The sequence below is a fragment of the Eumetopias jubatus genome, unplaced genomic scaffold (assembly GCF_037043125.1).
Source record: "Eumetopias jubatus isolate StellerSeaLion01/CBP00866 unplaced genomic scaffold, mEumJub1_p1.0 scaffold_14, whole genome shotgun sequence".
NCBI classification, from domain to species: Eukaryota; Metazoa; Chordata; class Mammalia; order Carnivora; family Otariidae; genus Eumetopias; species Eumetopias jubatus.
Genome location: NW_028274820.1, coordinates 74,821,369 through 74,965,547, shown reverse-complemented (window position 1 = coordinate 74,965,547; position 144,179 = coordinate 74,821,369). Strand labels below are relative to the sequence as shown.

At 34.5% G+C, this 144,179-nt stretch overlaps 1 protein-coding gene across 2 annotated transcripts; it reads left to right on the top strand.

Moving 5' to 3' along the window:
* The first annotated feature begins 55,249 nt into the window (after positions 1-55,249).
* Positions 55,250-123,898, top strand: TFEC (transcription factor EC). 2 transcript variants are annotated; one of them, XM_028104968.2, is made up of 8 exons: positions 55,250-55,360; positions 80,299-80,550; positions 89,541-89,627; positions 107,797-107,911; positions 109,921-109,977; positions 113,069-113,144; positions 118,031-118,178; positions 119,057-123,898. In XM_028104968.2, the coding sequence occupies exons 2-8, from the start codon at positions 80,371-80,373 to the stop codon at positions 119,435-119,437; spliced, it is 1,044 nt and encodes a 347-aa protein (XP_027960769.1). In that variant the 5' UTR covers positions 55,250-55,360; positions 80,299-80,370; the 3' UTR covers positions 119,438-123,898. The 2 variants fall into 2 exon arrangements, with proteins under 2 accessions (XP_027960769.1, XP_027960771.1); XM_028104970.2 differs by lacking the exon at positions 89,541-89,627.
* The last annotated feature ends 20,281 nt before the right edge of the window (positions 123,899-144,179 follow it).

Sequence of the window (144,179 nt, the reverse complement as noted above, 5' to 3'; positions counted from 1 at the left end):
CCCATTTTGCAGACACTGAGCTGAGGCTCAGAGATTTTAAGAAATTAGCTCCGAATTATATGATGAGCAAAAATGGCGATGTTGGGCACTTAATATTTGTCTACCTAGTTGGAGTTTATCACTTTCTTACTAGGTTTATGAGTGAGAACTCAGATGATTTCCAGTACGAATAACCCATCTGGAAGCAGAGTGAGCCACCAAGACAATTTGTTGGTTTCTATTCCTAGGAAGGACAGCTGATACCAGGGGTGACTGGAACCAGGACTTCAGATATGTTAAGAACGTGTTTATTTCCCAACTGTGCTTTTCCCTGCATACTGTCTTTGTTCTCAGACTGGCTCCTCCTAGTAGCAAACCATGTCAGCTTCATTCCCTCCAGGCTCACATTCTCGCAACTTGCCACCTGGGAAAATGCCGGCTTGTGTTTACCTAGGTCCAGTGAAAAATTCAGATGAAGACTTGCCCGGGATCACAGTTCCATCCTTTGGTCTGGTCATTAAGGTGATGATGAGTGCTGTGCTCGGTTTTTATTGGTCAGGTGTTCACTTCTGCGACCGCAGGTACAGATGGAAGCAATAGTGTATTATTTGAATTGGGTGGGGGGTACTCTACAGACATGCCCTCCAGGAAACTATTAGGCAGTAGTCCCAATTTGTGGCTCTCAACACAGGCCATTATGATACCTGTTCTCATTGCCTTGGTTAATTTTCTACCAGTAACACCCCTAACTCATTAGATCTATTAAATTATATCTGCACGATGGAAAGGTGTTCTCTAATTTTACCCATTAAGCTAAAGTATGTCAAGTTTGTTATGAACATTTTTTTAGGGGGGGGAAGGGTAGTGGGAGAGGAAGTCTTAAGCGGACTCCATGCTGAGAACGGAGCCCCACTTGAGGTTCAATCTCATAACCTCAAGATCCCCTCTGGAGCTAAAACCAAAAGTCAGAAGCTCAACTGATTGTGCCACCCAGGTGCCCCAATGTATTATGAAATTTCTTAACACGTTGTAATGTAAGTTTCAATAAATATTTATTAATTTATTTTGAAGAATGAAATTTGGCTGTTTTAGAGTATGTAAAATAGGCATCTTCTTTAAAATGGAACATTTCTTTCTGAGCATAATCATGTGCCACCCCTGTGTTAGAATGTTAATGGACGGACTCTATGTGGGAAGCTCTACCCTCTGGAAGTATCCAATTTCATTTTGTTGATAACATGTAGAGGGGATAAAAATCATTAGAAAAATGTAGTCTCTTTGTTTTCTATAATAATTTCACACTTTTCTTGAATTCCCCACTGCCCTTCCAATACTCATATCTTACCGGGGGATGGCAGGGGATAAGAGATGGGAAAGAGGAGATGGCTAATTGGGGAGAGGATAATGGGATAAAAATTTAACTTTCTAGTTAAATGTATTTCAAACCTTTCAGTTTAAAGTGTTTGCTTTCAGGTTAAATCTGTCTCTTTTTGGCAAATGCTGTCTGTCATGGGTATGAGGTAGAGCTTATGTGTCTATGTGTCCTCTGACCAGGCTTCCTGTTGGCTTCCACTGCTAGGTCTGTGGTGAACGGGATTCATGGCCTGTCCTCCTGGCTGAGGCAGCATCATGAGCTGGTAGACCCTGAGCCTCAACCACCACACAGCCCAGGCTGGACCTCCTCATGCCACCCCTTAACCACTAGAGGCCTGAAGGAATATTTGTCAAGTCACCATTTCTGATATGCTGAGGTCACTCAACACTATCAGAGCTCTAAACGGAAAACATACCAAAGGCTCCTCTTGTTCATGTTTTGTCTTCTCCCTGCTGGGGTTTCTGTCCTTTTCCAAACTCCCCAGTGCATACACACTAATGACTTTCCTCCAGAACAGGGAATTAGGACCCTCATGTCTGTCTTGTTGTTTCCCTTTGTCTTCTTTCTACAAATTTTTTCCCCCGGAGGAAACTATTTCTTCTCCTTGGCCTGTTAGGAACTTCCTACATTTCCTTTTTCCAGTGTTGACATCCACCTTTTTCTCTAGGGCCACGAGCAAAAGGGCAGGGAGTTGGAATACAGAAAGGACAATATACAAGAGGTGTGTATCAAGGATATTAATCCTAATATTGGGGTAAAACTTACAGAACAAGAAAGGCAATTAAAAAAAAAAAAACCCAATCACAGAATCAACTGCTAAATATTCCATGCTTCCAATTTTCTAGTTGTACTTTGGATGTTCTAAATTTGTCAAATAACCTTCAGAATTTGGTTATCTCCTCCAGATAAATCTCATTTCCATTTACGCTGAAAAACCTTTTGAAGTTATCTATTTCAAAGACCTTTTAACAACCCTTGCTTTAAAAAAAAATTAAACTGAGACTTAAAAAAGAAATTATGTCAAGCATCCTGTATATTACCACTTACATACTTTAAAAATCCCTCTGCCTCTAGTGTTGATAAAGGGAAAGTACAGAGACTATAGAGCTAAAAAACATAAAATGACAACCACACATTGTCTATAAAAAGTTTTTTTTTAATCATAATAAAGATTCCCCCCCCAAAGTTCCATTTGTTCTAAATATGAGGAATATGTGGTTCAGACATGAGCAAATGTAGCTGCTACTATCTGATACCAAGTGATGGATGAACTGAAATGGTAGCAGCGGCTTGGGCTAAGTTCATCCAAGTTATGATCATCTTCATAATCAAGAAGCCTAAAGAAGTCACCTAATCCCCATTGTGTTTTCTGAATAATACATTATTCATTATTATACATCTGAGACTCATAGCATCTAATACCCTGTGAAATAGCTTTATAGCCCAAGAGTTTACTAATGGGGGAAAATGGCTCGCTGAAGCCAAGGGGTACAAGAGTGGGAGTCATCTGTTTCCTACAGTCTTCAAGTATAAGACAGTCCGGCACTGTGATTCATATTAATCAATACCTGCTTTTCAGGAGCTGTCTTGATTTTAGGTAATGAAGCAGAGAGAATTATACAACCTTTTGGGTAATATATTGTGGCATCCAAAGATGTTATAATATTAATGTTCTTCTTCACTATGATTGGCTTATAATTTTAGCATAATTTCCTTTTACTTATCTTGAAACATAGAAAACTGGTCACCTTTAACTTTATAATCTTCCTCCATAAATGTGAAGACTATTGTTCATTTTCAGTTTTTCCTTGTATGTCTCTTTTTTTGAGGCTTTTATTAAATTATTTTGACTAACAGTCACCTCTTCAAATTTCTCATGGTTACTTGAAACTGCATCATGGGGAATGACCAAAAAGAAATTCATTAAAGTTTTAAAATAATATGTACTCAACATACAACTTTGTTTTTTGAATTTTTAGTGACAACACTACTATCTTCATTTTCAATTATTTTTAAAATATGTAAGTCCAGATATATACATACTAATTATTTGTTAGCTTCCAGTAGATGAATAATGGTATCTGTCTGTGCTACCTGACCCTGTGGGTGAAATCTCAAACACAAATAACTGAGAAAAGCAGAAATAGTATATATTTCAACTCCAAATTACATTTTTAATAATTATCTATACCTATACAAGTGAAGAGATTCAGTTCAAGATTTAAGGAGGTGTCTTGGTGTTCTGTGAATTATTTTAGCTCCCTCGATGCAACGGTTCCCAATCTCTCTGGCTTTCCTTTCAACTTTCTCCTGTTTAGGTTCAAGGGATTGCCTGTCTACAACTTCTCTGAGACCTCTCCAGTCTGATCACACACTGTGTAAGCAGCGGTTTCGGCAGATCCACTTTTCACTTGCTAGCGGACAGAAAACTAGCTTTCCATTTTCCTGTCCTTGTTTGGCTCCTAGTTACAACACTTTTCCTTTGTCCATCAGAGACCTTCTATACCCTTGGGGCTCCAGACATTCCCTCCTGCTTTCCTACACATGCTCCATCTTGTCACCCTCCCTTAAAAGTGTTCCACCACATTCTAGGCACTTGTTCTCACCATATGCTGTTCTATTTTCTACACAGCTTTTCAAAGTATCTGAAAATAATGAATCATATCATTTTGGGGCTCTTGGCTTTGTTTATATGTTTACTGATTGCTAGGCTCAACCATGTGAGAACATAAGCTGCATAGGAGAATGGATCTTGTCTGTCTTGTAGATGCGGCTCTGAGGACTAGAATAGAGTAGGTACTTACAAAGTATTTGTTTAATAAAGGATTTTCCTTAAAACTCTAATTTGGGGATACTTTTTTTTGAGGGAATGGCTTCTCACACTATCTGCAGGCAAATTAATACATTATCATGGCTGCAATAAATGTAAATGCTCTAACCTACAACGGTTAGCACTGACCTCCTCTGAACTGACATCCAAATATCCAGCTGCTTCTTCCTACAGGCCTTTTCAAATTCAGTATGGCCCAAGCTAGATTAGTAATCTGGTGTCTCCTGGTGCCTTCTCAAATGAAACAAAACAGAGACCCTGCTCATCATTCAGTGTTTTGGACTTCATACCCGGAATACTTATTTGTGCATTTGCTCAAGCCTTAAAACTGGGCTCATCTTTTCATCTTCTCTCTGTTATTGCAAATTCTTTTTGACTCTCTCTCATCCTCTTGAATCTGCCTCATAAATAGTTCTCAAATCTACCCACCTTCCTCTGCTACTGTTGCCATTACCCTAGTCAAGGTTATTACCATTTCTCATGTATTTAACTACAATGCTCCCTATTGATGTCCTTGCTTTCTGTCTGGTTCCCATCCAAACTTTTGCCACCATGTATCCCCAAGGATCTTTCACCAAGTAAATATGACTGTAATACCCTTTTCCCAAATGAGCAAACTCACCAACAAAAGCTCTTCAGTGGCTTTCCATTCCCTTTCAGATAAAGTTCAACCTCCTTAAGTTGCTTAGAGCGGGGATGTATCCTTACTCCTCTTACCTTTCTTGGTTTGAGTACTCATAAGAGTGAATGATTGATCTTTAGGCAATTTCCCCTACATTATACTTGTCTCAGCTGGACTATAGCTAGAAGCAAATTTGAGATTATAGTCTCCAATAAGTACCCTGTATCCTGTTTTTCCATATTAACAGTTGAGAAGGGAATATTAAACTTTGAAAACAGAGGAATGTGGTAAGTTTAACATTTTATGATAAAAAATGCATTTCTTAAGATTTAAAATACACAAAAAGGGTTACTAGCCCCAAAGCTTAGAATTTTCCTTAAGGATCATCTTTGGATCTACTCCAATGCATGAACAAATGTTCCATTCAATCACAGTTTTCAGACATAGCTGAATGGCCAAATTATTTTGGTCTAGAAAATTTTCAAAGCACTTAATACTTGTGTCCAATTATAGCCATAGAAATGTATCAATAACACCCTCAAGCATTTTCTAATCCCAGGATATCATCTAATGCCTTTTAATAATTTACAATATATTCATTATTGTCCCCCATCTCCACCCCCCAAGCTTTTTTCTGCAATCAATGCTATTTTAAAAGTAAAAATTCCTTTGCTGGTTCTTGTGAACAAAAACACTCCTCCTCTTTCTTCAGCCAATTATTTATGTAGTCAATCAGGTCTGCCATTGGGGCAAATAGTTTAAATATTTTAAGAACTTTAGTCCTTGAATTGTGTAAAGTGTGAAAGGTCCATATATGTTAAACTTACTTAAAATGGTTACTTTCTAATTCTACCTTCATCTTCTTTTCTTCCATTACAGTTGGAGCAGATTGCAATTGCCTCCTTTCACTGTTATTAACTTCTCCCCTTTCATCAGAAAAAGGATCTTGCTTTCTTTGATTCTCTTACTGATATTTTAAAAGAAATTTTTTCCCTCTCTTGCTGTCTCTCGGGCAAGTCCCATCTCAGTTGTACTTTGTCATTCACTGTCAGTCTTTGTGTCCATGCTCTTATCCCAGCCTACTTTTCTTCTTTTTCTTTTTCTTTTTTTGGGGGAGGAGGGGGGCAGAGGTGGAAGTAGGGGGCATTGGTGTTGAGAGTCTCACATCCGTTTCAGGCCTTAAGCAAAATGAATTCATTTCAAATGGAAATCACATTTTACATAAAGAAAGGTAAGGTTTCTTTGTTTTAATAAATTAGAGCCTTGTGTAACACATACTCATCTAAAGAAATTTTAGAATAGGACCTCCAAGTAACTAATAATTGGAAAATTCTGATCTCGGGCCATCGTCACTGAAGATAAGGGAAGACATCTGCTTCAGTACCCCATCTGGCTTTTACACAGGCATTTCAGACTCAGTATGCTCTTGCTCTTTCTTTTATCTATGCCCATCTGCTTGTATGGTGTGTTCCCACCCTAACATATTTTCAGACCCTTGCCATAGGGCAGAAGTGCCAAGCAATTATTTGTTGAGATAGATAGCCCACATAATACTGTAAGTGACATCTGTTCTGTAGGAAATCCTTCCCTTGGGGCTGCAGTGTCATATTGGCAGCTCATAGGAATATCAAAATTGACATACAGGAACAATTGAATGTTTCATCTTATCTTGAATTCTCACTCAGAGAGCATCCAATACCAGATGCTTTAGAGGGCCCTGTAACCCCCTGACTCTTTCTCTTGTTCTCTCTACACCTGTGGTAATTGGCAATACTACACTATGGGGAAAATTTCTTCCTGACCCCAGCTGGTAACCAAATTATGCCCTAAAGCATGAAGATTGGCATATTTTAAGTTTATTGTAGCTAAGATGTTGAAAAAAGCAATGTTTTTCATATTAATGTGCTTACCAGATTGACCTAAATAAATAGCTTGAATAGTAAATTCCACAAATTACTCTTAATAACTTATTATTTGGCAAAATTACAATGTCAGATGAACATTTTAATCTTTTAAGAGTGCTGATCCCCACGTTTGGCAATTGTTTCTTCTTTAAACTATTTCCAACAGATGATAAGAAAAATGGTTCACAGTCCATAATCATTCAAGATTTGAATCTTTGAATATAAGTATTCGTTCTGAGTAAACTCTGAATTTGTTGATTTTTAGCCATTTGATATTAAAAAGGCAAGCAGAATTTAGAGCCAAAATCATTATTGGCAAATTAAAAATACAATATGCAAGGTAGGTTCCGAATAAATTCATACCTAATTCAGTTTCCCCAAACCATCTACATTGGTGGTGTTACCCTCTTTAGTGATCCTCAGAACACCATGAACAACCTCAGACTGAAAACAGTTAGAATGGTATAATTGTGAAAGGTTTATAAAATTAGAATTAAAATTAAACTACTCAATTACATAATTGAATCAACAACCCATTTACTTAAGTTTATGTTTGAGTAAGATTTAAACACTTGGTATGAGTTGTATTTTGAAATACCTACTAACATGAGAATTAGTGACTTAAAACAACTTTTACCTCTTTATGATTCTCTAGGCTAGCAATATGGGCTGGGTTCATTTTAGCGGTTCTCTTATTTTTGCTGTTCCATTGGCATACTATCTGGGGATTGATGGTGTAACACAGGCTTATTCAAAAGTCTGGTTTTGGTGTTGGCCGTCTGCTGGACCATTTATCTCTAGTAGGATAAGTTGGCTTCTTCCTATGTTGCAGAGTTCTAAAAGCAAGAAGAAAAGGACCGGCCTTAATGTGGAAATTATTTTGTACTTCTGCTTGCATGCTGTCCCATTGGGCCAGACTCATGCTAAGCCCAGAGTCAATGTGGGAGAAGACTATAAAATAGAGCAGATACAGAAAGGTATGATTTTTGTGGGTGCTTTAACTATAATAATCTATGACATCTTGTTGCTATATTGCTGGCAGGAACTTACGGTACCGCCATTACTGGAATATTGTGCTAAATTCTGTAAATCTATAAGAGAAATGTGTAAATAGGGTAAAGATCAGTAAAACTAATTCCTCTTTCTATATATATTTTAGATACAAGTCCTTTGTCAAGTATGTAGTTTGCAAATATTTTCTCCCAGCCTATAGTTTATCTTTTTATCTTTTTAATAAGACCTTTCATTTTCATAAGAGCAAATATTTTTAATTTGGATAGCATCCAATTTATTAATTATTTCTTTTATGGGTTGTGTTTTCACGTCATGTTTAAGAACTCTGTTTATATATTGTTGTATATACTCTGTTTATTCAATTTGCTAATACGTTGTTGAGGATTTTTACATTTAAGCCCATGAAAGATATTGGCCTGTAGTTTTCTTTTTTTCCTTTTTTTGTATTGCTTTTATGTGACTTTGATATTAGGATAACACTGACCTCATCAATGAGTTGGAAAATGTTAGTTCCTCTCCTATTTTCTGGAAAAGATTATGTAGAGTTGATGTCAGTTCTTATTTAATGTTTGGCAGATTCCATCATTGAAAACATCTGGGCCTAGAGATTTCTTTTTTGTAAATTTTAAGTTACAAATTTAATTTAACGGTTCTGGAGTGTTGAAATCCCAGTTAAAACTGTGGGTTTGTCTATGTTTCCTTTCAGTTCTATCAGTTCTTGTTTCATGTATTTTGATGCTCTGTTGCTTTGTGTATACACATGTAGGATCATTATGTCTTCTTGGTAGACTAACCCTTTTATTATTATGTAATATTCTTTCTTGCTGGTAAGTTTCTTCTCGGAAGTTTATCTTACATGATACTTAAAGAGCTTTTTTCTTTAAATTAAGGTTTGCATGGTTTATCTTTTATAATCCTTTCAATCTGTTTATATCATTTTTTTGAAATAAAAAATGTTTCTTATAGATAACATATAATTTGATCATGTTTTTTACCCATCCTGTTTTTCTTTTAATTGATATAGCTGAAACAGTTAAAATTAATGCAATTATTAGTAAGTTGGTAGATAAGTCTTGTATTTTATTTCTGTTCTATTTGTTCCCTCTGTTTCTTATTCATCTGTTTTCCTTTCCTTCCTTTGGATTACTGAGAGGTTTCTTTTTTAGAGTTCCATTTGACTTGTTTACAGTGTTTTTGAGTTTATGTCAATATATCATTTTTAGTGATTGCTCTAAGTATTACAGTATACATATATTTACTGTCACAATCTACATGTGTCACAATCTGCTAGAATTGGCATTTTATTGCTTTGAGTGAAGTGTGTACTTTATTCAAAGCAGCAACTTTACAACTGTAAAGTTGACTTCCATTTTCGTCCTTTTACCCTGCCAACTTTTAAAATATAATTTTCTTAATTTTTTTTCTATGTACTTTGAGCTCACATCAGGTGGTATTATAATTTTTGCTTCAACTAACAAACAACTTTAAAAACTCAAAAACTCAGAAAACAATTAAAAAATGACCCAGTTAAAAATTGGGCAAAAGATCTGAGCAGATACCTCACTAAAGAAGATATACAGATGTCAATTAAGTGTATGGAAAGATGTTCAATATCATATGTCAATGAAGGGGGGTGAAATCGGAGGGGAAGACGGACCATGAGAGACTATGGACTCTGAGAAACAAACTGAGGGTTCTAGAGGGGAGACGGGTGGGGGGGGGATGGGTTAGCCTGGTGATGAGTACTAAAGAGGGCATGTATTGAATAGAACACTGGGTGTTATTTGCAAACAATGAATCATGGAGCACTACATCAAAAACTAATGATGTAATGTATGGTGATTAACATAACAATAAAAAATTTAAAAAAAACCGAATGATGTATGGTGATTAACATAACATAATAAAATAAAATTATGTAGATCCAAGTTTCACCTATATCATTTTCCTTCTCTCTAAAGAACTGTTTTTAAAGACTTTATTTATTTATTTGAGGGAGAGAGAGAAAAAGCACAAGCAGGGGGGAGGGGCAGAAGGAGAGGGAGAAGGAGACTCCCCGCTGAGCAGGAAGCCCAAGGGGCTAGATCCCAGGATCATGACCTGAGCCAAAGGCAGATGCTTAAATGACTGAGCCACCCAGGTACCCAAGAAATTGTTTTAACAATCCCTTCAAGACAGGTCTGCTGGCAACAAATTCCCTTAATTTTTGCTTGTCTGAGAAAGTCTTTATTTCTCCTCACTTTTCAAGGGTAATTTTGCAGGGTTCTAGATTGATGTTTGTTTGTTTGATTTCTTCTCAACACTTTAAATATTTCATTCCACTCTCTTTTTGCTTGCATGTTTGCTTTTGCCCCTAGATAGATAAGGTGTTTTTTTTTTTTCTCCCTCTGGCATCTTTCAGCATTTTTTCTTTATCTTGGATTTTTTTTAAGTTTGAATATAATATAGTTCAGTGTAATCCTTTAGGCATTTTTCCTGCTTGGTGTTCTTTAAGCTTCCTGGATCTATGGTTTGATGTCTGACATTAATTTGGGGAAATTCTCAGTTACTATTGCTTCAAATATTTTTTCTGTTCCTCTCTCTCTTCCTTCTTCTGATATTCCCATTACGTGTATGTTATACCTCACGTGGCTGTTCCACAGTTCTTGAATATTCTGTTCTGCTTTTTTCAGTCTTTTTTCTCTTTCCTTTTCAGCTTTGGAAGTTTCTATTGTCGTATCATTAAACTCAGAATTTCTTTCCTCAGTCACATCCAGTCTACCAATGAGCCTATCAAAAACATTCTTCACTACTATTATAGTGTTTTGGGTCTCTAGCATTTCTTTTTAATTCCATTTTAGGGTTTCCATCTCTCTGCTTATATTAGCCATCTGTTCTTGCATGTTGTGTACTTTTTCTACTAAGGCCCTTAGCATATTAATCATAGGTTACATATTTTTAAAATTCCTGGTCTTAGAGTTCCAACATCCCTGCCATATCTGACTCTGTGGTCTTATGCTTCAGTCTCCTCAAACTATGTTTTATTACCTTTTAGTAAGCCTTGTAATCTTTTTGTTGAAAAGTGGACATGATGTGTTGGATGAAAGAATCTGCTATAAATAGGCCTTTAGTAATATAGTGGTAAGTTGTAGGGGGAAGAGAAACATTCTATAATCCTGTGATTAGGTCCCAGTCTTTTGGTGAACCCATACTTCTGGACTGTGAACTTCACACCTTCTCAACTCCCACTTCCACATACCTTAAGTGGGACAAGATGTCTAGATGGGGCTGACATTGAGTAGTTCCTTCTCCCAGGTAGGTTAGGATCTGGTAAAATAGTTTCTCCTGAGGGAAGATCTTATTAAGAAAACAGTGCTCTGGTGTATTTAAAAAAATGGTTATTTTCCCCTACCTTTTGTCGGAAATAGAGGGGAATTTTTCTCTGATTATTCATTGTGAGAACCTGATAGAGCTCCTGGAGATAAAACTGATAAAAATGGGAGGCCTCATATGTCTGGGTATTTCTAGATCTCTTAACTTTTAGTCTTGCCCTCACTGGGCCTCCAGCAATTTATCATTACAGTTTAGGTTTTCCTACCATGCTCCGGGTTCCCAAGAAGTTTCCTGCTTTTGGATTTCTGCTTGGGTAAGTTGTGATTCTCTATACCTACTTGTCTGTCTCTCCAGTTTGGGGGGGGGCAATGGTTTGCCCTGTGACCTCACTATTCTGACAGATCTAAGAAGAGTCGTTGATTTTTCAGTTTGTTCAGTTTTTAATTTAGGTGTAGGATGGGGTGGCTACTTTTAAGCTCCTTACATTTTGGACCAGAAACTAGAAGTCACACACTTACTTTTGTTTTATTTTTGTAGCTGGTGTAGTAGCATGAGTGAAATGTTTTCCATTTTCAATAAAACAGCAACACTTCACTGAGAAAATAGATTTTAAGGTGAGCTAAGGCAACAAAGTTTTGAAAATTCAGTGGTTTTATGGCCAAATATTAGACTGCATTTTGAAAAGGTCAAACTCTAAAAGGAATATTAAGTAACCAACTCTGTATTATAAATTCTGTAAATCTTGGATACCATTTTAATGATATCTTTGCAAGTGGGTATTACACCTGTTAATTAAAGTTGAAAAAATAACCAACATCCTCATTATTAGTATCTATAAGTAGCAATTCATCTGCTGGGTATCTCAGGCATATATATTTAAAGCACACTGTGCTACATAAAATCAGTGATAGTTTAATTAGCATCTGATGGGAGTTAGCAATTTAACTTCAATTTACCGCATAAAGGTTAGGTGTATAATCCTGGTGCTATTATAATAATGAACGGTAAACTGACCACAGAATTAAAAAATAAGAGTAGAGGAAAACCATCCACAAGTTTGGTGATCTGTAAAGGTACTATATCCCAATAAAAAAACGTACTCTTATTTTTAATTTTTAAGTACATTTGTCATTACATGGTAGTGCTTATGGGAAGCTAAAACCTGAAGTCTAGTCTAAACCTAGACATAATGAGAAAAAGTAATCACATTAACAGCAGTTGGTCTTACCCATCTGACTTCAAACCAGTTCTGATTTTTATAAAACTTTTCAGGTTACCAGATGCTGGGGGCAAATTCTTTGTAGTGTTTATGATTTCACACTCAGGAATCAAGATTATTTATGTCCTTTTCTACCTTCTTAATGTACTTAAAACTACCTCATATATTTTTTTGTTGGTTTTCAACCTGTCTATAGTGGTTTCTATATTTGTCCCTGATGCTTTTAAATTATTCTTGTGGTGTTTGTTTTTATAAACTCATCTGACTTTTATAGTAAGGTCTATCAATTTGTACAGCCTGGGGAAAAATGAAAAACAAAACAAAACAACAGCAAAACCCTGTGTATAAAAGTTTTGCAAACTGCTTTTGAAAAGTTGGTATCTCAGGAAGACAAGAAAAGTGAAAAAAAAAGCAAATTTCTGATACTGACTTTTTCTGGGCGGGGTTATACCTATACAAACTTTTAAAGCTTGCATTTCCTCTAAGGTATATCACCTGTGAATATATTTTCCTAACAATCCACTTAGATCTTTTTTCAGGGCATCAGAAATCAATGAACTCATATAGTTGGAAAAGAAGCAGGGATATTTCTATAAAAAGCATGAGATTATTTTAGCCATAAACAGATGTGACAAAAAGACTATGGGACATGAAGTTACAAAGAGAATATGCATTTGGTAAGAGCACAATGACAGAGCAATAAAATTAAGCAAAAAAAAAAAAAGGGCAAAACAAAAGCAAATCCACTCTAAAACCACCTAACAGGGTAAGTCATTTATTATACTGTAAATTAGGTAAATTTAATCTTCAGAATTGAAAACCTCAAATTCTGCATTTTTTATTTTTCTTCCTAAAACTCTTTCTGCCCATCTTGTTGCTTTGTGCCTTTATAATCTCTTTTCCTCACATGTGTGTCCCTGAGAAATTTTCTTTTGCTTTAAAACACAAAAATGATGGCCTTTTCTATGAACTGTACCTGTAGGTTCTTCTTTTAGTTTCCATTTTTCAAGCATATAATATGCTATAGACGACACTGCAGAGTTCATGTGTCTTACTATGGTTTCATGGATGTCACGTCTTTCCTCTTACTAGGAAACTTTCCCTTGAGGACAAGGCCCAAGACTACTTACTGCTTTCTTTGAAACTTCAAAGTATTCTGTCTGCTGAAGTGTTAACTCAATAGGTACTCAGTAAATGTTAATTGGTTGAATATAGGAGCCAATGAAAGGAATGCAAATTCTTTTACCTTTGTTAAGAATGGTTAATCTATTCTTTTTTAGGACTGGTTCAAATGGCTGTAAGGGCATTCACTGGAGCTGTTTATTAATTTAACTTGTTTTCGTTGTTGTAGAGCTTAAAGACATGGCTAGTTTTCTGGTAATGATCATATTCACTTCTGTAGTATACTTTTCAGACACAAGATTAAAGATCCAATCTAGCAATTACTCACTGACTCCTGAGGTGACCTACATTTTCTACATTAAAAAAAAAGGGGGATAAGGGAGCAATAGTGGCAATCTTATTTATTTGGTGGAGATTGTCCAACTTAAATTAATTAAATTTATTAATGGGGTGGGTCTCTCCTTTAGCCATGGCCCTGATTTTAAGTCAGTGAGACGAATACTACCAAGGAAGAATGTATATTGAGTAAAACTTTAATTTATACACACACATATCAATCTTTCTTTTTAAACTTTGGGCTTTAAAACTTCACCAAAATGGGAAAAAATCTTTAGTTGAAAAATAAAATGCTAAAATATCTGATTATGCTTATTTTGCTTCAGGTAACATATTTATTTTAGAATTGATGGAATACATGAAAGATGTATTTGCCAAGATTTTTGTCTATTTAAATCTGCAGTTCCAAGGCAGTGTTTTAATCCCATTAAAGCTAATTGAATGGTGTCTACAGGCTTTGTCAGTTAGGTGAAGTTCAAGTTTAACTACTATTAAGGAAAGAAAAATATAGGAACCAAACAGTAATGTCTAACTTCTGCCATTTATTCTTTCCACTTGAACCTTAGGGCAATGTGAAAGAATGTTTTTTGAGTTCACAGGGCAATTCATTGGAGACATTGAGATGAGATCTGGTCTCTGAAAGGACAATTAGTAGGTTAAAAAAAAAAAAAAGGGCCCCTGTGTTTGGAAGTTTAAATTATGTCTTTATGGGGGATCTAGTAGCTCTATTAAAGATAAAGGACTGACAGTGTTTCCATTAAAACACCACTTTCCAGAGCAAACACCATCAATGTAAAAATTTGCTCCAGGCTAAAGTTGGTCTCAAAATTCTAGCCTAGAAGGTATTTTGTTTTAGAAATTCATTTGGGCCAGTTGAGCTTAGAGGTTAAGGGGATGAATATAAGTGTCCAATTTCCTTTTTTTTTTTTTTAGTGTAGTTATGAAATTCTTTTTTCAATTGTATTTGCAACTGGACAATTTTTTCTCTATGCAACTAAAACAGGCACATGTTTATAAAAAGAGCAGTTTGGAACTTGGCACATTTTCAATTTTGGATGATTTTGTAAATTGGGTTAAGTGATTATAGTTCTTGTTTATTATTATTTCAAAATTTCATGTTGAAAATTTTTCTCCATTTAGAGTGCAACATAATTTTGATATCCACTGAAAGCCAAATATCTTTGTTTATGTAGGGTCTTGAGTCTTTGTTCTTATTCTCCCATAGAAAGATTTTATAACTAAAGAATGATGATTTTGTAATGGTAGTGACATTATAAATGTTCATGAATTGCTTATATTAGAAATCTCCTATTTGTGATGCCCTAACTCAGGGAAAAACAAACGGGGGAAAATACAACCTTAAATTTTTATGTGAAAGACAGGGCCAATAACTTATTTCACCATTTACACAGTATTTGCTTTTATTTAGGATCTTACAGTATTTAATAATGTTTTCAACAATTGGAAAGTTTTATATAGTCTAACCATGAGATTTCAGGGAAGAGATCACTCTTTTTTTTTTTTTTAAGATTTTATTTATTTATTTGACAGAGAGAGACACAGTGAGAGAGGGAACACAAGCAGGGGGAGCGGGAGAGGGAGAAGCAGGCTTCCCGCGGAGCAGGGAGCCCGATGCGGGGCTCGATCCCAGGACCCTGGGATCATGACCTGAGCCGAAGGCAGACGCTTAACGACTGAGCCACCCAGGTGCCACTCTTGATGCCAGTTTAGATCTCCAGAACAGCTTCTCCAACCTTTTAACATTGCATGATTCTATAGATAAAACATTTTTGAGCACCTGCAAATTATGTATGTCTATTACATTTAGATATTGATACTCATATTACTAATACATTTTCTAGATAAAAAATAGTTTTATCTTTGAGAAAAAAGAATAAACAATTATAAAAGTCTAGTATTTCCTACTTTCACCTCAGTGGCGAGACCTCACTTTGAAGACCAGCGTCCTAGATATCAGCTGCCAGTCTGTGTGATGGTTTGACACATCTGAAAGAAGTCATACTGGACTTCTGTGGTTAGGGACCTCTTCCCAAATTCTGATACCGTAGGTCTCTGGACAGAAGAGAAGTTCCTGGGATACTGGCTAGGACAGAGCTTAATCTCTTTGTTTTAAAATCAGCTTCTTCATATTATCCTCTTTGTGTGCATTTTTCTCCCATAGCTAATGGTTGACATCTACCTGTTTTCAAGGCCCAACTTCAGTGATCCCTCTTCAGAGATCCTTCCCTTAGTCTCTTCCACCTCAGTGGGAATTAGTATCTTTTCTTCTAAATCATTATTCAAATTTAATTTTAAGAGTAGCTGTAGCTGCCTTTATCAGAGTTTAAAATATATATTTATATTTTTTAATGCACTTATTTATGTTTTTTGAGCCTTATATATAAGGCTAATAATGTATTTCTGTCATTCTACATTTAAAAAAAAGGGTAAGGGAGCAGTAGTGGCAATCAATGTCAGTGGCTGTGATTTGTGCATGATGGTCATTCAGTAAAGGCTTTTGGCTAACCTCTTGTTCAGGCCACAATAAAACCTTTTAAATGGTCTCCTTGCTAAGGGTCAACCCCTTCCCATCATTTTGCATATTCTAACACATTACGTTCCTGAAGTAGAGCTCCACTTGTGTCATTCTTTCAGTAAAAAGCTTTCATTGGCTACTTTTCCAATTAAGTGTATACTCTTCATCCTTGTATTCAAGGCCTTAAATGATCTGGCCCATTTCCGCTTTTTCATTGTTAGTTCTTTGCTACTTTTTATGTACCATATTTTCAGTTCCAGGCATTACGCTTACTATTCATCAAATATGGTCCATGCTTCTCATGATAAATACTATGGAGTAATTATACATCACAGGGTAGATATTGTTTCCACTTACTATAGATTTAAGCAGATACATGCCAAAGTCATAATGAAATATCGATCTAGTGATAATGTGCTGTGGTGAATTTATAGCTGGCTGAATATTTATACATGAAGAGATTTTTTTCAAAATATACAATGTTATATTACTTTCACGTATTCACCATATTGATTCAACAGTCCTATACATTGCTCAGTTCTCACGATAATAAGTGTAGTCACCATACAGTGTTACTATATTATTGACTATATTTCCTATGCTGTACTTTTCATCTCTGTGACTTATTTATTTTATAACTGGAAGTTTGCACCTTTCCATCTCCTTTATCTATTTCACCCATCCTCTTACTCATCTCCCCACTAGCAACCACCAGTTCTCTGTATGTAAGAGTCTGTTTGTTTTGTTTTTTATTTTTTTGTTTTGTTTTGTTTTTTAGATTCCACATGTAAGTATACATAAAGAGATTAATAATAGAAGAGTAAACAACTTTTTCAAATTTGTGCAATCATCAGGTGCAAGACTTAGACCCAAGATTGTGTCCAAAGTCCTTGTACTTAATTAATAAATTTCCCTCTCTATATATCCCATTTTGTCCCTCTTTTCCCACCCCATCTCTGTTTCTCTGTCTTTGTTTCTGTGTATTAATGTGTATAATATTTATATAAATATAAATATATACTTCATATATATAGTTTATGTGTGTATCTATTATTAATATCTTCAGTGATGATGTTAAATGTATTTGTATTTCAGTTATCTGGAACAATTGGCTAAGATGAAAAGTAACAAATATAAATGATAAGCTCTTCCTTTATATTTAAAAAATCAACACTGTAAGTACAAAATTGTGTAGACATAGTTTAGCATTAGCTTATGTAAAAAAGGAAGGGTTTTAGTTGGCCACAGAAAAATAATGACCAAGATTTATTGAGACCTTCCTATGTACTAGGGACTTTTCTTAGATTTTCATATATATTGACTCAATATTTACAGTAACTGCAAGATACTGTTCTCATTTCCATTTTATATATAAAGAAACTGAGGAACACAGATGTTCATCATCCTGCCACATTCTTTGGTTTTCCAAGTATTTCACAAACATTTAGCTGCATCTACCATGTGCTCAGTTTTGGAGATGTTAAGTAAGGAAGTTCTGTTGAAAGAGAGCTGGAAGTCTAATTGGAAACATGGAGGGAAAAAAAAACAGAATTACATTATGAAAAGTCCCATAATGGGTCAGTACACATTTCTACAGCAACACTAAGGGTGGAGGTGGGAGTGGTTAAGCCAATCTTTGGGAGCATTAGAGAAAGTTCCCCAAAGAAATTCGTTCCTAGGTTAAGATCTGATGAACGAGAAACAGGTAGTCTGGATCAGTAAGGGGCCAGGAAATAGTGGTCCAAGCAGAAGGAACAGCAGGTGCAAGAACTCTGAAATGTGAGAGATGGTGAAGAACTTGACAACAAAGTCATACAAAAAAGGATAAAGAAATATGTTACATATTTATCTCAGAAATTGGATTTAAGGGAATTGTGATAGCAAGTGTTTTCTGAAGGATTGTTATATGGAGAAAATAATCTTAGTCCACATTATTCCGGTAGGAAAAATGGTCTACAGAAATTATCATGTAGGAGTTAGAATGCAGTGATTTACAGTTTAAGATAAAAAATAAACACTTAATGTAGTAGATTGATCCAACAGCAGAATAGGTTTGAAATTCCTGTTACTGGAGGCATTTAATTACAGGTTGAAAGATCTTTTTTCATTAATACTGAAAGGCTCTTTTTCTTTCGTTGGGAAGGAAGTTAAATTGTTCTCAAAGATACTTTCTACCTCACCTACCCCTGAAATCATAACTAGATTGTAAAGGGTGATGTTAAGATAAACAATGGAATGTAGCATTCCAATTTGCTGAGTACAGAATTTGTAGAAAAGGAGATATATTTGATAATATTTGTAGTTCAATTTGTGAGCAGTCTTATAGTTCTTGAGTCAACACCCTATGTACTTTGGAAAAATAGTAAAGGAATATAGAATGTTGGTCTTTTATTATATACATTTTCAATTTATATATGGAAAGTCGGATAGATCTCTCCCAGTCAATATTTCTTAGTACCCTAGACCTTCTGTTTTGGTAGGTTACGTATTTTGGAGAGCCCAAATATTAAATACAGCAATTTTTATTTTTTAATTTTCACCTGAAACACTTTCTTAAAAGATAAATAATTTTGTTGAATTTATGAAATGGTGTAGTAAAATATTTAACACCATTTTAAATATCATTTATTCCAAATAAATATATTCTAAGCAGAGTTTTGTTGGAATAAAATTCTGGACCCAAGGTTGTGAATTGGTGTCATCTAGGCTTAGTTGGAAGTTTTTAACATTGGCTGAAATATCTTTTCTTCCTTGACCTCTAACTGATTGTGGTTCATGTACCAAAGAGTTTTGCCATAAAATTTCATGTTATGGTCCTAATAGTGGCAGATTAATTCAGAGAGTGAATAAATTTACCAAAGGAAAATTGCTCACTTATTACTGTTGCTGCTCTAAGGATGTGACTTCGCTACTTTTGGCAGATTCATTTGGCATTTGGCAGATTCAGAACTATCTCACCTATAGATCCAGAAGGGAATATATTGGAAGAATAATCGTGTGAGACATGAGGAAACAACTGTGGGAGCAGAAATTATATAATTTTATAATTTCCATTTTGTTTTTATGCAAGCAGTTTACTAGTAGCACAAATAGGGGATGGAAGTTTAAAATCATGACTCGACAGAACATTCTACTTTCTCTCTTTCCTGTTTAATGTCAAGTAACCATTCTTCTAGGATCTCATTCCTAAAAGTAAGATCCAACTTTCTCAAAGTATGTATATTGTCACTTTGCATTTGGTGCAAACAAACAATTCATTGGGAGAAATGCAGTGTCTTACAGCATTGTCATTTCGGAAACAGTGGGGACGGTAATGGTAAAGAAATATTCAAGATTCTAAAAAATGAGTACAAGAACAATTGAATGGTAATTTGGAGTTGGCCCTTCTCTAATTCTCTGGTCCTTAATATGGTGTCATTATTTTGGGAAAGTGCCCATTATCTGATAGCCAGAAATAGAGACATAAATATTATTTTGAAAAAACTGGGCTGGGGGAATGAAGGGGATTGTAATAAAGCAAATAAGTCCTTTGAATTCTGGGGCAGGGGTTAACATCAATTCAGAGCACCTCTCTTTGAGTATGGAACTTTGAGTTAAGAGAGGAAAATCATTAGAATCAAACTACTTTTTAAAACTATCATTTACCATTAATTTTTATTAAGGAAAATAGCTTAATATCTTAATAAATCATGTGTGAAAGAAGTTAAATTTAAAAGAATAATTGGCATTCTAAAAATGAGGAATAGGCAAGCTACAGGCTCTGAAAGATGTATTTTTGCAGATGTTATGTAAGAGTCAATTAAGTCATGGAACTATTTTTTGCCATCCAAATGTTAATGTTAGAGCATCTTATGAAAGAGAGGTTAAAAGGATACATTTAATAACTTTGGATCATGGTTGGTTATTTTTGTGTTAGCTTTATCAAAAGGTCAATCTGGAAAGTTCTGTCATCGATAACACTGTGAATGAACTAACCAAATACATTTAATACATAGCTCCAGCTAAAGGTGATATCTATGTAACTTTGAATGAATGATTGGTCTAACCTCACTGGAGCTAATAATTTCATTTTAACTTCATCTTGGGCTTATTTTATGCTTGTGACATTTAATGAAATCTATAAACAAACTTTTAAAAAATCTTATTCAACAATTACATGCTTTGGGCTTTTAAACATATTTTTATTTAAACCAAGAAGTTATTGGCCTGTTCTTTTGACATACTTTGTCGAGCATAGCATTCTATCATCTGCTTAATGGAGATTAATAAATGCAATCCACGTGATCAAACTAGTTCTATAAATTAGACTTTTAAGTAAAGTTTTATCAGTATATGCAAAAAAAACCTCTCTACCACAGAAATAATAAGATTTATGAAATTTCTACTTAGAAGTGGATCCTCTGTTTTACTTCTCTCTTAGTTTAAAAACTCTTTGTTGTATTCTTCTCAGCAGTAGAAAAATCAACCACATTATATGCATTGTTCCTTAAATAAAATGTAACTTCTTGTCACAATCTAAAACACCCTGTGTGATCTGATTGTTACCTATCTTCCTAATCTAGTTCAAAGCCATTCTTTTCTCCTTATACAAACTGGCCTTAAGTTAGTTCCTCAAATTCTACAAGCTTACTTCTAATGAGGAACTTTTGCATATGCTGTTCCTTCTGCCTTACTCTTTGTATGCCTGCCTCTTTTTTATTCTTTAAGTTAATGGTCCTGTTTGTTAATGAGTCTCCTCCTTCTTCTAGTTAGCCTCTGTTAATTAGTATTTATACTAATGTTTATCTGTTGATCTTTTGACAACACCATTAGACTAAACTTCTGTGAGGGCAGAGACCCTGTATGATTAATTCACCCTTTATCCACAGCAGCTAGAAAATGCTTGTTATTTAGTAGCTGCTCAATAATTACTAATCAATGAAAACACAACTGCATTAATTGAAAAGAAATCAAGTACTTAATTATTGCAAAGCTCTGATATAGGGGCTTTCAAACAATTGTCAGATACTTATTAAAACTGCATTATATTGAAAGCCATGGATTCTTGAAGATTTTGAAAAATATAAAGAAGTATGAGGCATGATATACATTATACATCCCAGGAAGCACACTGTAAGGCATGATTATTTTTGGAATTATATTTCAGAATTATAACAAAAGTCAAATATGGAAAATTTCCATAAAGTCTGTAGACTCACCAGTTGATTCCATTGAATATCCTGATACTTTAGAAATACTACTTAGGTCATATATTATGGAAACCTCACCAACATGCCATAATAAAAACTGAATCATATAATTTCAGATCTTGGCTGACAAATGGGCAAAAAAAGTCATTTTTATTAAAATGGGTTGTGAATCAGAAGGGTAGAGGAACAATATAATATTACAAAATGTTCAACAATTAGTTAAAATAATTTTATTTGTTATAAATAATATTTTGTTTATGGCATAATTAGTACAGAAGAAAATTTAACTGCTGTACCATCATTAGAAGTTTAGGAAAGATTATATCATGAGTAAAGTTTTAATCACATCTTAAAGTTGTCTTGGTTTATTTTGTAGGCAACCCAGTGAAAATATTTTAGGCAAAACTTGAAAAGATGCTGGAAGGACAAGCAAAAATGCCAAGAATTGGGTTAATTGGCATAATACAAGGTGGCTGGGCACAGTTGGGGAAAGTGTCAAAGTAGGGAGAATCCCTACCAAGAAAGACGGTTTGTGCAATTAGCTCTCTGAACTTTAACCCTTCGAGAATAATTAATGAGTAACAGAGGGGATCAAGACAAAGACACAAAGTGATATGGTGGGTGCTAGCAAGTAATACATCAAAGAATGCTTGTAATTGGCCCTGTGGCTTTCATTCTTTGCCCTATTTCTTTCAATTCATTGACTCAAAATAATGGGTTCAGGTTCATTATCAACAGGTTTTTAGCTATAAGACTACAACATTACAACAAAGCTTGGATTGTGGCAGTGTTGATGGCCACGTAAGAAGTTGTAGTTGGTAACCACTCCTTGCAGAGGGAAAATAGCAGATTCTTTCTGAATGGATCAACAGCATTTACACACATATTCAGAATCTTGAAAGCCTTATATTTTTCAACACTACAATGTTGGAATATGGTTGGTGTGGGCAGGTATGTATATTTCCATTTGAATGATGTATGAAGCTGGGGTGAAAGGTTTATATTCCCTGCATTATTTTAAATGAAACTAAATTATTGGCATATGACACAAAAAGACACTAAGGATTTTGTCTCTCCAAGCATGTAACTGTAGATTCTTTCTTATATTTTTGAATTATATAGCTGGCAGAAGTTTTGATTCCTTTTGTTTACTTTAGATCATAATGAGGGGAAAAAAATGGAAAGTTTCCCAAGAAATTCCTAAGACAAGTGTTCTGAATTCTTCTAATTTAGTATGCTAAATTTATTTCATATATGGATATGTTTTAATAACAACTTATATTTTTGTGCACAAGATGTGCAAACGTTTTTAAGATTTATCCTTTGTTATTTAATTTTGTGTGTTCATTATGTAAGGCAAGGTAAATTTTAGTTTTTGCATGTGGATACTTGAAAAATATCTTTCTTTGCTAATCACTCCTAAGTTTCTAGAGGATGTTAGCACTGTAGCTTTTAGTATACCTTATCATGTTAGTACAACTAATTTCAATTTTGGAAATTAGGTATCATGATGTAATTGAAATATTATAATTGCAAATATCAGTCTAAAACTAATTAATGCATATGATTATTTAAAATGTCATATATTTTCATAGTACTTAATATTATCATTTCATCTAAAAGCATTTTAAACTAGAATTTTATTAAAAGCTTCTATGTTTTTTAGCTATTTATTATATTATAAAAAAGCATACTGTATATTGGTAAATACACCATATTTTTGTTGATAATGTTTCAAATTTATCTCAAACTTCAGAGACAAATGGAAGTCAAATACCAAATATGAGGTTGAGTTAGATATTTAGTTTTGTGATTTCCATTAATTTAACATCTATTAAAATGTACTGGAAATGCATTGATGGATTGATGGATATGAGGCTGACTAGAAACATAATTTCATTATCTCACAATAATGAAATCTGTACTAATTACCTAGGATGTATCTGCCAACAAAAAATTTATTTATGACATCATCACTAATTAATAAGAGCATATTGTTGGAAAATTATTATGATTCACTATAATTAATCCATGAATCTACAAATTTAGCTTTTACATTTCCTGGTGGGCAGTTTTTAACTCAGCATATTTTCTTTTGTTTTAGATCATATGATATATTAGATTTTAATTTTTTTTCCTCATCAGTAACAAAAAGCACTTTTTTATTTTGGTTAATAAATGATTTGTTAATACACAACATTAGCCAAATATTTTCTGCGGTGAGTTAAAATTTTTCTGGATTTATAATTTTAGAGATTTAAGAATACTTAGAGAACATCTTTTGACTTTAGTTTACCAAGTTAAATTAGCAAAAGGTCCTCCTAGCTCTAATATCCTATGCCAAAGTCTGGGTGAAGTAGTAAATTTAAGAGTAGGGCTTTTAGAGGATTTGCCTCTCCACTTACCCTGAAGCAAATGGGTATGTGTACATATTTATTATTTCTGTATACATTCCATGCATTAATAAATATTAATGAAGCATTTCCTAGTATAACAAGCATTGCAATAGAAGCATTGGAATATCAAGGATGAATAAAAGTATCACTAATCTCACAGTCTCTTGGAGGAGACAGATGTGTAAACAAATAATAACAACACAATAGTGTTCAATACCATAATGAGGATATGAATGCAATTCTTTCCAAAGAAGAAAGGAGTCACTAAATATGCCTGAGGGGTCTCCTAACTGACTTCATAGAAAAGGTAGCATTTAAACTTGGGCCTTAATTGATAAACATTAATCAGTCAGGAAAGGTGAAAGGTGGAGGGGATGTATTATATGAAAGTACCGAGGCTTAACACATATGTGTTGAAAAAGTAGCAAGTTAAGTTGCTTGGAAGATTATCTTGAGTCTTGAGTACTTGTTGGAAAGTTGCAGGGTATTTGGTTAATTTTTTTGTGTGGGGTCAGGCTGAAAAGTACCTTGTATCTATGCTAAAGGTTTTGGACTTAATTTTGAGAGCTATGGGGGAACTTGGAATTTCTATAAGAACATGTACTTTAGGAAGTCAAATATGTAGTCAGTGAGTAGCTGGTCTGGAGAGAGTAGACTGGTGGCTTGCAGCAAGAATTTTTTGGCAAGATGCTGTGATTATTTAGATTGTAAACAATGACATACTCAACTGAAGCAAGGGCAAGTGAGCGTAAAGAGAATAGAACTGATTTAAAGATTGCTGAGATAGATTCCACAGGATTTGATACTGCCAAGTAAAGAAGTTGGTGCAGTTGAGGGAAATTCCCCCAATTTAATTTTTTTTGGTGTTTGGGACAATATAAATGTATTGTTTCTTTTTTAAGAAGATAATCAGATTAACATTAAAAAATAGCATAATTGATATATAATTTATATACCATTTAGTTCACTCACTTAAGATGTAGAATTCAATGGTTTTTAGCATATTCACAGAGTTGTGCAAACATCACCACAATCTAATATTAGAATGTTTTCATTATTCCCCTGGAAAAAAAATCACACCTATTAGCCGTGACTCCCTCTTATTCACGTTTTCTCAACTCTGGGCAATCACTACTATGCTTTCTATTTTTGCCTATTCTGACCATTTCATATAAATGGAATTGTACAATATACAGTTTTTTGTGGCTGGCTTCTTTTGCTTAGTGTAACATTTTCAAGGTCCATCCATATTGTTGCATGTATAAGAACTTCATTCTTCAATCATTTTTTTGGTAAATAATATTTCATTGTATGGATATATTACATTTTATTCATCCATTAATTAATTGGACATTTGAGTTGCTTTTACTTTTTGGCTATTATAAATAATGTTGCTATAATTTACATGTATAAGATTTTATATAGATGTAAGATTTCATTTCACTTGGGTGTGTATACCTAGGTGTGAAATTACTTGGTCATACAGTAATTCTGTGTTTAACATTTTAAGGAATTGCCAACTTATTTTCCAAAGTAGCGGCACAATTTTCACTTACCACCAGAAATATGTGAAGGTTCCAATTTCTTCACATCCTTACCAACACTTGTCATTATTTTGTTATGGTCATCCAAGTATGGCTGAAGTCATTGTGGTTTTGATTTATATTTCCCTAATGAATAATGATGCTTAGCATCTTTTCATATGCGAATTGGCTATTTTTATATCTTTTTTAGAGAAATATCTATTCATATCCTTTGCTTATTTTTAAATGGAATTCTTTATGTTTTTTTATTTTTGAGTTATAAGAATTTCTTTTATTTTAGATAAAAATTCTTTATCAAGTACATGGTTTGCAAGTATTTTCTCCCATTATGTGGGTTATCTTTTCACACTCTTGATGGTGTCCTCTGAAGGACAAACATTTTTAATTTTGAAAATATATATATAAAAAATATATATTTTTCTTTCATCCCTTGAGCTTTCACAGTCATTTCCAAGAAACCATTGCCTAACCCAAAGACACAAATATTTCCTCCTGTGTTTTCTTCTGGGAATTTTATCCTTTTAACTCTTATGTTTAGGTCTATGATCCATTTTAGGCCAACTTTGTGTTTGGTGTGAGGAAGGGGTTCAACTTCATTCTTCTGTGTGTGGATATCCAGTTGTCTCAGCACCATTTGTTGAAAAGATTTTCTTTCCTGTTTTATTGTCTGAACACCCTTGTTGAAAATCCATTGACCATAAAGGTAAGGGTTTATTTCTGGACTTTCATTAATAATAAATAATTAATCTATGTCTATCCTTGGCCAGTGCCACCTGTATTGATTATTGTACTTTTTAAATAAGTTTTGAAATTGTTAATTTTAAGTCTTCCAACTTAACTTTTTTTTTTTAAGACTTGTTTTGGTTATTATGGATCTACTGAATTTCCATATGAATTTAAGGATCGACTTCTCAATTTCAGCCTGCTGGGATTTTGATAGGGATTTCATTGACTCTGTAGATAAGTTATCTGCAGATCAATTCAATTTTATTGAATCTGTATTGCAGTCTTAACACAATTGAATATTCCTATCCATAAACATGGCATAGCTCATCAGATATTTAGATCATTATTTTCTTTCAATGATATTTTATAGTTTAGGATAAATATCTTGTATTTTGTTAAATTTATTCCTAAGAATTTTCTTCTTTTTGATGGAGTTGTAAATAGAGTGGTTTTCTTAATTTTGGATTTTTTGGATTGTTCATTTTAGTTTATGGAAATACAAATTTTTGTTTATCAGTATTCTGCAATCTTGCTGAATTCATTCATTCATTTTAATAGTTTTTCAGTGGATTTCTTAGAACGTTCTATGTACAAGATTGTGTCCTTTGCAAATATAGTTTTTCTTTCCAATTTGGATGCCTTTTATTTATTTTTTTTGCCTAATTGTCTTGACTGGACTCTCTAGGACAATGGTGAATAGAGGTGGTAAGACTAGACATCCTTGTCTTGTTCCCAATCTTAAGGGGAAAATATTCAGCTGTTCTTCACCAAGTATCAACTTGTTTGTGTTTTTTTTTTCAAAGATACCCTTTATCAAGTTGAGGAAGTGCCCTTCTATTCCCAGTTTGTTGATGGTTTTTTTTATTATGAAAATGTGTTGGATTTTGTCAGATGCTTTCCCTACATTTATTGAGATGATCATGTGGTTTGATGAAATGGAATTTTAAATTTTAAATTTAAAAGTCCATGGATATATACCAATACAACATTTATAAGTCTGCTTAAACATTTTTGTAACAAATCTTATTTTAAAAAATATTTCTTTAAGAAAGACTTTAGGCCCAACTATAAAAGCATGATCTGTGTATCCTATACTTCAGTATCCCATACTGAATATATTTTTTATGTGTAAGATTTTAAATATATTCTGTCTATAAAATAAAAATATCTGAAATTATTTCATAAACACACACAAGTATGCAGCCCCAGCTATATTTTTATGCATTTTCAAAAAAGACGAGAATAGGGGCTAATCTTTGAGAAAGAAATAAACAATGAATAAATTCACTTTTTAGAATGTATATATTTCTATTATGAGAAATACACATTTTTCTAGTTGAAGTAATACTATATATTTTACTTAAAATTGTGACATACAGAAAAAAATGGATTTCTCATTTGATATGTGATATTAAAGCTTGAGAAAATCCAAGCACATTATCATAGACAGTAAGGAATCATAAGCAGATGTTTAGATCAGAATAGGAAGTTATTAGCATTCATAAGAGAATTATTTAAAGTAAGATTTATGTATTATGTGGCAACTGCAGAATTTCTCTCACTGTATCCCTTACATAAATATAGCAATCAATATAAAGAGACTAAAGAAATCTCTTTATATCTAGTTAAATAGACTTTTTAGGAAAAGGAAGGAGGGATATTTTTCAAATTTAGCAGTTATTCTTAAAATAATATCATTTCTTAAAAATACCTTTGATTATATAGTATATTAAAGTCTCAGTTCAAGATAAATATTTCTGTATTCCTGCATACCTGAGTTGCCCTTTAAATGCCTAATAACTTGATTCATATTCAGTTTTTTTTAAACTTTAGTCTGCCTGCTGTGATGAAAGAGTCATCTCATCTTGTATTAATTTCATTTGATATATAGAATATCATTATGTCACAGCTGTTGAGAAGCTTAAATTTCTGAAAATCTCTAAACTCTAAAAGTAATATTTAAAACTTTTTTTTGTGTTGGGAGTCTTTCTTTTCATTAAGTTGACTATTTTAGCATCATCTAAATGCAGTAAAAAATGTTAACTTTTTGATCAGAAAAAAATTTTACTTTAAAAATTCCCTTTCTTATATAATAATAAAATAGAGTAGCTTAAAAATGTGTGTGAATGTATTTTGTCATTTGAATCCTTGCCTTTTTTTTCTTTTAACATTCTGCATAGAGAATTGAGATCATGCTCAGGTCTCCGCTCAGAGGAAATTTTAAGTCAATTTCATTGTGCACTACCTGAGTATGTGTGTATTTATGTTATTTTGGGGTTTGTGCCCTTACTTTTTTGTTCTGTCCTCCTCTTCTCTGGGGACTATTTCTTCAAATACATTTCTGAAAAAAATTTTTTTTCATGCTTCTATGATAACAGTAATATTGGCAGTTACATTATTAAATTTGACTTTAACTACGTGATAAAGATATCTAAGAGTGTTCCATAACTTGGTCATAGAGGAACCTTATTATTTTAAAACTAAATTTTGTCATTGAAACTTCAATTTAGATCTGATAGGCCCTGGTATTTATTGTGATATGTATTAAAAGATGACGTTCTAATCAACTGCCAAAAAGAATGTGTACACCGAATGTGTTTTTTTCCACTTCTGATGTGTTTATATTTATATTTTCTTCAGACTTATCATATAATTCAATGATACACCTTTCTAAGGGTATGATAGTAGATTCCTAAGTACCAAAATACTAAAATACCTAACACTATAGTTTTGCATTACGTGATCTGAGAGAATTTATTAGTTCAATATTTATTCATAAATATTAGATTTATAAATAATCTTATTTATAAATAATCTGGATAATTATTATTATCCAGAGATAAAGACATGGTAGGTATTTTTGTATAAATAAGCCAAAATGATCCATTTGTTTGCATTAGGGATTAATTTGATCTCTTGCTTTGTTTGGTGACAGAGAAATAATAAGTGAATATACCTGACATTTTAATATAAGAAACTGTATTGAATTTTATAGATTTTGCTAAGAATTTACAAAGTTGGATTTCTTTGGGGATTTTGGGAACAGCTGTGTACTCACACACACATATTTATATCACTTATAGATGCATATTTTATGTACATGCAAAATAAATATATTTATATTGTTTTAATATTATATGTTTATATACATATATTTATTTATATTATTTTAAAAGAAGCAGATCTGAGAGAATCAGAGTATATATCATCACTGGAGGCTAAAAATGGGTCAAATATCTTGAAAGATTAAAATTACTTGACCATTAATTTGAGGTAAATTTCTAAATATATTTATTTATTTATTTGAAGATTTATTGATTTATTTTAGAGAGAGAGCATGAGTGGGGAGAGGGGCAGGGGGAAAGGGAGAAAGAGAGAATCCCAAGCAGACTCTCCACTGAGGATAGAACTAGATGAGGAGCTTGATCCATGACCCTGAGATCACAACCTGAGCCAAAACCAAGAGTCAGATGCTCAACCCACTGAGCCACCCAGGTGCCCCATCTAAAAATATTTTAAATTTGATTAGTAGAAAGATTAATTAATTATGATTGGAAGAAAAAAAACCCAAAACATTTTGGAAGCTTTTAGGATTTTTGATACAAGAAATCATGAACCTATCAACTAAGGCAGGGGCAGTGAGAAGGAAAAAGGTGGGGAGACTTTTTAACTACTGATTAACACATTAGTGGTATAGGATTAATCATTGATTATGACCTCTTTGGAAAAGGAAGCAGTGCTCACTAAAAACCTACATGAATAAATCATGTCAATCTAAAATTATAGCTAAGAATGACAGACATCTATTACATTGTTGATTAATAGTGGTCTCTTAACCTGAAGGTAAGTTTCTAGCAGCATTTCAGAGAATACTTTATTTGAACTTTTCCTCTTCAACATTTTTATTAATAGCATGAAGAGGGAATACGTATCAAATATGTGTTTAGGATCACTCAAGATCTTTGTTTCTTACTGAGTCAGTTCTGATGAGATGTATTTTTATTGGCAATTGTAAATTTTGCTTTCAAAATCATTGCCATATAGCTATTGATTATATTCTCTTATCATTTTAGTCTCTTCTTTATTTCTTTTATTATATTGTTTATGTCTTCTCTATTTTTTGATCAATTTTCCCAGAGATTTATCTGTTTTGTTAGGCTTTTTATCCTCAACGAACCAGCTTCTGCTTTGTTGATCTTCTCTAGAGTACTCTGGTTTCTATTTCATTAAACTTGAAGAATAATGACTCTTTCTATGTATGCGAGCTCAGCATGTTAGCCAAGAATCAAGTGTGGAGAAATGTAATGTTGACAAATCCCAAATTTAACACATCTTAACAAACTACAGTTATCTATTTTTTCTATTTCTACAAGTTGTGTTCTTATTTGTTATTTCTTTGTGTTCAGCATTTGCATTCATTTTTATTATTTCAATGTTTTCAAGTTCAGTCCATTCCATTCTTGGGAATATCCTTGGAAAATATAAATGTTATAGTAAAAATGAGAGTGTGGATCTTTGTAAAATAGCCTGTATATACACTGAAGAATTAGATAGATTTTCTGCAGTTGCTTTATGACTTTGGGATATATTTTTTGTCTTTTACTTTTAGATTTATTATTTATTATTAAGACTTGTGAAGGCAAAGCATTCTTTTCTGGTAGTGTTAAAAATTATTAAAATTTTATTTCATAGATAAACTGTTTATACACAAGTCAACTTTCCTCCCACTTGGTTAATTATTTCAAAAATCTCCAGTCAAATTATTCAAAGAATTATAACTAAAATGTTTTGTACATATTGTTTGGACTATTAGAACTTTTTAATGTCAGGAACTCAGTTTAATTATTTTTCAGACATAGATATATATTTTTCAGCTTTTTGCTTTCCTGTTTACTTAACTCCCACAAATCTAACTCTGTCCACCCACAATTTACTCTCCTCTCCTCTTAGGTTTTTAAAGTCAGGTTCTCTGAATGCTTGTTTTCAAGTTGCACTTAGTGTAATACTTAAACCATTTCTAGGCTTAGCAAAATTGAAATAGTTATTTGCCCAGGTTCAGGGAGATCAGGGCCAGGCTTATAGAAAAATAGGTAATCATCCTGTCATACAATGTAAGGGAAACAGGGACCTCCAGATCTCCTCAACTTCCTCAAAAATATAAAAAAGAAATTGCTTCATTTTATTTTGCAACACTCCCTGAAATTCTACCTATTAAACATTCACTTGAGATACTGACTATTCCCTTTCAAAACAAACAAGGAAAAAAAATCCTCAAATGATGAACATTTATATGGATTTGTTCTTTTTAAAATATCTTAGATAAATTGGAGAGTTAGAGTGGAACTTTTGAGGAGAAAATGGTGAGAAGATTTTCAAAATTTTCAGTGAAGGACAGGCTTTGGTGACATACTGTACTTTTGGTTAGATATGAGACAAAAGCTCCTCCTTTTCCCTCCTTCCTCAGGGAATTTGATTTACTGAAGAGCAGCTTGACAGCACTGAATGCTGCAGGTTAATGGCCAAACACATTACTAGATAGAGAAGGAATGTAGAGTAAGTGGAAGAAAGACTTCAGTTAAGGACACAGTCCATTTTGACTAAAGATGGATTATTTAAAAGTGATTTTGGGGAGTAATAGCTACAATTAGCACACGGATATTAATAAATACTTGCTAAATTCACAAATAAATGCATAATCAAAAAGAGTAGAAGTAGGTGTCAACATTCAAAGCAATTGAGATGGGATGACATGCCATCAATTGCACTGTGCACCTGGTCTAAGCAAAACAAAGTGAAAATCAGTCAGGTTGAGTACTTATAGAAAATGGATATCCAAAATTCTTGGTCAGTTGCCTACAGGATTCTCCATATTTCTCTTGTGTTCATTTCTTGTTTCACTTTCTATTCCATGATTCAGAGCCAATAATGATCAACATCTCACTGGAGGTGCCATTTTGTTTTTGCTGAAATCAGATGCATTGTAGACGTTCTCAGATTAGCACTTGAAAATTATTGATTCATTTCTGTCCTATACATGAAACATCCATGAATAATAAGTCTTCCCTAAGTATCTGAAATAAGTAAATCAAAGTTTGTGGAAAATCAGGGAATCCTTAGTATAAGGTATGAAAAAAAAAGAGTTTTTCCTAGCTCCTGTCTCATGTTTTATGGCCTTATCCTTCTGGGCTAGTGGGGTTGTTCCAAGGATCCTTCTAACTCTTCCCTTTATAAAATGTCATATGCAGTAAATCGAGTCTAAGAAATTTTAGTAGAAAAATCAGAATTTAAATATTAATTTAAAATGTGCTTTACAATTTATACAAACTGATCTCAAAGATCATGATACCATTTTTAAAAATTTTTCACTGTATTTTTTTTAAATACAAGTAAATCTTAGGTGAGAGAATGATTGAATTTCCAATATTTAGCTTGAAGTCACCTCTTGACCCAGAGGAATTATAGCCTTTACATAAATTGTACTTTGACTTTAATAGATCATATACTCCTACTGTGTAAACTGCCTAGGGAATAATTTAGTAAATTGTAAATTGCATTATCTTCTCAAGACTACTAGGGTACTATTGAGCTACTGAAGATACAATTTATACAGTAGACATAACCTATGATATATATTAAGCTCCAGAGATTTTTTTTTTTATTTGTAAGTGAATTTTTTTAAACATCACACAAAACAATTACAATTTGGCTAAACTGCTTTATCTGAACTAGTTTAACACTTCACCTGTTAAGTTCAAAAGCTCTCAAGCCTTTTAAATGTTTCCCAGGGTTATTACAACTCAGAGAAAGAAAATTCTTATTCCCAAATGTAATTCGGTATTTTAAAATTAGAATATATGTTGCTCTTCAGCTTTATCTCAAACACATAGTCCCTGATGGTTTTAAAAGTATTATCCTCTATTTAATTTCCACTAACTCAGAATTACAAACTAAAAAAAAATATTTTCCAGCATATTAAATGTTGATTAATATCTTAGATAGCAACCCACTTTAAACTAGATGAAAATAAACATATATTATAATAATTTCCAACGAGAAATGCAGCTACCAAGGTTGCTACATATTTGTGTCCTCTGATGATTGTATTGGATCTTTATAGCTTTGTGATGGGCCTGGAATCAGAATAAAGGAGAATTGGTTAAGTGACTCAAACATTTAATGGCAGCAAATAATGAAAGTTGAGTGAATTTATTTCTTCATTAGGAACAGAAAAGCCACTGGGGCCATCGGGCTATGTTATGTAAGCAGGGCACCTTCTTGCCAGCATTTACTAGGAAGATTCAAATTTTACTTTGTTTACTTTGCTGACCAAGGCTCCTTCTGTTTGATGTATTCTTCCTTGAGGTAAGATAATAACCTCAATCAGATTGCATTCAATTTTTTAACTGACTGGGAAGCCCTTTTCTCACTTTAGGATGAGGCTATGTAACTTGAGTGTGATGTTATGTCTCAATTCTGCTGCAGAAGGCCTTCTGATATTCCTAGGAGAACATCATCCACATCAAATTCATACATAAATGTGCACATATATTTAGACACCTATATATTAGCTACCACCATACAATAGGTGATGAAGACTGTCGCAAGTTCAAATGGTGAAATATTCTTTGCTTTAAGAATCAATTTATAATCAATTTAATATTCATGCCATAGTTAATGTGCTATAATCTGTACTGAATATAAATCCTTTTGTTGGTGTCCATTTTTATCAGTGTTATACATAGTCAAAGAGTTCAACACGGCTCTTATAAAAATCAGTATTCTACCCCCTGCCCCTTCCCTCCCTTTTCTCTGTCCCAGAAGCATCTCCATTCTTGACTTTAGCTCATTTGTTTGGTACTAGTCAAGTCTCTAAATAATGTATTTGTAGGATGAACTCCAATAAGTCATGTTATTTTTTTCATGTGATATAGTCCTGGATTCAATTTGCAAAATTTTTCTTTAATATTCTTACATTTATGTTCATAAAAATGTGGATATATAGTTTCCTCGTTTTGTAAAATCTGGTTTTGGTTCAGGGTAATACTGACTTTCTAGAACAAATGGGAAAAGATTCCCTCCTTTTCAATTTTCTGGAAGAGTTTGTGTAGAACTAGTATTTTATCCTTATCAGTAAAGCCATCTGAGGTTGGAATTTCCTTTTTGGGAAAAATTTTAACTTCTTTTTCTTTAATAGATATAGGCTACTATTCAGGTCATCTGTTTCTTCTTAAAATCTTGCTTCTGTCTTTTAAAAGTTTTGTCCATTTAATTTTGTTAAAGTTTTAAATTTTTTTTTGGCATAAAGTTGTTCGTAATATGCACTGATCATCATTTTACTATTTTTAGTGTATATAGTGATGCCACCTCTTTCATTTCTTACTGGGTGGTTTTTATTTTCTTTCTCTATTTTCTGTTCTGACTAGCTAGAATTTTGCCAGTTTTATTGATTTTCTCAAAAACCAGTTTTTGGTTTCATTAATTGTTTCTATCTCATTAATTTTCACTCTGATCTTTAATATTTTCTTTCTTTTACTTTGGGTTTAATCAGTCTTCTTTAGTTTCTAAAGGTGGAATCTGAGGTCTCTGATATGAGGCATTTCTCCTTTTTAATATAGGAATGTGCTGGTAAAAATTCTTCCCTAAGCACTGCTTTACCAGCATCTCATAAATTTAGCTGTTTTATTTTCATTCAGTTCAAAATATCCAATTTCTCTTTTGATTTCTTTTTTGACCATAGGTTGTTTAGAAGTATATTATTATGTTCCAAATGTCTGGTGATTTTCAAGAGATCTTTCTGTTTTGATTCTGCTTTGATTATAGAGAACATACTTGGTATGACATGATTTTTTAAAATGTTTCGATATTTGTTTTTTTGCCAATACTATGTTCTGTCTTGGTAAATTTTTCATCTACACATGAAAACAATGTGAATTTGTTGTGGTTGGGTGGAATCCCTAAGATTTTAAGGGCACCTGGGTGGCTCAGTTGGTTGAGCATCCAACTCATTGATTTTGGCTCAGCTCATGATCTCAGGGTCCTGGGTTTGAGCCCTGCATCTGGCTTGTGCTCAGCATGGAGTCTGCCGGAGATTCTCTCTCTCTCTCTTCCTGTGCCCTTACCTGCATCCCCGCTCCAGTGCACACACGTGTGGGTGCTCTCTCTCTAAATTAATAAAATATTTTCTAAAAATCCCTAAAATTTCAAGATTTTCTATTTCTTTTTTTTTTAAAGATTTTATTTATTTATTTGAGAGGGAGAATGAGATAGAGAGAGAGCATGAGAGGGGTGAGGGTCAGAGGGAGAAGCAGACTCCCCGCTGAGCAGGTAGCCTGATGCGGCACTCGATCCCGGGACTCCAGGATCATGGCCTGAGCCGAAGGCAGTCGCTTAACCAACTGAGCCACCCAGGTACCTGAGATTTTCTAGTTCTTATTTGAGTTCAATCAGTTTTTGCTTCATATATTTTGAATTTCTGTCATTAGTTGCATGACTGTGTAAAATCATTATGTCCTTGACACTTTCATTATTATGAAAGACTTTATCGCTGCTAATATTCTTTGCTCAGAAACCAACTTCAACTGATATTAATGTTCTTTTGACTGGTGTTAGTATAACATAGCTTTTTCCATTCTTTCATTTTTAAAGTATTTATTACTTTATATTTAAAATGTATTTCTTTTAGGGACCATACACTTGGGTATTACTTTTTTTAAAAAATGCAATTTTATAATCTTTGCCTTTGAATTCAGGTAATAAGACCATTTACATTTAATGTAGATTATTAATTTTTTTCTTTAAATTTTTTATTGTTTTGTTAATCACCATACATTATATCATTAGTTTTTTATGTAGTGTTCCATGATTCATTGTTTGTGCATAACACCCAGTGCTCCACGGAGAACATGCCCTCTTTAATTTGGGTCATTTAAATCTATCATCTTAATATTTGTTTTTTATTTTTCCATCCATTTTTTTATTCTCCTTTTCCTCTTTTTCTGACTGTTTTTAGATTAGTCAAATTAAGCAAATATAGTTTATGATTCCATTTTATCTCCTTTGGTGGTTTATTCATTATAATTCTGTTTAGTTCTTTCAATCGTTACTTTAGGGTTTATAATTTATATCTTTGATTTATCACATGTTACTTTCAGTTGATACTATACCTTTTAATGTATACTATTAGAATCTTATAATAGACTTCCATTTCTCCTCTCCCAATTCTTGTGCTATTTTTCATTAATTTTACTTTTACAGATATTATAAACCTCACATTGCCTTTGTTATAATTTTTGTAGTCATTTATCTTTTAGAGAAATTTAAATAGAATAAAATCTTATATATTTGCCCATAAATTACTATTTGTAGTCCCTTTCTTCCTTTAACACTAATAGTATGGATTTTCTGGTGATGAATTCTTTCAGATTTTGTATATCTGGAAAAGTATTTCACCTTCACTTTCAAAAGATATTTTTGTTGAGTTTAGAAATCTAGGTTTATCATTTTTACCTTTTAGTACCTTAATGATGCTCTTTCACTGACTTCAGTGATAGAAATCTGTCATCTTTATCTTTGTTCCTCCATACATAACATCCCCTCCCCTCCCCCCCGGCTACTTTTAAGATTTTGTCTTTATCGCTGGCTTTGAACAATTTAGTAATATAGGCTATGATGTTTAGGGCTTGGGGTTAATTGAGCTTCTCGGATGTATGGGTTTATGGTTTTTATCATACTTGAAAAGTTTTTGGCCATTATTTCTCCCAATATTTTTTTCTGCTCTCTCTCTCTCTTCCTAATTCTGGGGACTACAACTGAACTTATTATAGGCTACTTGAAGTTGTCCCACAGCTAACTGACATTGTGTTCATTTTTATTGTTGTCATTCTGGTTTACTCTGTGTTTCTTTTGGGATTCTTTATTTTGTTATGACTTTAAGTTTCCTGACCTTTTTTTCTCAGCAGTATCTAATCTGCTGTTATTCCAATCTAACCTACTTTGCATCTCACAGATTGTTGTTTTCATCTCTGGAAGTTTATTTTGAGTTTTTTTTATGTCTTATGTAATTCTCCAAAATTTCTCAAACACACAGTACAGTTATCATAGTGTTTTAATGACACTTTCTGCTTATTCTTTTTTTTTTTTAAAGATTTTATTTATTTGACAGAGACAGACACAGCGAGAGAAGGAACACAAGCAGGGGGAGTGGGAGAGGGAGAAGCAGGTTTCCCACTGAGCAGGGAGCCCGATGCGGGGCTCGCTCGATCCCAGGACCCTGGGACCATGAGCTGAGCTGAAGGCAGACGCTTAACGACTGAGCCAGCCAGGCACCCCTCTGCTTATCTTAAAGATTGATTTTTCTTTCTTTTCTTTTTTTTAAGGATTTTATTTATTTATTTGACACACAGAGAGAGCAGGAGAGCACAGGCAGGGAGAATGGGAGAGGGAGAGGGAGAAGCGGACTCCTCGCCAAACAGGAAACACCGATGTGGGGCTTGATCCCGGAGTCCTGGGACCATGCATGACCTGCGCTGAAGGCAGACTATTAACCGACTGAGCCACCCAGGCACCCCAAGATTGATTTTTTCTTGATTGATTTTTCTCCTCATTTTGGCTTCTGTTTTCTGTTTCTTTGCATCTTCGATGATTTTTTTTTTAACAGATGCTAGACATTGTAAATTTTACCTTATTGGATGCTGAATATTTTTGTGTTCTTGTAAATTTTTTTAAGAGATTTTATTTTTTTATTTGACAGAGAGAGACACAGCGAGAGAGGGAACACAAGCAGAGGGAGTGGGAGAGGGAGAATCAGGCTTCCCGTGGAGCAGGGAGCCTGATGCGGGACTCGATCCTAGGACCCTGGGATCATGACCTGAGCCAAAGGTAGACGCTTAATGACTGAGCCACCCAGGCGTCCCTCTTATAAATATTTTTGAACTTTGTTCTGTGACACAGTTTAGTGACTTGGAAAGAATTTGAAAATCTGGGGTCATGTTTTTAAGGTTTTTGTTTTGTTTTGTTTTGTTTTGTTTTGTAGCTAGGAGCAGAGCAGTGCAGATCTAGGGGTAAGTATCCTTATAATTGAGGCAAGCTCCTTCTCAGTTCTCTACGCAATGCCTGTGAATCATGCTTTCCAGAACGTCTGCTGTCTCTAATCATTTCAGTTGTCCTTTTTTTGGTTTGGGTTATTTTTCTCCATAAATGCACAGTTCAGTATGTAGCTGAATACTTTCAGAGGGCTACCTGCAGATACCTGGAGTTCTTTCTCTGTGCAGCTCTTTTCTCCCCAGTACACTGTCTTGAGAACTCTAGCCCCCTTAGTCTCCCTATATTTTCATTTCTGCTTTCCCCACTGGTAGAATCTGCCAGCTTCTGCCTGGGTTGACCGTCTCTGTAACACAGACTGCAAACTTTCATGGCAGTAAACTAGGGAAATCACTGAACTTACTTTTTTCTTGAATGTCTCCTGTCTCTCAGGGATCATTCTCTTATTGACTCATGTCCAGTTTCTTGAAAGTTGTTTTTTCAATTTTTTTCTCATTTTTTAGTTGTTTCTTTTAGGAGGGTAAGTCCGGTCCCTGCTAGTCTTTGTCAGCTGTAGTCACATTCAGTTTACGCTTTCTTAATAATATTTTTACTACTGTTTTAGTGAGATTTAACAATATGCTAACAAGAGTTATAAAGTAATCTTTAATAGCTGTTAATTATAATATCAATGAAAACAGAAACAATATGGTACAGTATGTACCAAATAAGGGCACCTAGAAATGTAGCTTATTGTAGTGAAAAGATCATAGAAACATAATAGGAATATCTGGTCCTTGAATGAAACTTGCAATTGATTAGTTTGTCATATTTTAAGCTTTCTGTTTATTCTTGATTTTCTTATTTGCAAAACAGATATTCTACAGCTATACTATATTCTTCACAGAATTGTGAAATCATTGGGATGATGTGTATATATTACTTTGAAAAATGGACATCTTATGTACAAGATCTCTTTAAAAGTTTTACATTTTAATTTTATAAAATATTTATTACAAATCTTTTTTCAATATATAATCCATGTATATTTCTTATGTTGCTTATATAATTTGTTGGGAAAGCCCATAATAGGAAAATAGTACAAAGTCCAAATAGACTATGAAATCACCATATGACAAATATTACAAAATATTTGTATGTTTAATTCATTTGGAATTATTTAGATTTCTAATCTTTTTTATACACATATATTTCTTTTTTGATTGTCTACATAATTCAATAAGGATTAAATTAAAGATGAAATAGGATGAAATAGCATTGGAAAAAGAAGAAAAGCCATATTTAAATGACAGACATTACTATAGCATTGATTCCAAACTGTAGGGCCTATTGCTTTTAAAAGCATAACTTCAAACACAATGCTAAATTTGTTTTAAATATAACTATGGAATTACTGAGAGGGATCTTTTCCCATTTATGTCAGAGATGAAAGATGATTTGTGATAATGCATAGCTATTTTCCTGTCATCATAATTGGACTTACTCGCTAAACTGAATTAACAACATAGATGATCAGGGAGCCTGCCCATTGATATCTAATTACACATATAACTAGTGATAAAAATTTTAGATCGCAGTTTGTGCTTTTAAAATACTTTTGCTTTTATAAAATGCCATATACCTTTATATATTCATATGAATATAATATTGTAAGATCATAGAATGAAATTTACTCTAATTTAGCAGACTAGTAGTATAATTCTGACAGTAAAACTTATTAATTTGCTTAAATTGATACTAATGATAAAGATATATCAATTTAGGAACTTAATCTGTGAGTAAGCCAAATCTGAATTCAGATGCTGGCTTTATTAGTAGGCTTGCCAGCTAAAACAGATGATGCCCAGCTATATCTGAGTGTCAGATGAACACTATATATATAAAACACTATATATATATATATTTTTTTTTTGGTATATGTATGACCCACACAATATTTGGGACATACTCTCACTAAAATAATCGGTTTTATCTGAAATTAAAATGTATCTGGGCATCCTTTATTTTTATTTGCTAAATCAGGCAGCCCCATCCATCCATCATCATCATCTGAGTATTGATCTTCTTCATTCTCTGCATCTGGATCTGTGTCATTCTCTCTAAAACTGGTTTTGTCTTGGTCATTTGAATACCTCTATAGATAATATCTTTAATACTTTGGTCTTTTAATCCCTTGATCTTTTTTCCTCCTAGGGATTTTGGACTCTATTACGTTAACCATCCTTTTACATGATTTTATTCTAGACCTCATCATTCCAGATATAGGCACATCTTTCATAATTTTTAATTCTGTGAATTTCATCACCAACTAACACATCTTATTTTTTATTTCATATCATTGAAGACCCACAACTGCAGCATTAATTTTTTTTACTCCATTGGGACCTACAACTCATTGATCTTTCCACCATTTCATTACCTTTATCCTTCATGATCACAATTCTCTCCTTATTCAATAGTTTCCACAGTTCTTCATGGCAGTATAGAATTACTGTTAGATGCAGCCAGACTGCCTGGAATAAAAAGGCTTAAACCTTGCCTTCAACATTTACTAGCTATATCCTTCAATAATTTACTTAATCTTTCTGCTTCAGTTTACTAATCTATAAAATGGAAATGATAACAGTTACACATGCCACGTAAGATTATTGTGAAGAAAAAATAATTTATATAATGTGCTCAGAACAGTTCCTTCTTGGCACATAGTATACACTATCGGGTTAGCTTTTGCTATTATTGTCCTCAGTATTAACATTATCACCGCTGGAAACGTCAAAATGCCTTTGTTCACACTCTCAAATTCTTGGTCCATCTCTTCCTTCACCTTTCTTGTCTACCAAAACCTCAATCCTATTTAAATCCAACTGTACTCTGGTCATGCCCACACAAAGTATAGGGGAGAAAACCCAAAACAAACAGTCTGTTTGGTTTCACTTTAAATTAATAACTATGAATTTCAAATTGGCTTTTACTGTTGCTCAGAAATCCAATCACATGTCCAAATGCATTCCATCTCTTTCAAATCTCTTTCTCACCAACCTTGAATACCTCTCCCTGCTCTTACATTCTTCTTCACCTAGGAAATGGGAGCCATCAGCAGAGAACTTCCAAAAACTCTCAGCCCCACAGTTCACATTTCCCAGCTTTCTGAGTCTGTCCACACTCCCCAGTTTCCTTCCTTTCACTCTGAATGGACTCTTGACCATCACCTTGACCAATCTCCCCACCTTGACCACCACCCACCTGGGCCAATCTCCCCATTTGTGCACTCCTGTATGTTTGCATTTTGTTATCTAATAGGCATCTCAAAGTTAACATGTTGTAACCCACCCTGCTAATTTCTCCAGCAACCCCATCCTCAGAACAGTCCCTCAGGACACAGCATTTGTGTTCTCTCTTCTCACAGCACAAATCCTTTGCATGAGGCTCCGGAGAGCACCCGACATACCAAAAAGTTAATTTAGCTAGTCTTTAGTTTGACAATATGGACTAAGTAGATGATAAATAGTAGCACCTATCAAAAATTTTTTGGAAGAATTAAACGAATAATGCAAGAAAAGTGCTGACCACGGTGTGTAGTAAATATTCAATAAATGTTTGCAGCTCTTTTGACTATGAATACTATTCCTTTTTCTGTTCCTCCTCCTCCTCCTCCAGAGTGTATTAATGTGGATAAATATACATACACATGTACCTGAATATAAGATACCGTGGGCATAAATGTTATCAGATGTGTATTCACACACAATAATACTATTTGCTCCAGTTCTGTAGAAGAGCAATTCCTTTTGGACTACTCTATGAGTTTAACTTGAGAGGTACCTAAAGAATCTCATCACTAGAAATCATGTTTTATGACATTAAGAATTCAACTTGAGGGGCATCTGGCTGGTTCGGTTGGAGGAGCGCATGACTCTTGATTTGGGGGTCATAAGTTCCAGCCCCACACTGGGTATAGAGATTACTAAAATCAATCAATAAACTTAAAAAAAATTCAACTGGAGCCAGACCTCCTGAGCTTGAATTTTGCCTCCAATATGAATTTGTGTCTTACTTGAACTCTATGTCTCAGTTTTCTCATCTATAATATGGGAATTATTAGTACCTCCTCATAGGATTATTAAATTTTTCCATATTTGTGTAGTTTTTAGTACGATTACTGAGATATTAATAACACTTTGTAAGTGTTCACTCTTGTTTTTATTATAATGAAGTGGTTCTTCTCCATAAGGTTCCAAGGCATAAATTCAAAAGATTGCATAATAGCTCATCTCCCTTGTAGGTGTTATGGTCTATGCATATGGGAAAAGTTTTTTACAACTTCAGAAATGTAAATCATTGTGTGATTTCTTTGCCCCAGGTCCTTTACCGTTTTGTTTTGTTTGTTTGTTTGTTTTTTTGTATTTACATCTTTCTGGAATGAGACAGGATGATTTGAGTTGCACTTAAAGTGCAGGAAATATCAATATATTTGTCAATTTCATTTATTCATTAGAGAGCTATTAAGCACTAATTATATGTTGTGCACTAAGTTTTGTGGTGGGGTTCAGTGGTGAGTAAGCTAAAATTTTTTCTATTCTCTTTGAACTCATGAAGCAAGGAAGAGATCTTTTTCACATAAATTACTAGAAGCCCAACTATTCATTTTCTTTTGGATACCTGTGTTAGATTAAGGATCCAGCCGACTTCACAGCATTAGATGGTGCCAGGTTTTAGGCAGCACAGCAACAACGCTGGGATACAGGGGCTATCGGGTGCTAATTTGCTCAGGTTTCCTCCATGCAATTCCTTGTGTAACTGAGAAAATTGAATTTGGTCTCCTTTCCACTGAAGTAGACACTGCTGCTCAGTGGAAATAAATTTGAAAAAGAGAAACCCTTCCCGGATGCTGGCCTGTCCCAGTTGGGTATTTTGTACCTTCCATAGTCAGGTTCCAAGTGGAACTACAGATTATGCCTGGAAGCCTGAGACCAGTCGGCTGTCAGATACCTGAAGCCACCAGGTGGAGGCGGTCAAAATGCGGAAGGAGAGAATGACACTCAGCACCTGGCTGTTTACCAGGAACCAGTCATTCACTTTATAATCTAACTTTAAATATGCTTCCCAAATGGTTGTTGTTCAAAAAACTGAGGAAAACATCAGAACTAAAGAAATTGAAGAACATTTTGTTGATATGGTAGCCAGAAGAAAATAAAGTTAGATTCTGATAAGATTTTGTAATAAAATAAGTGTAGGTTAGTTACACCTATTCTTAGTGACTATAGCACCATGAAAGGAAAAAATATTCCAAAAAAATTGATTTTATATTTGGAACATATAATAAATCTCTTATTTTGCATATAAAGAGGCATAATATTAGTACTAATTAAGAGCAAATGTTTATTCTCATTAAATAGATTTTGTACAAGTACCTTAAAATATCAGTTAGGAAGGGGTAAAACATTATTGGCCTGTGGGGTAGCCCATAAGACTTGCTCTAGTCATGATGGAGAATATACATAGAAAAACTTTAGAATATTAAATAAATCCCACTCTTGTCTTCTTTAGGGCAACTCACTACTATGTTTAATATTCAGAGGGCCGAGTTCTCAACTTCTGAGAAAAACTTTACATTGTTCCTACTGGAAGACTTAGGTGCTAATTCTGCCAGAAATTTAAATGATCGAATCTTAGAGATTGTAGATTAATTTTTTATTTTTGAGCAAATAATTATGCATTATCTAGCAGCTGAGAGTCCCAGAAATTGGATAGTAGTGGCTTTGTAGTTCACATTCACAGGAACACCCCATATAGCAGCCAGAAGTGTTCCTTAATAGCATTAGGAATCCCACCCATACCCATACCTTCTCCTTCAGTAATCAATGAGTTCAGTAGGGTTTGGTTTATTTTCACGAACCCCAAGTAGACCAAATATGCATGAGAAGTTGACCTTGGATTTGTTACGGTATGAGTAAACCCACTGGTGTCCTCCCATGACATTTCTCAGTAGCAGCATCTCAAATGGTCACAGTTTCAAATACTTTATTTTTATATGGGTTTCCTTTCCTTTTTCTACTTAACTATTACTTGCAGGTTTGTTGTTTTTAATACTTTTTTCTTTGAAAATAAGGAATGTTTTATTCTTAACACATTTTTATAAATGTAAATAGATATCTCAAATTTGACCATAGCTTGCTTGGACAGATTTGCTAGATGAGAACTGCCTATTTTTACTTAAATCCTCCTGTACTGTGACTCATTTTTAACAATTCATGTTTTAGCTTACCATTTTCTCCTAAGGATTCAATGAGGGATTTTTTTAAATGACTTTTCCATTCATAAGCTTATTCCCCTTTGTATAACCTTCACTTACAGTGCATATAGTTTTTCAAAAACTTTGGTCCTCTGTTTGTAGAGTTTGAGGCATCTATTATTAATAAAATATTGGTAGATTTTTTTTCTGAATTGTCTTGAGAGAATAATGTTCCATTACTCAGGAAAAAAAGTCTTTCAGAATGAGGTATTCTTACAGGAAAAACATTATATACACATATGTTCATAAGATACACTATTAAATTTAGTAGTCCCATCACATGTAAGCTTCAGATATTGTTGCTTTAATGCATTCCCTCACTACTTTGATAAAAGCCTTAAGATGTTGCCACTAGTTCTTTGATGATTTCCTCTGATGTTACAGTACCTTTCTTTTTTTCTCCAAAAAAATCTGTTTTGCATAAACATGAGAAGTCAAGGCAGTTTGAGTTAACAAGTAAAGAGATTCAAGTTTTAGCAACAAATGTACATATATTTGTGATCAGTTCTCTCACACGTTATGGCCCTCTCTTTCAACGTAAGGGAAGTTTATTTTGGATTCCTGGAAAATATAACCATTATCTTTCAAAGAAGCCCAAATAAGTTATTCAAGTTTATAGTTTTGAAGTCTATTCAGCCTTTTCCCCATTGAATTAATGAGAGTTATTAATAAAATTTAGAGGGAGAAGAGTCATATTGACCTAGATGATGACCTACTCTTACTCATTTCTTCCATCATCCCTGCCTGACTTCTGAATGGTTCCTGAATTCTGTTGGATCCAGGAATGGATGGATTTTTTTTTTAAATGTTTAGTTCTAACTTCCAAATCCAAACCAGTTTGTGGTAATTACCTTTAACAAAAAAAGCCATTATGTCCCTAGTTAGGTTTTATATTCCTATAGAGATGAACTATTAGCAAATTAATAATGAACTTAGCTTTGTCCATTTAATTATGAAGTTCTGCTTTCAATTAGACTATAGTTAATAATACGGTATTGTATACTTAAAATTTGCTGAGGTTATGTCTTAAGTGTTTTCACTATAAAAGAGAGTTGACTATGTGAGGTGATGGATGTGTTAACTATCTTGATCGTGGTAATTATTTCACTATATAAATATATCAAATCATTACATTGTACATTTTAAATATATACAATTATATTCTATTATTCCTCAATAAAGCTGGAAAAAATAAAAAACACCTAATAATCAGAATTAAATAATATTAATTAAAGAACTCCAAATTTACTTTTGATATCAAGTGGTGTCCATCTCATATCACTTCTTTTTATCAACATCTGGTCAAGTTGTCTACATTGTGAATGTTTTCCTGAGCCCATGTAACCCCTTTAGTTGTTCCTTCTTCAGATGCATTGCAATCCTTCTAGTGCTTATGCTGTATTATATATATTTTTTGTAACCAAGCATGTTCGTCTGTGGCTCTATTCTAGAAAAGAATGCCATTCTACCAACTCTCAGTGGTACCTGTGGGATTGCATTTATCTCATTGTGCTAAAATGTCATTTTCACTTTGCTACCTATACTCTGTGAATTGATAATATAGACATCTAAAACCTAACTATTGTGCCTGACACTTTTACCTGTTTTCTCTTTTCTTTAAAATTAAGGTTACTAGGCACCACTTTCACTATTGTTCCTTCTAGTCACCCTATTGTGTCTCTCTAATACCTGATTTAGAGCTTCATATCAGATTGCCAGCTGAAGGTGAACAGTTGTAGGTCTATGTATTGTGTCAGAGATACAGCTCTTGCCCCTTGTTTTTTGAAATGTCTGATCATGAATCTCTATCTTGTAGGAGAGTCACCAACAGCCGTATTACTTGTGTGTGTGTGTGCGCGTGTGTGCGTGTGCGCGCGCGTGTGTGCGTGTGTGTGTGTGTGTGTTCTCTTTGTTTCAGAGCTGTTATACAAAACAGGGGAGCATAAGAGAGAACACAAAACCTGTGAAATCCCTGGGTTGTTAGAAACACAGCTTTGCCTACTTTGAACTGAAACCAGACAATGGAGTACAGTTTTCTACGTGATTAGCAAGATCTACACACAGGAGAAAAGAATTACTTCTGAGCACACCATTATTTGTCATACGTTTCAGATATACCAACATGGTTACTGACACTTACCAGCTCTCTTTTTCTCTTACTTAACATAGAAAGTTCTCAAGGCATTGAATTTTATAGTCTCCTAACTTTATAATTTCTGAAGTGTGTTACCTTTAAAAAAAAAATCATGGCATTCCACGATATATGCAAGCGATAGCACCTAGCACAAGTCCTGGCACTCGGTCCATATGCCCAAATTATTTGAATATAGAACTGATATTTGAAGAGTGTTTGGCTTATATTTAATGATAGTTAACCACCTTCACTAGCATTTTAAAAGTTGGTTATATTTTCATTTCTTTTTTTCTTTTTATATCTTCCTCCTTTTTCTTCGTTAGATTATCAAAAAATGAAAGGAAGCATTATCATATGGGGAATGTAACCCATAGAAATGTTCTATGGAAAGATCAGGCAATTCACAGAGCTCACACCCAGTGCAATTGGCGTGTTTACATGCTAGTCTAGACACACCCAGTTATTTGCAGTTTGAGAAATATTTCATTTAGCAGATTTAACAGATCCTTCTTGTTTAAATCTCACAACAGGAAATAGATACTCAAGCTATATGAACTAAGTATCTTGGGAAATTAAGTATTAACCTTCCCTTGAGGGAAACCTCTACATAATAAGAACATATTCCATTCTAAATTTCCTAAGCCAGAGCAGTATATCTAATCTATCTCTCTGTCAAAATAAAAGTGAATGATCCAAAGTTAATTCTCTAACCATTTGGCATGATAATATTCTCGCAAACATGGAGTATGGCAAATCTGGGTTAAGTCATATTGCATGTGTTCCAAATGGCAAGGGTGCTGTTGGGAAGGTGGTTTGAAACATGTAGGATGGTTTTCATTGATCGTGATATTAGTGGCTGGACGTTGTGAATGTGTGACTCCATGTTTGTACTTGCTGGGTTCAGTGTCGTTGACCCAGGCACTCAAAGCTGACCACCACAACACTGTGCAATTTCAGCATTATAATCGATTTTTAATCTGGGGTGAGAAACTAAATAAAAATGGAATGCTTGAAATGCAATTGTAAAACAAAAGTAATACTAAAATATTAGTCTTCCCATTTATAATTTTTGATTTATATATCCTTGTAAAAATTTAAGGGAAAAGATATTTCCAAAGCTGTTTTGAGTATTTATTTTGGTGTCTCTCTTCTGAACCCATATGAACAAATATATAAGTATTTTTTATTTTTTAAATTAGGAAATAACAAATCATGTTGGCTACTTCCTAAGATACTATCTATCTAAAAAAATCAAAACACTATTCCTGCCAATGCAATCATTTTCCTTGGGAGTTGTTGACACCCTTATTGAAGTCTCACGAGCCTCGTTTTTCTTTGTTTTATTCCCATACCATGAAGCACCTACTACCAAAGTGAATTTAGATACCATTGACATTTCTGGTTACCAAGAGTAGGAGTTATTTCTGACAGAACATTTATACCTTGCTTTATTCTACTCTTTTTGTTCAGTTCACATCTAGATCTCTCCCCCCTTCCATTTCTTCTTATTTTACTTTGTCAGAATATAGCTCTATTATAGATAAAAATGTCAATGAAAATTATAAATTAAAACAAGAGATGTGCATTGATGATTCTTCTGTGTGCATGAGCATTTTTTTAAAACTCTAAAGGAATTTAAAAAAATACCTCAAAATGGAAACACAGAAAAATATTTCTACATTTTCTTCTTCCAAATCTCTGCTTTCATTACCCTTTCCAGATTTTCTTCCTTTAAACATAAGTGTATTATTACAATTATTATAGATTCTTCAGGAAAACTTCATGTTTGCTTGTAGCAAAATATGTATTTGTGAAATATCTCTCTCATATTTTTATGCTTCCCTGAAAGATGACAATTTCCCCCATGTAGATAGATCCTGGAGGGTGTTTTGGCAGAGATCTTGAGAACAAATATCGTAATACTGACATACATACGCTTATACATAGAGTTTGTTTTTATTTTAGTTCTTATCTCTCCCAGGCATGATGATCAAAACTATCATCTTCAGCTATCTCTCTGTTTCCCCTCCTCTTCCTGTACTGAGTCTCTCTTCTTAATGGTATTTTTAGTGTAATGGCTCAGAATAAATCTCACAGCTTCTTATTGGGTGGACTGAACTTCTTAGGGGACATTATGGAAAAACACACCTTCACTGAAGAGTAATTCCCTGGGAAAAGTTGATATATTAAAGGCTATTAGGAGAATGTTATAGTCATTGGCCTTAATAACAAATATCCCTGTTATCTCTTATCAACACCTGGGAGGATTCTAGGTTAATTTCCTTTGAACTAAGCATGGCCCTTGATAGCTTCAGCCAATGAATGATAAACAGAAGTGAGTCATTTCCTGCAGAAACTTTAAGAACCTGTATATGGTTCTCCACATCTTGTTTCTCTGCCTCGGTGGTATTAAAAGCATATATGGACTTGGGGTCCCCATTATGCTGGGTCTTTTAGTAACTGTGGCACAGAGCTCTCCATTATTCCACACTGGACATGTAGAGTATGAAAGAGCATTTTGTTTTTAACATTCTGGTTTTTTTGGAGTTGCTTGTTTCAACAACATATCCTATCCTTCCCTGTCTGATAGAGAGAAACTGTACAATTTTGGCAGACTGTAGAGGACTTGTCATTTTTCCAATCTCTAGGGAGCTGCAATGTCAATCATGGGACATGCCATCTCATTTGAAACATCCTAACATTACAAAGGAAGAAGCTTTATGCTTTTATTTATTTTATAGATAATACATTATCTAGTCTGAGTATAACAGTGTTCAGATTAGATGGCAGCCTCCATGAAATATTTTTGATTTCTGGAATTTTATATATAATAATTCCTTCACAAATTTAAATATATCTTCCCTCTTTACCAAAAAGATTCGTTACCTTCCAAATGTAAATGCTTTGGGGAGGGAGAATATTTTAAGTCTTATCAGTCATTTATACCTTAGTGAATAAAATGTATAATGAATTAATTAAAGAGTCCTCTAAAAATAGTTTTAGATAGCAGCAAGATGGACAGATGATAAGGAATTATAGTACCTATCTGGCAAAAGGGAAAAAGACATAGAGATTTCATGTTAAAGACAAATGTTGCCTACTACATAATTTTCAGAAGGGCTGGCTCTTGTTTAATACCCTAGTGTATGCCAAGATCAAGATCAAACATCAACTCTAGGGAAATCTTAAAGCCTTTGGCATCATAGAAGAATTAAATTATATTAATGCCTTAAAGGTTTCCAGAGACTTCTTGTTCTTCAAAACTGAGTTGTTGGGGACAGAAAAACTTGGAAAAGTAATTTGATTGTCTTGATAGGATTTACCCATTTATCATGGAACAATGATTAAATCCATGCACTTCTGTTGATACTGGTGGATTGATGAGATGATGTTTCTGAAGTTCACTGAGGTAGACGAAGAGTATTTTAAAAGTAAAAAATAACTACTACTGCAATTGTATAATGATATGCATATTTTACTGCTGTCCCACAGCCTTTGCGCCTGGTTCATTGTTAAGGACATAATAACTCTGACAGGATAAAACTTAAGTGCAATTTTATGTTTTGGAGGTTTACAAATATTATACTTGCTAGTATGCTAATAAAATAGTAGAAATCTAGATAAGTTTCAATGTTAGTATTTTAGTCGGATTGACTCCTGTCTGTTAAATGATCTGTAGTTCTTAAATAATATCAGAATTCAAGATCATTTGTTGTTTGTTAAAGTGCTATTCAGGCAAAATCTGGAGTTATGACCTAAAAACATGGAATACTAACTTTCTAACTTTTGCACTTCCCCAAACTAGATAATGAAATCAGAATTTTAAATAACCAATGCCAATTATTTGCCAAGTGACTGAATTATAATATTAATCTCTCCAAAAGCATGATTCTTATTTATGGGTGACATATAAATTTCATTTCTACATACTCACAACTGATTTTGTTTGTTTTCTATGGTAATATTGATCTTGGACTTTCTTTCCAAACTTCTTGGGGGAGATATATCATTTCCTTTGATTTATTTGATTCCTTTTTAAGAGAGAAGCTAGATTTCTTCAGTGTTTATCAAATTGGAAATTTTCTATAATGATTATCTTTAACTAAGCTACTTGTTGGGAAGAAAAAGTCATATTTATGAGCATCAATATCTTCAACATCCCAGGTGTATAGTTATAAAATCAATTTCCATTAAAAAGATTTTTACTGGGCACCTGGGTGGCTCAGTCGTTAAGCGTCTGCCTTCAGCTCAGGTCATGATCCTGGGGTCCTGGGATCAAGCCCCGCATTGGGCTCCTGGGATCAAGCCCCGCATCGGGCTCCCTGCTCAGCGGGAAGCCTGCTTGTCCCTCTCCCACTCCCCCTGCTTGTGTCCCCTCTCTCGCTGTGTCTCTGTCTGTCAAATAAATAAATAAAATCTTTAAATAAATAAATAAATAAATAAATAAATAAAAAGGTGTTTACCTTTTATCTTTGAGACTTCTATGAAAGCAATCTGAATTAACAACAGATGTATTGTTTGTCCTTTTTGAAGGGCTAATATGCTCCCTTCTCCTCTGCTTCTTACCAACCTGTAGAGCTACTCTCTAAGTCCCTTTCCAAAGGTGTGTTAGCTGCCATTTGGCAAGCAGTAATTTTTTTCTATATGATCTGTTAGTACTTTTAATGCAAACATTATTTTACTTAGACATTATACATTATTGATAACCTTAATGCTGCCAAGTATGTTTGACTTTAGAAACCCACATCCTCTACTTTCATCACATTTCTTATTTCAATATCCTCTTTCCTACGAAAATCAGATATAAGAAAACAATCCTTCATTCCTTATATCATTTTTTTGTTATTTTAAATCTTACCCCATTAAATTACTATTTTTCTGTCTTTTAACTATTTTAAACCATGGGTGATTTATCTTTCAAATTCTATTTGATTTTAATTTCCTTGAGGGTAAGAACCGTGTTTCTCTTTGCATCTGAGTCCCCGATAAATGGTAGGCATTCAATAGAAACTTATTAATAAATGAATAAATAAACAAATGTGGTATTCGTTTTGATGGGAAGGTTAATGTAAAGAATGTGAAGGCTTAGTATTTAATAAGAACTGTCTACTGTGGACAGCACCACTTCTAAATACTTGGAGCAGAGACTGTTGGTGTTCTGTCTATACTGCCACATACCCCTTACTGTTTCAGTGAATGACAGCTTGTTTTCCACCAGCCTGCAATTGGAGTTTTGTCAGAGTGCTGCCCTCATTGTGACAGAATCCACTTTGCTTGCTAGTGTAACTTGGGCAGGATGTGTCTTGTGTCTGGGAATTAATTTTCCTTGGAGGCAGCCTGAAAACAGTGATTGATAGATTTTGGGGGGATAACTATCCTAGATTCTTTACTCCCTGCCTAAGATAAGTCGGAGATATGTAGTTTACATAATTTTCAGTGTCATAAAACTAAGACAGAATCACTACTAATAAAAGAAGAAAAAGTTATAATCCAATCTGGCAGTAAACACATTTTCAGGTAAGAAGACAAAAAAAGAAAATAATCAAACATTTATAATGCAGTGGTGACAATTAACTACATATTATATGTTTTGTAGCTACAGACAAAAAGGCATTTTCCCAGCTTTTGTCAAATTATAAAAAAAATTTTTCTTAGAGAGGTTTTAATATTTATGTAATCAAATATGTTGGAGATTTCTTTGTTGACATATTACTCTGTGGGTTATAAAATAATCACTCACATTTTTCTAAATGATGTTTTGAAATTTTTATATTTAAATATTTAAGATTTTAAAATTAGATTTTTGGTGTATTAGAGGTATGGGTCTCTCTCTCTCTACTTCTTTTTCCTTCTTTTTTCTCAACAAATTGTTAGTCACCCTTAGAATATTTATTGAGGAATGTATCAAATTCCTACTAATATAACATACCACCTTCAATATATACTAAATTTCCAAAAATGCAGAAGACTTGAGTTTTCTATTATATACCAGCAGTAAACTGTTTTAGTTAGTGTAGTTTTATAATATGTTCAATATCTTATTTCTCAAGTACTTTCTCACTATTTTTTAAAAATATTTTGCCTATGTTTTTCATTTATTATCCTTAGTAAATAATAATAAAAATACCCATAGAAAGCAACTAGAATTTTGATGGATACTATATTGAATTTATAAATATATTCGGTATTAAAATATATTGACATAACACCACAGAAATATGTGTAAACTTCCATCTGTTTACACATACACACAAGTACATTTTCTTTCTCTTTCTTTTTCTTTCTTTCTTTCTTCCTCTTTCTTTCTTTCTTTCTTTCTTTCTTTCTTTCTTTCTTTCTTTCTTTCTTTCTTTCTTTCTTTCTTTCTTTCTCTTTCTCTCTTTCTCTCTTTCTTTCTTTCTTTTTCTTTCCTTCCTTCCTTCCTTCCTTTTAACAGGATACTATAGACAGAAGTTCAGATATGATCTATACTTTAAAAAAAGGAGATTCTTGAAGCAAGACATTCTAAGCAGAAGGGAAAGTCGGTGTTTCTAATAAAGCTCGAAGTCCGGACTCAGATTTGGTTGTGAAGACTTTTATAAGCTATTTTAGAGAATTTGGATTCAAAGTTTAGGCAGTAGGAAGTTTCTGATGGGTATAAGTAAAGAGAATAAAATGATCAAATCTGTGACTTAGAAAGATAACTCCCTAATCACATGGTTGGTTCCTCTGGCAACCAGCCCCCATCCTGAAGCTATTTAGGGGCCCAGTAAGTTACCTCATTACCATAAAGCCCTATATGTTTGAAAGGGACTTACTATGAATTTAAAAAGATGCTCCTCTCACTGTTATTAGGAACCAGGGATGAAGACCAAACGTGTATTTTTTTTTTTAAGAATCTTATTTATTCATGAGAGAGAGAGAGAATGAGAGCAGGGGGAGGAGCAGAGGGAGAGGGACAAGCAGGCTCTATGCTGAGCACAGCAACAGAGCCCTAGGAGGGGCTCAGGGCTCTATTGCATAACCGAGATTATGACCTGAGCCGAAATCAAGACTTGGAGGCTTAACCACTGAGCCACCCAGGCGCCCCCATGTACTTCTTATAATACAATATCACACAAATGGTATACTATCCCTAAGTGTTTTGATGTATAACCTGTATTTTACATCAACACTATATTTTAGTCCAAAAACATACATGTTTATTATATAAAGTATAGAAACTATAGTAAAAAAAATTTTTTTAATGTAACTATTCTGTTGGACCACTTAAACAGATAAACACTGTTAACACATAGGTGCCTATTTCTTCAGGTGTATATAGCCATTTGTGCGTTTACAACTTTTCAAAACCAAAATGTATGCCCATATAGTAATACAGCTTCAAATCTTACCTTCTGAATCACAAAAATGTATTTTAAACTGTAATTCAATCTAAACTAGTTTCTAATATGAGTTAAAGTCCTAAGTGTTTCTCTTTCTTAACAGTGTTTCTTATCAATCTTATTTTTTTAATTTCTAATATTAATCTAAGTGAGTTTTACTCTAAATTAAATATTTACTCCTTCCTATCACCTCAGAGATTTAAATGTATGATAACATCATTGGAAAATGTAAGGTGACTCAAAACTTTGCTACTGACAATGAGAGAACTTTTTCTTAGTAATTTTATGGTTCTTCAAGCAAGATACAAAGTGCTGAGATATTCTCACATAACTTCCACTCCTTGAAAAACATAAATGTCAATTTAATTGCATGAATTTTCAAAGCAGAAAGACAAGAGAAATTTGAATGTAACCTTTTCATTAAGCTTCAGTAATTAGTGGGAATGCTTTGCTTCACATATTGTTTTAAAATATAGATTTAGATAAAGTAAGCAGATGGTGTTAGTGTTATAGAATAAATGTAGATTTTCTCAGTACAAATTATATTGTGGAAACAAAGTTGAATCTTTAGATTTTTAAGTTCACTCAGATAACTAATACATAAAATGAAACCTTTTAAAAAGTTTCATTTGTAAAAGCAGTAAGTAACCAGTGCTCATGTCCCTTAAAAATACGGATCACACTAGAATATGAAAAAAAAACTACTAGAAATCTTATAAGCTGAATTATAGATCTTCCATCTACATAGAAAGATAAAATATTCTTGGACAAGATGAAAATTATCCTGGAGTCACTTTGAGTGCAAAATCATATGTGAGGTAAATGTGACTATATGAAATATGGGAAATTTGATGGCCTTAAGCAAAACCTCAAAATCTATTAATACTCTAAACAACACTGCAATTCTTAAACCTGAAAATTGGTGCAGGGCAGTTTGCTGAACAACTGTTAAATGTGAGATTTAACATGTTGCAATAGATGTGGGATCTTAGTCCATTTTGATAACAACCATGTACTGCTTGTGTATATTCTGGGGAGAAATGTTAATTATGGGGCAATAATGGAATCAACGAGAGCTTTTACTGTGGCCACATTACTGTGGAATAGTTTTGTTGGAGTGCTGTTTCTCAAATTGGTAGCATATTTCAGATAAAGAAGGGAAGTCCCCCCTACTTGAAACTGCTGTGTCATTTCTTCTTCCTTAACTGAAATTCCAACCAAGTTTCAGGAAATGCCCTAATGAGCCACTTCTCTTTTCTCTTTCCTCAACTAAGTGGATTCCAACCAGCCCTAACTATTCATTATTCATGATCAGATCATTTACTCTGGTTGTCTTTTTTGGCATGGTGCTTATGTTATGGGAAGAGGGATTATAATTTGGTGCTGTTTGTAGAGGTGATAACACTGATAGAATCCAATCATTGCTGGTAGGTAACTAAACTGGCAGGTTAATTTTCTGTACTTTAAACAAACTATGAAAACAAGTCTAATCAATACTTATTTTACTTTGATATGTGTGGCTTGCTTGTAATTATGGTTTCATCTTGCATTATCATTAGGTATCATGATATTAGAGTAGTTGAGCTGTGATTTGCTATAATTTAGGTAAAATATATCTGAAACTTTATTAATGTTTTACTTTTAATCAAGATGTAGAAATCACTGTTTTAGTTCATGATAACCAAAGCAATTTCTTCTTCCGGTTTAATATTCTTGGATATTTACTAAATTGTACCGATTTAACATTTTATTGTATCTTATATGTTATTCTATGAGTAAATGTTAATTTCTGTTTACATTTTAGCAATACATATTTTATTGGCTTTTAACGGTAAGAAAACATGAGTTCTGTTCATAGCTGAATTAACACCACATAGTACTTTAGTGTATGTTATTTTTCCAGGGTTAAAAATTATTCTGGTTTTTTAAATGAAGGTTTGGATCTGAAAAGTTTGTGTAGGAGATGTCAACTATCCAAAGCAATAACTCTTTATAGTAATAATTTTCAGTTGTTGTAATTAGTAGAGCTGTGGCAGGGGCTTGAAGTTTATGTATATGTCTGTATACATACACACACACATACACATCTATTTCTTACATATTTGTTTCTGTGAATTACAGTCCCATACTTTCAATATTGCCTTAAAATGTTTCATTGGGAATAGACATTTTGAGAAAAAAATAAACCTGAAGTAATCTTTAATTCATTTCAGGCAGCTTAATTAGTAATTCATTTACTGGAAACTTCATTTAACATTGACACTAAAATAACCTTCACAATTCTTCCCTATTCAGAGACTGTGTCAACAAAGCAGAGTGAAACAGAATGGGAGTTTCTTATCAAAATAATTCAGACCATTCTGCTTCACTTCTATTTTAGATGAATCTAAGCATAGCTTCACATCTTCAAGTCAATTTTGAATGAATACTAAATCTTCCACCTTTTTGGTGGAAACTGCCTTGAATAGACCAACGTCGTGATCTCCATTTTGGGAATAAAAGGTCTTTTTTCGCTATCAAAACAAATGGAATATATATAATTTCCATGTTGCCTATTTTTTTGTTTTGATTATTAATATTATTTTTTAATTTTTCAGTTTCATTACAAAGCAGTAGAACAGTTAAATGCATGAGTAGAGTATATTTTGTTGAACTGAAACTTGGAGCTGATGTCAAAAGTGAAACAAGCTGAAAAACGTTTCTTAAGCGTCAGCTTAATTTTAATGACTGTGGCACAAGGTTTGTAATAAGTTCTAGGTAACCAAAATAATTATGAGACATTTAAATATGATGCAAATAACTAGCATAAGTGAAATTTTCAGAAACCGTAGTAATTAACACAGTGGAAGTAGAAAACAATTTTGAAAACAGTGGTTTGAATAGTCAAAAAGGAGAAATAGGAAAGGAGAAACTGAAAGAAATGAAATACTCTTACACAATTGTTTCAAATAAACTAATGAAATATGATTCAAAGGGGATAATGATGGCTATTGATAAAATAATAATCATAATTATACGTGTGGAAATGCAATCATTCAACTCTTTGGAAATCAATGTACAAATCAAATTATCTGAAGTCAGTTAGACATGTCAGATTCTTATGGAGATAAATTTAACTCTTTTAGTAAGAAATACTGGATTTAAACAGTGGAGTGATAGCAGATCTAAAGAGGTGATGTTTACTAATAGCAGATTGCAAATTTTATGCTATTTGGCAAACCAAACAAATGTAGAGTGCAACATATAGTTCCCTCTCAGGTTTTACTGATTGTGTTAGTACTAAGATCAGGAAGAAGAGTCTGAAGCATAGAGCTGAGGATATATGAGGAAAGCATGAAGAACCACAAGTGTCCTCAAAAACATAAGCTATGAGGAGAGAGCTTAACAATAGTCTTATAGAAAAAATGAGTAGCAAGAAACTAATGTATAAAAATATACCTTGTTTTATAGAGTTGTGAATTGCCAGCCAGTTAAGGAGTCTCTAGGTTGGGGTGCAAGTGTTTGGAGACATATCAAAGATTTGGCAGACATCACTTTGCCTGTGAGAGCTTAGTGGATACATAATTATGTGATTCCATTAAATTGTATTCACTGGAGCATGGGAAGTCTGGCCGCTTACTCATCAGCAAAAAAAAAAAAAAAAAAAAAGTAGAAGAATGATATGAGAATGTGTTACGGGTAGTTTATGTTAAACATCAGAAAAATTGGGGGAATCTGTATTATTGAAAAGTGAAATAGTACGATAAGTTGTAGAATTTCCTCAGGTGACCAGTTTAAAGACTAGATTGGTCAAGGAGAGAAAGCCCTTATTACCGATGTTGTAATTGCTCTCAGGATACCATGGGAGGTTGGGCCTAATGATCTTAAATATCCATTAGGTTGCTGTTTTTCTTTTTATCTCTTTAGGTTTGAAAGAATAAGTGAGATTTCAAAAATAGAACTAAAAAAAGCAATTGAAGGGAATGAATCTAGGAAGTAGAGATTGAGTTTTAATAAGGATTCCCATGCTCCCTGATGTTCATTCCTAAGAGTTACCATGGAAGAGTATCTACAAATCATTCCTTGCCTTTCCTGAAAGACTCCTCCTCCACCTGCATACTAGAACACAATGTGAGTCACTTTCTGGGTTTTTCTGACAGGCCAGAGAATCCTTCTATTCCTCCCTTTTGTTCCTTTCTTTATTTCTTATTTTGTGAACATGTTTCCAATACAGAAGTTCATATGCACATGAACAAATTAAGTTCTGAAAGATATTCAGCTTGCTTAGATGTATTTCCATCCAAATAAGAATTTGAGCCAGGTCTCTCTATCTCTTCAATCGGATATTTTGCTGTGTCCTTTTATCCCTTTGCCAAAAACTCATTCTATCCACCATCTTTCCCCACTCCCCCCAAAATCTAGACCATACCTACTACTTTGAAAATCTGTCTATAGACAGGTAAATGAGCTCAGCTAGTGTCTGCAAGGAATATCTCAGCAGCTGTTTATAATCTCTGCTTCCTTTGATCTGTGCAGACTCGAAAGGATTTGAACCTACTGAACAATCTGAGGTCTGCAATAGAAATTTTGTCAGCAGCATTTTTTACCATCAGACTTTAAGTTCTGGTAAACTTTTAGACTTCCTCTTAATTAATCTTAGGCCTAAAGGGCATTGATCATTTAGTCATACTCGCAAATGTTTCTCTATTTAGACAATTGCCTTTTCACTTCTATAGCTTATGATTGTCCTTCACATATGCAAGGCTCTTTTTACATGATGGATGATTTGTTCTTTCCATCAGAATTATATCTACCATTCAAGATTTTTCCCATAAGTATATTCAACCTTCTTTATCTCTGCTCTCAAATTGTAAAACATCTATTATTGTTTTTATTGCAAACAAACATTTTTTCTCTTAAAAGGCTTTTGACATGTTGTGGACATGTAGGGATATAGTGTTTGGAAAATTCTGAGCATATTCACTCTAAGAGTAGGAACAAACCAGTGGGTGAGTCTGCCCAGTGAGATGACTGATGACACCGTCTTCTGGAGAAGGTACGGAATGTACACTTTTGTCTTGAGCAATAACTAAGTTAATATCTATGTAAGTTGATTAGGTTGAATGTGTATAAGTAGAGGGGTGTGCCAGGTGCAACACTAGTTTCTAAGGATGCTAAGATGCCTAAGATAGGGTACCTGCCAATGAGCACTTGAGGTATCTCAACAATTAATCACACTGACAAATTTTAAAGGTGTATATGAATTCCCTGAATCTGGGGGTTTGGGAAGGGTTCAAAGAACCCTTGAAAAATAATTAGCTATTCTTTAGGCAGGCAAAGGATAGGAGAAAGGCATCAGACAAAAAGACTAGCATGTGTAGAGTTGTGAAAAGCATGGCACATCCAGGGGTCTTTGATTAGAGCTTGCGATCATTGTGGGGAATAACATAAAGTAGGGCTGGAGAGTTAAGATGGGGGCAGACCATAACTATGCTTTTAAGGGTTTTAGGATTTTAACAAGAGGAGTAGCTTGATCTGATTGTGTTTTAGCTGAATATCTCTGGCCATTTGGAACACAGTTTGGGGGGATAAAAGATTAGAGCCATTAGTTTTAGATTTTGTTTATACAGTGCCCCTGTATCTGCTTTAAGAGAACAAGGACAAGTATGTGCCTCTGCGTAATACTTTGCAAAGTGGTTGCACCTCTGGCAAGAATAGAAGGCAAGTGCTTTGCTAAAAATATGATAGAACCTACTTCATAAGAAAATCAAAGGTGGTGGACTGTGTCATTTTCCACTGTAGAAATAACCACTGAAATTGAACACGGATTAGCTCCCAAACCAGTGGGCCAAGCAAATATTTGCAAGTGATTCAGTGATTTCTTTGTGGTTGCTTGGTTTAGTGCTGATAGAACACACTGAAATGGGAAGTCAGAGTTCAGCATTTTCAGCCCGCTACTAACTTGCCATGTGACTTTGAATAGTCCGTGTGTGTGTGTGTGTGTGTGTGTGTGTGTGTGTGTGTGTGTTTGCTGAATATTCTGAGCTGATTTAATATCTGGTGTGGAGAATGAAGGGCTAGGGCTGGGACTGAGTGTGAAGGACAAGGGGTCCGGTGGTGTTAAAGTTTAGGTCTCCTGTGCCTGAAGAGTAGTTCTGAATCCACTCCTGGGATAGCAAACTTAGATTGGATGTGGGAACTCTAAGATTAGAAATCTAGGTCAGAGCCCAAAGGGAGGACCTCTCTCCTTCCCCCTTTGGGATCCTTGATCTCACATTTCTGGCAGATTTTCAGAGCATGAAACATAACCATGGGCTACTATCTCATATATCTGGCCTTTTCCCCCCCTCAATATCCTTTCCTAAATACAGGCTCAGAGGACTCTGCCTTTAGGACAGAGCTCTCAGAGCAAAATGAAGTAGAGAATGAAGCAACTCTGCATAATTCGGGAGGTAAATTTTAATTTGCCTTTCTTCACAGGTCATCTCTACTTTTCCATATTTTCTGAGGATGTAGTACCAATTCATTCACATTTCTATTTGTTTCAACGTGAAATACTGGTTGTACTAAGTAGTATCTAAATTCATTTATATTCAGCGTTACTGAGCACACCCAGTAAAATATATGACTAAACTTTTGAGCATTTGCTTAAGATGTATTTGTCTAAAGACAAAACAAACAACAACAAAATAGCAAGCAAAGATATTCCAGAATACGCTAGAAGGAAAGAATTTGTAACATAAATGCATAAGCTAAAATAGAGAAATAAATAAAATAGAGAATAAATTCTCTACTTGGGGATAAAAAGGAGACAGTGACTGTTAACTATTCCTGCTTGAGTAGCAGTCATCTTAGAAGAGTTTTCATGCATATCAAAAGCAGCTATATTACCTAAAGTCTTCTCTTCTCCAGTTGATAAAAGTTAGCACTGATTGGACTCTCATCAGGTACAAAAGGCTTTGACACGTATCAATTCATTTGAACCTGAAAATACCCTTGAGGCAAGTGCTCTTATCTCCATTGTTCAGAAGAGAAAAGTGAAATTTTTTGGAAGATAGGTAAAGTTCCCAAGGTAACCAGTGAATAAGTGATGGGGCAGTGACTTGGTTCTAGATCTGCATGGTGCTTAGACCTAGGTAAACTATATAATCTTTTTTGTTGTTGTTGCTTTTAGATTTAAACTTTATCTTTGTTGTTCTATTTCATTCATTTTGAACAAGATCCCACCTTTATTACGGAGAAGGGGAAACAGTTCAAGGGAGAAAGTTGGGGGAAATCAGAAACCATGCTATGCTAAAAATGGTTTCCAGGATTACACATGGATAACGAGGTCTTTGACTGTATTAGATTTGCAAAAATAGCAGTTGCAGAGGTAACAAGGGACCAGAATAGATGGCTCTATTTCATAAAAGAAAGAGGCAAAGTGAAAAGACTCATTAATGTTGAAGCAGTAGATGGATAACCAGTGACAAATATCAAGTAGATTTCCTTCAGTTTGGTCAGAGAAAGGTCATTGATTATTTTTGGTTAAACTGGTTCACAGAGGCCAGGTCTCTACTAAAAAAGGGAATTAATTGCTTCCATTTCTCACTAATTGCCTCAACATTTCCCTTTGCTTTGTCATTGGAGATTTGGTCAGAGAGGCAAAAAGTCAAAAGTCAGAGTGTGATGGAATCTACATAAAAAGGGAATCTAAGGAGACCAAATTATGGCATTTGGTGTAATAATTATAATGATACTTAGCATTTTTCTCTAGGAGCGCTGTGGATTTTTAGAGACCTTTTCAATCTTTAATCAGACCATAGGGCACATTTAAGAGAGTTCACTGTTTTTATTTCCATCTAGAGGATAAGGCTTCACAGAGAGATGAACTGACCTTGGGCAAGTCTCCTGAGATGTTAATCCTGTATGTTGGATTGCACCCTCCTATGTTGAGTTTTAGCTAGAAGCCTGGGCTCTTCCCAGAAGTATCATTCATTCATGCTTCTTCAGAGTCTGAAGACTTTTGTGCACGTTATCATCTGAGATTACTACCTCTATCAATGACAGAAAAATCACCTAAGAAAACAACATGAAATAGTCTTGATGTCACAATTATTGCTTAGCTTATTCAGCTTATTAATTGGCGCTACAGCCATTTTCAATTAACAAGACATTCTACTTTGTATTTGATGACTCAACCAGTCTTTGAAATCCTGCCCAGCTCTAAGTCCTCTGGAATAGGTGAATTTTGTATTCCAGACATTTTGTTTTATTGTTCTGAAACCCAAAGTGGCAATATAGAAAGGGGAAAGAACATGAGCTCTGGATACGATAAGTCAGTGTTTACTTGTACTCCCCTTAGAGGCCCAATAGACAAATGTTTCCCTTTAGGAAGTCCCAAATCTTCAATATCAACTACTCTTCTTTGCTGGAAGAACCAGAAATATGTTGTTCTTAATTAGATAGTTATTACACTATAGGTCACTTAGAAACATGACATTTTAGAATGAGCAGAGGTTTTAAAGATGGTTGGGTTTCAAAATTGGCTCTGTCATAACCGGTTGTTTGATCCCAGACAGGTCATGTAATTTGATTGAGACTCAGTTTCTTCATGTGGAAACCTGATATATCTCATTGGGTTTCAAGGTTATAAATGAGAAAGTGGTAGTAAAGCACCTTGCTTAATGCTAGCATGGAATGAGGACCTAGAGACCTCAGTCATGTGCTTATTAGTGTTGTTATTAGAAATTATAAAGATATTAAGTGATACAACTATTAATTGGGGCAAGACTTAAAAAACATAAGATGCTGGTGTAAAAGAACTCTATGGATATACTTTATTTGAATAAGATGCTCTCACAGTTATGGTGAACTTGAGCTGGACCTTCTTCCTCTGGTTTGTTGCCTGTCCATGGCAAGTCTTCCTTACTCTATCCTATTGAAAGTTCTTTGTTCCCATTGCCATTTCATAATCAGAACAATTCTGGGCATTGAGTAGTAGTATTGTATTATTGTACCCACTGTACAGATAAGGGTATTTACATGCTGGGAAGACCCTGAGTGGCCCAAAGGCACACGGCTTGTCAGTGGGGAGCCCAGGCTTAAAGTCAGGTGGGCTGATTCCAAAACCTGTAATTTCAACTGCTGCTCTAAAAGTGCTTTTGAAACATGACTGCAGTTATAGTTGTCATTTGTGCAAGCTGAGAAATTAAATTGCCTTCACCTCCATTTTTAAATTAATTAAGGGGATTCTTAAAGCTTATCCTTCTTCTGACAAAAGTGGCTATTCACACTAAAATGGAAAACCAGTCAACAGTGACATCTATGTCACTAACCCTACTTTGGTTTCTGAGTGTTTTAATTTAATCTCAAAAAGTATAACTAGCCCAGTCCCTTGTCAGGACACGTGTCTCAGTCCTCTAACCAAAAAATATTGGGAGCTGGGCCTGTGGGTCCTTCCTGCTTTCATGGTGCTTTTCTCTCGTCTGCCTTTCCTCCTGTCCCCTTCTGTAGCTCTCCGGCAGGCCCAATGAGACTTTTCTCCCTGGTGCCGAAGCTGAAGACCAACTCTGAAGAGAGCCCTAATTGTCAAACTAGTTGCTCACAACATTTTTGACTTGTTTCTCTTAAACAGTGTAACCTAATAAAACTCCTTTAAGATATATAAACAAGGCCTACCTACTAACACAAGAAGAGCTAAGACTATGTATACATGGGAAACCTGGTTTTACTGTTTTGATTAACTTGACTGCTCAAGTCAGTCAAAAAGTAATCACTAGTGAAGCAAACCATTCTGACAGATATTTTGGCCCACTGTGACTGCTTATTTGACTGGCTTGCCTGTCAGGTTGAAGTGGTCAGATTGACTGGAGACAGTCTAACTGGGAAATTTAACTCTGGAGGACGTGGGTGTCTATATACCAGAATCTACTTTAAATAACTTTATTTGATATCTGTACCTATTTTCCTGGGACCAGCAAGAGAAGTTTGAAAGTGACACATTGCAGCCCTTGACCTTCTAGAGTGAGATGTCTTGTCGCTTGCTAGAGCTGGCAATATATTTATAGGCCACAAAACAATGACATTTTTCCCTATGCACATATAGAATTCAAGAGGATTGAAACTCGACCCTAACTTGGTCAAGTCTTAATAAGGCATCATACTCTCTTACTCTTCTGAAGGGTTGATGATAGATATGTGACAGCAAATGACTTCTCAGATATCAGGATACCAATTCATTCATCGGTGACTTGTGGTAAGGGCCAAGTTGACCTTGCCACTAATAGTAGTTTTTCTAAGAAGAAGAATTTATAAGAGAAAGAAAAAAAATCAGAATAAAACACCAAACAAAACCCTTGGTGAGATGCAAGAGAATCTGGTTGACGTTATTACTCGAGCTGCTTTTTGAAAGCAAGCCCCTTTATATATCTATACTTGTGTTCCTTTTGGAAATTTACTTTGAAATGAGCTCCCAGGTTTGAGCAAGACAATACCTTAAGGATGGAAAGAATAATTTATTCTCACATGGTAGTGTTGGATTTTCTGGGGAGAACACATCAAGGTTATTGTCTGCTGTAAGCATATTTTTATATGGTCTGGTTTATGTTGGTTGAGTATCCTAATGTGTTTACATTAGGAATTTGAAATATCCTGTTATTGTTTGAAAGACTTTTTCATGGGCTGCTCTTTAATACTCCTAAAATTCTAGCTTTACTCATGGACATGGAAATGTTTAGTAAATATTCAGGACTTTGATGCTACCTCAAGTACTTCTATTAAATATATTTAATAATAAGATTAGATAGAAGTTAGGGCTACAGTGTTAGTAAAGACTTTAAAGTTATGACACTTTTCCTAAAATAGCTTGCTTAATAGTCATGTTTTCCCTTGTGTTAGAGTCACGTGGTGTATCATTCTATTTTTTAAAATTTTGTGATTAATGGACGGAAAGGAAGCTTACTTTAGTTTTGCTTTCAAAGTTCATACTTTCTAGTCATTTTATGATTAAATGTTTTTAGCATTAAAGCACTTTGATCTGAGTAAAAGAACAAGATCAAATCTCACAGTTTAAAGAATGCTATAGAGAGGCCACTGGGATATATATTTAGATTTTATATGTTCTCTACATTATAGAATCATTATTAATTATGGTTCAATGATCATCTTGATGCTTCAGAGTTTTTACACATTTAGGATTATTTCCTTAGGCAATGCAAATGTATTGCACACATTTACTTCCTTGGTAGTAAGTCATGTGGGTACCTGTTGCATTGTTCCCTCCTCAGCACTAGGTATTAAGATTTAAGACATATTTGTTAAGTTGAAAGGCAAAAAGCTTTGTTTTAATAATTACTTCTTATGAGGAACAGAGACTCAGTAGTGAGACCAGTGAGGATTTGAACTTTTGCTTTGCTTTACTTCAAAGTTCCTTAACCTAGCCTCTATCTTCACTTTCTCCCATGGAGAGAATTAGGCTGCTCACCTCAGTGGCTTGCTATGAGGATTACCTGAGACAAGGCAATCAAAGCTCTGCTCCTGACACAAAGCAATACTTACTCACTATACTTATTACCAATTTATGCCATTATTGTCATTGTGATTATTAGTATAATTTTTAACTTTGAAGAGAGTACGATGTAGGCATATGTGGATTAATTTTTTAACTGTGCCACTTCTATAACTTGGTTAACCTCTCTGAGCCTTAGTTCATCAGTAACATGCATAAAATAAGGGATTAGAATCATAAGGGACCAAATATGAGATCATAAAAGGGATCACTGGATAAGGATGTGCTCTATTAATAATAAAATACTGTATAAAATACAGTACACTGTGTCCTATTCATTCTATTTATGATTGTCTTTGGATTCCATGGCAGTTGTCTGCTTACCCTGTAATCTTGTGGCTGCATACTTAAAAATTCAGTTTCAATGACAGAGAAGACTCACATAAACTGTGACAATGATGGTGAGTTAGTAAATGGTGGAAATACTTAGAAACCAAATTATCTATGCGATATATCACTGTTTTTTTGTTTACTCTCATGGAAACATCATATTCAAAGTTAACAAATGTCCACCATTTTGACATTGTAAGATATTCTACAAGCATTAAGGAAGAAAATTAAGACCATGTTTGATGCTGCAATTTTGGAGATAATTTCCCATTGAGAAGAGGAAGCATGGTTGATAGTATACTTTACCAATATATCTTTTATGGTAGAATTTTTGCCACCAACAAGCAGGTGATCTGTGTTAAGAGCAGGGACATTTATGGGGATGTCAGGTGGTTTCCTTAAGCAGAGAGGTAGTGAGTAACTGACAGGAAAAATGAAAATGTGAAAGTTGACAGAGGCAGATTATGGAGTACCTTGTTTCAGGGGATTTCAGAGGATGATCCAGTGTCCAAAACTGGGGTCTCCACCTTCCAGCTTTCTTGCTCTCTTACTCTTTATACTTTCTCTTTGGTCTGATTGAGTCTTTTTTTAAATTTTATTTTATTATGTTATGTTAATCACCATACATTACATCATTAGTTTTTGATGTAGTGTTCCTTGATTCATTGTTTGAGTATAACACCCAGTGCTCCATGCAGTACGTGCCCTCCTTAATACCCATCACCAGGCTAACCCATCCCCCCATCCCCCTCCCCTCTAGAACCCTCAGTTTGTTTCTCAGAGTCCATAGTTTCTCATGGTTCATCTCCCCCTCCGATTTCCGCCCCTTCATTTTTCCCTTCCTACTATTTTTTTTTAACATAAAATGTTTTATTTGTTTCAGAAGTACAGATCTGTGATTCATCAGTCTTCCACAATTCACAGTGCTCACCGTAGCACATACCCTCCCCAATGTCCATCACCCAGCCACCCCATCCCTCCCACCCCCCGCCATTCCAGCAACCCTCAGTTTGTTTCCTGAGATTAAGAATTCCTCATATCAGTGAGATCATATGATACATGTCTTTCTCTGACTGACTTATTTTGCTTAGCATAATACTCTCTATTTCCATCCATGTTGTTGCAAATGGCAAGATTTCATTATTTTTTGATGGCTGCATAATATTCCATTGTGTGTGAAGATGTTCCACATCTTCTTTATCCATTCATCTGTTGATGGACATCTTGGCCTCGGCTCTTTCCATAGTTTGGCTATTGTGGACATTGCTGCTATAAACATTGGAGTGCATGTACCCCTTCGGATCACTACATTTGTATCTTTGGGGTAAATACCCAGTGGTCTGATTGAGTCTTAATCCGCTGACTACTCCATCTTCTCACCTTTGGGCCTTTGTTTCCTTCCTGTTCAGCCTTTACTCTAATTTCAGTCAATTCTCACTGGTAGCACTTCTTGCCCTATTGTCCTGTTATTATGGACCATCCTTGACCAGCTCAGCCTCTCAGCTGCACCTTAATCCTTAATTTTATCACACCTTCAAAATCCCTTTGTAATGTAAGGTTACATATGCACAGGTTCTGTGGATTGGGATATGGACGCCTTTGGTGCGGGAAGCATTATTTTACCTACCACGGAATAATTGAAAATAATTGGTAAAAGCTTAAAAAGACTAAAGCAATACATTTTCTAATCATATATATTTTTTCTTTTTAAATTTCAATGAAAAAGTTTTATTTTTAATTGATTTGTCTGCTCAAATTAGAATGGAAATAGAATCCTGGATCTTCATCTCTAAAATTATGGTAAATATTTTCCACATATTTCAAAGCTACAATATTAACTAGCATTTTGAGTTTTTTTGTTATTTCTCAAAAGCAAGTGACACACAAAAAAGGTCTTACAAAGAAGTTTTCTGTTATTTCAACTCTTGCCAACTTTTTATGTGCATTTGTTTATTTCTTAAATTTATCCCTCAGAGCAAGAAGTTTAAAGAGATTAAGTAGAATAGTCATGATACTTATTTAGAATGAGCCAAGCTGAAAATAATATTTTCTGCCTTCCTCACCTCCTCCCTCCCCATCCAACTGTTCTCTATCATGAAAAGAAGTTAGAGGTTTTCAGGAAAGAAACATTTAAGTAACAGTAAAGATGATAAAAGGAAACTTTCTGGGGAGGACAAGGACTCTTCAGAGCAGTGCACATTTAATACACAGATCTAAAGACAAAAGTGGAACAAAACATCTTTTAAAAACAAGGAAGCATTCATCTAAAGTTAATATTTCTTGGTGGTAGATTTCAACTGTAGTGTTGTCCCATACTGTATGGAGAAGCCGGATCTTGCACCATGTGATAGTTATAAGACAGACAAAGTGAAACACAAAAACAAAATCATGAGTAGCCAAGTCAAACTTAACTAATCATGGGGAAGCAACCCCAAAGGTTTTTCCACCAGGGTGGAGTCAGCTGGTGGATACTTGTACACAGATACAGGACACAGCTTTTTCTAATAATGGAGGCTGGAGTTAATTTTTATTATCTTCGCGGGCTGGTAATAAATACCTTGTAGTTGAAAGAATGCCCTACTTGCGATCAAAAGACAAAAAGTGGAGTTCACTTTTTCGCCTGTGTGATTGTGAGCAAGTCCGGTAACCTGTTTGAGCTTCAGTGTCTTCAGCAGTGGAATGTAGACAAAAGTCCTTCCTCAAACCATTGGAATGTTGGATTCCACGTGTGACGGTGGCTACGTGGTATTCTGGGGCTTTCAATTAGTCCATGGGGTCCTATGATCAGTCTTCTTGATAAATTAATGTTTCATGGCTATGTACTTTCTGTAACTATAAAAAATTTGCAACAGAAGTATGTTTCTTCGATTCAAAAGGAACATTGTTCTTCAGTGACAAGGGGAAGGTGAAACTGTGTGCAACAACTCTGTAACTGAAGGCCTTTCCTACATGAAGGCACAATGATTGGAGGAATTTGATTAATGTAGATTAAGTAATAACAGATGCATTTGAAACACAGACAGCCAGACATCATCCTATTTACTAGTTAAGTAAAAGACAATGTAGATTTTACCCTTTTTTTCTAGAAATACTAGTAATAACTATAAAAATTGAGTGATAGAAATGTACTTATGATACAAAGCCATTTTCTGCAGTTTGTCAATCAAAATGAATAATTTCAAAGTCTCATTTTCAATTAGATTATTTTAATATTTAACTACCTAAAATGCCCCAATCATATTCTTTAGAAAATGGTTAGACTAGAATACCACAGTTCTAATGATGACATTTTATTATCATAAAAATGACTTCATTAATTGATGATCATATATCAACTCATAAAGTAGATAAGGGGCATAAAAAGTTTTCAAGCCTAAGATAGTATAAAACCATTTGAATTGTTTAGAATTTTTTTCAGGAATAAACCTCTGCAATCCTTATATTCTCACAAAAAAAATGTATGAATTTCTTTGTTATAAATTCAACTACCTTAAGTGGCCTGTGAGTTTCTTTTACAACAAGGTCTGTATAAATTGACAATATATTGATATTATTCCAAATCTAACCATTAAGATATATTAAGAATGAAAAATACAATGCCCTTGTAACAGAATGATGCAAATGATGGCAAGTATTATAAGGAGGTTTGGATTTTGTCCCAGGTGTTCTTATTGATGGTTTTGGATCTATTTTAGAACATGTAAAATTAGAAATAAATGCACTGATGACTTTCCAAGATATTTGAAACAAGACCTCTTAAAGAAGTCAGTCTTGTTTCTCCTTTATTCTCTGAGTCCTTGAAAGAACATTTACAACTTCATAATGAAAATGATTTAAGGTCACTAGACTGAGGATGAGAAAAAGTATGTTTAACCATTACATGAGAGCTTTGTTTTAAGTTGAAAGTAACTGTGAAGTATAAAGTATCATCTAAACACAATTGTTGATTTCTGAAGCAAAGAGGACTTGTAAAAGTCCTTTTAATAAATATTAATGTTTAAGCTTTAATGTAGTCAGTTAAACTTTTTAAAAAAGAAATTTGAGACATTTTACTGAATCTAGCTGAAACAACTAACTTGTATATTTCCACATTACAGAAGACAATTTAATTGTATGAGAAACTTCTGAAAGCTTTGGAGAAGAGTATTAACTCATTTAAATACAGCTAAAAGCACTACATACAAATATGTCTAATATCAAAATATGTTACAACTGAATCATTTCTTCTTATTAAAAGAAAAACACATCTTGCATTCATTCAGTTGGTCTGTTGAATCAGAAAGGACATTTCCTCATGTCATTACTTCCCCAAGAGATAACATATTGCTCAATATGAATTTTGACTTTAATACATTATAGTTTCTGAAAATGAAGTTAAATATTGTGCTGAAGTTTTGAAAAATAATTGTGAAGGCCCATTCAAGTTCTTTTATTTATGATATTGTAAGATTAAATAATATTATTTATGTAAAACATACAGCATAGTACTTTCTTCAGGCTGTTCACTCAATAAACAAAAAGAATACAAAATCTATTATCCAAAAACCTAGGGCTAGATGTGTTTTAGAATTCTCAGTATTTCAGATATTGAAAGATAATGTAGTACATACAGAGAGGCCTAAGACAGCATGCCATACTCAAACACATTAATGTATCTGCAGCAAAGCCTATGAATATCTACTATAAGTGAGATAAAGAAAGATTATAAATAGCCTTACTTTATTTCAGATCTGATTTTGCCACCAAATAAATTTGCACCAAACTTAAAACAAAAACAAAAACAAACTTCTGATTTTCAGAGTTTTTGGATTCTGGAATTACAGTTAAAAGGTTGAGGACTGATAATGAGAGTTGTAATGCCCTTGGATTAGGAAAATAATTCTACATCTATATCAAAGGGTTGAATATATAACTTTGGAAATAGGAAAAACTAAATTATTTAATTAAGGACGATTTATTCCACTGTATAACACATACAAACTTCAAGTGAACACTTTGCAAAATGTGTGAAAAGTGTAAGACTGTTGAATCACAGACCTGTACCTCTAAACAAATAATACATTATATGTTAAAAAAAGAGAAGGTAGTAGGAAGGGAAAAATGAAGGGGGGGAAATCGGAGGGGGAGACGAACCATGAGAGACGATGGACTCTGAGAAACAAACTGAGGGTTCTAGAGGGGAGGGGGGTGGGGGGATGGGTGAGCCTGGTGATGGGTATTAAGGAGGGCACGTTCTGCGTGGAGCACTGGGTGTTATGCTCAAACAATGAATCATGGAACACTACATCAAAAACTAATGATGTAATGTATGGTGATTAACATAACATAATAAAATTAAAAAAAATCAATGGGATCTGGGGAAAAACTAGAATTTAGAATCAGAATTGATTGATGTGTAATTAGAGCTTGGGCATCCACCATGTTCAGTTCTAGGCCCTCGCATCTTGTAATTCTGTGCATCCTCCCCAAATCATCTCATCAGTTACCATCTAAGTGTAAATGTCAAGCTAATTTTATCCACAGTCCATACTTCTGAGTTCCAGACCCATGTATCTGGCTGCCTACTTCACACCTTCAAAACATCACAAACTCAGAGTGTTCAATGCCAAACTTATGATTCTCTGTCCCTCCCAAAACCCCAGTCTTCTCTGTGAAGGGCTTCACTCTCCATTCAGTCACTTGGGCCAGAAACTCAGGCGCCATTTCTAAGCATCTCTGAAATCCAGCTACTTGCTTCCATGTGATTACCTCACCCTTATCCCATGACCCTAGTTCAAGCAACCCATTTTTCTTTCCTGGACTCTCCTTTTACCTCACTAGGACTCATCCAACTGAACTGCTAGTGTCCCTTTCCCTGTGATAAAGAAAATAAGACACCTTTCTACACCTAAAAACATTGCATGGACTGGACCAACTGGCCTCCTCAGTCCCAGATCACACTGTAATCTCTCTGCTCCAGTCCTTTCATTCCTCTCAAGCATTTTTCTCATCTTCCTTCCTCCCATCACGGTCTTTGCACATGCTGTTCCATCTCCCTGGAATGCATTCTTTATGCTCTTGCTCTAGTTACTTCCTTTTCATCTTCCAGATACAGCCCTACCCTACCATCCCTTCCTTAGGTAAACCATCCCTAACTTCTCTCTGGATAATTTCTGTCCACATGCTCATAGCCTTGTGTATCTCTCCTTCCTATTCTTACAGCATTTGAGAATTTACAGTCAATCATGTGATCGACTAAAATCTTGTCTCTTCCACCTGTCCATAAGCTGCATAAGGAGAGGGACTATGTTCCACTTTGCTCACCACTGTTACTCACATAAATGGTTACTGTATAGAGGCACACATTCATTTGAATAACTTGCTTCCCTTTTATCTAGGTCTGTCTGCTTGTTTTTGAGATACCTTTTACTTCCACAAAATTTATCAATTGTGTTACAATTACATGTTTAGTTCTCTCTCAATAGACTGTGAATCCTTTGAAGACTGGGTTATGTCTGTTTTGTTCAGAATTATATCCCCAGAACTTACTATAGTAGCATAAAATCTGATGTGTAGTAGGCACTCAAAAAAATATCTGTAGAATCAATGAATGCTAAACCTGTGAGTGCAGGGTCAAATGTATTTTAAAGTATTATGGCTCAAGTTATCTCCATGTTTCATATTATTTTGGTCGTTGATGATATTGCCAATTGACTTTAGTGTGTGCATGGCCTGTTGTGTTCTTTTAAAGCCAACATGAGGTGGTCATCTCTGATGTGATTCTTAATTGATATTTATGGCTCAAAAATTCCAAATACACATGCTCTTAAGAAACAGATCAGAATAATTATTGCTGATTATTATTGCTGATATTTGTTCTAAATCTTTTAAAGGTATAATATGGTAATTTTCCTGAGGTGCTAACATAAACAAAACAAATCAATGCAAGTATAGATGGAGCTAGACTGAGTGGTAAGGGAAGCTTTGCCTTCATAGTGTAAATATGAGTGCTCATGAAGTGCAAGCATTTTTACTGCTAGAACACTACTGAATTAAAAAAAAACTCTGCTTAATAATATTCATGCCTCTTTAAAGTCTCTTAATTGTGGGTCTCTTCTCAAAGACATACCATTGGAATTATCCAAATTCAAATGATTAGGACTGAAAGACTATGTTACAATCACATTTTACATTATTATCCATTAAATAGCTTTGGATTATATAATACTCAGCTGAAATATGCTGACACTTATTCAAAAATCTAAGTAAAACTTTTGATGAACCGGGCCCTACTTTGTTCAGTAGTTATATCTTAATCAGACAAGCTCGACTGTATAATTTTAGGTTTAGTCAAGATGAGATTTATGGGTATATCATATCCAAAGACTGCTGCAAAGAAAGTAAGATTTGAAGAAATGAGTTATTAATCTTTACTATATAACATTAACAAATGTCGTGTGGCTTTTATGAGTAAGTACCTAGAGGTAGTAGATTCATAAGTCCCCCAAAATAGATTTCTTCTTACATACCTCTGATGCTAGGAACATAATGAATAGTCACCTATTATTCACTTGTGAAGTCCAAGCTTTTACTTCATTTATTAAATTTAAGTTTAGTACAAAATTAACAAAATTAAATAAGGACTGTCATGTTGTAGTGAATGGGATTGTCTGTCTTGCTTTTTGATAGGAGTATGTGAATGTGTACATACATGCAAATGTGTGTGTATGTGTGTGTTTGGTGACAATGTACATATTTTTCTTTACTATCATGAGGTCCTATATTTACTATAAATCTATTTCTTGCTGAATATATTTCTGTTTCTGTTCTTGCAAATAGTCTAAACATGCTTATTAGGTAGGTGCCCATGTTTGCTTGATTGATTAGTTTGGCTAGTCAAATTAATGGTGATAAAAAGTCTTGTTACTGAGATAATTGCTTGTGTGATGTTTGCCATCACTTTTTAGTTTTGAGTTTCAAAAGGCCAGTACCCAGAAGGTGTTTTATCTCCTCCCAGGTCCTGTGCCCTCAGTTTAGATAAGTGGTCTCCAGGTGGATAGTGACATGTGGGTCATAGACCTGCTTTCTAGAGAGGAATGACTTTCCCTTGGGACTAGCTTTAACAAAGAGCAAACTCTCATTAAATGTTAAACTCTCAGTAAATGTTGAAAGAATTAGCTGAGGGCTTTTATCATCATCTTATGGTTTCTCTATAAAAAGATAACATTTTAAAAGAAGCTTATATATATGTGGGAATCATGTTTATAAGTTTTTTTATGATGTACAGCACTATTAAGGAGATATGATACAAGCAGACAATCTTAGAGAATCACAGGGTTTGTTGGAGTCCTTCAAAGATTTTTTTTGGTGCAACTACCTACTTGCTTCTAAAATTTCTTTGTACATTATGTTCTCTCTGTTGTTATCCACTGGATGGGATATGAAACCCATACAAGAACTAGGTCAAAAGACTACAGTATAGAACACTGAAAAGTAAATTGGAGGAATGAACTCATGTATCTAGGAGCATAATTTGAAAGCCACTGTGTGAAAATAAGAATGACTCCACGTGGGGGCATAGAGAGTTCTTCTAGCCAGCACTGCATGGCTGGCCCACATTACTCCACAGTCTTCTACCTACCAGGAGATCTTAGACCCAAATGCAAATAGGGTCACTTAATAATATTTTGTTAATCTTAATTAATTTCTTACAAAATCTTTGCCGATGTGTAAAATTGAACCCTCCCAAGCCTGATTTAAATTCTGAGACTTCAAAAATTTTATCAGACATCAGTTACCCTAAATAATTTCTTCTTGTTTCACCTGCTATTGTTAGAGAATGATAGCTGACTTTTTTCTATGATATTTGGCTGCTTTCTCACGGACCTCTATCAGTTCTTTCAGGATTCCTGCATCTGTTCTAGTCTGCAAACAAATAGAAAAAGGAAAAAAAAACCCCACACAGATACGTACATTTTGCATTTGTGATATGATTCCCCATTCATTGTTTCCTGCAACCAGGAGAATGCATTTTTTTGCTTCCTGACCAACTCCTTCCCTTTAGCTTATTGTACTTGCAGGAGTTTGTGTGATTCTCATTTTTTAAAAATAGTTTACCTATTAAGCACATTGCCCTAGTTCTCTTCTTAGTGGATCTAAACATTTTTATAGCTCACTAATACATTATTTCTAATTTCTTAAAAGACCACATCCCTTTATTAGAGCATGGGAATCTAAACTACATTTAAAACATTAAAGAAAATAGACGTTTTAAGCTAAGTTTTTCATTCTTTTAAATTCCAAATAATGGAACTTTTTTTTTAACAGCATAATTTCCATCTAAAGGTTGGTTTGAGACAATTGTTGTTGGAGTGATGATTTTGCCAGGTGAGCCTCTGGATTAGTCTATCTGAAGGTGGAGTCAGCAGTGTAAGTTGCTCTGGAGGCTGAGTGCTATCTAAGGAGACAGTCAGGTTTGTACAAGGTTATGTATTTGGGCTTTTCACTGGAGCTGATTCATATTATGCTTTGGGCCTTTGATCAGAAATAAACATAGTGGATGTTACGGTGCATTGCCTAGACGATCCCCTTCACAACTAGCCACTCTTCCACGTACGTGATCCTGCTCTCATCACCCTACTATGGCTAAGGTCTGAAATCACCCCCCAACAAACCTCCTGCAGGCACGTCTCAGAGTTTATTTCCTGGGTAACCCAATTTAAGACAATTTTTAAAAATATGGGCATATGAAGGATTTCATTGCATATTTTACAAAAACTCCTTTTGGGATTTTGTTCAATATTTTGTTCAAGTCCTCCATGAAAAAATCCAGTTTATAAATTCTCAGATATTTGTAAAACTATTTGTCTTTCCTCAGAGCTGGTATGATCTAATTACTTAATAAGAAATATATATTAGGGTGACCCATATGGAACCAACACTTATTTATAGATCGAAAATACTCAGATGTCTGCAATATCACAAGGTCCCACCTTATATATAATATATATTAGTATATATATAAATTTAATATATATACTTATATATTAAATTTTCCCTTTTCCTTGGCTGCCAGGATGCTCATGGGTAAATTTTTGTACTCAACTGTAATATTAATCTTCAGCCTACATTTCCTAGTGTAAATATCTCTTACCACATTCACACTTCATATTTATTTATAACATTTTGGAAAATAGGGAAACTATAAGTACATTCTTTTAAGTGAAATAAAACGGATTTCTGCATATAGACATTAGACTTAACATGACCATTGTTATGTTTAGTTTGCAATAGCAGCATATCAGAGTGATAATGTTCAAGCATGGTACTAAATTCTGGGGATATGATTTACTTATTTGTTTTCATAAGAAAAATTTCCTTACATTTGGGTGGTCTCAATCTCTTTGACAGTCCAATGAACCAAATCACAGTCTACAGCTGCTCTAGCTTTCTAGGTGAAGACTGACATTCTGGTTATGGTTTACCAGCTCTTCTAGTAGATTCCCCAAGTTCTCTGTGGTCACCATAGTTATTCAAACACTGTACTTCAATGACTCATTCATTCATTCATTGAACACATGTGGACACATTTTTAATCACCTGCTGGGTGCCATTCTCTGGGTTATGAACAGGATGTATGGCAGGAAAGAGGTCAGCAAGAGAAACACAGTCCTTGCCCTTAGAGATCTCGTATTTTTCTTCCCTGTCCAAACTCTGACTAGACCACAACTCTATGAAGGCAGGTACTGTGCTGATTTTCCTTCAACCTTCGGTGTCCCACTTGACGCATATACGCTTGGCACTCAATATTTCTTGAATAAGTGGATAAATGAACAATAGCAACCTATCATTTCATCTACTTCATCTCACAAAATACTGGGACCTTCAGTAAGAGAAATCCAATAGTTTTATGGCTGTGTCTTCAGATGCCAAGCGATTTAAAAGTATTTTAAAATAGGCTGCACAAGGGGCGCCTGGGTGGCTCAGTCGGTTAAGCATCTGCCTTCAGCTCAGGTCCTGGGATCCAGCCCTGTGGGCTCCCTGCTAAGCAGGGAGTCTGCTTCTCCCTCTCTCATTCCCCCTGCTTGTGCGCACTCTCTCTGTCAAATAAATAAATAAATAAAATCTTTAAAAAATAGGCTGCACATGGTTTAGCTGCTGCTTAAAACTTAGATGTCTCATTGTTCTGATAATCAGCTCATGATTGGAGACAATGTAGGTTTTCTGGGGAGTAGTTTTTTCACATTCCATTGAATCTTTCCTGCTCCACTAAGCTTTTAGTCCCTTATGCTCACTCTACAGATGTTCTATAGATGGGGGTCTCAGATGGTCCTCAGTTTTGCCTGCTAACCCATTGTAATTCTCTTTAAAAAAAAAAAAACTTCAATAATTTAGGCAGAATTAGAGTTGATTCCATTTTATATTTTACTCCAACTCTGTATAGAATTGTCTACAGAGGAGATGGTCTTGTTTTGAGAAAGGAAACATATTCATGTGAGTTCTTTTTCACAACTAACATTAGTAATTGTCTCCCAACTTTTTTTTTAAACAAATATCTCTTTATTTGGCTGCAGATGTAGAGGCTTTTTTTAAAAAATTAATGTATTTGACAGAGCGCGGGAGAGAGAGCAAGAGAAAGCACAAGCAGGGGCAACAGCAGAGGGAGAGGGAGAAGCAGGCTCCCCACTGAGCAGAGCCCCATCCCAGGACCCTAAGATCATGACCTGAGCCCAAGGCATAAGCTTAATCAACTGAGCCACCCAGGGGCCCCTGACTCCCAAATTCTTGTCTTCTTTCTTGTTTTCTTTGATCTTTTGCACTTGAGATTTCCCTCCCTTTGCCCCGGTGCAAGGCCATTTCTTTCCAACACCTGATTTATAACCACTTTCTCTTATAATTCGTTTTAAAAATCCACTCCTTTTTGTGGCATTTTTAATTCATTGTATACACCACTGAGCTTTTCCTTTGTACTCCAGTCATTTCAGTTATTTACTCAAGAGCCAATATTGCATAGTGTTTAGGAAGGCAGGCTCTGTATTCCACCTCCATCCCTTACTAGCAGAACGATAAGAGACATGTTATTAAACCCCTCTGTGTCTGCGGCTTCATCTACATAGTTCAGTGGGGATACTAATGATACTTCCCTCCTAAGGTTGTAACAAAGATTAAAGGAAATAATGAATGTAAATATCCTGGTACTTGTTGCATATTATTATTATCATTATTGTTTTTAGTGTGGTTGATATTAATACGGCCCAACTAGATCATAAGCCTGTAGAGCCCTGGGATCACATTTACGATGTCTCTTGATGTAACACCAAATGCAATAAGTACTCTAATGAAAGCTCTTAGAGTCAATGGATGAAAAGTAAAAAATGAATTAGTTAATGAATGTTGTAAATTCTGATTCAACATACTTTTCTTAGAGCAAGAGGTATTTTTCGTTTGTAGGGATACGATGTTCCTTAGTCTTCAGTTACATTGTGTGATTTGTAAATCTGAAGATGTTATTTAAAATGTATATTTTGTAAATGTGTACAGATTAAGAAGGATTAACTAAAACTGTAAGATGATCTAAATAGCTACCCTAGAAAAATTATCACTGGCATTTTAATGAAATGTTATTTTACAACTTTAAAACTCATAGCAATATAATTAGTAATATGTGTAATCTTTATTACCAATCTTCATCTTTTTTATATGACTGAAAAATTATTTTATGGTAGTACAATTAAAATAATGCTAAAAATGTCAGCATAACAGAATTAAACTAAAGTAACTACTACAATATTGTACCCCAAACCAGCTAATTTAAATGCAAAATACTTTGTAAAGGCTATTTATCTGGGCTAATGCATGTTAAAGGATTTAAGGAGTAGTTTGTGTAGCTGAAATAAAGGGAAAAATAAGCACTGTATAGCAATCTTTACTATTGTTTCACATGAGGGAAATATTAAATAGGTTTATATATAGGCCACTTGAGGAAAATGTATTAGAAGCCACATCACAGCATAGTAAATATAAAGAGGACTGGCAGGCAATACTACTTTCAAAGTCTTTTAAAGGAAAAGCTTGACATACATGCTTAAAATTGCACTTACACACTTAATGTAATATTGTTAACTGTGATAACTAACCAGAATTTTAAGGCTATGTTTTGAAAAAGGATTTCAAAATACTGGACAGTTGTTTAAGTTGGCACACGACGGCGGTTAGATTTTTCTCTGAATGCTTCCTTCAATTCATAATAATCTACACAATTATTATTAAGTGAGAATATGGAAAGGCTTAAAAGTGAGATTATGTATGTATGTATGTATGTATGTATGTATGTATGTAATCTCTAGACCCAACATGGGACTCAAACTCACAACCCCAAGATCAAGACCAAGCCAGGGGCTCCTAAAAATAAGATTTTTAAAAATAAAAATAGGATGTGCCTGGGTGGCTCAGTCAGTTAAGCATCTGACTCTTGATTTTGGCTCGGGTCATGATCTCAGGGTCGTGGGATGGAGCACAGAGTGGGCTCCACACTCTGCAGGGAGTCTGCTTGAGAGTCTCTCCCTCTCCCTCTCTGTCTGCACCTCCCCCCCCCCCACTGGTGGGCTCTCACGTTCTTTCTCTCTCTCAAAATAAATCTTTTTAAAAAATAAATAAAAAATAAAAATAAGTCTGGCATAGAAATTTTTTTAAAATATGGAAAAAAATTACTTAGCTTTTCACCACCCATAAAATATCATACTTAATATCTGGGGTATGTATATTTTTAGTTTCTGCTCATCATGGATAATTTTTTTAAAAAATATCTAATAAAAAATAGTTGTGATTATGTTCCATGGAATATTTATATGTAATATAAAAAAATCCAAGAAATATATATCATATGAAAATTACTATATTTTCCTTGTATTATTTTAAGTTTATTTTTCTAAAACCTCAAAAAGTATTGCTGCTTATATATTTATTCCAAATTTTGGTTCACTTACATGTTTTTGAGAGGTATGTTTTTTTTTAAGATTTTATTTATGTATATATTTGACAGAGAGAGACAGAGAGAGTGTGCAAGCAGGAGGAGCAGTAGAGGGAGAGGGAGAAGCAGGCTCCCCACTGAGCAAGGAGCCCAATGCGGGACTTGATCCCAGGACCCTGGATCATGACCTGAGCCCAAGGCAGACTGAGAGCTATTCTTAAAAACTTGGTTAGTTTTAGTAAGTTTAAATTACTTCTTTCAGTTTTTAGTAAGTTTTTAGTATTTTATATGTTTTAAAGTATTTGTTTTAAATATTTTATATGTTCCTTAGTTTTCAGTTATTTGTTTTAAATATATATTTTATTTTAGTAAGTTTAAATTACTTCTTAAAAGCTATCATCCATTAGTATCATCCGTAAATTATGACAGAAGCATAAACCATAAATTTGAGAGAAGTAGATGTTGTAATGTGTCTATTGTCATAATTAACTTGTTTAAAGTGGAACTCTGATTCACCAGATGATACTACACATTGTATTTATTTGGTTTTTATTCCATAGGTCTCAGCACATCTGGAAAGTCCTGCAAAGTCCCACCTACAGAAAGTCCAGAGACAACAAGTAAAACCCTTCATGACCCTTGACTACCAGATTGTCAACCAGACTCTTAAACGGTCACACCCTCCAACACCAAGCAGTGCCCTTCTGGTGCAGCATGGACACACATCTCCCGAGAGTGACACTGGCTTTACTGGAAATCCACTCACCAAGTTACTAACGCTTGGGAAGGAAGATGACAATGTGGAATGGCATGTATGTCTAATAGCTACTTATGAAAATATATAATCAGTTTTTGAAAAAAAATTTAAAGAGATTAAAGTCTACATTTTTATACTAAACTTTCCAAATGCAAATGCATTTAACAAAAGGGATGTTTTAATGTATTCATTTATAATAGTTACTTATGCACATACGGATTCCTATGCATAATAAAATATAACAATTCATTTCTCAATACTTCATTTCAGTTATGTATTTATGTGAGTCAAAATAGGCTCTAACAGTAACTTATGTTAGGAAGATTTAGCTTTGTAAGGATTTTCTGGTATATTTAGTTAAAATATTTATCGATAGTTTTATTATCTTAAATACCCATTAAAATAAAACAGGAAGAAGTTGTTTAAATAACAGTCAATATGTGCTCTAAAATAAGACTAAAAATCTTACTGCACTTAATGTTTTATGGAATTACATTTGGATTTCTTACTATTAATTATTTATTCATTCATTTCTATTTTCAACAAATACTTGTCCACCGTTTACTAAATAACAGGAATTAAGAGGTGCCAGGGATACAAAATGAATAAGAATGTGTACCTTCATGGAGTTTATGTTTATCATGACCTGCTTATGAATGAACCTTCGAAAAGTACTGAAGAATGAATTGAACTGGCAAACCACCAGAACTGGGAAAAAGACTTCCTTTAATATCTCAGTGAAGAAAAACAACATTCATAGCTGAGCTTTCTATTCATTTCCTCTTCTTTTTTTTTCCATTTTATTTGTTAGATGGGTCATGGTCCTATGATCTCCCACATTTAATCTCCCAATCTACATTCCTGATGATTATTACTGATTTCAGGTCGCTGCTTTTTAGCTATGAAGTCTGTAGCCTCCAGTCACCAAAGAGTAATGCTCAGTGTCCCATTATGTGAATTCCAAGTGGTAGAGGAAGATTTTGTTTTTTGCAAATTTTACGTTCATCTGGAAAAGGGAAAATAGTAAGTTTCTGGTAGACTGTTTAATAAAATATGAAACAGCACAAAACAGGACTCATTGAAACCTAAAACTGAGCATAAGTCTCTACGTGGATATTTACTGATACTTCTCTGTAGTAACTGTATAAAAATTTTAAAAAAAATGAATGTAGAGCTAGTTTCTCTATTCACTCTATGAAGGGCATAAAAATATATGTAGGATGAAAATCATCTGATAGTAAATATTAGAACTCAACCAATACAATTTATCTTACAACCACCTTCTTCCAAAGTTCATTTCATTGTGTGGAAGATTGATTTCTAAAGGAAAAAACAAATCCCAAAGGATATGCATATGCCAGTCAGTTCCAGGCAAAACCCAGAAAATGATCTTATGTATCTTATGAAATATGTTTTCTAAAAAATAAGAAAAGATAAGTAACATATATCAGTGTTCTCAGTTTTTCTTAGTAAACGTTTTTATTCCCTAGGCACACAGCTTACCTTTTCTTTTATAATAATTTTTTACATAATAAAGGAAATTTATGTGATTTTAGTGGTCTTGTAGGTGGTGCCCATCAAAGGGAGTTGCAGAAAAGGGCTGAAAGGCCCAAAAGGTGCAGAGCTCTGGGGCGATGTGCACATTGGCTACAGAGTTTTTTTTCTATTTTTTAAACCATTGTACCTTCGACTGTGTATATAAAGTTTCTTCTATCATTAATATCTATTTAATCATAATTTTATTCAGTGTGTTGTGCTTTTAATCAGTGTGTGTTCTCTTGGAAGTCCACTTATCATGTGAACATTTTCACATACGGCCACCATTCACAGTCTTGTTATCTTTCACAGCTAAGATGTATCCTATGTTGTTGCAATTTTCTAATATTCTTTGATTCAGGCTCCGAGTCCATGTCACAAAGCAGCAATGTGCAGTCTTCAGAGTCAGACTGCATTGGGTTAGAACCACCACTTACTAGCCGTGTGGTCTCAGTCCTTAACCTCTCTTCCCAGCATTCCTACGAATAGAAGTATTGTTTTGATGTTTGCATTTTTAAAGGTCCTAACACAAAGGCAGAGTGGGGGCTCAGGAGATGGTGCTTTTGCCATTCTTTGGTGTTTCTTTCTCCTAAGCTTGTCTTCCTGGGACATCCGAGAACATTTTATTAATTCAAAGAAGACCTCAAATACCACAGCTACTACAGAGTAAGTCTGTGAGAGCATCCTTAGATTCAGGATTTGGGGGTTGGTATCAGGAGTAACTTGGTGATTAATGGTCTCTGAGACAGTAAAATATAAAATCAAAAGAATTTTATAGCCTGGGCCTTTCCAGGATAAAATTTGTACTCACGCACACAGGACCCTTCCATACTTAACCCTTGCCTCCTGACCCAGACTTATCATTCAGTTGCCCCATGGCACTCTGTGCTTCAGCCACGTGGGTTCACTAGTGGTTCTCACAGTGGCCAGGTTCTCTATTCTTATGTCCTTTCTTTACCATCTACTCATTCAGTCTCCACCATTTGTTGAGATAATTCTAACTCACTCTTCAAAATTCATTTCAGGTTTCTTCCCTAAGGTGATTTTATTGGTGGTTCCCTGTGTAGATGAGTGCTTATTCTCTGACTTTTCATAATAACACCTGTATCCTGTGGATAAAAATGGGATTTATTACAGCATTTTCATAGCACATGCTATGTTTTAATTATTCATTGTCTTGTTTTCTTATCTGCTGTGCTTCCTAGGAGCTATAAGTTGAAGGGGAGAGGACAAAAGTTAGCAAATAATTATAATATTATGTAGAAAGGACAATGGTATAGACAGGAGCATGAAAGTGCTCTTCTTATTCAGAAATGTCAGTAGTAGTACTTAGAGAAAGTGACTAGTGGGGCATTTACACAGACGAGGTAGCATGAGTGGAGAATAAAGATGGGGAACAGCAGAAAATGAAGTGATCAGAAAAAGAGAGGCAGGTGGTACAAAAGGTGACATCAGAGGTGTAGGCAATAGACAAATCACAGAAAGACTGGCTCTCCATGTTAAGCAATTTCAAATCCTGGAAAGGTTTAAACGTAGGGCTGGAGTGACATAATCAGATTTGACTGTGATATCATTCTGTCTGCTATCGAGGAGAGGAATCCTGGAGGGAGAGGGCCAGTTGGGAGGTTATTTCTATAATGCAGTGAAAGATGATGAGACCCTCTATTAGAACATGCTAGAGTTGAGGTATCTGGGAGACCACCATATGGAGATGCCAGTGACAGCTAGAGATTTTTGCCTTGAGGAGAGTAATCTAGACCGGAAGAAGAGATTTGAGAATTGTCAGCATGGAGGGGGTGGAATACTTAAAAGTTCACATGAGAAAGAGAGCTCCTGATGATCATGAATATAATAAGGAGAGCAGAGAACCAAGGATGGATTGAGCTATCAGCAATATTTAGCAGGTGGTCAGAGAGGAGGGTCTATAAAGGTAAAATAAAAAGATAGCCAGTGTGGTGTCATCAAAGCCAAAGAGTTAGTTTAAAGAAGGAGGAGGGACTGAACTATACACTCAAGTGTAGCCGCAAAGTCTAGTAAAATAAGGACTGATAAATATCTATTGAATTTGGCTGTTACACAGTCAAGGAAAGTAACGACAAAAGGAATTTCAGTAGGATGGTTGACAGAAACCATTCTTCCACCTTGATTTCAGAGTTGACAGGAGGTGGAGAGGTTGAAACCTGGGATGTTTGGGATGACTGGGCCGAAAACTAATAAGGCAAAGACAGAGGGTCTGAAAGTTGTTTAGTTGATTTGCAACAGGGTCTAGATTGGATTTAAAAGGAAGATTGTGTTTTGATGAGATCATGGAATTTAAGATTTTAGAAATGGAGTGGTTTAGAGGATGACAAGACTCAAGGCCTGGCCTAAAGAGCAGGTGAAGAGAAGGCTAAATTCAGATTTATGATTTTGAGAGAAATGAGTTAAAATATTCAACTACAATTGTTGATTTACTTTTCTATAGAATTCTGACAGGTTGTTGCTGTAGATATTTTTAGTGCATATCAATTTATAATCATTTGGTATTATTTTTCCTTTAAAATTTTATCTTGAATCTTACATGGCCTAATAGTAACATTGCCACTGTGAGTTCCATTTAGTTATATTTGTGGTACATTTTTTTACCTTATTTTTAGTTTTCTCTCTTGTTTTATTTTAACTATTACAATACCTTTTAAAAATCCAATTTGAGAGATAGTTTCTTGAGCCGAGTGTTAGCTCATTTATATTCTTCTTATTACTATTAGGATTTATTACTTTTTTAATGTTTTAAAATTACGGTAGTTTGTTTCATTATTTGTCTTTTTTCTATCCTCCATTGAACAGGATGTTTTTCTCTCTCTCTCTCTTTTTTTAAGATTTTATTTATTTATTTGACAGAGAGAGACACAGAGAGAGCAGGAACACAAGCAGGGGGAATGGGAGAGGGAGAAGCAGACTTCCCGAGGAGCAGGGAGCCCGATGCGGGGCTTGCTTGATCCCAGGACCCTGGGATCATGAGCTGAGCCGAAGGCAGACGCTTAACAATTGAGCCACCCAGGCGCCCCTCTCTTTTCTTTTTTTGTTCTCTAACTTTTTAAGATGCAATAGTTATATCTTTTTCTATATCTATATCATTGTTCAGCAAGATCTATGTCATACCCTTAAGTAAAACTCTTCCTGAGTATGGTCTTATCTCCTTGTTCTCACCTATCTTCCTGTATTAGGATTTATAGTATCTCTCTCTCTGTGTCTATTTATATTCTTGTTTAGGCCAGAAATATTTTACTTTTATTTACTCATTTTTCTTTTTCTTTTTTTTTTAAGGTTGATTTATTTATTTTAAAGAGCGAGAGGGTGGGAGAGAGCATGCACGCAAGGGGAGGGGCAGAGGGAGAGGGCGAAGGAGAGAAGCAGACTCCCTGCTGAGCAGGGAGCCCCACATGGGGCTTGATATCAAGACCCTGAGATCATGGGGCGCCTGGGTGGCTCAGTTGGTTGAGCAACTGCCTTCGGCTCGGGTCATGATCCTGGAGTCCCGGGATCGAGTCCCACATCGGGCTCCCTGCTCAGCAGGGAGTCTGCTTCTCCCTCTGACCCTCTTCCCTCTCGTGCTCTCTATCTCTCATTCTCTGTCTCTCTAACAAATAAATTTAAAAAAATTAAAAAAAAAAGACCCTGAGATTGTGACCTGAGCTGAAATTAAGAGATGGGCCCTTAACTGACTGAGCCACCCACGCGCCCCTATTTACTCATTTTCTTATATTTTGTATAGATTTCATAGTTTTATTTTTCATCTAACTGGAGTACCTCCTGGAAGAGTGTTTCTCAAAGGACCTTTTGCCTTAAAACTTCTGAGTTTTTATGCCCTAGAACAATTTTATTTCACACATATACTTAAAGGATATCTTATGGGCTATAAAAGTCTAAGTTCAAAGTTCTTTACCTTTAACACTTCAATTATTATCCCATTGTCTTCTTGCACTCAGTGTGTGGTTGAAAAATTTCATGATTGGTCTTTTGTGGATCTTTATTTTTAAGCTTTTCAAATTTTATAAATGTTCTTTCTTTGCCCTCGAACCTCATACTTTGCATACCTATTATCTCCATTTTGATTTTAGTCAAAATAATTTGTCCTTTCTTGTATTTCATCTTCATTTATCATTTTGAAGATACTTATTCTGCTGATTTGTAATTCTTCTTTTGTCTAATATGTTATTTCTGTTTCATCTGATATAAAATATTGTGGTTACTGTCTTTTTAAAAATAACAACTGGATTCTTAGGTGATTAGTTTTGAAGATTCCTGGAAGCTGTGAAGCAAGATTTTGAATGGATTTTAGATCTTAAAATCAATTTAGGATAATGGAGGGACCAATGTCTTCAATAAATTAGGGTCAAAGACAGTCATGTAGGTGGATGAGAGAAATGAGGGATCGCAGTGTTAGAGAAGAAAAGAGCCTCCAAGGAGGTTGAGCTTTCACAAGTAGGAAAGAAAGGATTCTTAATGAAGTAGGAGAAACCTAAGCATATTTGTTGACAACAGGAGAAAATTAAAGATGCAGGAGGGTGGGTCGCTTATATGCAAGTTTCCAGGAAGAAAGGGGATAAATGATATATATATAATTTTTGCTGAAACTACTAGAGGTACTCCAAAGAAAAGCAGTTACCATAAACTCTGTTTAGCATCCTTCTTTCCTCAGGTCTTCTTTACATCTGTTCAGTACAAATTTGTTGTCCATGGAATGATAAATATGAATGAGAAAAATATCATGAAATTAAATTTTGAGTTTAGTAACAATCAAGAATATATTTTAAAACTTTCATAGACTGTACTAAACAAAAGAAAATAAAATCTGCATACTTACTATCCTAGATCCTTTAAGGATCTCTCAATGCACATGGACTAATGTCTAATGTCCAGACCACATGTGAAATCTAAAAACAAAATAAATGAGCAAACAAACAAAAAAGCAGAATCAGACCTATAAATACAGAGAACAAACTGACGGTTGACAGAGGGATAAGGGGTGGAGAATGGGCAAAACGGATGAAGGGGAGTGCAAAGTATAGGCTTTCAGTTATAGAGTGACTAAGTCATGGAACTAAGGGGCACAGCATAGGGAAAGGTTTCAATTGTACTGTCATAGTGCTGTATAGTGACAGATGGTAACTACACTCGCGGTGAGCGTAGCATAACGTATAGACTCATCAAATCACTACGTTGTACACCTGAAACTAATGTAACATTGTGTGTCAACTACACTCAAATTTAAAAATTAAAATTAATTAATTTAAAAAATCCAGACCATTGTCAAGAGCTGCACTCTTGAAGGTGGTACTCACTAGCCCACATGCGGCTATTTAAACTTAATTTTAAATTCATTCAAATTCAATAAAATCTTTAAAATTTCAATGAGATCAAAAATTTAATTCCGGAGCCCAGGAATTTAAATACAAACTTGAGAAGAAAAGATTTAATTCCTCAGTTAAACTAGCTATACTTCAAGTGCCCGGTCGCCATAAGTGCTTAGTTGCTACTGTATTGAACAGTGCAGATATAAGACATTTCTATGCTTGCAGAAAATTTTGTTGGACACCACTGGCCTAGAGGGTTTTACAACTGAGAGGCATACTTTTCAACTTAATCTGTAAACTGTCTCTTGCTTCATTCCCATTGACCAACATTCTTTCTCCAACATTCATCTTCCTACCTTAGAGTCTTTGTAATTTTTGCTACCTTTCCAAGAACTATTCTTCATCATGTTATTCATGTCTTTGTTCAAATATCAGTCAGTCCTTCTCTGACCATTTTCTGAAATAACACTCATTCCCATCAAGCTCTCTTCCTACCTGCTTTAATTTCTTCAGACTACTGTTTGTTTTTTAGCTGTTTATTGTGTTTCCTCATTAGCGTTATCACTCCAAGAGGGCAGAGACTTTGTGCTGGTTGCTTTTATAGCTCCAGTACTTACAACAAGGTCTTGCAATAAATATTGCTCAGCAAATATTTGTTAAATTAATATTGAAAAGTGTTCCAATTTTTTGACATATCAACTTTAGGAGTATCTTAATAGAAGTCTGAATATTTAATTCTCTAAGGTTCTCAGAAATCTTGCTTAGAAGATAACATTAACAGAATCGTAAAATATTTTCATATGTCTCTTCGAGCTTACTCCTAGTTGTTTCTGCATATGTTATAGGAAATTCAGAGTACTACAGTTGTATGAATTCAGCATTCTCGTTATCTTTGAGTTTACACCATATTTTAAAATTTCACTAAAGAGAATATAATGGGAAAGAGGAGAGCTAGAGCCAGAGAGAGAAAGAGGGGGCAAGCATGGTATTTTTAAAATACAAGCCTTTATTTATTTATTTTTGGTTTGATGAGAAACTTTTCTTTGTTGTTTCAAGTTTTTATTTAAATTCTAGTTAGTTAACATGTAGTGTACTATTGATTTCAGGAATAGAATTTAGTGATTCAGCACTTACATATAACACCCAGTGCTCATCACAAGTGCCCTCCTTAATCCCCATCCCCCATTTAGCCCATTCTCTCAACCACTTACCTCCAGCAATCCTCAGTTTGTTCTTGGCAGTTACAAGTATCTTATGGTTTGTCTCCCTCCTTTTTTTTTTTTTTTAAGTACAAGCTTTTAAAATCTTCTCCAGCTAAATTACAGGAGGGAAGGAAGGCTATTTTAGAAAGGAATCGAGAAAAGGAATAAAAAGCTGACTTAAGTTAGGACTTTAGGGCCAGATTTCCAGAATTTCAATCCTGCCTTTGTCACTCACCAGTTTTGTAATCTGGAATGAGTTATTGAGCACTTTTTTTTTCCTCTCAGTTTCCTCATCTGTACAATGCAGGTAATGATAGTATCCACTTCATAGTTGTTGTGGAGATTAAATGAGTTGATGTATGCAAAACACAGAGAAAGTGCCTGGCGTATCCCCCCCCCCCCCGCTCCAACTATATGTTTGCTTTTGTTACTATTTAAGGTGTCAGTGATTATTGTTGTTGTTGATATTACTATTATTATTATTAGCCATTAGGGAAAGCTGGATAATATGTTTCCATGTAGTTTGTATCCATGTGGACCAATTGGCTGGTTTGACCACTGCTATTTGAATATCCACCTGTAAGATGCAATCAAAACATTTCAAAAGGAAAGGAAAGTTTGTAGGAAGTCATCTCTCTACATGTTAATTACATGGGCTCTGGCTTGAGGCACTTCATGATAACCACTCTATTTATATAGATACTGATTTCCAAGGGACTAGCCCAAGGTGATTGCCCAGCCATCACCTGCCAGCTGGTGGAAGCAAATGCGTGGAAAAACAACACAGATCAAAGAGTGGCAGGATTTCTTCATTTTAAGTTCTAAAGTAGTCTGGGTTTTGATATACATATAACCTTAATTTCAATATTCTTTAAAACTTAAAGATTGCTAAATTTTTTCTCTCTGAATTCAGGCTGAAGCACAACTCTTATCATTATGCACAGTATTCTAAATGTATTATATTTTGCTAGATGGAAGACGTAATTGAGGATATAATCGGTATGGAGTCAAGTTTTAAAGAGGAAGGAACAGACTCTCCTCTGCTAATGCAAAGAACAGTAAGTGTTTCCAGACCTGAGGAGGTCAATGAGATTGAAATAAATAATGGCATCTGATGATAAAAAAAGAAATTTAATTGATTAGTAAATGGTGTCTTGGGGCGCCTGGGTGGCTCAGTTGGTTAAGCGACTGCCTTCGGCTCGGGTCATGATCCTGGAATCCTGGGATCGAGTCCCGCATTGGGCTCCCTGCTCAGTGGGGAGTCTGCTTCTCCCTCTGACCCTCTTCCCTCTCGTGCTCTCTATCTCTCATTCTCTCTCTCTCAAATAAATAAATCTTTAAAAAAAAAGTAAGTGGTGTCTTCTACATTTTGGAAACAGACACAAGATAACAGATGAATATTAGGAAATATTATTGGTGCAGAAAAAAGATTATGTAATGTTATTGAGGACGATGATACGGCTTGTGATAGTCCATCTATCTATCTATCTAATCCTTATAAACATCCATCTAATTATATATCTAATTTGCTATAGCATTTTTTGTGAGTGATTTAGTCTTCAGATTTCCTGAAACACAGCATATAATCAAAACATTCTCATAAGTTAATGCCTAAGTTTTGACAATTTTACCACAACTAACAACAATCAAATTCAGAGGCTCTACACCTCGTAGAGACAAGAAAAAATATTACAACAACAAAAAATATGACTTTACTTTAGATCCAATAACCAGAGATCAAAGATGAACTTAAGAAAAGCAGAACAGGCCTCACCCTACTTGAAGGCATGTAGACAGACATCTATGTTGCAATCAACACAAGTTCCTGGAATGATATGCAATGACCGGGTGGTATCTTATCTCTTGTTTGATTGCTGTTGCCTTCTCATTGTTCATTTATTAATCACTAAAAATGTTATTTGTAAAGGGCGTGCAAGGTCTTTTCACCTACTTTGAAGGGTTATTGTTGGTCGGTGTGTTTATAGTTTTGGACCTTTTAGAAAAATGAGAAAAAATAAGGAAGACTGTGATTGAGTTGTTATTTTAAACATTTCATTTTTTTTAAACATTTCATTTAAAGAAAATGAATTCTGACTATATTGTGTAGTACATCAATGTATATATATTGTGTAGTAAATCAATGAGCTGGAATATGTTAATGATGAACATTTAAATTTATGACCTTAAGAAAAAAATTGAGGAAAGTACCCCTTTTTTTCTTTTCTCTTTCTTTTTTCCCCAGACAGAATATCTAGAGAGAAGTATCTTTTTCCTCCTTTTCTCTGGTTTGCAGGACCCCCTAGAACAGGTCACTAATACTGGCATTATCTGACAAAGGTCAAATGAGGTTTAAAACCTAGTCTTTTTGCAGGTTTTATTTTTATTTTATTTTATTTTTTAAGATGGACTGACAATTCTTTCTACCTCTTCTCTCTTCAGATTCCAGGCAGCATAGTAACATGAAATCTAACTAATTCTCTAGATAAATATATGACTAATGATAATTTCTGTCTAATTTCACAGCATGAAGTTACTATTTTCTTAACTAGTATTCAACTTCCGGGTTTGAGGAAATGATATTAATTTCCTGAAATCTTTTCTTTGTATGTAGTACTCATTAAAAGTGAATACTGAAACATTCTCTTTGTCAAATTATCTTACTTGTTTTGCAGAGGCTGCATAGAATGGCTTACTCTGCAAATTGGTGGCAATAACTATCTGGAATTTGCCTTTGATAGCCAGGATGTGCTTTTAAAAAGATAGATACTACTGGCCTACCTGCACTTATACAAAGAAATATCTGTGTTGACCAATCAGCAATCATTGATAAATCTAGATCTATATATAAAACCAAAGAATTCAATTAACCAAATATGTTTATTCCATATGTATTATATACAAAGCATAATACATGTACCATAGGAAACTAAAGTTGAGTAAGATGCAATTCACAAGTCAAGAGATCACATGATAGTGGGGCAGTGACAGAGGTGCTCCTGAGGGGCAGGGAGGAAGAGTGTGGATCTCAGTGTTAAACCCAGATTCTAATCTAGATGTTGTGCAAGTCACTTAACCTCTCTGCTTTCTTCTGCATTACAAGAATAATTAAAAATTTTTATCTCCAAGGTTGTTTTTATATGAAATCTTAGTATACTACATGTGTACATTTGAAATACTAGTCAGAGAGTTGCTCTGGGGTTCAAGTGAAGGGGAAACCATATTACATTGAGATTTTTTGGAAGTGCTTTAGGAAAAGATGATGTTTGAAATATAGTTATGAGGGATAGTTAAGATTTTAAGAGGTAGCCATGAACACAGAAAAGTAGCAAGTTAAGAGAGCAACATAAGAAAAAGCAAGAGGTGAGAAAAAAGAGAATGTTTAAGAATGGCTGGTAGAACAGAGCTGGGAAACTCTGAAGGATTTTTATAGTTCATGTGGATAAAAATAAAGACCTGTTGGATTCAGAGGAATGCTTTGAGTGAGAGCATTAGCGAGTGAACTTTTGGTGCAGATGGTAGAATCTGGCTCATCTGGAGCTTAAGCATGAAAGAAATTTGTTGGTTCATGTCATGCGTAAATTCCTAAGTACTATCGCATGCAGGCAGCCCTCCGTCACTTCGCCTTTGTTTTCTTCTGTGCTGGCTTTATTCCCAGCTGTTGAGCAAACACTACCATAGCCTATTCCTAGCTATGCACATAGTTCCTTCATGTGGACCCAGTTTTTTTTTTTTTTTTCCAGACATCTACTTCTTTACAAGGAAGAGAAGTTTCTGATTAATTTAAGCCAATCTTGGTGGCCTCACTTCCCCTGGCAGAGACAGTTTTAAGAATGGGCTTGTGTTGCAATTTTGACATGTTGAGCAGCTCCCTGGGAATTTTCTTAAGTCTTTAAAGTAGACCCAAGAAAGAGAAGGGTTTTGCCTCTCCGTGATGTTGTAGGACAATGTGACTGATGGTAGTCATTTTATTGCCCAGAAGCTAAATAAACTAAGGAAAACCAAAAGAAACAAAGGGAGAAGAAAAGCCAAAAGAAATGCTGCTTATATGCTCCTGGAAAATTCTTTACCTGTGGATTTCACCTTATGTTAAAATTTTTCCCCTTTATTTTATAAGCTAAGTGTGTTAGGATTTTCTGATTGCTATAGCCAAATTCATCCTAACGGATACATTCAGTCAGTCTTGGCAACCTAAGGGAAGGAGAGCATCTTTTCCCCTTCGTTCCAGGTAAATCCCTGGGGTGATTCTTATGGGAGCAATGTCGTCGTATGTCTATCCCTAAGTCAATTTCTCTGGGTCTTGGGCCCACCCTCGAGCTGTGGATTGAGCAGCCCCACCCAACAAATTACCTAGACTAAGAGTGAGAGTGAGAACAGGAGTTGTTACCAAAATAAATGTCAGTGAATTCTAATGAGGCTAAACCAACAGATGTCCCTATGGTAAACTTCAAAAGTGAGATATTTATCAATTAGCAATAATTATTATTAATTTCTCACCTATTACTTGAAACTCATTTTTCTACATATTTTACATATAATTTCTCTAGTTCTCTCAGAACACTGTAGAATCTCAGGGGCCCTTGACCGAGGGTGCTGTTAATCACTTTAGCAGGCTCTGGCTGTGGCGTAAGCAGAAAATCTTGGATCTCACTTAGCTAAGATTTATCTCAGGACCATGGCATATAGGCTTAACTAAAAGTCATGTTATAACTTCTGTTGATGGGAAACTTCGAAGCTGCTGAGGGGAATCTTGGACCACTTGTGCTGGTCCTTCACATTTATCCAGGTTGAATGAACTAGTTCAAAGTCTTCACAGATCAATTTAGCCCAGGTATTTCTTACCCAGAAATGAATGTTGAGTGATCAGTGACTAGAGTCAGAATAATTAAAGAGAAGTTAATCTCAGTTTCTACTAGCTATCTGTCAGCTTCTTCTTACTGCAACAATTATGTAAACGAGATTGCAAAGAGCCAAAGTGTAAGAAACGTTCAGCCAAATCAGTCATATCTTTGACAAAACCCTAACCTGTAGTTTCTCAGTCTCTTTAGTGTCAATGTATTTTTCTCTTCCTCATTTAGCCATCCCTTCACATGATGATAGCCTGGATCTTGTTATTACCATTTTTTCTATCCTATAACATTTTTATTTCATACTTTTTGACCATGACATTCTATTTGTTCAGTACCTCTGCTGTAGTGTTCTTATTTCACCAATTGTTCAAGCTCCAAATCAATGAACTCTATCACTATTTTCAATAGCTATGACTTTGCACTCACAACATTTTGAAAATTTCCTTAACCTGTCTAGAGTCCTTGGTCAAGCACTCTAACCAATTCTCTTGCAAACACTCCTAATATCTCCCTGTTTTTCTTCATTTTACTTCCCTGGCAAAACCCCTACCCTGATTAAACTTCTCTCATCTTACTCCACATCTCAACCTGAGCAGCTTAATGGATAAAATTTCACCACGTTGTTCATACTACTCACCTCAAATACATGACTGAAATTTCGCAGGGCTTTTCACCACCTATTCTACTGGTATACACAGCTATGCCCTGGTAAAAATTCTCATTAATTGAGACTGATTTTTAATATCTTCTCTTATCTCCTCAAAACTCCACAGTTCATTGTCCATTCTTCATTTTGCAGCCAATTTCTTTTTTACAATGTATTTCAAAGAGCTAATATATGCAACACTATTGGAATTCATTCATTAGCTTGGCATCACCAATTCTACTAAACCACCTGCATCTGTTTTCATTTCTTCTGCCATCTCTCCCCAAAATAATAGCTCCAGCTCATAATCTAAAGCCAGCCCACCACCTGTGCCCTGGATCTCACTCCTACTTACTTTCTCAAGGACTTTCCTTCTCTAAATAATGAGTCCTTCTCCTACCTAATCAGTCTATTCTGATCTATGGGATTATACGTGTCAGCATTACACTGGTATTTAATGATACTCCCTAAAATTAAAACCAAACCCCCAAAACTCTCTTTGAACACATTTTCTCTCCAGCTCCCACACTATTTCATGACTTACTTACACACAGAAGAACTTCTTGCTTCCATCTTCACCCCGCCACCATTTCCTCCCCTCCTTTTTTCAGGTCTCCAACAGAACCGTTGTCCTCTCCATTCTAAAGGAGCTCTTAAAACCAACAAAAGTAGAAGCCAGTAGCAAGTTCTTCATTCTCACCTCACTTGGCTTCTCAGTGGTATTTGCCATGGTTGACTGCTTTTCCTTCTTGAAGTATGATTTGGGATTCTCTGGCACCACATTTTCTGGTTTTATCCCCACCTCCCTGGTTCTTTCTCTTCTAACAGATGTCTAAATACTCATCTGTTCCAAGGCTCAGACTTCAGCCCTCTTTTCTCATGTATGTATACATCCTACAAGTGATCTTCACCCTTCTCCAGCCTAGACCTCTCCCTATACGCTAGACTCATATATCCTACTGCTTGACATCTTTTATACTTCTTTTTTTAAAAAGATTTTTTATTTATTTATTTGACACACAGAGAGAGACAGTGAGAGGGGGAACACAAGCAGAGGGAGTGGGAGAGGGAGAAGCAGGCTCCCCGCTGAGCAGGGAGCCCCATGCGGGGCTTGATCCCAGGACCCTGGGATCATGACCTGAGCCGAAGGCAGATGCTTAATGACTGAGCCACTCAGGCGCCCCATCTTTTATGCTTCTAATAGACATCTCAGACTTAATATGATCGACAGAAAGTTTTTGTCTCCCCGCACCTACCCAAGTCTACTTTTGGTTCATGTAGAACCCCTACTCCAAAAGAGTCATCTTTCTTCTCTCTCTTACTCCCACACCTCCACATCTATCAGTACATTCTAACGAGCATCCAAGATTTCCCGAAACTCACAGCTTCTTATCAGCTCCTCTACTAAAACACTTTTCCAGGCTACCATCATCTCTCACTTGAACTTCAGAAACAGAATCCAGCCTAACTTCCCTGCCACTTCTTGCCCCCTTACAGCTGTTCACACAATAGCCACAATGATCTGCACAAAGCAAAAATCAGATCCTGTTTTTCCTTGCTTAACATTCTGTTAACTTTCTAAAATCCTCAGAATATAATCCAGACATTTTGCCATTGTCAGCATTTCCCTTTAACTTTAGGCTCTGGTCTCAATAGCCTTCTTCCTGCTCCTTGAACATGACATGCATACTATCATCTTAAGACCATTGAACTTCTTTTTTTGTCCCAGAACTTTGCATCGCTGCCCCTTTATGTTTCCAACCTTTAGTCAATATCATCTTGTCAGAGAGGCCTTCCACAATCAGCCTAGTTAAAAGACCCCATCTCATCACTCCCTAAATCACTATCTTATTTTGATGACCTCTGACACTTATGATTAGGATTATTACTTTACTTACCTATTTATTGTGTGCTCCCACCCCTAGAATGTAAACTTCTTGAAGATAACAATTTTGTCTGGATCCCTGGAACCTAGAGCTGTGACCTGTTCATTATTTTATCCTCGGCACCTGGCACAACGCCTAGCACATCATAGGTGTTCAGCAAATGCATGTGAAATACTTCAAAATCCACACATAGTATTGAAAAAATTATTCCCATTATACAGTAGTATTTAGTAACTTTTTTAACAGACAAAGGCAGTAGCAACGAGGATAACAACCATAGTAATAGCTACTGTGCCTTGGGTACTTGGTATGTGACAAGGGTTGTGCAGAATGCTTTTTGTGAAAAATTGCATTGATCATCACAACAAACCTATGGGAGAGAGACTAGTATTACCTGTTATCACTTTATAAATGAGGAAAGAGGCTTAGAGAAGTTCAGTAATTTGTTCCAGTTACGGTAGTTAGTGAATGGCAGGGGAGGGTTTGAATCCAGTCCTGTAGGGTACCAGATGCAACAGCAATCCTACCCACCCTCCCATGCCATCAGCCTCAAAAGGGAGCTGTTTCCTAGTACTGTAGAATCCTAAGAGTTGTAGGGACCTCAGACTGATCAGATTCCCTACTATACACGTGCAGGTTGACTGCTTAGCCCGTGAGTTTAGATCTGTGTCCCTATAATTTTCACCCGGTGGTCTTCGTTTCACCCCTTCCTTCCCGAGACATGGTAGTGCATAATAACTCATTTTTTTTTTTTATCATAGATAGCTATTTTTTCAATCAGATGTCTGTAAATGCTGGTGGCATTTGGCAATCTCAGTAAACTGTTATAGTTCAAGATCGTTCCAGAGATGAGGACTGAGTAAATATTAACAGCCCCTTGTGCTTGGTTGGAACTTGAGAGGACTGCATAACATCAACAAGCAAGCTTTTGTCAATCACAGTCTAGACCAGATTAGTCTTAAAGTCCAAGGAAGAGCCAAAGTCCACCTTGGCACCAAGTTTTCTGCCCAGTCCTCTCAGCTATTGTTTGCCAGTTTTTAAGGAAAAGAAAATGATGAAGTAGAAAGAGAAAAACATTGCTCTCGGGAAGGTTAGAGACACTTCAGAGTTAAAACTGGTGAGCAAGGGAATTTTCGAATTTTTTCAATGTTTGGATATGAAGCCATCTTAAATACTGAATATAAACTTTATAAACTAATAGTCAATAAAACAAGGTATGTAAAAATTGAGCTTTGAAATGCATAATATAGAATCTGCTGTACTGACAAGCTTGCTTCCTTACAAGATAGTTTTTGGTGCTCTGGATACAGTAAAAATACTGTTATAGTTTCCTCCGTAAAAAAAATTGTTAAAAATGTTTTACTGGGACTTTTCTATCAAAAAGTGAGGGTTCCACTGGTTATTTATTGCAGTGTTTACATTAAATCAATAGCTGTTTTTATTAATTTAGTACTAAATAGATCATATGCATATAAAGTGTATGATGCAAAAGTATTTATAAGTTACCATCTCTATTTTGTGTTTTATCTTTTCTACTTAAGTTATAAGCCAGCTGGTCAAGGACAAGGGAACTTCTACTCCCGCCCAACACATTATTTTTATTCACTCATAATAGAACAAAAATAATAATAACTCAGTGGGACTTCCCTATTCAATGTTTGTCATTCAAGCCTCGTAGCCCTGCTTTTGCAAATAAAATAAAGAGGGAGATCAATGGTGTGTGTCTTAAAACTGGAAAAATCTAGTTTACTACATTTAAATGAACAAATACCCCAAAGGAAAGAAAATAATCTTTTAAATGCCAGTTTTTTATGTATGCATACATTGTGTGGTATATGCTCCCCTACAGTGCTCTCCCTTTATGCCTGATGTTTCTCTTCTTTTTATGTCTACAGTTATTCTAATAATCTCATGCTCACTTTTACCATTTTAGTTCCACAGTGAACGTCTTCACAGAAAAGAAAAATAGAAGATCCAAACAACTCAAAGTTTTCCTGCAGATTCCCATGAAACTTACACTAAATATACGATATAAATATAGATATATAGATATCACACATAAACATATATATGTAAGGGCATATGAAGTTTTTTGCTTTTAGTGTTTATACTGAAAAATTGCCTGAAAATATATAACTATGTGTATTTTCTTTCCTCTTTTGTATTTATAATGAGATTATCTGGAAGAGGGATATATCACACACACAGACCACACATACACAATATACATATATAATACATCTATACACATACATTATACATATATATATATGTACACACACACACACACACACACACACACACATCTCCAGAAAATTCTCAGGGTTTTAGATAAGTAATTAATTTTCATGAACATGGTAAGTAGTATATACTATTGTACTCTCCTTGCTGAGTGAATATAAATGAAGAGGGGTAAAACAATAAATATATAAACTAAAATACTAAATTTATGGTTGAGTTTATTAGTCCTATATGTTTTGGTGAAGAGAAAAATAAACTGGGCTGGCATGAAAGACAGTGTTGGAGAAGGTTTGGACTTTAAGTTGAGCCTTAGAGAGTAGGTTGAATTTTGCTACTTGAATAAAACAGAAAAAAAAATAGTCCAGTGGCTTCCAACCTTTTTGCATATTCAAATCACCTCTTACCATTAAAAGTGTTAAGGCAAGGACCTTTCCAGAATAGGGTAGGTAGTAAGGAATCCAGCCTTTGTTTCAGATAGACCCAGGATTAAATCCCAGGCCCACTATTTATATAACCGTTTGATCTTGAGACAATTACTTAATTTTTCAGTTTTGATTATTTTATATTTAAAATGGGAAATATGATACCTCATAGAGTTGTTACGAAGATTACTTGAGATAATGTTATTTGTTATTATTATGGAATATACTAGCTTAATATCCGGCACATAATAAATATTCAACTGCCTATGACATAGTATATGTGTCAGGATAATATTCGTATTTTACTATATTTTTAAAAAAAATTACCAATATATAGACTCATATGTTCCTTATGGCAACACTCTTTCCCTCCCTCCCATTGGAGTCTGAAATCTATTTTGGAAGCCATGCCATGGTATATGTGAACATGGTGACAAGAAATCTTTTATAACTTGAGAGTCGTGGCAAATAATGTTGACTAGATAATGAGGGGCCATTTAATGAGATTTTTGAAAGCTAGACACAAGAGTTTGACCTTAATATGGGAGTTGGAGGGGAGAGATTTTTGATTTTTGATTTTTGGGGTGAGAGAGATCAGAAGGAAGCTGTATTTTTAAAACATGAGTTGGTCTGAGAAGGGCAGTTGGGAATTAATTGAGAGGGACGGAGGGATAGTAGATGGAGGGATATAATTTACGTTTAGAACCCTGAAGAATTGAAATATGAGGACAGAGAAGAAAATATAAACTGATCCATGATTTAAAAGAAAAAAAATCATACTGGGTGATAGATTGGACATAGTATATGAAGAGGGAAGAGGCCAAAATAATCGGGAAAACATATGTGAAATTTAGGTCAGATTAATGATGTTGTCCTTTATTATATTTAGCCTGATAAGAATAAATGGATATATGAGCATTTTCATAGTGTATTTAGATGTTTCTACAATATATTTGGACCCAGATTTTATTTTCTCATAGGGCAGCATGATTTTAACAATAAGCAAATCTATATTTTTTTAGGGTTATGGAAATTTATTATTTTCTCAAACACTAAGAACTTTATCATAAATGGGATTGAATTTTATCAGACTTTTTCTGAATCTATTGATCTGATCATAGATGTCTTTTTCTCTTTTTTTATTTTTTTAAAGATTTTATTTATTATTTATTTGAGAGAGAGAATGAGATAGAGAGAGCATGAGAGGGGGTAGGGTCCGAGGGAGAAGCAAACTCACTGCTGAGCAGGGAGCCCGACGCAGGACTCGATCCCGGGACTCCAGGATCATGACCTGAGCCGAAGGCAGTCACTTAACCAACTGAGCCACCCAGGCGCCCCCTCTTTTAACATCATAAAATATGTTTATGGGAAACCCAACATTTTAGGGCAAAATATCTTGTTTATATTCTCTTGGATTCATATTGTTAATACTATTTTTTTATTGAGGTATAGTTGGCACACAATGTTACATTAATTTCAGGTATACAACATAGTGATGGCACAACTCTATATGTTATGCTATGCTCACCACAATTGTAGCTACCACCATTACAAATACCATTGACTGTACTCTCTATGCTATGCCTTTCATCCCCATGATTTACTCATTCTATAACTGGAAGCCTGTACTACCCTTCATTTAGCTAATAATATTTTGCTTCAGAGTTACAGTCATGAGTGAAATGGCCTTTAATTTTCCTTTCTCATAATATCTCTGTATGGCCAGTCTCAATGAATCAGGACATACTCTCTCTTATTTCTATGTCTGAAAATGTTCGTACAAAATTAGGACGATATATTTCTTGAAAATGTAACACTTTTACCCATCCCACTTTTATCCAGATATTTTCTTGTGCAACATGTTCGAAGTTTGTTTTTATTTCTTCAGTAATCATAAGACTGTTCAAGCTATTAATTACTTCTTCAGTCAGTTCTACTAAATAATATTTTTCTAGAAATTCATGCTTTTTGTCCAAGTGTTCACATCATTGGAAAATTATTATGGGTAACATAGCTTATTATCTTCTTATTGTGGTGAAATGTGTGTAGCATAAAATTTGCCATTGTAAACATTTTAAGTGTACAATTCAGTGGCATTAGGCAGATTCATAATGTTGTGCAGCCATCATGCTATCCATTTCCAGAGCTTTTTCATCATCTTCAAGAGAAACTCTACACATAGTAAACAATTGCTAACCGTTTCCTCCTGTCCTGAGCCCCTAGTAACTTCTATTCTACTTTTTGTCTGTATGAATTTAACTATTAAAAGGTACCTTTTGTGGGGCGCCTGGGTGGCTCAGTCATTAAGCGTCTGCCTTCGGCTCAGGTCATGCTCTCAGGGTCCTGTGATCGAGCCCTGCATTGGGCTCCCTGTTCCACAGGAAGCCTCCTGCTCCCTCTCCCCCTCCCCCTGCTTGTGTTCCCTCTCTCATTGTGTCTCTGTCAAATAAATAAACAAAATCTTAAAAAAAAAAAAGGTACTTTTTGTAAGTGGAATCATACAATATTTGTCCTTTTCTGTCAGGCGTATTTCACTTAGCATAATATTTTTAATATTCATCCATGTTGTAGCATGTATCAGAATTTTATTCTTTCTTAAGGCTTTATAATATTCCAGTATATTATTTTTGTTTTTTCCTTCATCCGTTGAAGGTCATTTTATTTGTTTTTCCTTCATCTGTTGATGGTCATTTAGGTCATTACCACCTTTTGGCTTCTATGAATAATGCTGCTATGAACCTTAGTGTCTTAAATATCTGTTTAAGTCTCTGCTTTTTTTTTAATTTGTATTTTATTTTATTTTTTTATTATTATGTTATGTTAATCACCATACATTACATTGTTAGTTTTTGATGTAGTGTTCCATGATTCATTGTTTGCCTATAACACCCAGTGCTCCACGCAGAACGTGCCCTCTTTAATACCCATCACCAGGCTAATCCATCCCCCCACCCCTCTCCCCTCTAGAACCCTCAGTTTGTTTCTCAGAGTCCATAGTCTCTCATGGTTCATCTCCCCTCTGATTTACCCCCCTTCATTCTTCCCCTCCTGCTATCTACTTCTTTTTTTTTTTTAAACATATAATGTATTATTTGTTTCAGAGGTACAGGTCTGTGATTCAACAGTCTTCCACAATTCACAGCGCTCACCATAGCACATACCCTCCCCAATGTCTATCACCCAGCCACCCCATCCCTTCCACCCCTCACCACTCCAACAACCCTCAGTTTGTTTCCTGAGATTAAGAATTCCTCATATCAGTGAGGTCATATGATACTTGTCTTTCTCTGATTGACTTATTTCGTTCAGCATTAATAAGTGTCTGCTTTTAATTCTTTTTGGCAAAAACTTAGAGGTAGAAGGGCTGGCCACATGGTAGTTTTATGTTTAACGTTTTGAATAACTGTCATACTGTTTTCCACAACAACTGCATCACTTCACATTCCCAGCAGCAATCACCAAGGTTCCAATTTTCGCATCCCTACCAACACTTATTTTCTTTTCTCTTGACAATAGTCATCATGATGAATGTGAAGTGGTATCACATTGTGGTTTTGATTTATATTTCCCTAATGACTAGTGATGTTGGACATCTTTTCATGTGCTTATTGGCCTTTTGTAGATCTTCTTTGGAGAAATGTCTATTCAAATCCCTTGCCCATTTTTTAATTGGGTGGCTTGTTGTTGCTGTAGTTGTTGAGTTGTTGGAGTTTAAAAAAAATATAGCCTGGTTATTAATCTTTTAGTTATATGATTTGCAAATAGTTTCAGTATTATGCTTAGGAATTATCTTTTCACTCTCTTGATAGTGTGCTTTGATGTACAAATCTTTAAATTTTGATGGAGACTAAATTCTATTATTTTTGGTTGCCTGTGATTTTATTGTCATATTCAAAAAAATCATCACTGAACTCATTATCAAGATTTTCCCCTATCTTTTTTCCTAGAACTTTCATAGTTTTAGTTCTTATGTTTAGATCTTTGATCCATTTCAAGTTAATTTTTGTATATCATATAAGATAAGGGTCTAACTTTGTTCTTTTGCATGTGGAATCTACTTTTCCTAACACCATTTTTTTGAAAAGACTGTCCTTTCCCTATTGAATGGTCTTGGCACCTTTGTCAAAATCATTTGACCATATATTTGAGGGTTTATTTCTGCACTATGTCTGAAATAGTGCAGAAATTCCACTCCATTGGTCTATGTCTGCTATTATGCAAAACACTGTTTTGATTATTGCCACTTTGTTGTAAGTTTTAAAATCCGGAAGTGTGAGTCCTCCACTTGTGTTCTTTTTCAAGATTGTTTTTGCTATTTGGGGACCCTCGAAATTCTATATGAATTTTGGAATGGATTTTTCTTTTACTGCAGAAAGTGCTTTTGAGAGTCAATTGAATCTGTAGATCACTTTGGGTACTGTTGTCATCTTAACAATATTAAGGCTTCTGATCAATGAATATGTGGTGTCTTTCCATTTATTCATGTCTTCTTCAATTTCCTTTAGCAATATTTTTTAGTTTTCAGCATACAAGCCTTTTGGCTATTTGGGTAAATGTATTACTAAATATTTTATTCTTTTTGATGTTATTGTGAATAGGATTGGTTTCTTAATTTCCTTTTCAGATTCTTTATTGTTAGTGTATAAAAGATGCAATTGACTTTTGCATTTTTGATTTTATACCTGGCAACTTTGCTGAATTCCTTTATTGGCTCTAATAGCTGTGTGTGTGTATGTGTGTATAATTTCAGGTTTTTCTAACTATAAGATCATGTCATCTATGAACATGATCATTTTACTTATTCTTCTCCAATTTGAATGACTTTTGTTTCTCTTTCTTGCCTAATTGTCTGGCTAGAATTTCTAATACTGTGTTGAATAGAAGTGGTGAAAGCAGACATCCTTATCTTGCTTGTTTTTAAATCTCAACTTGTACTCTTAGTACGCTTCCTTTCACTTGAAATAGTATTTATTTATTCTTAGTTCTTTTTACTAAGTCTTGCCAAAAACATGTCATTCTTGTTAATTAAAAAAAAACTTTTATGGATCTACTTTTATATTTTTTTCCATAATTTATGCTCTTATTTTATTATCTATTCTTTCTTTGGCTTATTTGGTTATTTTTCTAGCTTCTTGAGAATGATACTTAATTTATCAAATTTCAATTTTTATCTGTTTTTCTCATATTACTTTTTAAAGGTATAAATTTCCTTGAAAGCATTGTTTTGGCATATCCCAGAAGTTTTTTTATGTGTATTTTTAGTATCTTTTACTTTTTTCTAAATTCCAGCATGATGTTGTCTTTACCCTTGAATTATTTAAAAATTTCCAAGCATTTTAGAAATCAAGTGTCAATGAAATACATTGAAGGTGTTTTTTGATGAGTTCATAATCAATATTTGTATAAGTCCCATATGTTCTCGAGAAAATTGTATATTCTCTAATTTTTGGATATGGAAGTATACAGTGTCTATTAGGCCAAGCTTTAGTTTTATTATTCAAATATTCTATAACATTACTGATTATCGTTGTCTGCTTGACATTTTGAAGAAATGTTAAAATTTCCCACTACATTGGTGGATTTATCGATTTTGCCTTATAGTTCAAAACATTTGTTTCACATATTTTGAGGTTATTTTATTACATGAATGCATGCTTATAATGCATTTTTGGAGAATTTAACTCTTTGTTAGTATATAGAGACTCTGTCTATCCCTAATATATTTTCTAATTTTAAAGTCTATTTTCTCTGATATTTATATAGCTAGGTCAGTTTTCTATGGTTATCATTTGCTGGCTATATCTTTTCCCATCCTTTAATTTTCAATCTTTGTATGTCCTTTTACTATGTAGGTGTGTCTCTTATGCTGTCTAATCCAAACTGTTCAGGCTTTTTGCTGAGAGGTTTGACCTGTTTACATTGATATGTTTTCACTTGTTTCTCTCATCTTACTTTATTATTTAAGTGTGTCCATTTTTCTCCTTAGTACTTTTTAACTACTTTTACACCCTTTGGTTTCCTTCAATCCACCTCAATCATATTGATATTATTTAGACATTAATACTGAGTTATATCATTATATATTTCACTTTATTTTTTACCTTAGTTCCCCTCATCTTTTTTAAACTACAACCACTTATTGAGATATTTGATCATTTTTATTTCATATTTTTGAAGCATATCCTTTAAGTATCTACTTCTATTTAGGTACTTCATCCAAAACTGTTTTCAGTATTAGTTTTTCCAGGTAAACATCCTTAAGTATTTTATGACTTTAGGAATATTTTTATTGTGGCCTCATTTGTGAATGACACTTGGGCTGGATATAAAACTTGTGTTTTAAGTTATTTTCTTTCAACATTTAAAAAATCCTGAATCATTTTCCTCTTTCATTCAATTTTGCTATTGAAAACTCTTATGTTAATCAGATTTTTGTTCCTGTGGACATAATCTTACCTTTTTCTCTTTAGGCTTTTAGATTTTCCTTTTTGTCATTGTATATTCTAAAATTTCACTATAATATGTCTGTGTGTAGGTTCTTCCTACACATCTTCTTTCACATTCTATAGGCCTTTTGATTTTTTTAAATAAAAACAAAATCATAATAAAATAAGATGAAATAAAATAATAGAATTTAGTTAATTCTCAGAAATATATCTCCATTATTTCTTAAAATATTTTCTTTCTTCTAGTTTTATTTCCCTTTCTCTCTGCAACTCCTAATATCTGTATTGTAGTTCTAATAACTCTATCCTCCATACTGATTAGATTTTCTTTTGAAAAGATTTTATGATAAATTCTTTATTATATGTCTTTAAAATTTGTGATTTTGTTGTTAATATTGATAGGTTCCCCTATTGTCATGTCAAAGGTTTTAAAAGCTTTATTGAAAAAGTGATGTTTTTAAAACCAGAATAATATAGTTCTTCATAAAATACCTATCCAGTTTCCTACTAATCTACAAAATAAACACATTACCTAAGTAGCTTATACCTTTGAGAAGAGTAGATGTAATTTTGCTTTGTAAGCCTTTTCAAGGGTGTATGTAATCTTCAAATTTTCACTAACATTGTACTCACATATTTTAATGGAGGAAAGGCACTATAGATAAAAGGAAGTGTAGTACATACTTTGAAACTGAAACCAATTTTCTAATGATATTCAAAAAGTGATTAGCCATTTACATGAAATAAAGTAGTACCTACAGCATAAAATTAAATAGGATATTAATCATTATGCTTTAGGGCATAAATTAAACAATAATCAAGGTCAGAAGAAAATGTAATATACCTATAGTTAAGCAGGATTAGATTCATTATCAGAATTCCAGCACCATTTCTATATTAGGTATGGTCTGACCAAGTAATATGGACCAAGAGTAATGTTATAGTTAGGAACCCATCTCTTTATTGTTACAGTATATATGTAATATAGCTCCTTTTCTTCTTAAACATTTTTGCAATTTGCCACTGCTGCTGCAGTGAAATCCATCTGAATTCAAGCTCTTCAGAGGAAAGTGCCCTCTCTCTAAGTCCTTCCCTCTTCCTTCCCCCTCACTCCCTATCTTTTTGTTCAACACATCCATTATGTTTCTCAAAGGCACAGAGGAAATGTACAATTCAGGTTGGTGATGCCTCAGCTCATAACCAACAAGATTTTCAAAAAAGGTCTTGGAAACTTGTTATTTTTACAGTATGACTAAATGACTCACACTTTAGGGAAATATCTGCTTTTAGGATTTCTTCCTAATTGTATTGTTCTGATATCCAATTTGATCAATTTTGTCCTTATTTTCAGATGAGGAAATTGAAAAGGAATAAATACGCAACTTAAGGGTTCCCTTCCAAGATTTATGAAGTAAAAATACATTTTAAAACAATGACTTTATATAAAATAAAGATGAGGAGTCTTAATAGAGTAAATAATGAAAAGAACCAATATATAAAAATATATCAGAATAACATATTCAGTCTATGATGTCCTTATTAATATGCATATTCACATTTATTAGCCTGATTTCCACTGTATTTTTCAAGTTCTTTTTCCTCTGAAATACACAATATTTATTACATGTAGTTTAGTGGATTATTATGTCAGAATTAATTTTGGTCTTATAATGTTTTTTCTTCACATTTATTTTCAGTCTGATTTTATAAGTATCAAAAATTTCCCCCAGTTTGAATTGGAGTTTTATAAAAAATGGAAATAAGGAGTTAAGAATCTCTGTAATAATCTGGTTATAACTTTGATTATTTGTATTGTTTCTAGTCCTTAAGAAAAGAAAAAATTACTACTTATTGCGTTCTTATTTTACTGCCCAGAAATGAATTAAAGATATTTAGAATGGAAATATTTTAAATGTTCAAATCCTACATTTTAAATGTGGCTTGCTCTGGAATAATGAATATTAACTTGAATTATGAATATTATTTAAATTAAATTTTCTTAGGAAGTCAAATCAATAAGCATATTTTAAATAATAAATTTGTACAATTTTGAATTGTGTTATAAAGCATCTTAGTTTTCTGAAAAATTATTCTCAAGAAGTACATTAGGAATTGCAGTGTTTCTATAATTAGATGTACCCTATATCCACTAGAGGCAAAAGTAGTTTTAGACTACTTTTGGTTACCAGCTGGGATATTTATAATAATCTAGAACATTAAGCGTGCAATGAGAAAAAGTATGCCTTCCAGGAAGGAAAGAAAGTCTCTCACTTAATTAACAGTGTAAAACACCTCTTGACTGTGAGTTGCTGGTAGCACTGATGGTATTAAGAAGGCTTCCAAAATGTTCAACCATTATACTTAATTTATGATATGCAATGAACTTTCCAGCTTTGCTAACATGTATATTGATTTTGTCCAAGTGATTTTTTAAATCTTACTCATTTATAACCAGGTAATGTGCAGATCAAACTTCCATAACTTCGTAAATATTAATCAGAATTTTCTTTCATGAGTTAATTAATTTCTTTTTGCTTAAATATAAATAGCTTTTTTCAACATATCCACAAGCATCAGATAATGATTTTGAAAAGTCAATGCATACTCACTCTTGTCTAAAATTAAAATGCTGTATATAACAAATTATTATTAATAAAATGGCAAGTTTAAAATATGCATCTAAATATATCAATGTCTACAGAATGTTTGATTCATCTTTTCTTCTTTTTATTTCTAAAGTTATCTGGAAGTATTTTGGATGTGTATAGTGGTGAGCAGGGAATTTCACCAGTTAATATGGGCCTCACAAGTCCTTCCTGTCCAAGTAATCTGCCAATGAAAAGAGAAATTACAGGTAATGTTGCTTTTATAGTTTTATCCCTTTTTAAGTCAACTATTTAAGTTATGAGTGACATATATTACCAAGCTAAATAGAATTTTAAAAAATGTTATCAAGATAATCGGTTAAAATGGGAATGTAGATAGTAAATCCACCCTTTTTTTTCTATGACAACCAAGCAGCAAATTAATATAACTTACAATTCAACTGAATTGATTATTTTAGGAACTGGGCAAATATACACTTATGCTCTACACATATATATGACAACTTGACTAAGTTTTTCACTTAATATTGGTTCATTTTGATATTGAACTGGTGCAATTTATTAAATTGGTTACAAAATAATAGATTAATTGATCAGGGAAAAGTAGTCTTTTCTGTATGTGGAATTTGATATGAAACAGATTGTCCCCCTTTTAGCTTGTTTAATGAATTTCATGATAAACTCACATTTAACTTTCTCAAGTAGGTTTAAAAAAAAAAAGAACCCTCAATTTTCAGTTGTTCATTTCAAAGTTCTTACAACTCAAAAGAATTGTAGGGGCACTGTCAAATTCCTCCAATATATAGATGAAGAAATCAAGGGTCAGAGGAGTTACTTTCACAATTGTACAGCTGAGTTGAAGAAGATATGAATCAAAATAAGGATTTCCTGATTTACAGAGTCCCATGTTAGTTCCTCCATAAGAATAAAATAAAATTCAGTTGAAATTTCTGTAACAAGTTTTTAGTTTGGGGCCCAAACATTGATATTTAATAATTATTACACAGTTGACATTAACATTTTTGTAAGTGCAATATGTCCATTCTTGGAGTCTAGCCAATAACTCAAAAATAGCTATACATACAAATTATTTAGACTAAAATGAATTAATATAGTTTTAAATAAACAAATTTAAATAAATATATTCCTATGTTACCTATTTTAACAACTAGAATAATGCAAAAAACACTGCATTAATTATTTATTGCTATATAACAAATTATCCCCAAACTTAACAACTTGAAATAATAAACATTTATTCTCTCATATCATCTCTATGGGTCAGATATCCGGAGATGGCTTAGAAAATTGGTTCTCGCTCAGTCTTTCATTAAGGTTGCAGTCAAGATGTTGTCCAGAGGTACACATTTGACACAAGGCAGGCTAGAGGATGTTATCCCAAAACAGTTCAGTTGCAGGTCTTGCAAGTTAGTGCTGTTTGTTGGCAAGAGGTTTTGGTTCTTTATCCCATGAACCTCTCCATGGGGCTGATCAAATGATGACATGACAACTGGTGATCCAAGAGACACTAAAATGATAGCTGTACATGTCTTTTATGACCTAGTCTTGGAAGCCACACTAGTCGTTTTCATAGTATTCTGTTGGTGTCCCTGTTTAATGTGCAAAGGAACTACCAAGGGTGTGAATATTATGAGAATCATGGTAGGCCATTTTGGAGGCTGACCATCACAAATGCTTGTAAACCATGTAGCACATAGAGTAAAGTGTCATTTCCTGGAAGTGTTTGATAGGAATACTTGAGAATTGTAGCTAGTTCCAACTCCAGGGACATAGAAATCATAGTTGTTTACGAAAAATGTTAGTTGTAAAAATTAGGCTGAAATAATTTTGAATAATCTTAAAATTTTAAAATAATAATAATGACTGAGCAGTTTAATATTTGCTATGAACTGTACCTCTTTTCATCATCACAATGATTATCAGATAGGTATTATATTATGCCAATTTTACAGATGAGGAGCTGAGACACAGATAACTTCGGTAATAGATCACATGGTTATTAAATGGAAGGCTAGAATATAAATCCAGGTTTTACTATTCAAAGCCTAAAAGGTGTGCCATTGCCTCTTACTTAAAGTGTGCTCTGCTCTAAATTTCTAAATACTTGCATAAAAATATTATTATGCCATTTGGAGCAAAAAATATTGTATTTTCACCTAATCTTTCTGAATTATGTTGCCTAGAGAGGTTGTAAAGTAGAACTAAGTACTATTTAAATTATCTTCCTTTTGATCAGAAACAGATACACGAGCTTTGGCAAAAGAGAGACAAAAAAAGGACAACCACAACCTCAGTGAGTATATTTTCCTTTTTTCTAAAAAAAAAAAAATTAATGCAGGAGGAAATACATGGAGGTTAAAATATGTGGTCTTTTATTATCACTTCATAAGTATTATGGGGTCACATAACCAAAATAGCCAAAATGAATAGTATATGTTCACTAGTTGAGCTATTTTGGGAAATTTAAATGATGTGAACTCTCAGAAGAGCTACATATTTTTAGGAAGTAAAACATCTCAAATTGTCTCCTTGATCACTCTGTCTCTCTCAGGCAGGCTGAGTGTGACAGAGATGAGTGCATTTAGTTATATTTGAATTCTGTTGTGACTCATTGACTCAAAGGTTTAAAGAGATAAAAGTGGCTTTAGAAAATGTACACCACTTATAAAGCAAGAAACTACTCCATGTTCTCATCTTTCTGTGTCAGTCTGCTCCTCCCTTCCTAATGATAAGTTATCTGAAAGAGATTGCTGAATTCTACCTCTGCCAAAAAATGTCCTTGTTGCCTTCCTAGGGGTCAGTTTGACTCTGATGGGCACATGAGATGGAGAAATACAAGCGAGGGAAGTAGGTTAGCAGCAATGTTGAGCTTGATAGTGTTTGGTCATGTCTCAAGTGCTTAACTGCCTCAAGTGAGCTTGACTAAGTGAGTGTGAAGCCTTTCTGTTTTGGAAGGCCAATAAAAAATGAGAAAAGAATAAAATAGAATAAACATAAATAAAAACTTTAAAGCTCTAAAACAAACCAGGAATTTTCTTACATGTGGTTAGCTGACATTGATTCTACACGGACCTGTGGACCCCACGTCTGTCCGTTCATATTGCACCTGCCTGCATCACAGACTGATCAGTTTGTTGACTGTAAGGTTGCGAGGGAAGAACTGACAAGTGGTTCTAACTATCTGCAGGGTCATCGTGGAGACAGAAATGATCTCACTCTGAGAGCCCTTAGGTGTAGAGCAGATTGGCTTTGGTCCAGATTGTGAGACAAGTAGAACATGAGTAGGGGGAGCTCGTTGTTGATAGAAAGGATTAATACAGCAAGGAACCATGGGCTTCTCTCTTCATTTTAAACCTGTTAACTCATTATGACTCTCCTTGCTCTTCTCTTCTCTACATCTCCAGTTTAAATAACAGGTCATTTAGCCTAGGGGTGGGCACACTGGTGTCATGGTCCTCATGGATGGGCCCAGGGAGTGGCCTGCACAGGCTCTGGAAGTGGGCTCAGGGCATTTGGGAGGATATTCCTGGTGCAAGTTACTCAGAGTGTAGTTTGACTCTGTGACTGACTTGCTCAGTGGGGAAGGAAGGGTTTGGTGAGAGAAGGCAAAAGTGGCTTCTCTTAAGTATAGGTCTAGGATAGGGACTTCTCTCACCCTGATCTCAGGACAGGAATGAATGAATATATCAAGACTGTGAAGAGTGAAACACACATGGCTTATAATAACTTGGTAATTTCCCTTAAAACTTGACTCCTTTACAAATAACTAGTACTGGATATGAAAACATTGAGGAACCAAAGTTCTCATTATAATTAGCTGTTAAAAATTTATCAAGCACAATCTAAGAAGAGTAGAGTAGGAACTTCTGACATTTTACGTAAGATATATTTAAATAATAGATTTTGAAGAAATATTATAGTACTAAACCAGTTCCCTATTTTGAGGTAAAACCGTGAACATCCTTCATAACTATTCTTCATCTTATATTTAAAAGTCTGTTTTATAATATAGGAGTGAGTATGTGTGAACATAGAATTATTAATAATTCTTACGGTGAAATATGTATGTATTTCTATCAGCTTTACCTTTGTTTATTTTCTTTTCAGTTTTTTCATGTGGTGTCATTGTTTTTTGAATTACATGCATAGGGAAAACAGGATTGGCAAAGAGGGAAAATAAACTCCCTCAAGAATCAATTATATTCTAATTTTAGAATAATCCCAATATATTATTACTGAAGGTCAAATCCATTCATGGTAAATTGCTTTGTAGAGTCAATTGTTATTCTTTCATGACTTTCCTTGTTTCTGGTAGCAGATCTTAATTTTTAGCTTGCATTAAGTATTTTCAAATATTTTTGATATATGATTTTCTTCTTCTTCATGACCTTTTTCTTCCTTCATTTCCCTGGAAAGCTTTAAAAATGTTACCTATTGAAAAAAAATACTGTATAGAAGCATATGTTGTGGTTCTTGATTCTAGGAATATAGAGTCAACTGTAAGACTACACTACTCCGTAAGACTGTTTTCTCATAGGGGTCAATATGGGAAATTCTGCTTATTTGTATATCTGACATTTATTGAACATTTATTAGATGCATAAAATTTCCAAAAGCAATGAATTTATGGAAATGAAAACAGAGAAAACAGTCTCTAAATAAGAATTTATACCGGTAGTTCTCAAAATGTAGGCTCTAAATAAACAGCATCAACATGACCTGAGAATTTGTCAGAAATGCAGATCCTTGGGCCCCAACTCATGTATGCCAAAGGTGGAAAGCCTCTACTCGATATATTATTGAAAATTTTTAAATTAGAAAAAATATTTATAGTCTAATCAAATTTATTTAATACCTCCTATATGCCAAGCCCTCTGAGAATAGAAAAATGAGGAATAAATGGCCCCTGCCCTCAAAGAGGTCACAGTCTAGTTGGGCACACACACCCGCCATCTGCCAAACGTTGTCTTAGGCCTTTGGGGATTTTATGAGAAGAGTAAAGCATGGTGGAGACCTCAAAAGATTATGATCCTGATGGGCAAAATGCATATGTGTGAAATGTTGATCCAGTAGGATAAATATATATAAATACATGTGTATTTCAGTATGAGTAAATATTATAGCATTTCAAAAAGTGAAAAAAAGTTGTTTTGAGAGAAAATGTTTTTAAAGCATTGTCAATAATAGAATCACAATTCTAATATAATCATTTTTACTTTTAAATTGAAATATATTTGAATTTTTATTTTATTTTTGAGTACTCTTTTGATTACACGGAAGTTTTTTCACTCACTGTTTTTTAAAGATTATTAAGAAAGTTTACAGTTGACCAAAAGTGAATTGTGCTTTAATGAGAATAATCAATAATATTTCTCTTTTAATAGTTGAAAGAAGAAGAAGGTATAATATTAATTACCGAATCAAGGAGCTTGGCACTCTTATTCCAAAGTCTAATGATCCGTGAGTTCAACAATCATTTCTATAATAATGTTATGGTTTGAATACCCTCCAACATGGGTGGGAGGGGAAGGGGGAGAGAAGAACCAACTGCTAAGAAATTAAGTAGCTTATGGTAAAGGTAAAGCTAACTGCTGGTCTTATTGTTCTATTCAAGACTGATAGTTATTAAGCATCAAGGTTGTTACTAACATTTGCTCTTCTGAGATATAGGAAGTAAGGAAATTATTTCTTCTCAGTTCATAGCAAGTCTTTCTATATGGCACCAATAATTGGCAAATTTAGTGGTAGTATCAAATGTTGTCTATGACACTTACTGGTATACTTAAATTTGTGGTTATAGCAATTCTTCCAATGTGAGATTTATGTGTACATGAACATTGAATTGTTGGGTTTTCAGAGGTCCCAAAATTCTGGAGACGTGCAAGTACAAAATGGAATTATAAAAGCATGCTGATTGATGCCAACAAATAATCAGTTATTGTAATTAAATTTTCAGCCATGTTTTGGTGTCATACATACTCAAAATCAGTTAAACAAGATGTTTAAGGTGGTAATTTCAGGAAAGAATTGATTAATCAAAGCATCAAGTTAGAATGTTGAATTTTTCTCCAAAACATAAAAATAAGATCTGTTGCATTAATAATGACTTGAAAAATGTTTTATTCAAACTGAGAACTGGCCTCTCCAAATACTAGTGATCATCTATTATCAGAAAGAGCGATGTTTGATAAAGTGATATTAGTGAAATTTAGAAATACTCTCCCTGAATCCAAATGTGCCAATTCACTTGGACAATTCAATAATTTGTAGTAGAAGGGAAGGTAGTATTTATCCTCATGGGCATATTAGATGGAATGGCAGAAAGAGCTCTGGATAGAGACTCTGAAGAACTCAGTCATAGTGTAGTTGTCATTTGATAACTCTTCAAATCTTTTAAAGTCTCTAAGCATGCAACTCTTAACATTAGCAGAAGAGAATACCCATTGTCCCGATAGGAACTTTTTTCTTTAGCCCTTAACATATATACATGCACATTTATTCACCAAACATTTGATGTAAAGCCAAGGCTTTTCTGTTTGAATATGTGTTTCAACTTTTCTTTCTTACATAAACTGCACTAGAATATATAGTCTATTTTAATTTCTTTAAAATAAAACAAAAACTTACACAACCTAAATATAGACTTTTTAAATGTTTATACCCTTATTTTTGACAGTATATATTTTTTAAAGATTTTATTTATTTATTTGACAGAGAGAGACACAGCGAGAGAGGGAACACAAGAAGGGGGAGAGGGAGAGGGAGAAGCAGGCTTCCTGCAGAGCAGGGAGCCTGATGCAATGTGGGGCTTGATCCCAGGACCCTGGGATCATGACCTGAGCCAAAGGCAGATGCTTAACTGACTGAGCCACCCAGGTGCCCCTGTGACAGCATATTTTTTAGCAACCCACCTTTATTGACATTTTAATTGAGTTTTTCCAAAGCTTTTAATATAGTCTTCCTAAAAACAGTTAACTATTTTTATAAATACTTCCTTTTTTGGCATTCATATTTCATTAGCTAATTTAATTATAGGTAATTCATTACCTATAATTTAATTATATTATCATCACAGTAATTACAATGGGCATTAATTTAACCTCTCAGTAAGTACATGGCACCACACTGACAACAGAAATACTTGGATGTATCAGAGGGTAGCCCATTGCTCTCTATTACCTATTTTGTCCTGACAACAGTCAGTGAATGTCACAAAGGGAATGGAGAACATTAATTAACCTTGAAAGTGATTGGATAAAGGCCAGTTAAGAGAGGTTCTCTTGGGGCACCTGGATGTCTCAGTCGGTTAAGCGTCTGCCTTCGGCTCAGGTCATGATCTCAGGGTCCTGGGATCGAGCCCCGCACCAGGCTCCCTGCTAAGCAGGGAACCTGCTTCTCCCTCTCCCTTTGCCTGCCATTTGGCCGGCTTGTGCTCTCTCTCTCTTTCTCTCTCTGTCAAATAAATAAATAAAATCTTTAAAAAAGAGAGAGAGAGAGAGGTTCTCTTGTAAGTGGTGGAGCTAACCCATGGTGCCAAGGCACGGTTATATACAGAAGGCAGATGAAACTTTAAGACTGGACTCTGAAGCCCAACTGACCACGTTCAGATGTCACTATGCCTATAAGGCACCAACTGTATGGTTGGGTTTTTATAAACATAAAACCAAATAGTATATATGAGAATACTGTACAAATGATAAATGATAAATATAGATTATTATTCTATATTTTATAGAAACTTTAGTTATAAAAAGGCTCCTTTCTACTTCTAACTCACTGTCTGGAATGGAGAATGGCAATCTTTTCCTGTAAGGGACCAGATAGTAAATATTTCAAGCTTTGTGGGCCACATTTTGGCGATTTTCTAACTGTGTTATTGTAGCATGAAAGCAGACATAGACAATATGTACATGAATGAACATGGCTGTGTCCACTGAAACTTTATTGACAAAAATAGACTACAGGTCATAGTTTGTCTGTCCCTGATCTAGAATATAGGAAATCAATTTATCACAGAATCATATCCAAAAGAGACTATCACTGGGAAAAGTTTATTGTAAACATTCTTAAGTGTTTTTCTCTTCTTTATGGATCTCAGAAAGAGGTATCATTACTTGTTTTAATTGTATTATGTTCTGTGTATGGAAATGACATTTACTTTGGGTCTGATTGAAAACACATTAATTCATTAGATGTCGAAGATATCTGTATGTGGCTCTGCACACAGCACAGACAGAAGAGATACTTCACCGCTGGCTACAGCATTCCAGACATCCAATAGCAATTCTGTTTCAATACATCTCATCCCTTGGCTTGCTGTGGCCTCACCTATTAATCTAGTGCTTCTCTTTAGGGTCCACTAATGTGAGTCCCAGGGGTGAATTCAGAACATAGACTCTTTAAAACTTGGATCCATGGGGGGGCGCCTGGGTGGTTCAGTCGGTTGAGTATCTGACTCTTGATTTCGGCTCAAGAAATTGGTTAAGAAGAAACCTCATATATTAAAATGGCTTTAAAATAGAATGAACTTTAAAAAATTTAGTGCAAATGATGTCAGATGGAAATGGTCAGAAGACCCATTGTATGGTCTCTACCACCATTTTGAAGGTTTATTTTAATAAACGCCTTAAACTTCAAAGCTGACCAGAGGTTATCCTTTCCATAATATTTCTTCTGTCCTTCAAGGTTTTTTTTCCCATGAGAAAAATTAAACAAAATGAGGGCCAAAAGGCTCCTGCGGCAGCTTAGAGTTTTAATTCAGGAGTTCAATACCTTTTTGAGTTACAAGTACCTTCTTAGTTTAATGACAAAAGTAGCCTCTTTTTCCATAGCCTTCCCATCACCCAAGAAATGAGTGGAATGAGACCAACAGCTATGATGGCCCTAGGGGAGCTGATAAAACATTTGCACCCTTTAGACAGACTGTAGTAATGGGATGGTGCTTTTCAGTAGGAAATGGCTTAGCCAGGCCCTAGTACGCATTTTCACCTGCCGGTAGAAAATATATCTTCCTCTATTTGTTACAGCTAATGGAAGTCTCATCTAACCTGAACTTCCAGTGAGGCACATGCAAGTGAGATTTTTCCTAAGCTCTATTTTCCCACTTCTGACCACTTAATAAATAAATATTAATTTCAATGTACCTCACATAGATCATATAAACCAAAAGTACATAAAATGTAATTTTTAAAAAAGATTTCCTACATGCTGGGGCTCCTGGGTGGCTCAGTTGGTTCAGCGTCAGACTCTTGATTTCTACTCAGGTCATGGTCTCAGGGTCTTGGACTCCAGCCCCGGAGGCGGGCTCCGTGCTTAGCAGGGAGTCTGCTTGAGATTCTCTCTTACCCTCTCCCTCTGCCCCTCCCTCACCCTGCTCATGCTCTCTCTCTAAAATTAATAAATCTTTATAAAAAATTTCCTACATGCTTACTGTATGCTGTATTAAAATAAATCTCATGACTCTAAACTGAAAATTCATCAAGGTTTTCTGCAACTCTGATTAACTTTTAGCAATTAGTTTGGCCACATTCTCCACATGCATTATTAATTCTCATGTAGGATTAAATTCATTGATGTTACAATCGGTAGCCTGTTTCATAATTCCAGATTTATCATTTCTCCTGACTTAAAAATAAGTTTTAATAAAATATTTTTTCTATGCTCTAGAAAGGTTATCTGGTAATGTTTAATCGTATTTACTTGTCTTAAACTTATTTAAAAATAGGCATCCAGTTTTTAAAACAAGTATTGATGTCTTTTTTGCAGAAAAATTTGCCTAATGATTCTAGAAAGTTTTGCTCTATTGCTTAAAGTAGATGTTGCCGAACTCTGATTTGTTTCACAATCACTCAGGATCACCATTCAGAAGGGACCTTATTTTTTTTTCTTAGAAGCATAAAAGCAACCTTATTAGAAAGTAGGTTAAAAGACTGGTACATTTGAAATGATCTTAAAAAATTTAGGCTTAAGTCCTCAGTAATGTACATTTCCTAGTTCATTAATGCAGAAATACCGCACATAGATTTTAATCTCAGAGTTAATAATAAAAGCAATTTTCACTAAAAATATAAAAACTGTAATGGTAGAATCATGATATTGCATTTAGCTCTCCCACAAAAAGTCACTTTATTACTTTCTTTTGACACTTATTTTCATTCTGGGATTAATTTTACTATATAAGGGCTTCTTAACTATTCTATTAAAATTTCTATTCAGAAGCAATAATATCTAAGAGTGAATAATAGTCATGTAAATCATTATTTCATATTAATGTAAAAGATTTTGTAAGTTCTTATGAATTCTGCTGACATGCACAATTGTGAAAAGGTTATCTCTCCGTTCTGTAGTGATATGCGCTGGAACAAAGGGACCATTCTAAAAGCATCAGTGGAGTACATCAAGTGGCTACAAAAAGAACAACAGAGAGCTCGAGAATTAGAACACAGACAGAAGAAATTAGAGCAGGCTAACAGGCGGCTTCTCCTCCGGATTCAGGTTTTTATAAAAATGTTGCCATGAACCACATTGCTTATATATGACTTACCCATCATCAGTTTTATTCATTGTCTCATTTATTTTTTCTTATTAACAATAATTTTCCTTCCAAAGGATAATTTTATTGCCTTTTAGAAGCTCACAAATTGGGTTGTTTCAGTTAGACTTTGATCAGAAGTCTAGGATCAAGGCAGCTTTAAAAATAGAATGAATGACAACAACTAATTTTTCCGCAAAATGCGGAAAATAGAACGAATTTGATAAACACACAATGTTATCTCAGCCAAAGAATAAATAAATAAAGCATTTGTTTCTCTATGTAATATTGGACACTAAATTCTTCTCCCTTTTATTTCTTTAGTAACATTGCTATGGATTTCATTGCTGCAAGGCATATTATGCCAGTATATACTAAGTCACTCCTCATCTGTTCATGTGACACAAAATATCAAAATATGAGTTTTCCTAACTCTCAAGATTTTTTTTTTATGTGAACATGCTTATTGCCAGGTAAAGCACTACTCTGTTCCATGTAATGGTCCTATAGTGAGAAATTAATCAGGAAGAATAAGTGAAATATTTTCCACTATCTCCAAATGGCTATATTGTAATCCGAGCCACTATGGAACCATTATATGTTATGTATTCCTTTAAACAGCAATGAGGAGAGAATTTTTTTTTAATCTGTATAGTCTTCTCAGGGTTATTTTTCAGGTATTAGAATTATACTAGTTTCCATTACTTGCAAAGAATATTATAATATGTATTACTCTTCATTTTGAATGCTTGTTAATATTTTGTTTCTATTTCTGGTTTATTTTCTAGAGTTAAGTCCACTTGCAAAATCATTATTTAATTATTCTTGTTCGAAATTGCAGGAACTAGAAATACAGGCTCGTGCGCATGGTCTGCCAGCCCTGGCTTCACTTGGCACAGTTGATTTGGGTGTTCATGTCACCAAACAACAGACCCATCTTGAGCAGAATTCAGTAGACTATTGCAAACAACTGACTTTGTCTCAGGGGACCAGCCCTGAGCTCTGTGATCAAGCTATGGCCTTCTCTGATCCTTTGTCACATTTCACAGATTTATCATTTAGTGCCGCTTTGAAAGAGGAACAAAGATTGAATGACATGCTACTGGATGACACAATATCTCCATTTGGAACAGATCCTCTGCTATCTGCCACTTCCCCTGCAGTTTCCAAAGAAAGCAGTAGGAGAAGTAGTTTTAGCTCAGATGATGGTAATGAGTTATAAAAACAAACAGACTCAATTCATCAACTGGGAAGCAATTCTATGCTGGTGCTAAACAAGTATGTTCTGTTTCATATATTGCTTTGGCTTAATTTTTCCAAAAGGAATAGACTGTTCACGAGAAACTGATTAGAAATGACAGAAGAATTCACAGGAAGAAGAAACATGGTGTTGAAGAATTACGGAGAACTAAAAAGGATTTTTTTCCTCTTTGACAAAGACGTCCAAATCTACTTAAATTATGTTTTCCTGGAAAGAGGTACAACATAAGAAATAGCTCTCTACTAATGTTGTAAAAGTAGCGATGTGGTGATGTACCATTGGAACCAGCTGACTTCAAGGAGTAAACCTACGAAATACACAAACTTTTTTTCATTAATTCACTTCCAACTCTTCTATTCAAGTCTTATGTGAGTCGTCAAGTATCAATATCAGCAGATGTGATAGTCCATTGACTTTCTCCACTGTCTGGGAGACATGTTGTTGAAAGTTTAAACTTGATAGAGGAAATAGTTAAAAGATACAGTACCTGCCACTTCTAATTGAAAAGTGAATTTACAGTAAACATTAGAATTTTCCACAATAAAATACCAAAAATTTATAAAACCTCTGCTTTCTAAAGCGAGACCATAATCCCTTTTGTCAGTTCAATTACATTAATTCTAAGAGTGTCTTTGCATATTTACGGAGACATGCTGTGTTCAAAAAAAAGGAAAACATTGAATACTTTCCTCAAGAATATGGGCTAAAATTTTAGTCCTTCACACAAACATACACTTACACACAGGCACACAATGTACTAGTACATGTCCTTTTTACTTTCCTTCACTTTCATGATTTTTCTAATCAGCATCAGAAATCATATTCCAAATCTTCCTTTCTTCATCCAAAAGAGATATTGGATAATCAATTTCAAAAAAATAAAATACAATTTAAAAAACCCTACTAGGACAATTTCTCAGCTAGCTAAAATTTATCACTATCTCTAAAAATGGATGTAAATTAATTAGGTGATACAGTTTTGCTCCAAATTGACAAAATATAGAAACTTTGTTTGCCAACTGATAAAATCATTAGTGAAACAGAAACTCTTTCTTATTATATGGAGCTCTGAGTGGAGGATAAAGCTCCATTCCCATGAGTACTTAGAGTAGCCTATGACCTTTGCTAGCTTTGTTAGCATTTATTAAAAATATTTATAACTATAATGTTCTACTCAAAATTTCTTTCTCAAGAAAGAAAGCTCAAGCTTGGGATTAGGAATTGACTTACCAAGCAGGTTGCTTTGTGCTAGACCTCCATGAGCGATCATCTGATCAATGAGAATTTATGGAGGGATACCCAAACTTCAGTGAATCCTGTGAAAATGTAGAACAGATGAGCAAGATATGGTCTTACTCCTCAGGGAGTAACAAGTCTACATGAGAAACAACAACAAAAGATAGAAGACACATAGAATTAAACTCTACATGGTACAGTATAAGCTGTAAATACAGAAGGTCGGAGAAAATGGAAATGAATGAAGAAGGTTGGAGAATCACAAAAGTCTACGGGAAGGTAGAATGTAACTTCTTTTAAAAGCATAAATTTGGTGAAAGGGAGGGCATATTAGGGAATAATATCAACCAAATGACAAAAGTGAGAATAAGTTGAGGAAGTATCTTCATGGAACATTCATTAGAAAGATCTGGCCACCCTAGAAGATACCACGTTTGAAGTCCTGGAAAATAATATTGGCAACAGGTTGTGGAAGACCTTGAATGGTACGATGAAATGAGATGGTATAAATTGAATTTTTTTTTACTAGGAGGGAGAAGCCTAAAAATTAAAGTGCTACTGTACATTACTAAAGTAATTCAGAGGTAATCTTGAATATTAACTTTGGGATAAATTTTTGAAAGGGTACTTTAGGTATTACTCATAGGGAAATATGTCATCACAAAATTTGAGACGTAACGCTAATGAAAGTGGGAAAATATTAAATTCTTATGGTCTAGTAATTATCTCAGGCTTAGCTTACAGCGTTAGCTCAGAGTTTGGAAGTTAAAATAATTTTTATTGTTTGACATGGAAAAAATAATTCTAAATTTATAGGAATAGTCATTAAAGACAGATAGATAAATTCATCTGAAATACGCCATGTGAAAAAGAGCAATAAGATACACTTCAAGAATTTTCGAGAGAACATTATTTACTTTGAACTTTATGATAAAATTCCACTTTATTATCTGGGTTGATAGTTTAATATAACAATACAAATCATAGGAAATGAATATATTTTTGAATCCATGCAAAACACATTCTAGACAGAGGCTGATTTCTGTTTTCATTTTATCCATTATTTTCATTTCTTCATATTTTGAGAAGACCTACGCTGATGATGTCATTACTCTGTCATTCTTTTCCATTCTGTTAAAATACTACTACTCAGCCCTGAAACTCATTCCTCATAATCTTAGCTAATGTAAGGGCTTGACACAGGTGGTAGAGTCTGGACAAAAGAGATCTGGGAAAGGTACTACTAATATTTGCTGCTACTTTCAGATTATAATAGCTATCAGGGGATTGTAAAATGGGTAATGGATTTTTAAAGACAGAGTAAAGAGTGGTGCTGTGTCATGGTCAATTGAAACAGATTAAAAAATTAATTTTAGTCAGTAGTTCTCAACTTTTTAAGGTATTGAGAATCTAGGGAAAGTTAGAGACTCCTCAGAAAAATACAGAGTGGTATATACAGCCCAAAATTTTCATGGACCAAGAAGTTTTAGGGACCTCCTAAATGTCTTGTTGGACGCCAGGTGAAGAGTTCCTCTATCAGGTCTGTGACTAATGGAAAGCACTGTAGCTGTGTATCTATCAGGAGCTCAGTGGGTAGTTAATGTCATATACAGTGATGGAGGGGGGAGCCCTATTTATCTGTATGTCACTCTCCCAACCCTAAGAGTGTTGAGGTTGCTAAGAAAGTGAAAATATACCAAACACTAGACTATTCACAAAGGAAATGGTTTACTTATAAAGTAGTCCCCCTTCAAGCAACCCCTGTTGTTTATATACCTCCTGTTATATACTCATGTTATATATTCATGGGTCAGTTTCTCTATGATTATTGGATATTATAAACATCTGCCAGTAACAGTTAAAATAATGCGTATGTATATCAAGATAAAATATGTAAATTCAAAAGTAAATTATGTGAGTATCTAAGAATCAAGAGAGATCCTTGGGGAAATTGATGAATGTCTAGAATATTTTTGTAGAAATGAGATAACAGTAAAAGAGGTATATTGTTTATCAAACAATTTTGTCACAAAAACACCAGCTATCACTGGACTATTAATATGCAATTAACCAAGTTTTGTTCATTCAAAGGATTAATGCATAATTGTAATTATAATAAACTTTGTTTAAAATAAAAGTTTTATTTTACTTTTAGTTATCTTTTTAAGATAATGTCCCATCCAATCTTTTACCCCTATTTATTATAAAATATTGGCTATCTTTTTGTGGATTCACATTAAGCAGACTTTCCAATTCCAAATTATCTTGAAATAACAAGTACCTCCTTTGAGTACCTCTTCATGTTTTTTTCTTTTTAGTGTCCTTTTCCATAACTGGAAAATTTATATATACAGAACACGTTTCCTCTGTTTACAGACATGGTATCAGTGACTATAGCCTTCTTTACATGGGTACAAAAGTTCTAAATAATAAATACCCAGATGAGCTGGGGACATTGAGAAATAGCCTTCCTCCTTTTTTTTTTAACTCATTTTTTTCTACTCACATGACTGTAAATAAAATATTTAATGGCTCTTACTTTAAAAAAATTAGGTACGAGTTTCTTTATTTGGCATGCTCATTTACCTTTATGTCAGGGGAGAAGTTAGATTTCCCAATGTTAAGAAGAATGTATTTTTTCTTTGTTTTGATAGATTGAGGCATATTGGATTTTCTTATACTTCATGGTATCTTGAAAATATTTTTTTGCTGGTCTGATACTGTGGAATTTTGATGTTTAAATAAATAAATGTCATAACTAGAAGTGTTTCAGTGTTTTTACAGTATCTCTAGGCTGATATTTACTGATCTTATAATATCTAAGATGTAGATGAAAACTGGAATCAATTAATCATCTTGCTGTGTTATCAGCACTAGATCAACCATCTGGGTTTCTTGAAAACACCTGAAGGATTGAATTTTACTTGAGTATTGATAATGGCAGAGCCTATATATGCTACATGGAATGACATCATTCGCCCTTCCAGTGCCCTGTATGTTGATAAGTATAAGATGTCAACTTGAATTAGTGTAAGTTACATATACAGAGATTTCATTAAATGTATTTAACAAATACTAAACACATTTAGAGTGTTGCTGATCTAATGTGTCAGATGACCTTCCTGTAATCATTATTCATTGTATGTACCAACATTTTATCATTTGTATAATATTTAATTGTAAATAAGGAACCTATTCAAAAACTGATAAAAATAGTTTTCTCAAAATTTTTCTGTGTTACTTTTTTTTCTGTGACATTCATAGAGAATTTGAGTGTATAGGAGATTATCAAAAAATAGTTCTTTTGATAAAAAAAGCAACCTCTTACTGGATTCAACCAATTTAATGATGAAATAGTACTCTGCTGCTGTATACATAAAGGGGACATTTTGTTTTCTTCTTGTGAACGGATTTAGTAGGTATGCTACACATCCAAATTCTTTCTCTTAACCCTTAGTAAAATATCTTTTTCCTACATTTATTCAACAGGCTTCAAGAATAAAGTTAAAGATTTTTGTGTTTGCAATGCTGCTTCTCCCATTCCTGCACTACCATTTTATTGCAAAAATTCTGTATTTTCAACTTTGCTTTTTCCACAGAAATAAATTTTATCTCTGTGTTACCTAAAGCTGGTGGTTAGGGGCATCTGGGTGGCTCAGTCATTAAGTTTCTGCCTTTGGCTCAGGCCATGATCCTAGGGTCCTGGGATCCAGCCCCGCATCGGGCTCCCTGCTCCGCGGGAAGCCTGCTTCTCCCTCACCCACTCCCCCTGCTTGTGTTCCCTCTCTCGCTGTGTTTCTCTCTGTCAAATAAATGAACAAAAATCTTAAAATATATAAATGACATAAAAGTTCTGTTCTATTGTTGGAGATTTTAATAAAATTGCCTGAGGGCAGGGACCATATTTAACCCTTTGAATAGCTGTATTCCCTGTAACTTATCAGCACAGTGCCCAATTCATGGTAGTATTTCATTAAGCATTTGTTGAATGAACAGTATTATTTCTTGTTAAAAAGTAGTAATCTTTTGGGGGCTCCTGGGTGGCTCAGTCAGTTAAGCGTCTGCCTTCGGCTCAGGTCATGATCCCAGGGTCCTGGGATCGAGCCGCGCATCGGGCTCCCTGCTCGGCGGGAAACCTGCTTCTCCCTCTCCCACTCCCCCTGCTTGTGTTCCTGCTCTCACTGTGTCTCTCTCTGTCAAATAAATACATAAAATCTTAAAAAAAAAACCTGGTGGTTATATATAACAAAAAAATGAGAAAAAATGCAAAAGAAATGGTAGACTATCATTTTGCTGGAAGGTTACACATTATATTATTCTTTAATACATGACTACTAAAGTTTAAAAGCTAACTGAATTCAAGGATCTTATCTAACAGCATTGTAGTTGCTTATGGCGTACAAGGCTAAAATTAATTCAGCTATTTAATCTTAATAACAATGTAGTTAAAAATCTTTGACTTTAATAGTGTTTTATATATATGAATAGCTAAAGTAACGTTCCTATAACTTTAGTCTAACATTGCTTAGATCAAAAAAACATTGCTAGTCTAATAAGACCATAGAATTTGTAATTATTGCTATTTTTCATTTTTATATAACAACGTAATGTGTCTTATTTTCTAGGAAAATGAAGAAAACCGGTGTGTACACATTCTTTAAAAAAGAATTGTGCACATTCTTTAAAAAAAGTACCAATATTTTCTTTGTATATATTAAATGAAAGCACAGACTTATTAAATGCTTTAATATACTTTTTGTTCTGCCTTTGTCTATAGACTGCACTGGAAAATACAAAATGTGGGTTAATCATCTGAAAGGATACTTAACAGCCCCAAGACTTCACAACTGACAACTGCTCACCACACAGTCCATGCTGAAAAGAGTGATCCAATATTTCCCTATTAGTGAAAATAATAGTTACATTCTTTATTATAGTCTCCTGCCATCTGCTTTTCCATGCTGTTATGGTTTTGACTTATGGAAAATATTTATCAAACTCTTGCAAATTTGCTAACAGGCATAATTGTAGCAGTGTAATCACTAAGAAATGCTGCAAAATCTTTTAATATACTAGATGGTCCCCAGATAATCTAGGGTAAATAGAATACTGTATTTTAATACATAAAAGATTTTAAAGCTGCTAATTGGTATTGACTAGACCTATCCCTTGATAATGAAATTAATCAGGATTTCAGTTAAATGTTAAGACACTCTAATATTTAATACCATGTTTATGAATTTTTATCTACATACCTGCTTCAAAAATAATCAAACAGGATAGCTCTGAGTTGACTATAGAAAACAATATTTTATGTTCAAACATAGGTTCATTCTTTTTTTAAGGCTATACCATATGAATATTCTTTAAAGCGTTAATCAATGCCAAAAAATAATTTCCGTGTGGAAAGAAATAACCAATATACGTCAAAAGATCAGGATGATTTTTTGGTCCTATACAGACTGAGAAGATGGATAACTGAATGAATTTTATACCTGACTGTTCATCGTGTATATATGTACATGTGTGATGTGTTTGGGAATGGATACATATGTGCCCACGTGGGAGCTTACAAAAAAGTTTTCTAATTTCTTGATATTAGAAATTAGTAAAACACTCTCCTATAAGAATGTGTTATTCTTATGTTATTGTTTATTAGAACCTACACATAGGCAACATTTGGAGTTGTCCCCAAATCTGTTCTATTAGACACACACACACACACACACACACACACACACATCTTGCTCTGAATTGAGTCCAAAAGGTGGGGTAGATGAAGACAGCTCTACCAGGTTTTACTATTTGTGTTAAAATAAGTGATATATGTAGCTATCAACCATTTAGATATAATATAAGCATTGAGTTTATTGACTACTAATATTATCACCCGCAGTGTTCTAGCTTTGGGGTGGTTAAGTGGTAAAATACAATAAGGCGTATTGGCCAAGTAGTGGATACCCATCATGTAAAATATATATCAGTTTCATTAATTGGCAACCATAAGACAAGTGTAGAACATTCTAGATGGTGATGATTTTGATAGGACCGACCACATTGCAGTTAAGTATATGATTCACGTAATAAGAAAAAGGTGCCTGCAGGCTATTGTTCCTACCATGGATTAAAATTTACATAGTGCTTCTCCTTATGTCAAAACATCTGGTGCCTGCAAATGCTAACATTTCGTTAAAAAGTTTCACAAGCCAGGAAAAGTGGATTGGAAACATTGCATGTGAATCATTCAAGCGTTATAATAGAATAAGAGCTATGTTCAGAAAAAAATTAAATTGCTGCAAACAATACTATAGTCAAGATTGTAATTTATTTGCTTACACAAGTGAAAGGTGATGCTGTGTATCTGTGGAGAAAAATAGTGTTTGAGTTATATGGTTATCTCTTCAAAAATACTTATTTCATATAATTACACGGAGCAAGTAGGTTTCTAAGTCCTTCAAGATTTTACAATGACTCTCAACAATTTTAGAAGCAGTCTATAGTTCTATAAAAGACATTCTGCTATACCGAAGAACAGGAAGAGGGGGCTATCTGAGACTTTATTCATTCTGGCATTAAAATTGTATTTACTCATTGGTAAGTAGAAGAAGTATATTTGAGGTGTAGATGAATTACCTTTCCTATGCAGGTCCCCAAATCAATAAAGATAGACATCTTTGCACCTTCCATCATAGTCCAGCCTTCTGTTCTATAATCTAACAAGGCTACTTCAGGATTTTCCTACTTTGAAAGCTCTTCACCACCCCACTCCACAGCTAGCATTATTATCTTGGTTCCTGCTGGCTTTACCAGCTAGCTGCTACTTAAAATCTTTGTGTTGCTATTTATTATAGCTAAGCATAGATTACCTGCCTCGTCAAAATGGACGGGCATTGCAAGCAAAAATTATGCCTTAGCTTTCTCTGTATCCCACATTACTTAACACAGTGTCTTGCTTGACATGTTATTTCCTTAAAAAATCAATAAAGTGATGGTTAATTTTAGGTAAGGAAAGTGTACCAGTGTCAAATAATTCAGATAATGAAATGGTCCTCACTCAAGGCTGTGACAATTCATTGGAATGAATCTCTTCCAAGCTTCGTTCAATTCTTACAACTGCAGTGAGATAACTGTTTGTGTTTCTTTCGGCTTACCTAAAATATGAGTTTGGGACATGAAACTAATCAAATGTTGCAATAATGGATTTAGAGAAATCTACTCTAGAATTCATCCATTTAGTCATTCACTGTTCCTTTAATAAGCATCCCCCAAGGAATGATTGTTGCTAAGGGGAATGTAGAAGATGAAAGTAACTGAGATCTTTCAATAAACGGTAGTAAAGGCTATTCTGGCAGAATGAAGGGTGCTGTGGAAGCCCAAATCAAGGCATCTGTACCAATATCAGGGAAACGGAGACCTAGGGGCAGACTGGGGGCTGAACATGGTGCAAGAGGGGAAGGCAAGGCAGAGGGAAGTGATCTTTAAGCAGAGGTGACCAGTCAGATAATGATTACGGATTCAGAGGGCTTATCAATGCTTTCAGGACATGGAATGTAACTGTGTGGGGTCAGAAATTTTAGACTTATTTGGAGTAATTAATCTTAAATTCTTATTTATCACGCAGGATCCAGGTTATTCAGGTATTTGGTCAGAGGACGATTATTTCTCCTAGGCCTGGAGTAGGAAAGCATATATTACCTATTTCAGTTTGTGTGTGTGTGTGTGTGTGTGCGTGCACATAGGAAGAGCAGGAGGAGGTATACTGATAGGGTGAATCAAGGTATACTGTTCTCAAATTATTACTTTTTCCCCCACAGATTTGTTTATTTATTTGAGAGAGAGAGAGAGAGAATGAGCATGAGTGGGGGAAGGGGAGGAGTGAGGGAAAGAGAGAGGGAGAGAAGCAGACTCCCCGCTGAGCATGGAGCCCCACACCAGGCTTGATCTCATGACCCTGAGATCATGACCTGAGCTAAAATCAAGTCAGTCCCTCAACGAACTGAGCTACACAGGCGCCCCTATTCTCAAACGGCTTTTACCACTGTTCATTTCTCCTCTCAAGACAGGTGATGAGCTTGCTCTTTTTTCTTATTAGTATTAAGCCTGTAGTAAGCCCTAAGCTTCCAGGAGGAGTTCTGCCTTGAAGTACTTCTCCCACACTGTCAGTGAGTGCCCAGCAGTGTTCAATTTCACCTTGCCCATTTTCATTAATATTCTACAGATGTTATTTAAGAAACCTAGTGTGAAGAGAAGACTGCCTAAGTAAAAAGCCACACTATATCCTTGGATGGGAAAACTCAATATAATCAAGATTTTAATTCTCCTTAAATTAATTTACAAATGTTATCAATACCAATAGGTTTTTTTTGTAAACCAGACAAGTTGATATTAAACTTTATAAACAAATAAGAAAAAAGGAAATATCTGAAAAAGAAGAGCAGTGAGGAAAGACAAGGGCTACCAGATATTGAAACATATTCTGAAGTCTCACAAATTAAAAATCTGGGACATGAATAAACAGACTGTCCAAAGGACAGAAATAAACCTAAGTATACATTGGAATTAAACAAAAGGAAGCATTGCAAATCACTAGAAACAAAACTATTCCATAAATGGTGTTAGAATTATACCAAATGCCCATCTATATGAGAATTACAGCGTGTCCATGTAATGGAATATTATGCCCCTGCAATGAGCAACAACAACAACAAAAATCACTCTGCATTCTGATATGGAAAGTTCTCCATGGAAAGTTTTTTAATTAGTAACATATGGTACTGAGTTGCATGTATGGGTGATGAGAAAGATAGGAATATGTATTTATATTTGCTGTGTATGGAAAAATAAACTGTTGGCAGATACACTGTGTTAAAGAGGGAGTAGACAGGGAAATATTTTCACTAAATAGCTTTTAAAAATTTTTTTGAAGCAGCTGTGTAATTTTGGTAGAGTTGATTCCATTCTGAGTTTCAAGGGTGTGTTTTTGCAATAGGGATTGGGTCAGATAACCCAGGCATACTATTGGTTGATGGCTTTTCTTTGGCAAATAATTGGTTCAAGGGTGGTAAAGTTTGGGAAGCTTGGAACTTTTGTTTAATGGTTTTGCAAAGCGGTCTGCTCGCTGTCTTTCCATGTTTGTGAACAGGGTAGCATGTGGGACCAGTTAATGCCGCAGCCATCGCGTCTTCTGGAGGAAAGTCAGCGTGAGCTCAAAGCAGACACATGTGGGGAGGGAGAAGTTTGAGAATTCCGGAGGAACGACTGGAGCACTAATTGAATCCCACCCAAATCCTGCCCTATCACATGTCTTGTTAAGTTCTGTGGTTTAAAAAAGAAAAAGGCTCCTTTAATGTTTTAGCCAGTTTGGGTGGGAATTTCTGTTACTGGCAAATGAAAACCTGCTAATAGATGCACCAGAACTAAGACAACATTGCCTAATCTTCTGACAGACTCGGCCATGTGTGTGAGACACGGTCACCTGCAGAGCATTAGAGCACGACTCCCATGTGTTGATGTTTAAGTCGGGAGCAGGAGACAGAGACCCTCCATCTGAGCTCTTTGCAGACCGCATGGAATTGTTCACATATTGAAAGCCCCTATGGTCCTGTTTAGGGACCTGTATCCAATGTGCTCAGTTCCTCTAGCCTGAAATGTGTGTGCGAGGAAATTTAGGTGTCAGAAAGACAGCTCTTTTTCTTCTCAAACAGAGCAGGACTCGGTCACAATTGTTTTTGGCATCCCCCGTAATGTACCTAGTCTCTCTTACTGGTGAAAATAAGTTAACTTACATCGTTTGAAACGCTTCTACGTATTTACAGAAATGCGAGTAATTCTGAATGCAAAATGGACAGGATCACCGTGAAAATGTGGCTGCTTCCTTTCACCCATCCATCCATCCAACATTTCTTGATTTCCTACCAGGTGTGCGATATTTTACATCTGTCAGTGGTTGACAGAGATTAGGTTTCTCGAGTTCCGATCCTTAAGAAACTCATTGGTGGAGGAGAAGAACCAGAATGCCCATGATTAAACACAGAATCATGTAAGAGGCCCAAGCATCCAGACTTACGGGGTCAGGAAAGGATTCCTGAGAGAAAACGCTTCTGCCCTGAGTTTGGGGTGAGTGTTGCTATTCCAGTCACTACAAGAAGATTTCTTAAGTTTTTAAAGGAAATTATTTCTCTTGTTTTTTTTAAAGTAAATCAGTATTATTTTTTTTGTAAAGAAATAGTTACTAGCTAAAAAGTCCAAACAGTATAAAATGGTATAAACATTATGATATATAAAAAGATAAACTATACAATTATATATAATAGTCCGAACTTCTAAAATAACATACAAGTATGATCTAGTCACCAAAATATATAAAATTTATATATGACCACTCAGATTCCCACATTGTAAAGATTCCTATTGATCTTTTCTTATATTCTTCAAGCCTGTTGATGTATTTTTGTGCATGTGTGTGAATGTGTGTGTATGTGTCTCAGTGTACATAACACGTATAAGGTCTGTTTTTGAAAAAATAAAGTCATATTGAGTTTACTTTTTGACTTATTTTCTTAGGGATATCTTTCCCATCATGGAATATTTTCTACATTGTTATAAATGCTTCATTGCAAAGACGTAACTGATTTGACTTAACCATTCCCTGTTGGTGGAGGTCAACCTTTCACTTTTACAGAAGATGCATGAATCTGTATGTGCGTGTCTCCCAGTACACATGCAGAACTTTTTCTCTAGGGCACAGCCTGGAAAATTAATAACTAGAGTATGGGGTAGTGTCTTCGAAAGTAGCAGTATTATTTTGTATCCCTACTTAAAGCATTTGCTCATTCCCTATGGCCACAACTCAACAACACTTGATTTTGTCTTCTATTTTATTTTTATCAATTTTATGGGATAAAATGTTTGTTTTACCTTATTTTACATTTCACGGATTCCTACTAAGAATAAATTTTAAAAATACATTTTTGGCCATTTGGGGTTTTTCTGTGTGTGAGTATTCTCTTCTATCCTTTGCCTCTTTTCCTGTTTTGTTTGTTGTCTGAAACTGTTTTTTAGTTGATTGTAAGAATTCTAAATATATTCTGGATGCCAATTCTTTGTTGCTTATACCTTTGTAGATATGTTTTGCTAGCCTGTGGCTTTTTTCTTTTTTAATTCTGACTCTGTTGATGCTATATCCTTTGAAACGGAAATTTTAAACTTTGACATAGTCAATTTTTCAATCACCCTTTCTGAGTTGTCTTTCATATACTTACCTAGGAAAATTTTTTGTAGCCTTGTTAATTGAAGATACTGCATATATTACCTTATAATAGTTTAAAATTTTTATTTTGCACATTTAAATCAAAGTCTTCGGGAACTTATTCTCCTATATAAGGCAATAATAAATTTTTTTTTATTCCAACATTCCAATATCATTTATTCAGTCATCTCTCCTTTACAAAATGTACATTTATCATATACTGTGTTATATGTGGGTATTTTTTTGTGTTCTCTTTTCATTTTGCTTTTCTGTGACATATTTTATCAGTTCCATACTACTTTAATACTGTTTTAAAGTAATTAGTAACATACAGGAGAACATGTTCCTATACCCTTCCTTCAGAATGGTCTTTGCTTTTTACAGGTCTGCATGTGAATCTGAAAAATACTTTCTAGCTTTGTAATAGATCATGCATATATTTTAAAATTTCATTTCATTCAAAGAATAATTTGGGGAAATTTAATCTTTAATATGTCACATCTTTCCTTCTATGGCAAGTTTTATGTGCCTAACAGTGTTTCGTAATTTTTTTCTAAGGTCTTGCCTATCTTTAATTATATTTTTACCTCTGTTTTTCATTTTTCTTCTATTACAGATGCAATTTTTTTATATTAAAATTTTTCTGTACTTTATTTGGGGTAGGAAAGCTATTGACTTTTATGTTTCTAGGAATTTGTCCATTTCATCTAAACTTTCTAATTTGTTAGTACACAGTTATTCGTAGTATTCTCTTAGCCATTTCATTTTTGTAAGATTGGTGGTGAAGTTCTCTCTTTTATTCCTGATTTTAGAAAATTGAGTCTTCTCTCTCTCTCTCTCTCTCTCTCTCTCGGTCAGCCTAAGCTATTGTTCTTTGTATGTTGACATTTAACCCGGAATTTTTGCTGGATTTTTTTGTTATAATAATACTTTTGTAGATGTCCTTGAGTTTTCTGTATAGATGGTTTCTGAAAAAATTTTTTCTTCCTTAGTAATGCTTATATCTTCAGTTCATTTTGCAAGTATTAGTTCATTGACTTCTACTACTAGTACAGTGTTAAATTAGCAATGATAGGGGCTTCCTGAATTCAGTGGTGTCAATAAAAATTATCCTTTCAAGAAAAAGTATTCAAATTGGAAAAATGTAAAAGAGAACACGGAGTGCTTTTTCAGTGCTTATGACTTTGACTTTTTATTTACTAAATGATTTAAAAACTCTGAAGGGGTAGGTGTGAACTTGCAGAAAATTGATTGCAGCATAAATTATTTTTGTATTAGAGAAAAGCAAAATCATCCTGTCCATGGCAACACAAAAGAGTTTTGTCTGATAGTCACAATTGATTTTAATACAAGTTTACTTTGTGTTTGGATAAAAGTTATGTTTTAACTTTTTAAAACTATGCTTCAGCAATCAAAATGTTTATATATATATTTAGCAATAAATATGAAGTTTGCTGTAAGTTTTTACTAAGTTCTTTTTATTAGGCTAAAGAAGTTCAATCTCCTCATATTTGTGTGGAGGGGAGCTCAGGGGATATTTGTCTTTAGATTTTTTTTTTAGTTTATCTTTTTCTTTCTTCTTTTTATTTTTATTTCTACTTTTTATTTTATTTTATTTTGATGGATATCCAATTTTTCCAGTACCATTCATTGAAAAGACCGTCTTCTTCCACTGAATTGTCTATGCACCTTTATTGAAAATCAGTTGTCCATAAAATTGTAGGTGTATCTCTGGACTCTATTCTGTTTTATTGACTTTGACTAATTTATGTCAATAGCACAGTGGATTACTGTACACTTATAACTTGAAAGCACATACTGTAGGTTCAGGATTTTTTTTTTTTCTTTTTTGGGTTTCTTTACATTTCCATATGAAATGTAGGATCAGCTTGTCAGTTTTTGCAAATAGATCGCTGAAATTTTAATTGGGAGTTTTGAATCTATAAATCAACTTTGGGAGAAATAACATCTTAAGAATTTTGAGCCTTCCAACCCATGTTGATGGTATCTCTATTTATTTAGGTCTGTTTTAATTTCTCTCAGTTTTGTAGTTTTCAATGTATAAATTTTACACATTTTTGTCATACTTATCCCTAAGTATTTCATATTTTTGATGCTGTTGGTGAATGGTATTTTATCATTTCAACTTCTAATTTTTTGTTTCCAATACATAGATATATAATTTTTGCAAATTTATCTTATGCAATGTGGCTAGTTTCACTAATTAGTCCAAGTACTTTATTCTGTAGAGTCCATCAGATTTTCTACATAGATGATCATGTTGTCTGTGAATAAAGATGGTTTTACTAATTCTTTTCCATTGTGGATCCCTTTTATTTCTTTTCCTTGTCTTACTGGTTCAATGGCTAGAACCAAAGATACAAATTGAACAAACGTAGTGCAAGCAGACATTGCTGTAGGTTTCTGATCTTTTGGAAGAAAATATTCAGTATTTTGTCATTAAATATGTTTGCTGTAGGTGTTAAATGGATGCCCTTTATCTGGTTACAGAAGTTCCCTTTTGTAAGTTATCTGTTGCTACATTAAAAATTACACCAAAACTGGGGTGCCTGTGTGGCCCAGTTGGTTAAGCATCCGTCTCTTGCTTTAGTCTCAGGTCATGATCTCCCAGTGGTGGTGCTCGAGCTCCCTGGGGCTCTGGGCTCAGTGAACAGTCTGCTCCAGATTCTCTTTCCTTCCCCCTCTGCTCCTCCCCCCCCCCCGCACTCTCTATGTCTCTCTAAAATAAATAAAAATAAGGTCTTTTTTAAAAAAATACACCAAAACTTAATGGTTTAAAACAATAACATGTATTATCCTATAGCTTCTGTGGGTCAGGGATGCAGACCCCACTGAGGCAAGACCTTATAAGTACTCTACACAAATCCTGTGGCAAATGAGTTTTTTCTAATCTGTTTCAGAAGGCAGAAAGCACCATAAAGAAATTAAAATTCAGACCCCATTAAAATGGAGAGTCCTTGGTAAACATCGTAGGCTTTTAGGTGAGAAAGTCTATGCTCTAGAATAAGGATTATGCCCTAAGAGTAATGAATCTGCCCTTGGAGTAACAGCAAAACTCTATGATGAGTATGATACACACTTACAGAAATCATATTCACTTTAACAAAGCCTAAAACTGAGTCTTGACAGCTGCAATGCACCCTCCAGTAACTTAACATTTTGCCAAAAGAAAATTTTACACCCTCTAGAGGAAAATAACATAATCCAGAGTTTCTTTACTATAATTTTACAATGCTTAGAATGTAATATAATAATATCACTAGACATGTGAAGAAGCAGGAAAAGGTTACTGATACTGATAAACAAGACAATTTTTTTGTTTTGTTCTTGTTTTCTTTTAAAGATTTTATTTATTTATTTGACAGAGAGAGAGAAAGTACAAGCAGGGGGAGCAGCAGGGAGAGGGAGAAGCAGGCTCCCACTGAGCAGAGAGCCTGCCGTGGGGCTCGACCCCAGGACCCTGGGATCATGACCTGAGCCAAAGGCAGATGTTTAACTAACATTAGCCACCCAGGCACCTTGACAGTTTTTTGTTTTTAAGTTAACAAGAGCAAGTCCAGGGATAATCCAGATTTGGGATTTAGCAGGAAATTACTTCAAAAATGAATTCATTTTCCAAATATTTTTACTTTGCAAAAAAAAAATCCTATTTTGGATTTAGAAGCTACTTAAAAACTATTGTTTCTCTTTTAATTTCTGTGGTAACAATTGTAACATTCTCATAAGTAAATGAATGGCCTTGTGAGAGATCAGTGTAAGGAAATAAAAAGGCGAAACTTCATAAATAAAGTTAAATAATGCATTATGCTTCTTAAATTGCAAATTTAAGGATAAATGAAATACAATTTTGTACCTATTAAGAAAAAATAAGTATCAATATAACACTTTATTACTACTTGGAGGGTTTAAATTGTATATACTCAAGCAACATGACATTATATATCAGAAAGCTTAAAATCCTTAACATATTTGATACTAATTGTATTTCTAGGAATATATCTTAAGAACAAAATTTCAAGTATAGGCAAAGATTTCTATGTAAGTGTGTTTATTCTAACCTTATTAACAATACCGAAGTGTCAGGAGCATACATATTTCTTATGAAGTTGAATGATTAATTATTCACCCTTCTGAAAAAGCATGCAGTCATTTAAATATTAATTTAATTATTTAAAAATAATATATGTAATCATATATGTATATGATATATATACACACACATGCATATATGTATGTAATAACATGTAATCATATGTGTCATATATATGGTACTTGCTCAATTAAAATTATATGCATAAAACAACTAGAAAATATACAATAATAATTTATTATTTTTGGCTGCAAAACTATCATTCAAAATTATTATTTTCTTGTATACACGCTTCAGTATTTCCCAACATTCACACAGTTATTGTCTCATACGTCTCTTTCATATACTCAGAATTTCTCACTTTCCTGCCCTTGCACCTTGAATAAGTGCCTCCAGAATGGTCATCATTTTTATCTCTGCATGCTGATTAATCTTCATGGATCAGTTCAAATTTTATCTTCTCCCAGAAACTTTCCATAGAACCTGTAGCTGGGAGTTATTTTTACCATGTCTGAAGTGTCATAGCACATTATCTCTACCTTCTTTATGGACTTCTCACTTTCCATCTTCGATTATAACTACTTATGTATATATTATGATTCAATGGGTAACAGAATTTAAGTTTGTTGAGAAAAAGAATCTTTTAAAACTTTTTGCATATTTCACAGCATCTAGCTTAATGCATAGCATGTGGGTGTTTAAAAAATCTGTTGAATGAATACATTTATAAAAAATGGATAACGATCAAAACCAACATTTCAATAATTCAGAATTTACTATGTAAACATTTGTGTACATATTTGAGGATGTAGCTAAATAAGCTCTTTCTTCAAGAACAATTTACTGTATTAATGACAAATATATTATGCTTTTCACTGGTTAGTCATTGCTGTGGGTATTTAATATAAATTAAATTACTAAATCTTCTTAATTACCCTATGAGGATATTTAGACATGGAGATGCTAAGAAACTTGACCAAAGTCATACGGCTAGTAAGGATTGGAACCCAGGTAGTCTGATTCACAAAAACTTGCTCTTTAGTCATATTACAGTGTTCTGGATTTTCATTAAGTCTTCTGATATGTTGCATGCCTCTGCAAAGCAGTGGTTATGAAAATCCTTTCATCTGAGTGGCATTAAGATTTGTGGATAAATTATATACATATACACGTTTATTTGTATTTGTATGGATGTGTGTGTGTGTGTGTGTGTGTGTGTGTGTGTACACACACAGGATGAATATACCTCAATGCCCAACCAATTCAAATTAAGTGCTAACCCTGGCTTGCCACAATATCAGTTGCCCATTCTACTTGCCTTTATATTTAATCCTTGGATTAATTGACTTGAGTTTGTCCCAGAAAGTCACTTGAAAATAATCTATACACAGCATTCTCTGCCTTTACAAATGAATGCAGATAGTTCAATAGACAATTAATTATTAACTTTGTCCTAAAGGAATAAGGTTAGAATAAATTTATTTTTGTGGAAAGGGAAATATGGCAGGAACAAGTCTAAAATGATGGGACATAACTCTGACAGGTGATAATCCAGATGAAGAATTCAGAAGTGCCCTATTTGATTCTTGGGAAACTTGGGGTAAACTTGGGGGTTGATGGCCATGCTGATCGATTCCTGGGTAAGAAAGGTAGGAAATACTTGAGTCTTAATCTATTTTAGAATATTGCTTCGGATTGACCCCATTTGGGGAAAGTAATCTGAAGAACCCAAAGACCTATCTAGAATATTCTAAAATTACTTATGATATCCCACTATATATTATTTTAGTTTCTTTGAGGAAAAAAAATTAAAATAGCAGATGGAAGAATTGTTTGGCATCCATCCACGCCATCTGGTTTAGCCACAGAGACACATCCACTAGGACAATTTACTCATAATAACAGAAGGATACACCTAAACAGGATAGAAGACTGGAATTCCTCCTCATCATCAAAGATATGCCCAGAGAATGCAAGCTGATGCAGCCACTCTGGAAAACAGTGTGGAGGTTCTTCAAAAAGTTGAAAATAGAGCTACCATACGATCCAGCAATTGCACTACTGGGTATTTACCTCAAAGATACAAATGTACGGATCCGAAGGGGTACGTGCATCCCGATGTTTATAGCAGCAATGTCCACAATAGCCAAACTGTGGAAAGAGCCAAGATGTCCATCAACAGATGAATGGATAAAGAAGATGTGGTGTGTGTGTGTGTGTGTGTGTGTGTGTACACACACACACACACACACACACACACACACAATGGAATATTATGCAGCCATCAAAAAGAATGAAATCTTGCCATTTGCAATGACGTGGATGGAACTGGAGGGTATTATGCTGAGCGAAATAAGTCAATCAGAGAAAGACATGTATCATATGACCTCACTGATATGAGGAATTCTTAATCTCAGGAAACAAACTGAGGGTTGCTGAAGTGGGGGTGGGTGGGAGGGATGGGGTGGCTGGGTGATAGACATTGGGGAAGATATGTGCTATGGTGAGCACTGTGAAGTGTACAAGACTGTTGAATCACAGATCTGTACATTTGAAGCAAATTATACATTATATGTTAAAAAAAGAAGAAGAAGAAGAAGAAGATAGCAGGAGGGGAAGAATGAAGGCAGGGGAGATCAGAGGGGGAGACGAACCGTGAGAGACTATGGACATTGAAAAACAAACTGAGGGTTCTAGAGGGGAGGGGGTGGGGGGATGGGTTAGCCTGGTGATGGGTATTAAAGAGGGCACGTTCTGCATGGAAAAAGAAAAAGAAAAAAGAATATGTATTTTAAATTATAAAAAAAAAAATGTGCCCAGAATATTTGAAGAACTGCCATTGTCCTTCTATCTTCCCAGAAAATAAACTTTTAAATATAGATCATTTGGGGGCTGACAACGACTATGTGTCTACCAAAACCAGTCAGTTCAATGAAAAAAATAAGTCCATCATAACTGTAATTTTCTTATAGAGAGCCCTAACAGAACTTTTAGACTCTTCACTTCATTCCTGGAGCATCACCCTGTCATGGTCATTGTGGTGTTATGTCTCTTTGATTGTGTACTAATGAACCTTATCAAGTTTTCTGGTCTTTTGTGCTTCTAGCAGTTGGGTTATGTATGACCTGTCAGAATATGTTCTAACTATTATGGCCTACTCTGACAGTGAACAAATGCTTTCTCCAGAATGACAGATATTCTACAGCTTTGGGTTTTTTATTTTATCCAAAAACTTATCTTGTGTAAAAGAAACTGGTAAATACCACGAAAAACAACATTTCCATATACGTGTTTTGTAATGCTTTATCCCCAATTACAAATAATAATACCTGTATGTGGTACATAATTCTAATGATATAATCCAGTCTTAGTGTTTTACTGCCACTCATAAACTGCTTCAGAGGAACTACTTGTGATTTACACTGTCAATAGAACCCTTTAAATTACATCCTTTAATTTAACTATTATGTCGTAGGGCATGTATTGCCCTATGGTCTCACATGCAATGTCAGAGACGGAGAGAACAAGAAATGGAGAATTGTGACTTCACTGTAAATCAAAAGCTAAGTGTTGTTTATGAGCACTGGGGTTTTAGACATGATATCATTTCACCTTTTTTTTTTTCCTTTCCTATGGCAGTTAACCTAATGTGGGACAAAAACCTAATTCAACCAACAGTTATATATACTTTAACGTCTTTGGCATCGATAAGTAAAGGCAAATACTAACCATATAATTAATCCTCCTAAAATTACTCTCTTATTTTAAAAATTGACTGGATTTTTAAGAATGGAAAGAATATTGAAAGGGGTGCATGCTTATCCCAATGCTTATGTATACATTGTTAGCCACTCTACAAACATTTGTTGACATTTCCATTAATTATAAAAAATGAAATTTACAAATTAAATTTATTAATTTGTATGTAACTGATAATATAAAACAATGAAAGTTGCACTTGAGAACCCATCTACAGTCACCAATAAGTTTGTTTATTTTTTAATTTAGATGATCTTTTTTAACAAGTGAAGCCACAGTATACCAAACACAAAAGTTGGATTTGGAAGAGACACTGAATTCATTTCATGGCCTAAATACTTGAAGTTTCATATCATCTTTACTGATTTATTTTAAGACTTATGATGACAACTGTGGTTTTTTTAAAGCACTTTAGGGTAGCTTGACCTTGAATTTTTGCAGAAAAAGATGTCTTTTGACCTCAGATTTCCCCACAAAATCTGAGCCTAGTAATAAGTAGTTAGAGATAAAAACAGTAATAATTTGTGATTAAAATGCAAGCATTTCATCTGAGCATAACCATATTCATTTACCTGGGAGTAAAATAGTGTAAGAGGCAGACAAAATCCAAGTGAAAAGGCAGAAACCAAAACCAAAACCAAACAAACACACTTTTCATCTATAACCATTACTTACCCTTGCACATATATGGGGAGGTATTCCTGCTTCCAAATGAATCTATCTTGTCTCTTCCATTTGTGACTTGATGTCTCTAGATCCTGTTTAAACCATAACCAGCAACTCTGAAATTCTATCAACAAAAGACACATATACAGATGAACAAGAGTCATTTAAAAAATAGATTCTCAAGCCCATTTGGATTCAGTTAATCTCTGAAGAAGCTGGTTAAGAAATCAAAGAAGTAGATGAGGTTACTTCTACATTCTGTGTGTCTAATATATGAAATAGTTCTTAAATAACTGTGGCTACTTAAAATTTCCAGAATTGAACCTACGCAGGGAGTAGTTGATCTTAAACTGACACAAACCAGATAGTGTCTTAATGTTACTCTAAGGAATTTTAAACTGACTCTGTTAACGCTAAGGTTATTTGCCTTGGGGATGCCTAACGGAAGGGTTATTATAACACTGTCCACAAATAGAGGGCCTTGAGAGAGTCAGGACACAGCACTCCACTGACAGCTAATACGTTGGACCATTGCCCTGTCACAGGGATCTCCTAGGCCAAAGGTCATACCTCTTCCTTAATATTTAAATAAAGATACTTGACAAAAGCAAAAAAACACCTTATTGCCAGTGATGGGGGCTGCTCAATTTATAAGAGCATTTACAAAGTCATGCTAATTCTCGGCCTTCTTAGAATGCATGGTAACCTTTCATAAATCCATCTTTTCCAGATGTCCTTGGAAATGACAGTTATAAAACTACAAATGATTTGTAATGCAAAATGGGACCAACAGACTTGAAGATTGGGCTCCATGTACTAAAATGACTAAGATTATAGCTAACAAAAGGCATAAAATGCATCGATAAATAGCTGCCAAAGTAGCTCAAGATTATTTTAAACATCCCGAGTCAATGCTAGAACAAAACAAAACAAAAAGGAAAACTTTCCTAGGCAGTAGAATTTTTTTTCTCTTATGTCACTTTTTAACTTGTCAATATATGACCTTGATTTTTAAAATCTTTCAGGAATACTGGACTAGTTGAACTTAATTATATATTCTCTTTTCCTTAACTTTTAAAAAATAAGTCAACCAAATGCTTATCCTTTTAACATATCTACAATGAATCACAAATTAAAAACCTAATGAAAAACAATTTTCATTCTTCATCTTTACTGTTGAGATGACTTACATTAACAGGATAAGTTGGTGCTCTGTATTTAAGCCACACATATCAGTGAATGTTTTTAATTGCCTGTTTTCAGGGAAACTGAAAGTCAGGAAATAATTTGAAGCAAAACTCGAATGTTGTAATCTGGACTTTTGAAAAATACTTGAGGAAATGACTAAATACTACTTTTCTGTATAATTTTGAATAACCTATATGATAAGCCCCCTGCCCTGTTGCACTTTCAAATATCAAGTGTAAAGTCTGCCTCCAAAACCATCAGGACAGTATTAGGAGCTTGGACCCAATAGGACCTTTGACCTTCTGCTAGAGAAGAAGCTGACAGCTGACCCATTTTCAGTGTTTTGGTTCTGTTTGATTCTTATTCCTCTTTTCTCTATATGTCCTCTACTTGAATTTAATTCCTTCCATGCTATTCTCACTTCTCTTCCTAATGGCTGTTCATTGAAAATGAGACAAAGTCCATGGCCGTGATTATGCTAGGGGAGGGGAGAAAAAAAAAAACAACAACTTAAAAATCAGCTGAAACCTTCAGAATTCAGTCCTTCATTTGCATTCAGAGAGCTTGAAAGTGAGCCACAGTCTTCCAGTATTTAGTGACCTAGAACTAGAATTCTAGTGAAGACATTTTTGTAGAGGAGCTAATATATCTTTGAAACAGGAAATAATACATTTTCAAGGAATCTCTAAGTTTTTCTATGAATAGTTGCATTCATTAGTCAAATTTACTCAAAGTAGTAAATTCATTTCTAAACATTTCTGGAAACCGTATGTGTGCTAAGTTTAGTTAACTATAAAATAGGTTTAACCAAAGCATGGAGAAAGGATATTTCCTTTTCTTGCTTATTTTTCCAGTGCCATAAAATATGCTATCATGTTTACAGTATGTTAGAGTGATGTCATATGCAGAACACTAAAACAGATGATGTTTTCAGTATATGGATGAAAAAAAACCCTCAGAGCTCACTAGGACCCCTAAAACCAAAACACTACTTTGACACTAGGTGGACTGTATTGGGGAGGCTAGGCCTCTGTGAAAAGCAAGGCATGCCTTAACCTGTCACATGGTCAACTTATCTCCTTTCTCACCCAGTCCATCGTATGAAATGATTAGGTTGTTGGGTGGAAAAAGCAATGCACTGTGGGGTCCAGCTATGGAGCCAAGAAAACGGGCCTCTTCTAGATATTTCGAGTATCAGACCTGCAGTATTAATATCATTCCTTCACCAGTAGCTTAACATTTATTTATTCACTGGAGCCAAGAAAACTCACTTTTTAGGATTCTTTGAGAATTTGACCTGTAATTTTTATTTCACTCACTCATTCATTCATTCATTCACTTATCATTCAACATTTATTGTCTTCCATGTATCAGCAACTCTTCTAGACACTGCAAGGCATGAAGATGAGCCATGGAGCATCTTCGTCAAAGGCCTGATAATCATCTTAGCATTGTACCCTCCTCCAGTGACTTGACCTTCTTCATTTTGACTCTCTTCAATATTAACTGATACACTTTCACTGAAAGAGATCATTTCATTTGTCTTTCTTACCTCACTAAGATGTGTATTTCTACAGGGAAAGAGTTAGGCTTCATCATTTTTAGAACCCCAGGGTAAGTGTTAAATTAAAAAAAAATAGAATGGATGAATGAATGAATAGAATACATAGCAGCAGATTTATATTTGCTTTGTGATCTTCAGCTAGTTAGTCTTCATTCTGAGATACTGAAACACTCCCATGACACAGTGTTTTCAATCATCTTAAATACTATTTTATCTCAAATCTTGGTTTGGGAAAATTTAAAAGAAAAAAGCAGAAGGGGAAGCTTATGATTCAAACATGGGCCAGAGGAGCTCCTGTTTACTGTGTGGTTATACTTGAGAATAAAATAGACCAAAAGTCAAGATGAGATCCACAGAACTTTCTACATCTATTACCAATCAAGACATGTCATATTTTTTTAAAGATTTTATTTATTTATTTGAGAGAGAGAGACAGAGATAGCAGGAGAGACCATGGGCGGGGATGAAAGGGAGAAGCAGTTTCCCCACTGAACAAGGAGCCCGATGTGAGGCTCGATCCCAGGACCCCGAGCTGAAGGCAGATGCTTCACCAACTGAGCCACCCCAGTGCCCCAAGACGTGTCATACTGACATTTACAATATTTAACATTGTTTAAATGATTCCCTAATTGATAATTCCTCTTGCAAAGTTTATTTGGTTTGATCTGTGTTTACCCTAACATGGGTATCATACGGTCTGATTGTCTTAAATGATTCTTTATAACATTTCTTTAGTATACACAGGATGCCATCATCACCTACCCACCCTCCCCCACCCCACTACCTCTCTGTTTGCAACACAGAAGCTTTTTTTTTTTTTGAGTAACATATTCTTCTTTTTTCTCTTTTAAATACAAATCCAGGCTGGCAAGCACAGTGCTATGTATACACTGGATTGAGTCAAAGTAGTATTCTCCTACTTTTCCTGTGC

Excerpts from the sequence above, each read along its gene's own strand:
- TFEC (XM_028104968.2), top strand. The coding sequence starts at position 80,371 with ATGACCCTTGACTACCAGATTGTCAACCAGACTCTTAAACGGTCACAC. Across the intron at positions 107,912-109,920 it reads AATGAAAAGAGAAATTACAG|AAACAGATACACGAGCTTTG; the intron begins GTAATGTTGCTT and ends CCTTTTGATCAG. Across the intron at positions 109,978-113,068 it reads AAAGGACAACCACAACCTCA|TTGAAAGAAGAAGAAGGTAT; the intron begins GTGAGTATATTT and ends CTCTTTTAATAG.